Source organism: Lygodium microphyllum, chromosome 17 (genome assembly GCF_053477565.2).
Source record: "Lygodium microphyllum isolate KBCC chromosome 17, Lygodium_microphyllum_v1.1.10, whole genome shotgun sequence".
Classification (NCBI taxonomy): Eukaryota; Viridiplantae; Streptophyta; class Polypodiopsida; order Schizaeales; family Lygodiaceae; genus Lygodium; species Lygodium microphyllum.
Genome location: NC_141151.1, coordinates 32,862,839 through 33,007,017, shown reverse-complemented (window position 1 = coordinate 33,007,017; position 144,179 = coordinate 32,862,839). Strand labels below are relative to the sequence as shown.

Here is a 144,179-nt window from a genome sequence, read left to right as displayed (position 1 = left end):
ATTTCATGAAACATGTCCAGGGATTGCACTAATACATTACCATGACAATTCAGCATATCAGTTTTCAGCATATCTCCCATCTCTGTCATCGTATCTGCACAAATCACACTGTCATACATACCATCTATGTGCTCATCATCCTCCAAAATTCCTGCATTTTTCAAATTTTTCTCCTTCCTGCATATATACTGCCTGGCAGCTCTAGGCAACCTAGAAGTCTTCTGATAGCTCATCGAACTGTTTGCTAAAATCCCAACATAACCGGAGGAGAAAACACTGCTGCCAGGAGGCAAGAACTCCAATCTCCTCTCCTCTGTACCACCGTCGTCTCGCGAAACGGCGGTACCTAGTGAAAACCCGAATCCCTCACAGTGGGTAAGGGTGCATCTCTGAGAGTATCCCTGTTTCTAACATGATTCACACATACAGTCATAAACTGAACTGCTCTCATACCATCTTTACTGCGAATCCGTGCATAAGCAGATCCATCATCCATGACCTTTGTCTCCATGCGCATCTCTGTAATGAATGGCTGTCCAAGAATTATGGGATACGAGCATGAATCCTGCACAAAGAAATGAAAATCCTCCTCTACATCACCAATAGAAACCCTGACACTAGGGCAAGCAGCATATAAATCACCTGCAGTGTTATTGGCGGCTCTCATATGCCACCCATGCTCTACATCCATAGGCCATTTGTTACTCTCATAAACTCCACGAATAATGAGATTAATCTCTGAACCATGATCAACCAATGCAACATAAGGCACCTGTTTCTCTCCAATCTTTACCATCGTCTCTGTAGTTTCCCTAGCCCAATGGCTCCGCGAAAAGTGACTACGCGGTATCAAAACATGCTCATCAATTTCAGCATAATGCATAGGCTGAACCCTCTTCTCTACCTGTGGCAAAACAGAAGCATTATCAACCATAACCTCATCATCATCCTCATCCAACTCTCCAATCAAAACTCCCTATGTATCAGTGGTAGCCAATGCATGTCTTTTCCTCTTTAGGACCTCCTGAAACTGATCCTGAAACTCTCTTTTTGAGATGCCCAAAATCTCAGAAATAGTGAAAGTCACCTCACTGCCAAGTATCTTATCATTAAAGATTTTCTTCATGTCTGTAGATGTCTCAATATCGGACATCAATCTGAATCCTGACTGTTTTCTCTCTCTAGGCTCTTGCCTCTTTTCTCTCTTTTGAGCATCCTCCATTTGTCGATCTGGCCCTGGTCTTGAAGATGGTCCTGCAGTAGGTGGAGTAACAAACTCACCCCCTCTAGTCTTCTTAGCTGCACTTGGATTTTCTTCATCCCTCTTACGCTTCTCCTCAACAAATACATCTGCACCATGAGATTTAGCCAAATAAGCATAAATAGAATACCTGTCAACAGGCGAGTCCCATCCTGTCTCTGATCTGATGCTAGAGCCTGCACTAGTCAAAACAGTTTGCTAAATTTTTCCCTTGTTTGCAGTCTCCATAGCATAAGTCCATAGTGCGGACTGAGTCTCCGATCCCTTCTCAATCTGTACTCCATATGCAGAAGCATCACCTCTAGCCGTCACATAAGAAGTACGCGCAGCCATGTCCTCCACTAACTTCTTCATTCCACCTTTACCAAAGTTGGTAGCAAGTGGAGCTCCTGTCTCAGTCAACCAAATCTTACCATCTTGCCCCTAATATACCAAATTCTGCCTCCTTGCATCCTGGAAAGAGTCACAATCTCTGCAATGCTGATGCTCCGTACTATCACACCAAATACATCTCCGATCTCTCCTAGGAGCACTAGGAGCACTCCTAGGTGCAGTAGGAGCACTGGAAGAAGTAGTAGGTACTGTTGAAGCAAACTGCTCCTTCAACTTTCCCACTAACTCTGCTTTGATTGACTCAAGTGTCAAATCTGTGATGCTTTGATTATGTCATCAATAGAGGTAGGCACCGATGGAGCAGATGGTTTTGGAGCAGAAGGTGTAGGCATCGGTCGTGGAACAGGAGGAATAGGTGGAGTAGAAACAGTAGGCACTGGCATAGGCCAAGAAACTGGCTGAGGAGAAGAAGAAATAACAGGGATAGAAGTAGGCATAGGAACAGATGATGGTGAAGGTGTCATGGAACCATTCTGTAGGCGAGTCTTCCATATCCTCCTCTTAGTCAAAGTCGAGACTGCATCCTGAGCATCCTCTCAATCAGTTTTAAGACCCATAGGCTTCATGCGATCTTCAAGAAGCTCACCCAATTCTTCTTGAAGAGCAGGATCTGCAGCTTGCAAGAAAAGCTCAACTTTTTCAACATCCAATGCTCTTTGTTCAATGGCATCAAGCTGACTATACCTCTCTTCGAATTCTCGAATCAACTCCGAAGCAGCAAGACCCTTGTTTGGCATGTAGATCCACTCTCGGAATGACCGCCGAGTAGCCATACCAAAGTCCTCAAGGAAGTATTCTTCTTTTAGAGCCTTCTTAAAATCTTGCCAATGTGTATTTTGAATAAATAAATCTATCACTTTTGTCCTCAAAGTAGGTGTGACAAGACGAAGGAAGTACTTACTCATAAGTCCAGCAGGAACTCCAAAGAACCCCATCTTGATCTCATATGTCTTCAAATATGTTGAAACATTACGCCCGTCAAATAGCTTCTTCTCACTCTCAACTGCTTCAATAGCCTTAGTTGCACTGTTTGCATTCTCCTGCTCCGAATAGAGTTGCCTTTGTTGAGATGCTGTTGATGCAATTGTTGTTGTTGCTGCATATACATTTGTGTTTGCTGATTTTGGAGCTGCATATACATGGACATATTCTGCAAAATCTGTTTTAGATCCTCCGTTGAAGTACTTGACGCAGCTGGAGTTGAAGAAGAAGTTGAAATAGAGGCTGAAGTGTCTCCCATCCTGAAATTTCTGCGACGCTTTCACGTCGGGTTCACCAAAGATGTCGAAGGATTTCGAAAGCAAAGTCGCGACCACAGAGGACCTTGACTAATTTCAGGATAGAAGATCAATCAGGCGAATAAGTAAGATGAGAAAATGATGCCAAAACTCTGTTTTATTTCTGCCAATAACAAATACAAGGTTTAAGAAGAAGAAATCCGAATAGCCTTTGAGCATAGATCACCAGCATGGCAGTTGACATAAAGTCAAGTAGAAAGCATGTCAATTCTACTATCCATACAGTACAGCAGAGTCTGAAGCAGAGTTATTAGAGCTGCCATGTATTGACTTGCATGGACCATTCTAGAATCCAGAAGATCTTTGCATTTCTTATTGATTGTAACCTTCAGATCTGTCTTTTACATCTCTCATACATGTATCCTTTGTCCTTGTATCGACCAGCAGATGGTATATATTCACTTGACATTGTATAAATATTAACCCTTTCTAGCAGCAGTAAGCATTCATAGAAACATCTCTCTAATGTATCTACCTGTCAACATATCTTTCCCATGATCATACAATCACTTGCAGCCAGTTGAAATGTATGCATATTATCATTAGCATCAAGAAAGTAAATGTAAGTATCATGATGAGATAGTTCCTCAATGCTGAGCTGTCCATGAGAATGTTGAACCATAATAAACACTTCCGCTCCATCAGGGTAGACGGATCATCATATTGCCGATCCAAACAAAGTTGTTTGGTGGGCATCTTCGCTCTAAAGAGTTTTTCAGATTTATTTTTTTCTGTTGTAGAGAAAAAGCTACAAAGTAGAGTTCTGTGATTGTTTATTTCAATATTGATGTAGCTGGCACTGATTGACACTATATAAAGTCCAGGCTGGAAAAGCATCTCAAATTGTCGTCCTGCACTTTAAACCAGCATACAGTTTTCAGGTAAGCACCCTCTTAAAACCATGAATTTGCAATAGGTTCCCACTTCCAATAACGTAGATCCTCAATCCAAACTATGGATAATGCTCTGGCGGGTAGCATGAATCATCCTTCACATGCATTTCGATTGACCCAAAAAACCAGACGGCCATCATTGAGAACGAAACCCGAGAGCAACTGCCAGTACAAATCCTCTGCGCCTGAATTCTGGGGCTGCTCGCTGCAAAGAAGCCTGGGTCGATGCTGTTGATGTTGCCCAATATCTAGTTCCTTTGATTAGATGTGCTGTTGAGAATCTCTTCAAGTGTCACCAACGGCAAAGGTTTTGTGTGGCTGAGTTTCTTTCCTCTCTTCCGTCGAATTCACGTCGCTTTTTCTGTAGCATACGTCTACTTCAGCGTAACTCGGGCTCCAATGTCAGAAAAAAAAACCTTTTCACTAGTGGATTCGAGATTGAAAAGGCTCTCTACTCGTAGATCCAAGAGTGCAAGCTGTTTTGCCAGTCAGTTACGCCCTCAGGAAACCAGAAAGCAATCTCTTTTCACGCACTCTCATCGGCATCTCTTCCATGAAAAACATTCCTTCCAACAGCTATTGCGAAGTCTCCTCTGATGATCCCGAGCGCAAACTTCTTCTACTCCTCCTGCTTCGGCATCAGCTTTGTCATTGTCACCTTCTGCCATGCTATGGTTTCGAAGTGCATCCTCCTACGTTGTCGTCTACAAAATGCCGATCGCAGCTTTTTCTTCAATGTGTTCTATTCACCCTCCTTGTCTTCACTCGTCCCTTTCGTCTGTCATTCCTTGATGATTCGTCATCACCTTGCATTCCTCTTTGATGTCCGATTCTTCATTGCGTCGTTCCTTCCTTCGACTTGACCTTGCTTTGCTTCAGCACCCTCGTCCTCCCATCTCCTTCATCGTTGTCTGCAGGCTTCGTTGAAGCCGTTTCATCTTCATCGCCTTCTTCTTCGTCCCCAAAAAGCCCCCTTTTTTAAAATAGCCCAAAAGCTTCTCCTTTTTCCCCTCAAAGCACGGCTCTCCTTTTCCCTCCTTCTTTAGCCTTTCAAAAATCCCCTCTTTAGCCTTCGTAGCTCTATTTCCTAGTTACAATCTGTAAATTTGTGTGATTCCTTGGCTCATCACTATTCTCCCCTGTAATTTCCTCCAAGGATCTTCCTTTGTTTCAGGGACAAGAAAAGTGAAAAAGAAACCCAGCTCATTGCAGTATTTGCTATTCACAGCAATAAGATTGATTGTGTACAGATTTGAGAAAATGCCCTCCTCTTACATCTGTTTATATAGTTGTAATGTCTTCTCTCCTTGATCCTGCCTGAAAGCAACCCTTCATGCTCGCCACTATACTCATATGCAGGAAATAAATGTAATCACAACAACTAAATATGTACAAAGTACCAAATTCCATGCACAACTTTTGGGTGGTTTACACACCTCGAATGCGCAGCAATACGACAGCGTACGCCCAAAGAAGAGTTTCCTATCCTTAGGAGATTGCAAGAAGCTAAGCCCTAGGTATTGTGGACCATACAAGATCCTCAAATGCCTAAGACCTAATGCTTATAGATTGCAACTCCCTGAGTACCTAAAAGTTCACAATGTATTCCATATCATCCTATTGAAGAAGTATGTACCCAATCCTAACCATGTATTTGATGACCAACAAGTTGTAATGCCTAGTCAAGGAGTCCTTGAACTAAGGCCTGACAGGATCCTAGATGTTAGGGAGAGACAACTGAGATCCAGAACCTTGAGAGAATGCCTCGTCCAGTGGAAAGATTATCTCGAAGAGGATGCCACTTGGATAGATGAAGGCACTCTCAACCATCAATATCCCCAACTTATCTCGAGATGAGGACATCTCGATTCCTCCAAGGAGGAGAGAATGTAACAACTCCGAAATAATAATACGCAATTTGCATATGAATGCCCTCTTAGGTTAGGATAATTATTAGGGATAATATTTTTTGTTGAATTGGGCAAATTCTTTTATTCCCTCCTTCCCCCAGCCGACTGTCGAGTTGGGGGAGAGGGAGGGAAGGGTGGACACTAAGCTCCTTGCTGGAGCTTGAAGGGGGGGAGACCCATGTGCATCGACGCGTGGGAGAGGGAGGATCTTATCCCCTCCCCTATTTAAATCGGGGCTGTCAGAAAGCTGGGGAAGGGAGGCTAAGGTTGTAAGTCGTGAGGGGAGCCATTATACTATCACATCTGACAGAGAGGGAGAAGCCAATCGACGCTACCGTGGAGCCATCAGTCCCCGCTGCCGTAGAGGGAGAGGGTGGTCGTGAGAGGGAGAAGACTGCTACACTAGGCCTGAGGAATAGCAGCCGTAAGGGAGAGAACACTGTCCTACTGGCCGTCGGGAGGGAGGGGACAAGGAGCTGGGCTGCCATGCAGCCAGAGGGAGTCGCCGCCACACTGCGAGAGGGAGAGGAGGAGATTTTCTGTGCCATCGCCTGAAGCCCGTACGCCGTTCCGTGATGCGGATTCCATCACCCTCCTGGCCGCCATCAACATCCACGTGGTTCTGAAATCCCAAAAGCTTCCAAGAAGCTACTTGAAAGCTTCTAAGGGGAGAAGCTAGGGCCCCTTCATGTGCTTCTTCTATGCTTTCCACCACACACACAAGATCTCACTCTGAAGGGCTCTACAAGCCCCCTTTTCCCCCCTAAATTTGCCTTGAAGGACCCTCATGGGTCCTTAAGCCTTTTTTGCCCCCCCCCCTTGCAAATACAAATTCCATATTAAGGCTCTTTCATATTACACCCCACCCCAAATTCTTCTCGTGGCCTTTCTTCTAGCCCTGACTCTTGTGGGCTTGCTAAACCTTCCCCCCCCCCTTGGGATTCTAGAAAAGATCCTTCCCGTGGCTTTAAAGAGCCGATGGATGCTATAGAGGAAGGAGTTATCATCTGATGGTGCAGCAGTTTGGTGCTGAGCTGTACGTCATTGTTTGCGGACACTACATGTTGATGCAATAGGCTGAGAAGAGAACAAGAGCAGAAGAAGAAATAATTAAAGCTTTTGAACAATGATGATGATGTAACTTCTAAAGCAGCTCGTTCCATGCTATCTTCTGGCATCCATCGGCTTCCTGTCGCAAACTCGCAGTAAACAAAGAGGACAGCGGCTTCCTGTGAGCTTTAATGTCATTTCAACACTGATGACCAAGCACTGCCAAGCATGCTGCTTAACACAATTGGTCGATGGTGCGTACTACCTCGAAATTCAGATCGTGCTTCATCTCAATCTTGCCTAGTGATCTGGTACTTGGCAAGCCACATCTCCATAGAGGTATGGTGCAACATACAAAAGTGATTCACCTTCTCCTCCATTGCAGCATCCTTTTTTTTTTCTACCCCATTTCCAACCACCACATCTCCGATCAGTCTATCATTGTCCTTTAGCTACCATAGCATTTTGTTGTTTGAATCCACCGTTGGTAGCCATTGTGAAATATGCACTATAGCCTCAGATACCAACCAACCTTCATCCATGCTATCTTCTGGCCGAGCTCATTGTCATAAAAGCCTTTCAAGGTTTTCATGAAGCGCTTCAAGAAGAACATCCATCGTGTATGGATAGATCCAGTAATCTCCACTTCATCTACAAGATGCACAAAAAGGTGGATTTGTATCATGAGCATGCTGGTAGGCAGGTATTTCTCAAAGAGACAGACCCGTCTCCAGTGCTCCCCGCCTCACGGATTCAATAGAGGATGTCTTAATCTCCTTCTGTGAGATTCATTGCACCAAATTTGACAACCTGTAAATGGCCCCGCGTATTTCTGGAGTAAGGCATCCTGCGATCTCGATCGGTAGTACATACTGCCACAAATGAGAAAGCATTATGAACAATGGCTACATCCAAATAGCAAAATGCGCACGCCAATTACAATGCATTCATAGTATAAACCTGTCATATCTTATGCCAGTCATGGGATTTTAGCCCTAATAATTGGTCGTCTTTAGAAAATGCAAACCTAAGAGAACACATCATACCCGTCGGAGTGCGGATAGACTTGACTACTTGCTTCACAATGCGCTCTTCTTTAGTGGAAAAAACCCAAGGAGCGTGAGGCAACTGTACGCGACCATCAGCACTCGACTGTAGCCAAAATGCCTCCATCTTGCCTACCTCCTTCAAATCCATTCGTGCCCCTATAATATCTCTCTTTCCTATGATGTGGTCCCATAGCAAGCTGCCCACATTCTTGAAAATGTGCATGGGATCCAACAAGTGGTTGATCTGTAAGTGGGTCCAATATGGCAACTCGTAGAAAACTAAGAACCCCCACATTCCATTTGGATGTGACTTCATGTGGACCATTTTCAGCTTGTACCAGCTTGCAACATTCATACGTATTGGAGGTCATCCAAGAAAACCTTCCCTGAGTTCATGACCCTCTGGCAAGAAAGCAGCGTGTCCTTGATATACCATCTTCTTCATAGTTTGTGACCTTCGGGAATCTAACTGTGGTCTGCACAATGGACCTTCGGGAGTCTAACTATGGCCCGCACAATGGACATGCATGATATACCATCTTCTTCATAGTTTGCAACCTTCGGGAGTCTAACTGTGGCCCGCACAATGGACATGCATGATAACTTGAGGTAACTAGACCTGTTTCAACGCCTCTATCCAGTGAATACAAACTTTAACAAGATAAAATATAGATATTACCAACGAGAACAAAAGCCTATTTACCTGAGCACTCTCCGAATCCCAGAAAGTCATGCATCGTCCATATGAGAATTGCTCGAATATTGGCACACCGTCGACTATTACGCTTGCTCATATCTTGCACGATGACCCCCTCCTCCCAAAAAATCTTAAGCTCATCGACTAATGGACGAAGATACACGTCCATATTTTTAACTTTGTAGCAGCCAAGGATGAGAAACCTAAGGATGAGATGTCCTTTCTTCGTAGAAAGCCATGGAGGGATATTGTAGTTGACAAGGAATACAGGCCACACACTGTAAAAAGTTGAGCGCAGACCGCGAATGGGTTCATGCCATCCATTGCAAGACCAAGCCAGACTGTTGGGAAAAGCCTAGGAAGGTAGAGTCAATGTGGCTCCATGTGTGTGAATCTACTGGTATTCGTTGAACTCCATTTGTGGACCTATTCTGCACATGCCATGTTGTCAAGCTCGCCATGTCAGATGTACGAAACATGTGGTTTATGCAAGGGATAAGCAAAAAGTGTCTGAGAACTTTTTGAGGGATGGTTTGCTCTTGCAAGTCCTGTCGATACCTGTGAGCACCAACTTTGGACATGTGTCCATAGTCTCGTATTCTCCTCGAAACAGTATGCAACTATTGATACATACATGGATGTTGTTGTAGTCCATGCCAAGCTTTCGTATAACATGTCGTGCATCATCACGAGACTCAAGCATGGTATTTTCAGGTGGTAATATATGATATTTCAATAACATGAAAAAAATCATAAAACACCTTGAAAAAGAATAAATGTTTTTAATAATAGTGCTGAAAAGAAATCAACGAAGCATACGTACAAGATACTTGAACAACTTGGTCACACTCGCATCACTCCACCCATATTTTGCTTGCATACTTAGGAGTGCAAGCATTGTCTTCAGGCGAGATACTCGGTATCCATCATATAATGGTATGGATGCTTCCTCTCTAAGTGGATTAGAAGTCTTGACATCCATGGGAATCAATGCATCGATCATTACCCTTATAAGTGATTAGTCAACAAATTGTGTAAGTGGATGTTCCAAGTATGAAGTATTCTATGGTTCCATGTCAATCTCCTGGCACAACTCTGCATACACTAGAAGATCAATAGACATGTCACCACAAAAGGATGAGTCCACCTCATTCTCAAAGAATTCTTGGGCTCTTGTATTTCTGTCATTGTTAGCCAATGCTGGCTCCTCTACATGCTTCAAGCTTTCGTTGGCCTCCACTCCTTGCAATATCGACCCCTCTATTTGCATATTGTCCTTATCTATGCTCCGAATATCGCTTTGATCATATACTCTCGCACTTCGGAGAGTTGAAGGTACAACATACCACCATCGAGGTTGTCGGGGGTTTGGATAGAAGATTACGTGTTCACAAGCATATACAAGAGAGATTAAACTATTGTGACATGTACCATGTCGTAATACAATTAACAAACAAATGAGTTCATGCACTTGTTCACAATGGGCCGGCAACACAAAGGTGTCGCTCAAATCCGTCTATTTTTTTTCAGAATCTATTTCAAGAAATCTAGATGGACCTCATTGAATTGTTGCTCCAACTCCTTCAAGTACCACTTTGAACCACTGCACATCAAATACTATCATGGAGAAGCTACGGTAATCCACCGTAACAACACTTTGCAAGTTCCCAAAATACTCCATCTCCTCTATAGCCATGTTTGGATCCATTGCTCGTCGTCGGCTCTCCTACTCGAACCTTGCCATGATACCATAGTCCATTGCGAAGCGCATTTTGTCAATATGCTCCACGCGAAAATGCTGTCCGCGTGACCACGCTACACTATATATTTTTTTGTACTGTACATTGAAACACTTAAATTAGTTCTCGCATATAAAATATAGATATGGCAAATCCTAAACACGTCATCACCTTTGGACTACATCCCCTCAAGAATTCCCACTCCTCCATTGAGATCTCCACCCCTTCGCGAGACGCTGCGGTCAAAGCTCCATGCAACCATCGCATTGACATGAACCGAAACATCTCCTCCATGCCCTCGGGATATCGAATCGGTCGATGGCGCGTTCTACGTCGAAATTCAGATCGCGCTTCCTCTCGATCTTACCTAGCGATCTGGTACTTGGCGAGTCACATCTCCATAGAGTCATGGTGCAACATACAAAAGCAATTCACCTTCTCCTCCATTGCAGCATGCATTTTTTTTTCTACCCCATTTTCAACCACCACATCTTCGATCAGTCTATCATCGTCCTTCAACGACCATAGCATTTTGTTGTCTGGATCCACCGTTGGTAGCCATTGCGAAATATGCACTAACGCCTCAAACACCAGCCATGCTACCCTCTGGCCGAGCTCGTTGTCGCAAAATCCTTTCAAGGTTTTTTTAAAAGCTCTCCAAGAAGAACATCCATCGCGTATGGACAAGTCGAGCAATCTCCACTTCATCTACAAGATGCACAAGAAGGTGGATTTGTATCATGAGCATGCTGGTAGGCACGTATTTCTCAAAGAGACAGACCGCCTGCAGTACTCCCCGCCTCACAACTTCAATAGACGATGACTTAATCTCCTCTGAGATTCATTGCACCAAATTCAACAACGTGTAAATGGCCCCGCGTATTTCTGGAGTAAGCCATCCTGCGATCGTGATCGGTAGTACAAACTGCCACAAATGAGAAAGCATTATGAACAATGGCTACACTCCAAATAGCAAAATGTGCATGCCAATTAAAATCCATTCGTAGTATAAACCTGACATATCTTATGCCAGTCATGGGATTTTAGCCCTGATAATTGGTCGTCTTTAGAAAATGCAGACCTGAAAGGACGTATCATACCGGTCGGAGTGCGGATAGACTTGACTACTTGCTTCACAATGCACTCTTCTTTAGTGGAAAAAACCCAAGGAGTGTAAGGTAGCTGCACGCGACCATCAGCACTCGACTGCAGCCAAAGTGCCTCCATCTTGCCTACCTCCTTCAAATCCATTCGTGCCCCTATAATATCTCTCTTTCCTGTGATGTGGTCCCATAGCAAGCTGTCCACATTCTTGAAAATATGCATGGGATTCAACAAATGGTTGATCTATAAGTGGGTCCAATATGGCAACTCGTAGAAAACTGATAATCGTCGCATTCCTTTTGGATACGACTCTGTGTGGACCATTTTCAGCTTGTACCAACTTGCAGCATTCATACGTGTTGGAGGTTGTCCAAGAAAACCTTCCCTAAGTTCGTGACCCTCTGGCAAGAAAGCAGTGTGTCCTTGATATACCATCTTCTTCATGGTTCGTGATCTTCAGGAGTCTAACAGTGGCTCGCACAATGGACATGCATGATAACCTGAGGTAACCAAACGTGTTCCAACACCTCTATCCAGTGAATACAAACTTGAATGAGATAAAATATAGATATTACCAACGAGAACGGAAGCCTATTTACCTAAGCACTCTTCGAATCTCGAAAAGTCATGCATCGTCCACATGAGAATGGCTCAAATATTGTCGGGGACCATCGACCATCGCGCTTGCTCATATCTTGCATAGTGACCCCCTTCTCCCACAAAATCTGAAGCTCATAAACTAATGGATGAAGATACACGTCCATATTTTTGACTTTGTAGTGGCCAGGGACGAGTAAGCTAAGGATGAGATATCCTTTCTTCGTAGAAACCCATGGAGGGATATTGTAGTCGACAAGGACTATAGGCCACACACTATAAGAAGTTGAGCGTAGAGACCGAATGGGTTCATGCCACCCATCACAAGATCGAGCCGAAGATTCCTTGGCTCTCAGACAAAGCCTGGGAAGATAGAGTCAATGTGGCTCCATGCACGTGAATCTGCTGGTATTCGTTGAACTCCATTTGTGGACCTATTCTATGCATGCCACGTTGTCAAGCTCGCCATGTCGGACGTACAAAACATGTGGTTTATACAGGGGATAAGCGAAAAGTGTCTAAGAACTTTTTGAGGGATGGATTTCCGTTGCAAGTCTTGTCGATACCTGTGAACACCACACTTTGGACATGTCTCCATAGTCTCTTATTCTCCTTGAAAGAGTATGCAATCGTTGATACATGCATGGATATTGTTGTAGTCCATGCCAAGCTTTCGTAAAACATGTCATGCATCATCACGAGACTCAGGCATGGTATTTGTAGGTGGTAATATATGATATTTCAATAACATGAAAAAAATCATAAAACACCTTGAAAAAGCACAAATGTTTTTAATAATAGTGATGAAAATAAATCAGCGAAGCATATGTACAAGGTACCTGAACAACTCGGTCACACTTGCATCGCTCCATCCGCATTTTGCTTGCATACTTAGGAGTGCAAGCAGTGTCTTCAGGCGAGATACTCGGTACCCATCATATAATGGTATAAATGCTTCCTCTCTAAGTGAATTAGAAGTCTCGACATCCATGGGAATCAATGCATCGATCATTGCCTCCATCTCAAGCTCTAAGATTGTAGATAGGTCTGGAAGGCTGCCTGTCTCCTCTGGCATATTGACGGTATAGATTGGGTAGTGCCTTGCAAATGTGTGGTGGATTGGCTCATGCACTCCATGCATCGCATGCCCACAAACTCTTCTAATTGGCTGCAAAGGGTGCACTCCTCCTTGGGATGAGACGTCACCTCCCTGGATAGAAAATTTGCCAGCCACACCCAATCTTCTTGTATATGGTATTCAAGTACAATACATGATTGATATTAACTTTTCTTAACGTTTGCTGAAAATCTACAATCGCCTGATCAATGATCTCAGATTGAAACTCACCGAAGTGTCGTACGTGTTCTATAGACAATCCACATTTTCGTCTAATTGCCAACTTGCATTGAGAGCAAGGACATGGGACACACTAATTAAGATAGGCCTCGCGATCTTAAACAACAAGACCTTCATCATTTTCCATTTTGTCTGAGTTATGACAAACAATTTGTTTTTGTTATCATTTTTCTTTCTTTCTTAAATTGTTCTCCTCTCCTTCCATCTCTCTTTCTTTTTCTCTTTCTTTATTATGATGTATGTATTTCCTCTCCCTCTCTCTTGTTCCTTCTTCTTTTTTCTCTTCCTCCCCCTCTCTCTTTTTCTTTAACGATCACAACTACGACTATGATGAAGACCATGACCACAACTACGACTACGACTATAACCACGACCATGACCACGACTATGACTACAACGACCATGACCACGACCACGACTACAACTACAACTACAACGACCACCATGACTACGACTATGACGACCATGACCATGACTACGACTACGACTACCACTACGACTACCACTATGACTACGACTACGACCATGACTATGACTACAACCACGACCACGACCATGACCATGACCATGACCATGACCATGACCACAACCATAACCATGACCACGACTACGACTACGACTACAATTACGACGACCACGACCACGACCACAATCACGATCACGACCACGACCATGACCACGACTACGACTACAACGACCACGACCACGACTATGACTACGACTACAACTATGACTATGACCACAACCATGACCATGACTATGACTACGATGACCACGACCACAACCATGACCATGACTATGATTATGACTATGACTACGATGACCACGACCACGACCACAACTACGACTACGACCACGACTACTACTATGACTACGACCACAACGACCACAACCACGACCACGACCACGACCACGACCACGACCACGACCACAACCATGACCATGACCACGACTATGACAACCACTACGACGACCAGGACCACGACTACGACTATGACCATGACCACAACTACCACTACAATGACCACGACCACGACCACAACCACAACCATGACCACAACCACGACTACCACCACGACTACGATAACCATGACCACGACCATGACCATGACCACAACTACGACTACGACTACGACCACGACCATGACCACGACCACGACTATGACTACGACTACTTATATAGAGATGAAGAGAGAGACAAGAGTTAGGGAGAGAGTAAAGTTAGAGAAGAAGAGGAGACAAGTGAGAGAGGTAGAAATAGAAAGGGAGATAGAGAAAGAAAAGAGATAGGGGGAGAGAGAAGGATTTAGGGAGAGTATAGGAAGAGAAAGAGGGAAGATTGAGGGAGAGAGAAGGGTTGAGAGAAGAGAGAGAAGAAAGAGAGAGAGATCCAACTAGAGCATTTGACACCCATAGCCAATACACCATGGAGAACACAAGCACAAATTGACATTGAAGAAAGAGAGAGAGATCCAACTAGAGCATTTGACACCCATAGCCAATACACCATGGAGAACACAAGCACAAATTGACATTGAATTATGGCAAGAAAATCCACCACAAAACAATAGTTATAATACTCGAGGTAGGATTTCAAAGTCTTACTGATTTCAATCGGTCATGGATGCCATACTATGGGTAGGTTGCACTCACTAAGAATAGAATTGGCAATTCATCTCATCTTCTCTCCATCATTAATAGAATTTTCCTTTATCATTTACAACTCACCCACCTTCTCTCCACACTATTGCATACTACAATCTCTATGAGGGCATGAGATTGGGATCTTCAAAGATACCAAAGCATGATCTCTAGCTTGATGGTTACATATATACTACTACTACTAATGGAAGAAACCTTAAAATAGTTATTATACTCAAATATATGCTTGTTAGAGCAGAAATTTGTTCCTAAGACTATTCTAAGGATGAAAGAGGGTTAATGATAAAAGAGTATCCTTCCTTACAAGTGATTTTATATTATATTTTTAAAATAAAATTGATAGTTGAATATGAGTTTCCTAAGAGATCTTGTGGTAATGCTATTTTAGTTTTTGCGAAGCATATGAATGATGTTTTATTTTTTTGTATTTGTCTTTTTAAGAAGAGATTGATTTTTATGGAATATCCAAAGTTATTTTTGGATTTACGTTATGAAAAATGAATATTTTTCTAATTGATAGGCTGACTGCCTTCGTTGTATACTTCTACAAAAGTTATTGTGCCCTCATAGGTGGATATTTGGTTACACACTAAACCTCCCCCAAGGTTAGTAGCTAGATCCCTTCACCAATGGGATAGTTTGAGCGTGGTGGAGGTTAGGACAAGCCCCATGTATGAGAGGTCTCTTTGTAGGAAGAACATTATGCTAGGAGGCACAAGTGTGCTAGGGTTCTCTAGCCATATATCCCTTAGGTTTGTTGAGGATCGGCCTAACCCCTATGAGCCTAGGATGAGCTTATTGTAAAGTCTTATTTTCTTTTCTCTCTTTCTCTTCCTCTCTCATTTCCTCTCCCTCCCTCACCCTCACCCTCTTTTTCTCTCTTTCCCTATTAGGTTTAATGATTTTTCTCTCTTTTTCTCTCTCCTCTCCCTCTCTCCTTTTTTTCTCTCTCCTCTCCCTCTCTCATTTCCTTTTCTCTCTTTCTCTCCCTCTCTAATTTCCTCTCCCTCCCTCACCCTCACCCTCTCTTTCTATCTTTTCCTATTAGGTTTAATGCTCTCCTCTCCCTCTCTCATAAAGAGAGAGAGAAAACTCCCTCTCCCTCTCTCATTTTCTCTCCCTCCCCCTTTCCCTCTCCCTCTCTTTCTCTCTCTCTCCCTCTCCCTCCCTCTCCCTCTCTCATTTCCTCTCCCTCCCTCTCCCTCTCTCTCTCTCTTTCTCTCTCATTTCCTCTCCCTCTCTCAATACACACGAATTATATTTCATTTCCTCTCCCTCTCCCTCCCTCCCTCTCCCTCTCTCTCTCTCTTTCTCTCTCATTTTTTCGCTCTCTCAATACACATGAATTATACCAAAAACAAGTAAAAGAGAGAGAGAAAACTCCCTCTCCCTCTCTCATTTTCTCTCCCCCCCTCTCCCTCTCCCTCTCTCATTTCCTCTCCCTCCCTCTCCCTCTCCCTCTCCCTCTCTTTCTCTTTCTCTCTCATTTTGATTATACAAAAAACAAGTAAAAGAGAGAGAGAAAACTCCCTCTCCCTCTCTCATTTTCTCTCCCTCCCCCTCTCCCTCTCCCTCTCCCTCTCTTTCTCTCTCATGTCCTCTCTCTCTCTCTCAATATGCACGAATTATACAAAAAATAAGTAAAATGGAGAGAGAAAACACAAAAGCAAAGCAAGAATGGACAATGCACTCACTGAACAAGGGTTTGGCGACTCCTCTTCATGAGGGTGGCTCCTCTTCGCCCTCCGTACACCTCCTCCTCTTCTTCGCGAACGGCGGCGGCAGTGGCAGTGACGGTGGTGGTAGCGGTGAGAAGCCTTCTTTCTCTCTTTCTCTCCCTCTCAGCAAGATGGTCACTCTCCCTCTCGCTCTCTCTTTTGTGAATGCACGAAAAATGATGCGCTCAGTTTTTGGCCCGCATTTTTTTGCTCTGGGTACCATCACTATTAGCATCGCATTTAATAGCGACACCGCTATTTGTCATCACTAACACCCGTCGCTATAGCCTCATATACTTGTAGTGGTCTACTCCTGAAAACCCATCAAAGTAGGATGCTTATTAATCAAAAAATTAGAATAACCTTAGTATCATCTCTAAATGTTTAGATTACTTAGTGAGATAGCTTGTAAAAAGGACTAGAATTTTACTTTTTTGCTTCAAATAAGGTCAAGTGAAGGGGATCTTGCAATATGCTATGGATGTTTCTACTTGAAGAAGAGGTGAGGAAAGGGTTGGAATAACATGATGCTTCTTCTCTACTTCATATGTGCCTATGAAATTCTTGTTATGATACTGAATATATTGGGCAATGAAGATATATTTGAGTGCTTCTATAAAGGTTAGTTGTGTGTGCAAAGAGAGGAGCATTGAAAATTCACAAAGGGACTAGGAGTGAATGAAGAAGTAGAGTTCATGATTGCCATGTGTCATATTTATACTTGTTATGGTGCACATGCTATAATAGCGTTCAAATGCTTAGAATAGAATGATCAATGTATCAATCAACAATAGTTGAAAGGTGTTGGTTATTTTGAGCTTTACCTCAATTGTGATTTTTGAAAGAAATAGAAAAAGCATACGTCATCCAAAGCTTTTGCTCTTTAGCGAGCTTTAGGTTATCTTTTGTCACATGTTTTCCAACTACATCATGTAGGTAATAGGACCTAGAAATGAGATTATGATGGGAAAAATGTGGCAGTAATGGTAATGATTGAAGGGAGGAATTGAGTTCTGCATGGTGGGCTTGGTTGGAGAAGGTTCATTGGGAGTTGATATGGCATGATTGCAAATAAAACAGAAGATATTTCATATTTTGGAGAGGAGGAGCATCATCATGAGAGGGGGCACAACTCAGGTGCTTATGGAGAAGTGAAGATTTTGGGAGGAGAGGAAACTAACATAGAGCTATGGATTAGTGAGATTGCATGTAGGAAATCTGAGGGAGCCAATGGATGTTGTAGAGGAATGAGTTGTCATCTCATGGTGTGAAAATTTAACACCAAGTTGAACATGCTTATTCATGAACATTATAGGTTGATGCAATAGGCCAAGAAGAGAACAAGAGCTGAAGAGGAGAGAATTAAAGCTTTGCAACCATGATGATATTGTAATCTATGAAGTAGCTCATGTGATGTTGTGAAACAACTGAGTCTCCCCAAGCATTGCAAATAGCTCAAAGTACACGAAGAGGACAATGGCTTCATGTGAGCTTATTGTCATTCCAACATTGATAACCAAGCATGCTTCCATTCCTTTGGAGATTTGTGGTGTGATGCAAATTCCCTTTAATAATGGTTGAATTGATAAATAAGGCTACCGACTTTAAATAAATACTTTAGTTCTTGAGAAGACTATCTTCAAATTGTTTTCATATTGTATTACTAAATTATATAAGTCAAATAATATATTGATTTAGGAGCTTTTCTTTATATGTCAAGTAAAATGTGCTAGTCAATTAGAAATCAAGCAATCCTCTCAACAAAAAGAGAAGTGGGAGGATGGATTCTCGATGCATCCATCTTGTGATAGGGTAGTCTTTGTGAGCTAAGAGGTTTCTCTCAAAATTATGGAGTAGAAGTAATTAGGAAGGGCTAAAATGTGGAACATATAGTAAGTTTAATTTACCATGCCATCTTGTGTTATGGGAAGCTAGGATGACACTTTGCCTCATGGAGAGAGAGATTGACACATTATCTTCAATCAAGATAAATTTTGCAAAAAGCAATTGCCACAAGCGATACTAGAAAAATATTAGGTGACCTTAGTATTCTTTAGAAACTATTTTTTAAGGCCAATCTTTGCGAGAATGGATTGTGCCTTTCCTTGCGAGGTAGACTCAAGTGATCCTAGTCAGCAAATTTTGTGATATTTCCAATGGAGTTCAATGTGAGATGGCCTAGGTTATCTCTTGATGGGCCACTAAATTCATGCTATCTAGGGAGCACTAGATAAGCATGTTACATGGAACTATGTACCTATGTGGAGAATGGGATTTAAATATGATTCCATGAAGATAAGTAACTTGACAATTTTGAGGTCTTCCATCCATTGGATCTTCTTAGGATTATTTTATATATGTGTGTGAAAGTGTGAAAAAAATCAAATGAATCATGCAAGAGTCAACTTTGTGAATTGCAAATTCAAGATGTGACACATGGTACCAAAGGAGAGTAGACATTGTAGTTAATGAAGCTTAATGGAAAGTTTTTTTTTCAAAGTGATGAAGCTTACATATCTTCTTAGTATTCTCATTTATGTCTATGTTAGCCATGTACTCTATGAATTTTGACGAGAGATATCAATTCACGCTTACCTTGGATCAAATTGATCACCCATCTTCAACGTACTGTGAAAGGAATTGGATGCATGATGGTACGTATTGCTTCATGAATGTTGATCTTCTAGCCTACATCCAAACAAAGCACAAGCAAACTCATTCGATGGAAATTCTCAAGATTATTGAATTATTTATTCCCCACCCTCCCTAGTCAAAATAACCATTGTGTTAGGAATCCTACATCCCTTGCATCCCCTCTCCCATATATTTCAAGATTTAGATCTACCCTTCAAAATTAAAGAAACCATCTTGCAAGAAGGTGATACTCTAGCCTAACCAGACAATCCATCAATCCCTATCCTCTTATCCTTGCAAGCCTCAGACTTGAAGGACACATGATTTCAAGACCATCAACGAGTATGAGTGAGATGTGCAACAAGTTATAGAGCTCAAGGATGATGGCACCAAAGTGTAAAAATACAACAGTGACACAAGAGGTAATGTATGTGAACAATGCCCCACTAAGACAAACTTCAGTTTCCTCGTGTTGTGATAAAATATATTTTAACATCGCAGTCAAAAGATTACATTACTTTTTACTAGTTATGCATGCAATTCAACCTCCAAGTTTCAAATGTCGTATTGTGCTTTATAAATTGATAGGAGCATTCCAACCAATGATACCCCACAGGGGAGTTTCCACAAGGAAGACACCCTTTTGTGATGGGATCGGATCTAATCATACATGATAACTCATAAATTTTGACAAGAATTTGGTATCAATAAATGTTAATGTCAATAGTGGTTTGAGTCTATGTTAGATAGAGGAAAGAAACATTGGTTAAAGAACCTTACCATCAGAGAACTTATGGAATCTGTACTTCTATTGGAATTAATAAGACTATGCTATCTCAAATGATTGTTAAAGAGAGAATTAAGTGGACTTTAAATTGAGTCTCCTTTTGTGAGAATCAAACCCAAGGATACTAGGCTCGGATATTAAATTTTTTTTGTGGATATTGATTTAGTTCTAAGATACATACATGGATTGGCTCTATTAAGTTTGTGCCCAAGGAAAAAGGCTAGAGAAACACTAGTATGGACTATAAGTCATTAGTATGCTAGCTTTTTCCCTTAACCCAAATGTACTTTTTATGAAAATCTAAGAGTAAGAGTAAAATAGATATATAAACATGCTAAATACATAAAGAAGTCTCACATGCATAAAGGACTTTCTTCCCTAGACTACATGGTAATATTGCTCTCCATAGATTTACAAATCCCTAAGATGAAATACTTAGGTTCTTAAAAGATAGATTATGATCCCAAGGACCTTAATGATCTTTTGGTTGCAATTATTGGAGCTATTAGAGAAACTAGGGTTCTCAAGAGAATGAAGCCAATAATTCTATGAACATTAGAAAGAAACCAAGGAACACAATCCCTTCAAGGGTCATGTAAATGGCCTTTTGGTTGTAATTATTTGAGCTATTAGACAAACTAGGGTTCTCAAGAGAATGAAGCCAATAATTCTAAGAGCATTAGAAAAAAACCAAGGAACGTAGTCCTTTCAAAGGTTATGTGAATGCCTTCCCTTAAGTCTGTAGCAACTCTAGAAGAAAATGAATCTCACACTAGAAAAATGAAGATACCTAGGGCAAGTTCGAAGTTACATAAATTGCATTTCAAAGGTTTTTCTGATGCATTAGAGAAGATTGTATGTACTTGCACACTCTAAGTTAGGGTTTGTATAAAACTAGACTTATCTTGGATGCACACTACATCTTCCCTAAGGCTAGTCATGGGAGCCCTTTACCAAGGGGTTATTTTTGTCCACTCTAGATGCTAGAACTAGCTCTAGATGCAAGAGGTCTCTCTGTAGGAATCACACAATTAGCTAACATATGACAAGGCTGCCAAGAGGACTCATGTCGTAAATCCCTTCGACATCTAGGACTAGTCTAACCCCTACAAGCCCAAGATGGCCCTTTCAGAAGGCGGTGATGCTAGGTGAGGGTGGATTGTTGGTATTGCATGTAAGCAAATTCCTATATGGACAATTAATTTGATGTAAGTAAAAACATGCTATCTAGTTGAAATTTAGAGCTATTTTTATAAAAAGATTATCTTCAAATTCATTTTTTGTTGTGTGATTAGGTTACCTAAATTAACCTTTGCTTAATGGGTTAATTAAGGATCCTATTTTTATTATCAAAGTAAATATAGCAAATGATCAGACAATCAAGAAATTCCATCATCAAATAGAATCAAGAGGGAGGATCCATCATATGGTAGGGTGGTCTCAAAAAGCCAAATGTTTCCCTTAAAATGATAGAATAAGAGAATTTAAGAAGGGCTCAAATGTTGACCATCATAGGAAGATTAGCTTAGAACTGGATATCATGTAGTTTTAGGGGATTTGAGTGAAACTTTTACATTATCCAAAGAGCAGTCAAAATGCTAGCTTCCCCTATGTTTCTCATGCTCTTTGTACCAAGTTTGATATAAGTCTACTTAGGTCTACATAAATTTCTCACATGAAGTTACCATGATCAACACTAGATGAATTTTTGTGACCTTAATATTATTTAGAAACCTTATGTTTAGGACCATCCTTCTGGGAATGTGTTGCACCTTTGCCTACAAGCTAGATTGAAGCAATTGTAGGTAGTAAGGTTAGTGATATTCTGACAGAGTTTTGAATTGCATTGCCTAGGTTTCTCTCTTAATGGTCTATCAAAATCATGCCTTCAAGGGAGAGTTAGATAAGTACATTACACATGTAATATTAAGGTGAAGAAATACCTTAAAACTTCTCATTGTTTCTTCTACAAGTGTGGGTTTTTCAAACAAATTGTCATCTTCTACTTGTCATCCATAGCCACCATTTTTCTTAGGCCATCAACATTGTTAGACCACTATGACTAATCATCATTGAGTAAACCACCATTGATATTATCATCAAGCTCATTAGATCAAATGGATCAGGATTATCACTATGATCTTATCATTAAAGTACCACCCCTAAAAGGCATCATAATCATCAATGTCTTCTGATTGTCTTGACTAGAGTTCTCTTAGCATTGACATCTATAGACTCACCATCATCATTGAGGTTGTCCACAAATACATCAATAGAAACATTGTCTTCAGTCTATAGGAGATTAACTTTTTCCTAAGAAATAGATTGTTGTAGTCAATTGATAGTGAGGGAGAGAAATGGAGTGCCAAAACATGTAGGAAAACAAGGTTATGTAATACCCCAAGTAATTCACTTTATGTATACCCTCTATATCATGTGTGCTCAAGGCCTATTTATAAATATCCTTATCTATGAATTTTTTCTTAATAAAACATAATCCTTTTCTATTCAATCTATAAGTAACCCCTTAATATGGGACCCTTTTGTATGTGAAAATTTCTGTAAATTTTTTATTTTAAAATCCCCTTACGTTGAACGCACATGATACATACATATATTTATGATTGACCTCCTCGGGTGTAATACCCTTAGCTTAAGGCCATCAAGGTTTTCTTAATTGGAAAAGGCCACTCATAACTGAGGGAAGGTTTTGAGAAACCTAATGATGCTCCAATACCTTATTAAATTGTACGGAATGCCCACCAAAGACTCTACTTAGAAACTATCCACATCCCTTAATACTTTTTGATGGCTTGTGTAAGAAGATGATTCAATGCACTATGTAGAATAGCTTGTTCTATCAATATTTTGTTGTGAATTAAAATACCATAACTCCATCAAAATTTGAATTTTATTCTTTGATAAGATAAATAATCATGTTTACTTTATGCTTTTGAAGATTACTAATGATGTCTGCTTTAGAAGAAAACTTTATTTGCACTATTTATGAAGAGCTATGGGTATTTAGGAGAACCAACCCTATTTCTTATTGCTTATGGGAAATTCATAGTTTGGTCTTTTATTCATGGTATGTTCTTGATTGTCTTCATTACACTATTGTGGATGCTTCTTGATTAAGGACCTACAAGTGGTGGGACTTCTTGCCTTGAGCTTCCATTGTATATTGGACCATATTTCGATTTTGTAGAGAAGACTTATTTAGGACAACCAGCCCTAATTGCACTATCCATGAAGAGTTATGGGTATTTAGGACAACCAGCCCTAATTGCACTATCCATGAAGAGTTAGGGGTATTTAGGACAACCAGCCCTATTTCTTATTGCTTATGGGAAATTCATGGTTTGGTCTTTTATTCATGGTATTTTCTTGATTGTCTTCATTTCACTATTGTGGATGCTTCTTGATTAAGGTCCTACAAGTGGTGGGACTTCTTGCCTTGAGCTTCCTTTGTATATTGCACCATATTTCAATTTTGTAGAGAATACCTATTTGGGTTGGAATGGTTTGTAATGAACCAATTTTAGCCCTAAGGTTTAGTAAATCCTTTATACTTTTACTTAGAATTAGGGACAACAATAAAATGTAAGAATGTGCCATTGCACACATCTTTTACCAATCATTTTTAAATATTATTGTGGAGCTTTGCAAGTTCTCCTCCCACCTCATGGAGGTGTGTTTCCATAGCTACCATAGATGAGATGTATTTCATGCAATCCATTTGTAAGATGTTATTTTACATTGGATTATGATATGTATCACGACAAATATTTCACTCTTTATGTGTAAATATTTCTCTCTTTCTCTCTCTCTCTCTCTCTCTCTCTCTCTCTCTCTCTCCCAACCTCATTAAACATTGGTTAAAAAATAAAAACTCATTATTAAAGCTTGCACATTTGTGGATTATTTGTTGTGGTGGCAAGAAGGGATATTAATTGGTGAAAATAAGTATAAATTTGATTATCAATCAATATACTTTGTGTGTGTGTGTGTGTGTGTGTGTGTGCACCTTGATCTCTCATTGTGCATGTCTTTGCTAACTTGATATCATTTTGTTGTAATATTTATTACTAAGCTATATAATATAGTTATATTTCTTTGAACTAATCATATGTGTGTACATGTGTGTATGTGTTAGGACTTTCAATATACACACATAAATACATGCACATATGTATATGTATGCATATAATTAATGAGAGAGAGAGAAAGATAGTTTTTTAGTGACAATAGTTTTTGAATAAGAGAGAGGTATAGAGACAAGTTCTTAATGAGACACACATGCATACGCATGCATGCACATGTACATGCACATACATATAAAGAGACAAATCAAGGTAGGTTTGTCTAATGTATAATTATAGAACTAAAGACATAGCTTTAAAGATTATTGCTCATACAAACTCTAATTCACTTTGACTAAGTAATTCATCAATGGTTTGCCTAGTCTTTAAAATAAAAAATATATTCTAGATACTTTGAATATAAGGAATTTCAATTGGAAGGGTAATAGGAGTCAATGGAGAAGAGAGGGAGGAGAGAGGGAGGAGAGAGAGGTAAAAATAACTTTAGGATGAGAGAGCGATATGTGGGATAAAAAAAAAATATTGATGAGACAAAAAAGAGGTGTCTTTTTAAAAATCATTGATAAGAGAGAGAACACAACAAATTGTGAAAACTACTTTAGATAGAGAGTCCTAGAAATTTCTGAAGCCAAAGAACTTATATTACTAACTTTGGACGTTTATCAAAATACACCGCTCTCTCTCTCTCTCTCTCTCTCTCTCTCTCTCTCTCTCTAACTTGATATTAAATCCCTATATTTAAAAGTTTTTTACCTAAGTAGAATTAGACTTAAAAGTCACATTTTGATTATAATTTCAATAGCATAAAACTTTTTTAAATCCTTGATAAGTCTTTTTCTTTCCAAACACACAATGCAAAAGACAATAGCCATTATATGTTATCTTAATTATTAGTTTTCTATGTTAGAATAAAAAAAGTCCCAAAAGAGAGGACTGTCTTTTGTTCATAAGGTCCAAACATTTCAATATAGTTCATTCAAAAAGTCTGGAACTACTATGTCTCATATTAAAACATATCATAAATATACACATAATTTGATCTTCCTAGCTAGTGATTATTTTTTATCTCTTCTCTCTCATCAAACATTGTTTTAAAACTTTTGTCTCCTCTCTTATCTCATAAGAAATTATGTGTGTGTGTGTGTGTGCGCGCGCTCTCTTTCTCTATTGAGCCCTAATGACTCTAGAGAGAGAGAGAGAGAGAGAGAGAGAGAGAGAGAGAGAGAGAGAGAGAGAGAGAGAGAGAGAGAGAGAGAGAGAGAGAGAGAGCACATGCTTCTTCTAAGGATACTTCCGTACGACTGGCATCTCATATTCACTACTATCTTGCTTTTATGCATCAACAATCTCACCTGAATACTAGAAAGAGTATTCTAAACTTGATGATTAATCCAAATGAGGATGTGACTCGGATACGACTGTTGCTTAGATAGATAATTTGTATTATTTTACACAAGTTTTTCCTACTATGTTCATTATCCTATTGGAAAGGATGTATTGCTTACAATTTCTTCAGAATATGCCTCTATATTTTGTGGATAAGAAGAAGAGTCTAGAATACCTCAAGCTAAGTATGAAGTTCAGGAAACAATATCTTCATCCTACATAGTTGTGGACACTCTCTTGGATGTATTGATCCATTTTAATGAAAATCTTTCTCCTTGCTCTTCAATTTTTGGGAGCATGTGCCATTTAGACTACATTATCTTGTGTCCATGTGAGTTGTGTATATGTTTTATGGTGTATATGTGGTATTTTATCCCTCTTGCATGGAGTTAAAGATGAAAATGAAGTTGATTGAGAAGATGAATAATGGTGGTTTGAGATGTCATCTACAAGATGGATGCTTTTGGCAGAAGAAAACAAACCTCTTATATCATTCTTAAAAGTTTGTCATGCTTTTCTATTTTAAAGTTGTGACAATGGATAAAGAAGTTTCCTTTTGTTGTATTCTTTATTAGATATAGGTTATGAGTTGGGGTCGTGGTTGGATGGGTTTCTTGAACATGCTAAAGACGATCGATATGAGATATATTTTGAACTTATATTATCTTTTTCCTAGGTTGTGAGGATGCTCCCTGATTAACTGTGGGGATATGTTGAGGGTTGAAATGATTCGATTTTTGGTTAATTTATGTTGTTTTTGTGCACTAATAAATGGTTGATTTTTAATTAAATTTTTATGATATTTAGTTGTTTTAGAAATGTTTCTGAGTGATTTGGATGAGGTTGATTATGTTTTGAAAGCTCATGATGTTTAATAGTGGAGATATGATGTTTTGTCGATGTCCTGTTAGTGTTTGATTATGACTGTTTGAGTTTGTTGACCTTTTATTTTGTTCTGTTTTTCTTTTGTACAAAAGGGTTGAAATAAAAATTGATGAAGTTTGAGAGTCTTTGGAAGATTATTGATTGATTTTTTATGGTTTTGAGTGATTTAAGTGAGCTTAAGACTTTTTTATGCATTCTATTAACCCTCTATTGAGCATCTGTAAATCCTGTGTTTTTGTTTTATTTTGTTCAGTATACCTCTGTAAGTGTCATGATGGATGAATGTGAAGCTTGGAAAAATTTTCTTATCTTGGAAAGAGATGAATATAAGTTCAAATTAACTCGAAGAAATTGAAGAAGTAGTTGTTGAAGACGTGAAGTAAAAACTGAAGTGAAGTGACAATAGTGAGCTCTCAAGAGACACTGTAGTGGTCATGATGACCTTTCATACTAGACATACCTCTTGGAAGGGGTATCCATGACCTAAGAGGGGTTATGAATGATTATTATTGATGATTTCATTGTACTATTGAGAGAGAGCATGTATGATTGAGATAGAGAGAGTGAGAAATAGCCAAATTTATGCCAAACAATGTATCTATGAGTGAGAGATTGTGAGAGAAAGCTATGGAACCTTTGAAGAATCTCTCTCTCTCTCTCTCTCTCTCTCTCTCTCTCTCTCTCTCTCTTCCCCTTGTGGCTTTAAGAAATTCTATCAACTCTCCTATAATACCACAATACTACCTTTTGGACTTCTTCTATATTAATAGCTTTTGATCTTGATCAAAACACACACATAAATATTCTTTGTGTGTGTGTGTGTGGCTTTAAAAAAATCTTTTAACTTTCTATTACAATACTACATTTGGGCCTTTCCTACACATTAATAGCTTTGGATCTTTATCAACACACAAACACACACACACACACTCTCTCTCTCTCTCTCTCTCTCTCTCTCTCTATGGCTTAAAACAATTATAGCTGCTCTCTCCTATAATACTACCTTTGGGCTTCTCTTACATTACTAGCTTTAGATATTTATCAAAATACACCTCTCTCTCTCTCTCTCTCTCTCTCTCTCTCTCTAACTTGATATTAAATCCCTCTATTTAAAAGTTTTTGGCCCAAGAACAATTGGACTTAAAAGTCACATTTTCATTATAATTTCAATAGTATAATTTTTTTAAAATCCTTGATAAGTCTTTTTTTTTTTCAAATACACAATGCAAAAGACAATAGTCATCATACGTTATGTTAATTATTAGTTTTCTATGTTAGGAGATAAAAAGTCCCAAAAGAGAGGACTGCTTTTTGTTCATCAGGTCCAAACATTTATTCAAAAAGTCTTAATCTACTATGTCTCATATTAAAACATATAATAAATGTACACATAATTTGATCTTCCTAACTAGTAGTTATTTTTTATCTCTTCTCTCTCATCAAAAATTATTTTAAAACTTTTTTCTCCTCTCCTATCTCATCAAAAAAGTATATATATATATATATATATTCTCTTTCTCTATTGAGTCCTAAGAGAAGGGGGAGAGAGAGATAAAGAAAAATGAGATAAGGAAAAAGCGAGATAAATGAGAGAGAGAGAGAGAGAGAGAGAGAGAGAGGGATGGATTATGTAACTTACTTTGACTTCTTTTTGTCGAGAAGACGGTTGCTAGCAACTCATCGTGAAAAAAGGGTTGCTTGCAACCCCTTCTTGAGATGATTTTTTTAAAATAAGTCTCCGCTATCATTTCTTTGAGGGGAGTTGTGAAATGTTTTTCACCAAACAAGGATTTGTCGACAATCCCTTCTCTGTGAATTTTTTAAAAATTACAAGTCCTCTCTAAATTTTTTAACTAAACTTGGAACTGTTAGCAAAACCTTCCTAACAAAAAGAAATTTCATAAGTCCCCTCATAGAGATAGAGGCAACTTCTTAATTTTTTTCGCCCAAAAGGAGTTGCTAACAACCCTTATCTAGTGACAAAAAACTTCATGTCACCTTACAAAGATGGAGGGGATCTCTCTATTGCCAAGAAGGGGTTGTCAGCAACCCCTATTCGACCAAAAAATTTCCACGTCCCCTTAGAGAGATGATTATAAAGTCACATAATCTCTCTCTCTATGGCTCCCTCTCTCTGTCTCTCTCTCTCTTAATGAGAAAAATACTACAACATTAAAGTGGACAAAGATTTATTCTTCTAGTCCACATAGGAGATAAAGAGAACTTCAAACCAGATGATGATATTGAGTCTCAGAAGTCATGCAAGTTAGGAGCACGAAGACTTCTCTATAGGCATAACTTAGTATCCTTCTATAGAAGTATATTTGCAAAGGTATCTTATTGATGTGTTCTCTATATGTCATAGAACTATGAATGGTAGGTTCATGTGTGGGCAATTGGAGAAGGAGATGTTGCAAACTTTGCCATAGGAATACATAGATTAGGTGCACTTGAAGGAGGAGTAACTCATATATAAGGATCACCAGATTGAGCAAGAGTGGAATGAGGAGGTGTACCGTAGATGTCCTATTTTTCTCGACTAACTAAAGGTGAATTCTCCTCCAATGAGAATGCATTATACAAAAAATACTCGAAGAAAAAAAGGTGCAAGAGACATAAGGATCCACATTTTTGGTAAGTAATTCCACACATATTATTTATAATATGTCACACTTTTATGTCTTTTTCTAAAGAGAATATGACTAATTGTAGGAAAGTGATACCTCTAGTGTATTTCTTCTCGTAACGCATTCTTCGGCAATGAGTCAAGGTGAAGCACAACTTCTAAAATGTTTTGATATTTGATTAGCCATGCTTTAGCTCTACAATGCTACTATTTCTGGATAATAGCATAAAGAACATGCAATGTTACCCACCTAACTCCTTCATATATCCATTTACATTTCAAGAAAATCCCATGGATACCATACTATCTTTCTAAAGCTTCTATATCATGATTATCTTTCTAAAGCTTAACCTATTTTTCATGGTTCTTTTCATTTATTTGAACAAAAATTACTAAATTTTCATTTTTTTACATTTATGTGATTATTATGGATTGTGATCCATTAGTATATCAATTATTATTCAACGTGAACAACATCTAACCCTCAAAACCCAACAAAGCCCCCATTTTCACATTAAATCATGTATCCTAGGCTTGTGATTTTAATCCTTTTTAGTTAAAAAACTAAAAGTAAATAACTTATTTATTATTATGGACATTGGAAAATATAACTCAAGCATTTTTAACCATTTTTCACAATAGATACAAGAGATACAACATAATATGTAATAAATTGCCACTTACACTAAATTCCACACATAATGCATTGTATTTTGAAAAACAGAGTCATTGAAGCCATCATACAACCATTGCCGACTATGTTCACGCTTCCTTGCTCCATTCCATGCATCTTACCATGATCTGATATCCATTCCCCCTCATCCTTTCATCCCATACGAACAGCAAGTATAGCAAGAGAGAAAGATTAAATTTTGAACTTTTAGTAAAATGACTCGTTTCTTGAACTGGTTGTGGCAATTGTGGGCAAAGAATTGCAAGAATCCATTACTAGGGTTGTGTGTCTCTTGATTTGGTTGGATGGAAAATCACATTTTTAGGCAATTGTTAGCTATGAATCTCTTATTCTTGCACATTAACTCTACACAAAAGAACTCAATAAATCATATCGTGAAGGCATCTATATTGACAAAAGAATGTTTATCTAAGCATTTAATAGTGATAATAAAGTTATCACTCCTTTGTATGTTTGAAATGGCATTTGTGCTAACATTTGTCTACATACAAGCTCTATATATATACACGTGCATTTTCATAGAAAAGTAAACAGAACCATTAATGCACATAATGTATATGATCTGATTTTGTTTTACTAGTGGGTAGAGAGAGAGAGGGAGAGAGAGAGAGAGAGAGAATATATCATGTGCTTACATTTTTTTTCACTCTTTCTAATTAAATTGTGTTTATTTTCCTTTCTCTTCTAAAGAAAAAACATTCTTACAACTAAATTTCTAGGTCCCAAAAAACACTTTAGTTTAACTCAAAAATGAAATATTTTAAAATATATTATATGCTTAACATGTACAAAGATGTGCTAAAGTCATAGTAGGGGGTCACCAAACTTTAGGTATGAAGGGATCTAATTGACTTTCTAACATCAACATCATTCCATTATCTCCATAGCTCAAGAGTATTGCATTATTGTAAATTGTTTAACTCTACCTAGAGTACTCCCTCTTGTTTCCAATGTCTAAGACTATCAATCTAATAATAAAGTTTCAAATATCTAACCAATGTGACCATAGCATTTTTTCCTAGAGAAACTTTATATATGCACTCTACAACCACCCAATATGAAATTCCACAAACATTGTGAATAACCATTGAACTATAAAAACTTAGAATACCAATGAAATTGTACTATATGAAATACTCAATTCCAAATGTCCTCCTAAAAATCAATATCTGATGACTTGTGTTAAATGCAACTATGCATCACAATAACAAGTTGACAAAGATTAGGTTTAATGACTAAAGGGGAATCTAACCCCAAGTAGAAGAATGCCTTGACTATCCCTTCAAGTCAAATTCTGGAACGAATGCATCTATGCAATTTGGTGAGGATACATAACCTTGACTCTATCAAGCTGCAATAGTATGAATTGCTTATGGAAGTGTATGTGACAAATGGAAAAAGCTAAAAGTTTAGGTAGCTATATGAAGATAAGGTGGGATAGACATGAAAGTAATGACGGTAGTTACATCTAGTCTTGTAAGATCCTATTGCATTGCTAGTATTCTTCCCATCCAATATTTTATTATCTTCATGACCAATCAATTGATGACCTTGGAGGGGGTAAGAAAATATCCACATGTTACATGTCAATGAAATAGTGGGCATTCATGTATTGCTTAACAAAGCTTGGTAGGAAGTAATATTTCCAAGATCAATCTCTCCACCACATACCTTGGTAAGGATGGCACTACAATTTGGGTTATTGAGAAAACTAGTTAAAATCTCTTAAGGATATAGAGGTAGTGGTGATCAAATGAGACGAACTAGAATTCCTACACTTACAAAGCACGCTAAAGAGTATGAATTGTAGAAATTCATTTCTAGAGAAGGTCCTCTCTCTCTCCACCTCTATTCCAAATTTCTAATATTTCCTACATTTACCTCACCACTAATGAATGTCACATTGAAGATGATTCTCAAGCAATGAAGGAAATGCATGTGGAGACTAACTACTCGTTAACTACTCGTCAACAACATGTGGAGATAGGGTGTCAAAGAGAGAGAGACCCATGAATTCTCCACATCGGAGAGAACAAGACAGGCTGATGAATAGGTTACCCTTAAGAGTAATACATTCTCCCTCCATGCAATCTAGATAAACATTTGCATTAAAATAAATATTTGAACTTTATATTTTGAGGGTTTGAGATCATATATTTTTGCCATGGGGGCTCACCAAAATAAATCTCTTCTTTGTTGTTTGCCTTAAGTTAATTTATTTTAAAATATAAAAGATACTAGCAAGCCTAGCTAGCATTGTCATCTAAGATTGCTAACTGCACTTTGTATGGTTTGGCATCATTGCAAAGCTCATGAAGCTACTGCTTGTTCGCTTTGCAGTTTTGTGAGCAAAAAGGGATGCAAAACATGCTTCCTACATAACAAATAGCATGCCTCACATGTTATGTAGCTTTACCATTCTCTATTTAACACATTCATAATAATCTCTATGAAGCTATTAGCAAAGGTCATGTATTACCTTCTCTCATTGTCTCTCTTAAGTACCTTAGGTACCTTCTCTCTCTCTCTCTCTCTCTCTCTCTCTCTCTGTGGGAGATGTAAAACACAATGATTGTTTACCACATCAATTTATATGATAGTGAAGGTAAATGTTATATACTAATTGTCTACTTCCATCTCTTCTTGAATTGTTCATATTTCTCTTTCAATACTCTCATGCTTTAGCCTCACACTGACCATTTCTTTTACCTCTATAGTGTTGGTCAAATTCCAAAAATAAGTGGCACACTCAACTACGATTTTCAAACGCCCAAAAAGGTGCAACTTACTACACTTGTATATGCCACTTGATGTGGTATGTATCCTTGATATATGCTATCTATACATCCATCTATGCAAATAAAATCAAAAGCACCATCAACAATATAAATATGCTATTACTTATAGTTTCTAGTAAGTGATTACCAAAAATTAAAGGCTTGATGAACCTAGATATATCTATACTATAACTTTATTTTGATTGTTGGTCTAGTAATTGCAAAATCATTAAAATGATTCCAATCCTAATAAAAACTCTTGAACCCAATTTCAAAATTTTTCCCAAAAAGGATATTTGATTGTCTAAAATGACATTACTCTCTCTCTCTCTCTCATGAAAAACATGAAGGGAAATGATGGGACAAGGGTGGCAATGCCAAAATCTATAGTAAGGACAATTGGAATGTTAGCTCCTCTCTATCCCTCTAGTGAACTACGATGACAACACACTAGTCCACATCCACATTACCCATAAGAGTGGATAACAAGCTACTAGAAATCATGCACACGCACACGCACACACACAGAGAAAATCAAATAAAAAGAAGAATAAAACATTTGGAGAGAGAGAGAGGGGCAAGGAATTTCGAGTCAGGACACACACACAAATGAAAATAATTTGGGGAGAAAAAAGAATTTGGGGTATATATATATATGGAAAAGAAAAATTTGGAGTGAGGGGGATTTGGTAGGGAGAGAGAGAGAGAGAGAGAGAGAGGAAAGGAAATTTGAAGTAGAATATGTGTCTATGTACCTATATATAAAACATATAAAACCATAACAGATATTGAGAGGACAAATAGAAAGTTGGAGAGAAAAAGAGAAACAAAGAGAGAAAGAGAGCTGTAGAGAGGAAACGAATCTAGAGAGAGAGAGAGAGAGTTGGAGAGAAGCAAAGAATTTAGGGGGGAGAGAGAGAGAGAGAGAGAGAGAGAAGAAAATAATTTGGGGGGAGATGGAGACAGATAGGGACAAAGACAGAGAGAAACAAAGAGAGAGTTGGAGAGGAAATGAAAGAGAGAGAGAGAGAGAGAGAGAGAGAGAGAGATAGAGAGAGAGAATGTGTGTGTGTGTGTGTGTGTGTGAGGGTGAAAGGGGGTAGGTATGGGGGAGAGAGAGAAATAGAGAGACAAAGAGATAGAGAGAGAGAGAGAGAGAGATTTAGAGAGAACAAAGGAATTTGGGCGGCATGGAGAGAGAGAGAGAGAGAGAAAGAGAGAAGGGACTTGAGGGGGAAGAGAAAGAGATGAGACAAAATTTTGGAGAGAAGAAAGGAATTGGGGGGAGAGAGAGAGAGAGAGATTCAAAACAAGAAAAGAATTTTGGAGGGGTGTGTGTGTGTGTGTGTGTGTGTGTAGTAGTAGTAGTAGTAGTAGTAGCAGTAGGAGTAGTAGTAGTAGTAGTAGTAGTAGTAGCAGTAGGAGTAGTAGTAGTAGTAGTAGTAGTAGTAGTAGTAGTAGTAGAAGTAGCAGTAGCAGTAGCAGCAGCAGCTAATAGTAGTAGCAGTAGTAGTAATAGCAACAGTAGTAGTAGTAGGAGTGGCTAGTAGCAGTATCAGTAGTAGTAGTAGAGAATGAGAGGGAAAACAAAAATATTGAGAGAGGTATTTAGGGAGAGAGAGACTTGGAGAGAAGAAAAGAATTGGGGGAGAGAGAGAGAGAGAGAGAGAGAGAGAGAGAGAGAGAGAGAAAGAAAGTTATATTAACGTCTTCTAAAGACCAAAACTGGCCTATGAGACAAACTGTGATACAACTGATGAGGTCCAACTATCCAAAATAAAAGTACTGAATGAAAAGCTAAAAACTGGAAACTGAAAATACGGTGCTGTGAGTGTGATAAGTGTCGTGTATGTGTATGTGCGTATGTAGCTCTGTTACTCTAGATAATGGCTACAAAAGGGGAACAAATGTCGGTTGTGATAGGGGGACAACTGTCAGCTGTGATAAAGTGGTGCGATGTGTATATGTAATAGATGCAGGGAGATATAATATCCTGGGATGTAGTAGCAGTCATCGAAGTCGCTAATAGCAGGTGATCCCTCCTGGATGCAGGATGTGGTACATCGGCGGTGGAGAAAGAGCAAACTAGAGATCTGAGATCCAATGTGTCGGGTGTCGTCGGATCTCAGTCTGCTGTCGATGTAGATCAAGAATCCTCCGGATCTCCTGTCGGTGTGGCTGTGGGGTCCGAAACCCACGGATCCTCGTGCGGCATCCGGTACGCTGGTCCTCAGCCTGCTGTAGTGTGAGCACGGAGGTCTGGCTGGAGGCTAGTACAGTAGCTCTCACTCTGTCTGTCTGAAAGAACTGTGTAATAGTCGTCTGGGTGGGCCCCTCTCTGATTGGGACCCCCTGTGTGCTCTGCTCTCTGATGTGCCATGCCTCTCCCAAAAAACAACCAAATGATCTCTAATCCATATCAGTCATACATCCTTGAAGTGAGCTGCTCAATGTGTATCTAGATCTCAACTCTGAGTATTGCGGGCATCTGAGAACAAAATGCTCCTCACTCTCCACCTCTGATCTGCAAAGGGGGCATATCCTCTCCTCCAGTGGGATGCCACTGGCTCTAGCACTCTCAGTCCAATAAGAACTCTCAATCGATGTGGCACATAGATCTGCATATATCCCGGAATCTCTATGAATCCCTGCTCTCATATGCTCAAGAATTGTGTATAATAATGTGCCATCTTTGATGGCAGTGGCTGTGCAAGGCTGACCCATGTCCTCTGTATATAAATATGCCATATCTCTTGTTTGATGACTCTGTTCCTCTCAGAGAGAGAGAGGGTGTAAGTGGGAGCCTGAGTATCATATAGAAGAGGTGGGAGTCTATCAATGTCCAGTCCATGTCTGCCAAACCAAGCTCTAGTCTGTGCATACCATGATGTGGTATCCCCCTCTCTAGCCATCTCGTGAGATGCCATATATGCTCTATATGCAATGTGATCTCTGTCCATATCCTGAAATCTGTGTAGGAAGTAGACTGTCTGAAATAATGCCTCGACTAGCATGGGCGGTGTGGCAAGCTCTGCTCGCACAATGTCATGTGGGACTGAGGCCTTGCTGCGAATCAATCTAGATATCATGATCACCTGGGGTCTCTCCATCAATGTCCATGCATAATCGGCAAGGCCTCGCCCCCATATAGCTGCTCCATACATCAGTGCTGGAGTGACTAGAGTATCAAAGAGCCACCCCTTGGTGCGGGGCTCCTGGAAATGTGCCTGATGACATTGTTGCTCCATAAGAGCCAATGCCGAGTATCCTCTAGTGAGGCGGTCATGAGCTGCATGTGTCATCGAGAAAGTCCCTGGAGCTACTGTAAAGGTGACTCCCAAATATACATATGATCCAGTGACCTCAATACTCCCTCCTGCTGCCATGAAAATACTGACAGATAGACAGACAGAGACAGAGAGTTGAAGAGAAGAAAAAAATTTGGGAGGAAGAGAGAGAGATTTGGAGAGAAGAAAGGGATTTGGGGGGGAGAGGGAGAGAGAGAAGAAGAAAAATTTGGAGAGAAGAAAGGGATTTGAGAGAGAGAGAGAGAGAGAGAGAGAGAGAGAGAAGAAGAAGAAGAAGAAGAAGAAAGGAAATTTGGAGGGGAATGTGTGTGTGTGTGTATGTGTGATATATAAAAAATAGACAAGAGTGAGAAGAGAAATAAAAATTGGGAGAGAAAGGGATTGAGAGAGAGAGAGAGAGAGAGAGAGAGAGTTGGAGAGATGAAAAAAATTTGGAGGGAAGAGAGAGACATAGAGAGAGAGAGGAGAAAATTCTAGAGAGAAGAAAGGGATTTGAGGGGGAAGAAAGAGAAGGATGAGACAAAAATTTGGAGAGAAGAAAGGAATTGGGAGGGGAGAGAGAGATGAGACAAAAACTTAGAGAGAAAAAAGGAATTAGGAGAGGTGGGGAGAGAGATATCTCTGTAACTCTAAGTAAGCTTTGAAATTTTTGAAGCTTTTCTATGCTCAACTTCTTTGTGAAAATGTCAGCTATTTGATTCTATGTATTGATATATACCAAGTCAATCTCTTCGACAAGTAGCTTCTATGTGCAAACTCATCTAACCAGGTGGTCCATTATCAATTTCCACACATGTTGAGCTTATCATCTCAATACTCCCCCTCAAGCTAAACTATATCTCTATAACTCTAAGTAAGCTTTGAAAATTTTGAAGCTCCTCTACACCCAAATCCTTTGTGAAAATGTGAGCTATTTGATTCTATGTGCCTTCTCTCTCATAAAGTGGTAATGCACCTCAATGTGTTTTGTCCTAGCATGGAACACTAGGTTCTTAGTTAACTATATAATGCTCATGTTGTCACAATGCATGGCAACTGGACCATCTCCTTGTACATCTTGATCACCTAATAACTTTTGTAGCCATACCACCTCACATGTTGCTGTAGTAGCACCTATGTACTCAGCCTCTATACTTGATAAGTCAAATATACTAGAACCTATGTTGCCATAATACCATCTCACATGTTGTCGTAGCAACACGATAAACCAATTTTAGGTTGATTTTTATTGCTCTACATAATTGTTGCACTACCAAAGGAATACATGAATCTGCTAATAAATCTTTTATCAAAGATACCAGTCCCATCTACATTTGTGTATCCAAATACCTATATATCTTGACCTACCTTATTAAAAAGTCCATAATTCAAAGTAGACTTCACATACCTCAATATGCGTCTAATTGCATCCAAATGAGGCTTTCTAGGCATCTACATATACTAGTTGACAAAGCCAACATCATAACTCAAGTGTGTCCTTGTGATAATAATGTAAATCAGACTCCCTACTATCCTCTTGAACATACTACAGTCTTCTATCTTATGTCCAACATCAGCACTAAGCTTCATGTTTTGCTCCAATGGCACTGAAAGATACTTACATATTATCATACTAAGATAATATACCCAAGCCATAAATCCTTTGGGACAACCATATACATCATCACATTTTATCGTCTCAATACCAAGAAAGTACCTTAGCTCACCTAAATACTTCATGTCAAACTTATTTTTTTTCAAAAGCTCCTTAACTTCAATAATCTCACTATCACTATCAACTATAATAATCAAGTCATCCACACATATGACTATAATGATTAAACCTGCATCTCTCTTTCTTACATGATGTGAGTAATCAACATGAAAAACATAAGAGCCCATGTTGACAAGATACTCCAATCTTGTTAGACCATGCTCTAGGTGCTTGCTTCATCCCATCATAGAGTGCTTTCTTTGACCTGTGCACATATGCAAGATAGTATTCTAAATCCTCATAACATGTTGCCTTCTCCATATGCACATCTTCTTGAAATTCACCATGAAAAATATATTCTTTACATCCATTTGTTGCAAAATTCAACCTTTGGCTCTATTGCCAAAGCAATCGCACATCAAATAGTTGCCATCCTAAGAATTGGACTGAATATCTTTTCATACTCTATGCCATATGTTTGAGCATAGCCTTTTTGCAATCAATCTAGCATTATACCTGCTAATAGAACCATTTTCATCATGCTTGATTTTGTATATCCACTTATAGCCAATAGCTTTTTTGTCCTTACAAAATGATACTAGATCTCTAGTCTGTTGAGATGGCAAGCTCAACACGTGCGGACATTGATGATGGACCGCCTAGCTAGATGGGTCCGTACGTCTACACTTAGCATGTTGGTGGTCATTATGACACTCACATGGCCACTGACTTATCACTTATTATATTTCGCTTGTTACACCTACCTACAACTAGCAAAGATATAGTGCTATTCAATGAGTGTAGTATTTTATGCACTATTTGACTTAGTAGGCCGCTTTCCTTTATCTTCTATCTTATCTAAACTTTATGTTCATTGTATAGTGTGTGAAAGAAGAAGAAAAAAATTAGCAAGAAAACGTTTTGGCCTCCATCTCTCTTCTTGTGTTCTTGAGTAAGCTTTCTCTTGTGTATAGAGTGGATGTTTGGCATAGCAACTCAAGCAAGTCCCTCCACCAGGTGATTCTTGATATGGTATCAGAGTCGCGCCATTGAGAATGATTTATTTTGAAGGCTGAAGTGAAGGAAAAGAAGCCAGGTTCGAGCAAGCAAAAAAGGGATAAGACACTCTTCCATTCTTCCACTCTTTCTCTTGGATAGTGCCCATGGAGGCACCGAAAGCACCGTAGAGTGAAAATCTCAGATTGTTATGAGATTTGGTATGCAAATAGAGCACTATATATTCTACAAAAAAGCCATTTAGGGCTTATCTGCAAATTTTTTGGGCATGTGAGGCTGTTTTAGACCTTGTTTTAGAGCTGCAAGGTTGCAGACACCAATTTTAGGATACACTATGATTTCGGCTATATTGATTGAAAGTGGGTGCACATGTTACACATTTCGAATTTCTAATTTTTGAGGTGTTTGCCAGGAAGAAAACATAAGGTTTATCTGCAAATAGGTTGTAGATTACATGTACTATTGAGCAATCAATGAAAAAGGTTGCCTGGTATATTGATGTGTACTTGTTGTGAAAGGCTGTAGAAGACTAGCTTGTTGTGTTGTATTCTTTTTTGTGATAATGGCAAAGAATAGTGGAAATCCCATTATTGAGAAGCTCGAAAAGGATAACTACCCTTCATGGAAGTTTCGTGTGACGAACTTCCTCACTGGAAAGGGCCTTTATAAGTTTATTTCAGGTGCAAAAAAGGAGCCAGAGCTGGGTATCCCTCCGTCGACTGCAGATGAGTTAAATGCATGGAAAGATTATAATGCAAAATACAAAAAGTTCATGTATTGGCTATCTACAGTCATTGAAAATACTATGCTGAGACATATCAGGAATGCAAAAACATCACATGCAGCTTGGAAAAATTTTTAGAACATGTTTTCAATAAATATAAAGGCATGAAAGACTCAACTCAAGCAAGAGTTGAATACATTGAAGAAAGGAAAAATGTCTATTAATGAGTATATGTTGAAGGTGAGGAGCATTGCAGATGCTTTAGCAGCGATTGATGCAATGGCTGATGATGATGATTTGGTTTCATCCACTTTGAGTGGACTCAATAATGAGAAGGCATGGAAATCATTTGTTAATTGAGTATACGTACGGAAGCCATTTCCAGATTTTGATGAGTTGATCTCTCTCATGATTACCGAAGAGATCAATATGGAGGGTGACTTGTCAGAAAGAAATGGTAAACAGGTTAAAGCATTTTACTCAAGTTTAGAAGGGGACCTGGTAGATCCTCTTCGAGAGGCTGTGGTATGGGACGTACTGGCGATAACCAGCAAAATATGTTCAATCAGCAATTTGATAAAATGCACGTTTCACGAGGCCACGGAAACTTTAGATGTATTGGAAGCTCTAGAGAAAGAGGTGGATTGCAAAACAAAGGTTCTTGAAGTTCTTGTATTGTTTGTCATTATTGAAACAAGAAATATCATATTACAGCCCATTGTTGTGCTAAGAAGAAGGATATTCGAAGTGGTAATTTGCAAGAAGGAAACTATGCATCGTCTTCACGACAAAATAAGGACAAAAAATGAGCGCTTGTTTGTTATGCAGCATATGATGGATGCAGTTATGGGAAAGTGGACACATGATGATGTATGGTATGTCGATTCATGTGCATCTAATCATATGACCAGTCATGTTGAATGGTTTGGAAAGATGTAGGACTTACAAAATCTAGATTATGTGCAGACGGGTGATGATTCATGCCACTCAATTTTACGCATTGAAAAGATTTCCTTGTCCTTGTATGATGGCCAGAAAAAGATTATGACAAATGTATTACATGTGCCATCAATCACAAAGAATCTAGTGTATGTTGGCCAAATGGTAGAGCAGGGATTATAGGTTCGATTCAATGCAAAAGTTTATTTTGTAGAAGACTTTAATGATAAGTGCAGGGTGGTCACAAAAGGAAGTAGAGTTTGCCGCATGATTACTTTAGATGTTGGAATTCTTGCAATGGATGCTGCTATTTATGCTAAAGGAAAATGAGTAGTTGTAGATATTGAAATATAGCATAAACATATTGGGCATGCAACTATGCAAAGGTTGAAATTAATACAGTCGAAAGGATTGGTTATAGGGTTGTCTTCTTTTAGAGTTGAAAATTTACATAAAGTCTGTGAAGCATGCTAGTTTGGTAAGCAAGCAAGACAACCCTTCTTGCATGATAGAGAAGTGAGCAGAAATATACTTGATGTAGTGCATATAGATGTTTGGGGGCCTACACAGAATGTGTAGGCCCCCAAACATATAGATGTAGTGCATATAGATGTTTGGGGGCCTACACAGAATGTATCTCTTGGTAGTAGCAAATACTTTGTCACATTTATTAATGATTGTTCAAGGGAGCTATGGGTATATTTCATGAAGAAAAAGAGTGATGTATTTGAGCACTTTAAAAATTTCAAGGCAGCTGTTGAAACAAAAATAGGCTTGAAAGTGAAGTGCTTCAAATCAGATGGAGGGGGAGAGTACCTCTCTAATGAGTTTAGTGGCTTCTTGAGGGCTCTTGGGATAAAAATGCAATTTACTTGTAGGTATACCCCACAGAGAAAAAATATGCATATTATAGAAGTTGCATGGGCATGAATGGCTCAAAAGAATATGCCAAAACATTTTTGGTCTGAAGCTGTCCATACTGCTATTTATATTATGAACAGAACCCCCATAGCTGCAGTTCATGGGATGACTCCTGAAGAATGCTTTACTGGCAAGAAGCCTGACGTATCACACTTGAAGATATTTGGATGTGTTGCATATGTTCATGTGCTAGATGAGCTACGGAAGAAGCTTGAATCCAAAGGCTAAAAAAAGTATTTTTATTGAATACTCTTTAGGGCAGAAAGGGTATCGTTGTTATAACCCTATCACATGTGATTTTAGCGTGAAAAAGGATGTTATTTTTTATGAGAGAAATAGTTGGTATGCACCTGCTAGTGATGTATTAGATGATGATAATGATCATGACAGCTATGTGCAAAAAGAAAAGAAAGAATCACGGAGTCTTAGTGGACCAAAAACATCATCTGGTACTACGCCTACAATGAGCCCTTGGTTTGGGAGACTAAGAAGTAGGCCCACATCTTTAATAAGTGTTGCAGGCAAAGACATAGGAAGGAAGAAAGTGCAGCATAGCAATGATGCATCTACTAGGCATTTGGGATTTCATGGAGATTCTAGTGGTTCAGAGAGTTTGGATGATGAGCTTGATATTTCTTCAATCAAGACACCAGGTATTTAGAGAGCTCATAGTAATGTAAAGGCTCCATTGAGTGATCCAATGGCACGCAGGTCTAGCAGGGTCAGATACCCTGTTAAAAGATTTGGGTTTGAAGGTTATGAAACTCACCATTATGCTTATATGGTGAAACTAGTTGAGGATTTTGAGCCCACTTGTTTTGTGATGATGTTGATCATGCTCATTGGGATGCAGCAATGGATGAGGAGATGGCTGCATTAGAAGCCAATAAGACTTGGGATTCGGTACCCTTGGCTAAGGGTAAGAAAGCTATTGGTTGTAAGTGGGTTTATATAGTCAAGCATAATGTAGATGGTTTAGTTAGTAGGTACGTATAAGGCTAGGCTACTTGCAAAAGGCTATGCTGAAACATATGGCATAGATTATGAAGAGACATTCAGTCCAATTGCTAGGATGGCAACTGTTAGATGTGTGATTGCCTTGGCAGTAGCGAAAGGTTGGAGTTTGCAGCAAATGGATGTTAATAATGCATTCTTGCATGGTGGATTAGAAGAAGTGTATATGGAGGAGCCAGCAAGTTATGAGGATTTAGAGCATCCCACATATGTATGCAGGTTAAAGAAGGCGCTCTATGGGCTGAAGCAAGCACCTAGAGCATGGTCTGACAAGATTTGAGAGTATCTTTTCAATATTGGATTTTGTATTTCTGATGCTGATCACTCACTTTATGTGAGAAAGGGAAATGCAAGTTTCTTCATCATAATCATCTATGTGGATGACTTGATTATTAGAAGAACAATGACAATGGAATTGCTGAAGTTAAGGACTTCTTGAAGAAGAAGATTGAGATAAATGATTTGGGTGAGCTAAGTTACTTTCTTGGTATTGAGGTGATCAGATGTGATGATGGTATATGGCTAACACAAAGGCAGTATGGCTTGGATATGTTATCTAAGAATAGTATGACATCATGTAAGCCTCTTTCAATACCATCAGAGCAAAATATGAAGTTGAGTTCTGATGTTGGGGATGAGATAAAAGCCCCTACTATGTTCACGAGGATGGTAGGGAGTTTGATTTACACGACTACCACAAGGCCACAGACTTGAGTTATGATGTTGGCCTTGTCAATCAGTTTATGTAGATACCTAAAAAGCCTCATTTGAATGCAGTTAGATGTATATTGAGATATGTGAAGTCCACTTTACATTATGAAATTTTTAATGAGGCAAGTAAAAATGGACAGGTCTTTCGATATAGAGATGCAAATTGGGCTCCTAGCATGTGAGACAAAATATCGACTAGTGGATTCATGTTTTTCCTTAGTAGTGCAGTAGTCACATGGAGCAACAAAGAGAAACCTACAGTTGCTTTATCGAGTACAGAGGCTGAGTATAGAGGTGTTGCTATGGCAGCATGTGAGGTGTTATGGCTGCAAAAGTTATTAGGTGATTTGGATGTGCAAGGAGATGGTCCATTTTTCATTCATTGTGACAACATGAGCAGCATACAGTTAGCTAGGAATCCAGTGTTTCATGCTAGGACAAAACACATTGAGGTGCACTATCACTTTGTGAGTGAGAAGGTACTTGTAGGAGAGATTGACTTGGTAGATGTCAGCAAACAGGATCAAATAGCTCACATTTTCACAAAGGCATTGGATGCACAGAAGCTTCGAAGGTTTCGAAGCTTGCTTGGAGTAACAGAGATAGAGTTGAGCTTGAGGGGGAGTGTTAAGATGACAAGCTCAACACATGTGGACATTAATGATGGACCGCCTGGCTAGATGAGTCCGCACTTCTACACTTAGCACATTGGTGTTCATTATGATACTCACATGGCCACTGACTGATCAATTATTATATTTAACTTGTTACACCTACCTATAGCTAGCAAAGATATAGTGCCAATTAGTTATTGTAGTTTGTTATACATTGTTTGACTTAGTAGGCCACTTTCCTTTATGTTGTATCTTATCTATACTTAGTATACATTTTATAGTGTGTGGAAGAAGAAGAAAAAATTAGCAAGAAAACGTTTTGGCCTCCATCTCCGTTCTTGTGTTCTTGAGTGAGCTTTCTCTTGTGTATATAGTGGGTGTTGGGCACAGCAACTCAAGCAAGTCCCTCCACCATGCAATTCTTGACATAGTCATATTGGCCTCTAATTTAGCCATCTTCTTATTCATTCCTACATCCCAATGAGCATGACTAACAACGTCCTCAACTACCTTTATCATATAAGTATAATGGCGAGCTAAAAAGCCTTTAAAACCAAATCTTCTAAGAGGATATCTACTCTTGCTAGACCTATATACCACTGGATCACTCAGTGTGGAACCTTTACATTACCATCTTCTCTCTATACAACTGGTATCCTGTGACTAAAGGAATAACAAGCTCATAATCCAAACTCTATGAATCGACCGAATCTCCATCAAATCTCAAATGACGAGCAAATACATCATTACGATTTGACACTTTCTTCTTTCCTTTGTCTTTACTTGAAACATTAGTAGATGCACCTGAAGTTCTAAGACTTCTCCTTAGTCTCCTAGAATAAGGGCTAAGTGCAGATGTAGTACTAGATTATGTTTCTAGTCCACTAAGGTTCCATGATTTTTTTCTTCTCTTTCCTTAGACAACTACCATAATCATCATCATCATCTAGTGCATCACCACTAGATACATACCAATTACTCATCTTATAAAAAATAACATCTTTACTCACTCTAAATTCACCAGTAACATGGTTATAATAACGATACCCCTTCTATTGTAAAGACAATAAAATGAGAATATATATTCCATTCTTTGGATCAAGCTTATTTCGCAACTCATTTGGTGCATAAACATAAGCAATATAATCAAATAACTTCACATGTGACACATCAAGCTTTTTACTTGTAAATAATTATTTATGGATCATCCCATGCACTAGAACTGTGGAAATTCTATTCATAATATAGATAGCAGTATAAACAAATTTAGACAAAAAATATTAACATATTTTTTAAGCCACCATTAATGCATGTACAACTTCCACAATATGCCTACTTCTTCTTTTTGCAATCCCATTTTGTTGTGGAGCATACTTGCAAGTAAATTATCTCTTCATCTCATGAAACCTCAAAGAGTCAGTGAACTCATTAGACAAGTAGATTTTTCCTCCATTTGACCTGAAGTACTTTAACTTTCAAGCTTATTTTTTTTTCAACGGTAGCCTTGTAATATTTCAAGTGCTACCACTAAGGGATATTTTCTATGTAGGCCCTCAAACATCTTTATGTACAACATCTAGTATATTTTTAATTACATGTCTACCATGCAAAAAAGGTTGTCTTGCTTGTACCAAATTGACATACTTCACATACGTTAAAAAATTTTGCAACTCTAAAAACAAGCAACCTTGTAACCAATCCTTTGGACTATATTAATTTTAGCCTTAACACATTTGTATATCCAATATGTTTGTGCTATATTTCAATGTTTGTGGAAACCACTCCTTTTCCTTTAGCATAGCTAGCACTCATAACAAAAATTCCATCATCTAAATTAAAACATGTAGCCAACTACTCTACTTCCTTTTGTACCAACCTACACTTATCATTAAAATCTTCTATAATGCGATTCTTTTGTATTAGGTCAAACTTGCAATCCTTGCTCTATCATTTGACTGATACACATTAAGTTCTTTGTGATGAATGACACATGCAATATATCTAGCAAACTCTTTGTATGACCATCAGGCAAGCACAATGAAACTTTTCTAGTGTGAAACTAGGTGGCATGACATCACTTGTCTACAAATTACTTGGATTTTGTAAGTCATGCATATCTCCAAATCATTCAGTATGATTGGTCATATTATTAGATGCACTTAAATAAATATATTATACATCATCATGTACACCCTTTCTTGTAACAACATTCATCATATGTTGCATAACAAATAGAGGCTCATTTCTATCTTCATTCTATCGTAAAGATTATATATAGTTTCCTAGTTGTAAGTAACAATTGCAGATATCACCCTTTTTAGTGTAACAAAAAGGCTGCAATATCATCAGTTTTGCATAATAATAATAAACAATACCAAAATTTTGAAAACCTTTGTTTTTGCCACCCACCTTTTCGTCTTCTAGAGATCCCCTAGCCTCTAAAGTTTTGATGGTCTCTTGAAACTTGTACTTTATCGAACTACCAATTTACCATGTTTTGCTACTTATCACCACTGTATGTCCCATAACATGGACTCTTAAAGAGGACATGCCATGTTCCCTTCCTTCACTAGATTAGAATGCTTAGACATGTTCATCAATTTTTTCTTATGATTCACCTGCATATTGATCTCTTTAACTATAATGAGAAACATGCTCATCAAAATCTAGAAATAACTTTCATACATACATAGAAGTACTAAACTATTTTCAAGTCACTTTATTATTAAGACTATCCAAAGTAGATGATACCAAACCATCACTATTAAGCATTGCATCAATCCCTGCCATAGCATCTACAATGCTTTTCACTTCAAAACATACTCATTGACAAGTATTTTTCCATTTTTCAAAGTATTTAGCTCTTGCTCGACCTAAATATTCTGTGCCTTTGAATTCATAAAAAACATATTTTCAAATGTGGTCTATGATGCATTTAAACTTTCTACATTTCTAGTATGCCTCAGCATAGTATTATCAATGAATATATTTAACCAATACATCATCTTTTTGTCTTTTGCATTCCATTCTTTCCACGCCCTTAATTCATCTATAGTCATAGGGTCACTCGACTCTCGCTCCTTTTCTTCACCAAAAGCAAACTCGCAGAGACCTTTTCAAATAAAAAACTTTATAACATAAAACTTCCATAATAAGTAGTTCTTTTTATCTAACTTCTCAATGATGGTATTTCCATTGTTCTCTACCATTATCATAAAATTGATACAAAACAACAAAAAGTTTTCTATAACATTACTTGATAGCACATGTAATCTACAACTTTTTTAGAGATAAAACTTGTGTTTTTATTGGAAAAAACACCTCAAAACTTATAGATTTGATATTTGCAACCTATGCACTCACTTTTGGTTAACACAACCAAAATCGCAGTATACTCTAAAATTGTTGTCTGCAACCTTCTGGGTCTAAGATTTTTATAATCTTTTTACTCTTACTATCAAATATACTTTGAAGGATCTCTCTAACTTTCTAGTTGCATAATCTTGAAATATACAGACTTGTGCCATTACCGATGTTGATATACATGAGATCTTGAGATCCATTATGCCTCTTTTCACATCCATTTCTATCATGTCAAGTGAAGGCTAGTGGTCTTGATTTTTTAACACATACAATTTCTCACAAGTTTTTCAAAATGTTGAGATCTCAGTTAAATGTCTCATTGAAAATCCTCAAAAAAATAATGTGACATGTTCAGAAAGCTAAATGGATAACAAGGAGGATCTTAGCCAAGAGATGGAGATAAAGCTTCTAAAAATCTTATTGTTTCCACATAATCAAGAAAATAGTTACATCTTAAGAGCATCACTTGTGGTTGAAAAGGATCTAAGCTTAGATAAGTTACTAAACCCCTTGACACTCTGTGGTAAAGGGAAACTATTGTAGTAGAGTAGTGAATGATTCGAAAGGGATAGACTTAAGACTTAGAAGTTCATAAGATAATGAATAGTAATTGGCTTATACATACTCATACTATGAGCTTTTTCTCACATAAAAAAGATAGATAAATTACTTGTAGCCAAGAGTAAGCAATAATAGTATGAGAGATATACCTAGATTGTCTATATAGATAACTATCATTGCGAAAAATATACCATCTACTATATCACCCTTTAAGTCCCTGTCTTGTAGAGAATGGTGCATTTCATCTTTTGTATTTTAGTAAATTCGCTAGTTCTATTTTGGAATCTAGGTGGTAGCTAGCTTAGATTTAGAAGGTTTCATAGCCTTTATTGCAAGGCAAATCAACATAAATGTTGGAAAATTTTTCCACATGGGAAGGCATGTTTATAGTTCAAAAGATTATCACCTAAAACTGAATATTCTTAGTAAAACTATTTGTGCCATGGATCCATAAAAGAAACTTTAATGACTTTTAGGTAAAACTTATTGCTAGTATACATACAAAACAACCAAAAGAAAGAATATTGAATAGCAAAAAAGTCAAATATGGGTGAGAATATATACTTAGAATCTATAAACTAGTTTTTCTTGACAAGGAATTTTTCATTTGAAACTTACAAAAGGATCTTGTTTCTAATATATAATGTGTTAGCTTATTGTCCTCCATGATGAAGTCAATATCCAAAGCATAACCAAATCATTGTCCTCTTGCACGTGCTTGAGGTCAGATGGAGGGAAAAACTACTTGTTTAATGAGTTCACTGACTCTTTGAGGTCTCATGAGATAAAGATATAATTTACCCAAAGCATAACCAAATCATTGTCATCTTGCAGTAGAGAAATAAGGTTTTAAAAGGTTTCCCCTACATCCTACCTCTATCCTATATACTGTTAAGGCCCTTAATCGCTGTGAAAGTTAAAGATAGTATAAATGAAATGTCAATCTATTTACCCTAGTAAAGAGAAACCTTAGATAGTACACATATATTAGTTTTGATATGCTACTTTAACACATCTTTACAATAAAAATTGTATGTTGTACAACTAGTTTTTATGTGTGGTCTATTGACACACAAAAAACAAATTTTCATTGTCCTAGTGGTTGTCATCTCTTGTAGTAATGGAGTTTAGGTCAAATTTGAAAGGAAATCAAGAAAGCTCTTGTATCTGCAATATAAATAGAATGGTAATTGCATGTCATGATATGATGAAATTAGTCTTTGGAATCCTAAAATAACTCAAAAGGAGATAAATAATATGATAGAATCTAGTGTCTCTACCATGCATGTTAAAGTGGACCTACAATTGTTATGCCATACAAATGTATTGTTTAAATTTTTCCATAGCTTATCCAAATTTCGCAACATAGAAAAATCATTTTCTAAATCTATGAAGGTGAAGGGGAGCTATTTAATTTCTAAAACATAATAGATATGATATGAGCACGACTACAATGTTCTCAACAACCTACACCAAAAAAATCTAGACATGTAATAGGAGATGCTACCAACAAGAGGTATATTGAAGTGTTGAACAAACCAAACCTGTTGCCTTATTTCCTTATTCTTCTTTTCTATGTCCTGGGTCTGCATAGAAAGAAGGGCTTCACACAAATTGTATGTATCAAAACATGCTCTATCTGGTCCGAAATGTATTTTCTTACCTTTCTTTTAAGGATTTGTAAGTGCTCCATTACAACCTTATCCTAACAATGATAAAGGTTTATACTCAATGTCCCATACATTTGAAAATGATAATAACAATTAATTTTGTAGAAATATAATCTTGTTGAGAGTGCTGAAATGGTACCTTGAAGATAGAAACGTTTCTTAGGCCTTTGTAGATTTTATTTTCAAGACGATCCAGTTCCTCGATAGAGAGTGAGTCCAACTCATGACCCTTCAAATGTCTAAGAGTTCAAAAGAGAGAAAGTAGGGAAACAGAGATTTTTTTGTGAAAGCTTTTACTCCAATATGATGCTACTTTAATGTACATATATGAGACAACATGAGAATCTGTCAAACTTAAATCAGTCATAACCTTTCCTCGATTTGCATATGCTCCATCTTTTTTTGTAGCATCATGACTTCGTGCTGTACAAATCAAGCCTTAGTCTACATCATTTGATCTATATAGTGTAACACAATTTTTGAAAATTAAATCTAGATTTCTCTAGAATGAATCCATAAGTCTTACAAGAAAAATTTTCTTAAAACATGTTGAAACACAAAGTATTTTCATGATATGCTCATCCAACATCTAATGAATATTTGATGACACTAGTATTTTGATGACACTCATATTTTGAGTGTCTCTTTGCATTATATTAATATAGTCCATGAATAGTTTTCTTTGTTTGTGCACATATATAAATTACATACTATGCCTTAAAAAGCATTTAGACAGGATGAAATTGTGCATCATATCTATGATAAGATCTTGATACAACCAACAATAATCCACCACCTTATCAATGTATTTTTGTCATCTATAAGAATCCTTTAAGAGTCTAGCTTTGATTGTTTCTACTCTTAATTCTTTGTCACTTTATGCTTCGCCTGCATCCCTCATTGAAGAGTCAAGAGCCTCATGACCACTTATAAAGAGATAAATATCACAATAATATCTTTTATTTCTTTTCCTTTCATGCATGTTCCCTTGGCTTGATCTTCTTCTTAATTAAAAGTGAATCCACTAACATTGTTTGCGCTAATGCAAGCCCAACCCATAATGTCTCAATAATTATTGGCACACAAACATGATAGCACATGCTATTATCATTTTTTCTAAATTCATGATGATGGCCTATTACCTCATGGTAAATAGTGTAAGTGTAGTGCAAAATCTAAAGTTGTATTGTTCATAGAGATGGGAAAGAAGGTGAACATTGGTAGCAATTGATACTTGATAAGTGAAAGAGAAGGTAGTCATCATGCATTGTGTGAGTCACTAGTCATAAAGATAGCTACCAAACTAAGCATCTCACCATATGGCCATGTGGTTGCAATGGTACAATAGTAGTTTGAATAAAAAATTGGATAAGTCTTTTGGAGATGATGTATGATTGTTGCAAGGGTCTATAGCCAAGATCTAGACCAATATTCCTATAAAAGTAAAGGTCATACTCCTATCTAGTATCAAGTTTAGGATATTGTGACCTTATCTTATATCTACTACCACTACCTAGCATATCAAGAATGGCATGATGGCCTTTTTAACTTGTTTGACAATAGAGTATTCCACAACATTGCTCTTGTGAAACTATCCTTCCCTCTTGCTCATTGTTTTGGGAATCATAGATTCCTACATTATTACGAGTGGCATAATCAATATGAAATTTTCATTTCTATGTCTTGTGTCATCATGTGCTCTCATATTTATCCTCTAAGCTTAGTCTCACCTTATTGTATATAACACTTATGACCATTATGTTTACACTTGTCAATTACATGACCACTTGGTGACCTCTCTAACTAGACAATAGCTACTATTACTCTCACACTTCCTATTTCCACTCCAAATCTCTACATCTTGGATCTAACTAATTAGTGCATATCAAATCATCTTGTTTTCACAAAATCATCATGAATGCAGCACAGTAAAGTTCATCTTATAAGTTATCGTCCTACAAGGTCTCTTTATCAAAGTTTGCCCTCCAATAAATAAAATCGTAATCACATCATTTCTCATTTCTAGAAGAATTGATAGAGATACTTATTTTCAATCATACTCTATGCATATTGTCAATTAAACTCACATGTTGACTTTAAGACTTGTATAAAAAAATACACGAAATTTTTCTCTCATTTTCTCTCAGGGGGTTCAGTATGTGTAAGCCCTTACCATCATGTGTATCCTCAAGGCCCTATATTAAAAGCCCTTATCTATAAATTCATTATGAATATAACACACTTTCTTCCTATTCAAATAGTAAATATCCTCATTAAATGATATCATATTTTTGTAATAAGATCTTCAAAAAACGTTTCTTTTAATAGACTTACATTAGTTAATATGAGTGATCACCCTAAGCCTCTTCTCATCTACATAGTGTATCTTAACCTCTCACATGTTTCCTTCATATAAATAAGCACGCGACCCTTAATAGAACCACTTTAAGGAAGTACTTTCCAAGGAATCATATTTTTTCAAAAGAAAAAGGAAGCTTTGCTAGCAATAAGTTCACTCCTACAACCGTTGATCTCATCTCTAACTGTATTAGTAGAAAGACCATGTTTAATACCCAAGAGTAAAGGGGTACTCATTTCACCTTCTCGTTAATTTTGAAGGAAGCATAATGTTGCCTACATCATCGCTAAGAATATGCATGCAACTGAGGTTGTGACCCTATTGTCTCTCTCTCTCCTTCTAATGCTCTATAATAACAAAATGCTTTGAGGCAATGACCTAGTGGTGAGTGCCTTGACACAGTGATGCAATGATGTGAGGCTCTTATGCAATTACTCTAACTAACATGAATTTGTGATTGTGAGTCAATAGTGAGAGGCTCTAATGAGTTTGGAATACAATGATGCAATGTCATGATGCATTGATATAATGACATGATACTCTTATGCGGTGATTGTGATTGAAGTGATGCTAGGTAACATGACAATGTGTGTGATTGAGGTGATGCAATGGTCTATTGACTATGAGAGAGGTGAGGAAAAGATGTATTGACACTCATAATTGGGAGATCAAATACTATTGGGAGACCATACACTAGGTGAGCTTGCGAGACATTCTAATAACCCACAAAGGACCCTACTAACCTGCCTTCTAATTTGACCTACATGTGATGACCTTAGACCTACCTATGAACTACATGTAATACTAGAGCTCCACAAAAGAATCAATTATATTAGACTACAAAGTTCATAGTAACAAGGGTAGTATATTATACTAACATTGCAATTTAACACAATCAAAGTAGTGTATGTATAGCTATAATGTAGTAATATGATGTAGGTCTAGGTAATATACTCATGAAGACTCTCCCCTAATGATATGATTTTGAAAATTTATATATATTAATAGCAAAAGCACCACGCATGCTAGAGAATGCAAAGGATGCACCCATTCCAGTTATGGACAATACATAAATGGGGGATGGTTTTGATAATGAGATAGCATATTAAACAATGAAAGCGATATACTTTACTCCATCAAAAAACATGAGGTGTAAAACCTAATGCCAAAAAGATCGTGAATGATTAGTCTCAACCAGATCAATAGGATGTGGAAAAATGTCTCGTACCATTAATGAGACCATATGGAGATCTAGATTATGATTCACAGAAATCTATGAATCATGATACAAGAAATCAAGAAAGGGATACATGAAAAGCTCTACCAACTTAGACGAGTTGCTGGAGAAAATGAAAAACACACATAATGAAATAAATGCAACCATTAAAAAAGGAATAGAAATGCAAGTGTCACTAGAATTGGATGGAATGAATGTTGAAATGCAAAAACCCATAGATGCTTGTAAAACCAAACTCTTGAAATTGAAAGAAGAACTAAATGCATATAAGAAATAAGAAGCAATACTACAAAGGGAACTATTGGCCATGCTTCAGCTTAAAATAGAGATGGAGGAATTGAAATAATATATGCATACATGGGTAGGTGTCGTAGAAGTAGCAAAACAATGAAAGGAAAATGTAGAAAATGTGCCCATGGATAGAAGTGGACAAAAAGCACAAAGGATGGCCATAGAACAAATTGGCAATGATAAATGTCATAGTTGAGGAAGATGTGAAAAGAAAATATGTGCATTTTGAATAAGCATTGTGGGAGGGCTAAAAAGGCACTCGACATGAGGATGAGAAATCTTTAAGAAATAAAATGGAAGTAGTAGAGGTGGCTATCATGGATGCATGGTACATTGGAGAAAATGGGGACAATCAAATGAAGATTCTAGTCCTAAAATTTGTAGATATGGATAAAAAGAATGCATTCTTGGCACATAAGAAAGCATGGGAAAAAATATTTTTGGATGAGAATCTTTCTCTTACCCAAGTGACACATAGAAAATATACATGCAACACATCCTTAAAGCAAGGACGGATGGAAAGTATGCTCTATATCATGATGGACAAGCAATCATTGTGGAGAATTGATCTACATCATGGTGTGCAACCTATGAGAACTTGCATATGATACTGTGGAACTATAATTAAGCTTTGAGACTTGATGGAGGATACTTTGAGGATACATTTGAAAACTCAAACATTACTATGTACATAGAGACACAAATGTGTGTGTGTGATAGCTTACCTAATGTACATGGATATCAATGGGAAAATGCATATCAACCTTAGGTTAGAGGCTTAGAGGGACAAGAGGATTAAGCAATGTACCAATTATGTTTAAAACAACTCTGAGATATGATCCATGTATTTCATACAGATTTGGAACCAACACACAAGTAGCTTAGAGTATGTACAAATAGACCAAGGGACATGTAGATTGTAGTATGTTACTTCCCTTCGGCGTACTCTAGATTTTCCACTAGAGAGAGATCATCATATGCAACACTATATGAGCACATCATGAGATTTATGAGCATTGGGGATGTCTTTCTAGTGATGAAGGAAATTTGTTTTGACAGCCTCTATACTATGCCAAACTCCCTTCTACCACAAAGTGAGAGAGGTAAGGACACCACCTAGTCATGGAAGAGCGGACTAAGACGCTATGCAAGAGGGAGAGGAGCTTGCGAGGGAAAAGAGAGTAAAACTGAGAGAGAGAGAACTACAAAAAATAGATGAATCAATAAAACTTAAGAGGGCACAAGAGATGGAGAACCCTCAAGACATAACCAATATGCACAATACGGACACCAATAGCATGGCCTTATTACACTGTAGAGCATGCATAAGCTATAGTAATGGAATGAACTGCATAAGCTCATGAGAGAGAATGGGGAAGGCTCAATAGGGCTGAAGAAGGCCTCTTGGCTCTCTCTTGCAAATTACAAAGGAGAAGACCTCTTTATATAGGTCTTGAGGGTGTTTAGGGAGGAGGTTAAGATAGAATCGGAATTAACACCACCAAAGCTACATTAAGGCGGTTTCACCAATGTTCTATAAACCAATGTGGAAGCTCCATCTAGATGTGTTGTTGACCAATTTTGTACTTTATCAAGTTCCATCATAGGTGAGTTGTCTCCATTTCCCCCCCCCCCATAGCTTGAGTCCAAGAGCTCTCCTATAAAAAAATATAGAGAATCTTCATAAAATAAGATAATATCTAGCAATAATGGAGAGAGTAGTGAGAATTCATACATTACTACTACAATTAAGGATAATTTGAGGGTGATTTAGGAGGGAAATTCTAATGGTTTATTAGCTTGAGAGAGAGAAAAAAGGGTTAGAAGTCTAATGAATGATGTTTTATGGAAGTGTTAAGTGTAGGGAAGAAAGTGTGGGTATGTATATAATTGTGAGGTGGTCTCCATCGCAGTTGGAAAAAGTTGGCATCCACCATTATGGTCATATCTCTCAAGTCCTAGCTCTAAAAATTATAAAAAAATACCAGCCAAAACTTTAGCTCACGCGCTACAACTTTCATGTTGAAAAGTTTTTTTGGATCGGAGTGGAAGTATTTTTAAAAAATCTTACAAAATCATGTTTTTGATTTTTCTTCCACTAATGCTTCCAAGAAGGGTCCCATTTGTTTGAATTATCATAAGGCTCCAAAGCCATGACATTATGAGTCTCACATGCCCTTTGGGTGTCTCCAAATCCATTTCATGTCTTCTCTTTTCACATTACACATTTTTTCTTCACCTTTCTTCATTGATCTTTACTCTTTACCTACCCTTGGTAACCCGGTCCATGAAATATTTCCATCCAATGATTTCTTGGATTTTCCAAGAGGTTGTTCCCACCCTCTTCTTTATTTCAAACCAAATGTACAAAAAATCAATAAAGTGTTAGACAAATATTTTTTTGTGATTTTCTCGGATCATATAGCCTCCCCAAACCTGGCTAGAGGTATCTATGCATCTAGACACTCTTTGGTATCTTGAGCTGACCCCACCTTGATGTGATAGGGTTTTTTGCGCCATGCATTTACCCTGGTCTTATGCACTTTTTCCTCAATGTCTTGAAGTTTGTAGGAGCCATTGTTGAATTTTTTTGTGACCCAAAACGGTCCCTCCCACCTATAGAGAAACTTGCCATCCTTTCTTTTATCAAAGCGATTGTCATATCGAAGCACTAAAGATCCGTCCTTGATGTTTCGATCTGTTAGCTTCTTATTGAACTTTTCTCTACGCTTCTCAGCTTCCTATCAGTAGTGGTTGATGGCTTTTTCACGATCCAATTGTAGCCTCTCTAGGTCTAGTAATCTTTGATGTAACTTCTCCTTTTGAGAGCCTACTATGCCACCTAATACCGGAAGGCTAGCTAATTTCACCTCAATAGGCAACAGAGCCTCTTGTCCATAAACCAGATGAAAAGGTGTGAACCCTAACATGGTTTTGAAGGAGGATTTGCAAGTCCATAGAGCTCCACTAAGGTGCTTGTCCCAATCACGAGGCCTTGAATGTACCTGTTTGCTAATGATTTTACAAATCATTCCATTTACCTTTTCCACCAATCCATTGCATTGAGGGTAGTAAGGGGTAGAGTGTCCTCATTGAATATTTAGCTTTTGCATGAGTTCACCCACCACATTAGCTCTAAACCCTGGTCCTCTATCTGATAGTATTTCAAGAGGGCTACCAAACCTACAACGAATGTGGTCAAAGATGAATTTACTCACTTCCTTAGTAGTGATTCTTCTAGTTGGCATAGCCTCGGCCCATCTAGTCATCCTTATTTAGTTGTCCACCCAACCTAGCTAAGCGAGAAAATCCTTCATCAATCTTACGTAGATGTATGTTCCTTGAGTTGTAAATACAAAAGTCATCTATGAAAACACTTATGGATTTACCAAAGTAAGGTTGAAAGACCATATTCATGAATCGTTGAAAGGTTGCTGGGGTATTTGTGAGGCCAACAAGCATGACCCGAAAGGCAAAACAGCCCCATGGTGTGATGAAAGTGGTCTTCTTTTTATCATCCTCTGCAATGCGAATCTGGAAGTAGCCAAAGTAGCCATCACACACTGTATACCACTCATGTCCTGCTACTTCATTCAAGATTTCATCCTGAAATGGGAGAGGAAAGTGGTCTCTCTTTGTTGCAGCATTTAGTGGCTTGTAATCTATGCATACTCACCACTTCCAATCTTTCTTTCGCCTCACTACTACTATGGAGACGCATTCTAAATCTCCCATTGGGTATATGAATCCTGCATTCAAGAGTCTCTTCACCTCCGTCAACAATGCATCCTGTTGCACAACTCCCAGCCTTCTCAATCTTTGTACTACAGGTTTGCTTTATGTGCACACTTCTGAGGTTGATCGTGTGTTGTTTGTGTTGTATTTTGATGATTTGATTATGACACGAGATCATGCACAGAAGGTCCGAGAGACAAAGAGAGCTTTACATCAGGCATTCGAGATGATAGATTTGGAGCTTATTCATTTCTTCTTGGGTCATGAGATTTATCAGTCTCACAGGGGGATTTTCATTTCTTAGTAGAGGTACCTTCAAGAGCTCTTGGTGACTTTTGAGATGGAGACTTGTCAGCCAATTACTACTCCTATGGATCCATATTGCAAGGCCACTTCACACTCAGATTCTCTCATGATGGATGCTTCACGCTACTATCAATTGATTGGATCCCTGATTTGGCTTCCCAATACTCATGTTGATCTTTGTTTTGTTATGGGTCTTTTGGCAGGGTTAATGACTGAACCCAAATAGGTGCATTGGTAGGCTTTCCTAAGGATTCTTCAGTATTTGAGGGGGACTTCTGACTTAGGGATTTCTTATCCTGTAGATACAGATGCTTCTGATCTGGTTCTTGTAGGTTGGAGTGACTCGGATTGGACTGGCGATGTGGACCAGCCATGGTCTACTACAGGCTATTGTTTTACCTTGAGTACACGTGTTATCTCTTGGAGTAGCAAGAAGCAGCCCACAGTAGCTCTTTCTTCTATCAAGGCGGAGTATTGGGCTGCGTCTTCCACCACATGTGAGGTTGTGTGGCTTCGGAGATTGTTGGAGGAGCTTGGTTGCCCCCAGACTTTGACCTACTCTTGTGCAGTGCAACAATGAGAGTTGCATTGCCTTGGTGTGGAATTTGGTATTCCATGCCCAGACGAAGCACATTGAGATCCAGTATCACTTCATTTGGGAGAAGCTTCTGGATGGGACCATTGATGTGGAGTACTGCAAGATGGAGGATAATCTTGCATATTTGTTCACAAAGGCGCTTCCCCAGGCTTTACTTTGTCAATATTCCAAATCCCTCAGTTTGATGCCTCATCTAGAATCTGAGAGGGGGTGTTAGAGGTAGAGTCATCCCCTAGACAGGCTCTGTTAGGGTTTCTGCACAAAACAACAATATATAGCATGCAGTAGAGGACATATCAACAACTGTAGTCTGACTATTTTTAATTGTCAAAATACTGCATTTGGCTGCATTTAACGCAACCAACCTGGTGTTGGCATATGTTTTACCTTTTAAGATGAGAGATGCATGACATTGTATGTATTGGTTTGGTCTCATAGACCATTGGCATTTTAGAGACATCAATATACTCTTCTCATTCTACTTCTACTACAACTTCTTCTTCTTCTCTATGTGTATATGTGTGGATCCCTATCTCCTTACTCTCTCTCTCTCTCTCTCTCTAAATGTTCACACTACTAGCTATTCAACAAACTCTATAAATGTGTTCCAACTTTAGTATTTTGAGTTTTCCTAAAGCTAAGAGGTCTTTAAAAAAAAACATTAGACTAATCCAAAAAAGTTGGATGAAAAAAAGAACTATCGCCAAGAGTCATTAGGATCTATATCAATGACAACATTACTAACAAGGATTTGAACATTTGAGGAGAAAAATAACAACAATAAGAAAGACATAATGGAGCATGCCCTTGTCAACACTCGGGCTCTTCTCACTCCCAAGCTAATTGAACTTAAGTTTCTCTCGCATTCATACATCTTTTTTCCATGTATTTGATGAATATGTTTGGAGGGAAGCCAATGAGCCAACAATTTAATAGACACATTTGATATGGCTTGATGACAAAGATACATATAACTTATTTACATCTTTTCGTACATAGCTTTGATGGAGGATTGATATACCCTCTAAATCATATAGCTACAAAATACGAATGAAGAAAAGTGAATGTAAAACAATATACCGTCCCCCATTAGAGGAGCAAACAAGAGGTGGAAATAACTAGAACAACATACTCGAAGCAAGAAGAAAAGTGGTCTAGCTATCATTATATCACAATTGACTAATAGCAGAATTTCTTTTTAGTATCTACCTTTCTTGACTTCTAACTTGGTGTCTCGTATACTAGGACTACGATACAAGAATACTAATGGTTGCACCAATCAGTTGATAGCCATATCCAACCCAACTTCACTCGATAGCCATATCCAATCCAACTTCACTAGCCATTGCGTCAAGGGGTTCATATCTTGATTTTCGGTGAGGACGAAGGTTCAAAAAGGAGTTCGAGATTGGAGGATTCCAAACTTCACAATGGCGAGTTCCTACGATTGAGGAACGGCCGATGTTAAATGTCGGTCTACTAGCCGATGTGTATGTGTATGTGTATGTGTATGAGATATTAGAAGTGGTACTCGAAGTTGACGGTTGAACTAAGACATGGTCACACTCCCCTCTAGTATCTAGTTCCCTAGTAGTGACCTAACTATGTCCCCTAGTAGTGACCTAACTATGGAGGAATGTTAGTTTAGATATCCCCTAGTAGTGACCTAACTATGTCCTACGTGAAGATCCTTTAACTTGTTAAGTCCTTCCATAAGTAGAAAGCTGCTTGAGATGTTTAAAACCACAAGAACAAATTAATCACGTCCACTATTGACATTATGGGCTCAATGTAATCCACCATTCTCAAAGCCATATCACAGCAAGGTTTGGAGGGTAAGCTCTTATTTAGAGACTTTGCTTAAAATAATGGCTCCACAAAGATTTTGTATGAGAAGGTTTTTAGACATTAATGGTAGTGTTTAACATGCAATTGGATGCTTGCCTATAGATGGCCTTCATCTCCATAGTAATTGGTTGACCCGTTTGTCTATGTGTTGGCACAATGTTTGAGGGAGGTAGTAAGGGGTGGGGTTTTAAGTAAATGGGCATGAATTCTCATACATCAATTTGGGAAGATATCCAACTCCAACCTATACCTCCAATTCTCCACACCTCCACAAATGCCACATTGGTCTTCAAACACCACAAACAACAACAACAAAGCTCCAAAGCTTTCATAGTAGGCTCCTAACTTCAACTTGCACATGAGCTATTAGTACCACCTATGCTCCAAGTAGGGTGGCCTTCACACATAATGAACTCAACTTCTTCGATAACTAACACTATGGACAACAACTACATACTCCTCCTATACTCCACAAGCTTCAGTAGTGGTAGGGTGGTGACTCTCCACAATCTATTTGCCATTTGTCCTTGTCTTTACTTCATTATATATATTTTAATCATGCATGGGCAGTGTCCTACTTTCCATCCTCTCCATAAATGCAAAAGCATAGCCATATATGGCCATGTCTACTAAAGTGGTATCAACCTTCGTCATTTTTACCTGCATCAACTTGCAAGCCTATATAAGCACGCCTACTATGCCATTGATGATATCATTGCCTTCATTATAATGATGGTGAGCTCCCTAGTATAGTGCCATAACTTTATTGATGAGGTGGTGGCCACAAAACATGTCCACATCAAACTGGTGATATGAAATGCATTACAAAGAATATTATCATAAGCTTTCCCCCTTAGCCGCTAAGACTAGGTAATATGGCATCACCATCTTACAAAACCGTTCATACTCATAAATCCAATCCCCATCATCATGGACATTCACATGATCATGTTGCTACGCATAGTCACATATCACTAATAGTTCCAAGAACTCATATGTCAATAGCTCATCAACCTTTGTGATGATACTATTTTTCTTGATGAACAAAAAATCCTCAAGCTCCAAGCCTTGAGTGCGCCCTAATGTCACATAGTCTCGAACTCCATAATAATCTCCATAGCTCTAAGGGAAAGCCATATTATGCATGGACAAAAAGACAATAAAATGGTTGCAATCCAATACCTACTTGCTCTAAGGGCACAAAACCATCTCTGTTATCTCACACCATGGCTAAATCCTTGAGTTAGCTCCACATCCATAGCTCTAGTCTAGCCCTCACAATACGATCAAGGATTGGTGAGGATACAAGATGTTACCTACCCACCTAACTTTCACATAACTATTATCAATGGCTTAGCTTTGTAGATGACAAGATGTACATAGATGACACAAGAATCGTTATAGCTATTATTGTGTACTCTTGCACTCTCTTGTTCTCTTTCTTTCACATGAGAAGAATCAAGATTCAACACATTGTAACTAGGCATGCATAGTTGTCTCTATGCTAGCACATTAATTCCCTTTTAGAACTGGGTTTCCCAAAGTTGCTAAGCCATTTGCACATAGAGTCTTCTTTCCTAACTCACCAAATCCTCTTGCACATTCAGTTTCTCTGGCATATTTTCTTAAAAGTTGGCTTTCGTATAAAAGGTCAACTTCGAGTTTTGAAAGATGTGAAGATTCATTTGGATTGACATAGATTCACATCGAGATGACGAATTATCCATTGTTATGGAGGCGTTGGCACCGAGTTCGAAGCCTATCGACTCCAACAACGGTGTCAGGTGATAGAAGACGTACTTTCAGTGGCTATTTTCGAAGATACTTTGACGTTGGATTTGCTTATCTTCATCTTCATCTTCATCGTCAATGTCGAGGGCTTGAAACTTCGTCGAGACTGGATGAGACCAAAGATAATACTTCATCTGTCATGACGTGTAGATGACAAAAATAGACGAAAATCCAATAGAATGAACAGGTCAGAACTCAGGAGGGGGCGTTCGACGGAGAGGGAGGAGGATGAAGAGAGAGAGGTTGCAGAGAAAAAAAAAAGAAGATTATGAGGTTACGTGCAAGCGAGTCTGCAGGATCTTTTGGCTAGAGAAAATATCTCAGGTTCAGATCATTATTCCATCAAGCTACTATTCCATATCAGTAGTGTACTGTGGCGCTACTCAGATTGAGACGTCAAGAACTATCTGCAATCAGGCACACAGACAAAACCGCGTAAGGACTGGAGAGAAGCTTGAATTGAGCCAAAGATGCGGAGTATAGATCAGTCCTATCGGGCATGTTTGACGCCTCAAACAGAAAATGATATGACATCAGATTTCGCCCCTGAGATTATCCCACCAAACAAACGATCGAATATAATGCCCATCATGCTGCACGTACTTCTCAGTTATTGAATAGCCGTGAAGCCGTCAGTTTTCAAAGGGCAGACTCGAATGCGATCGGGTGCAGTCTCTCTCTGCTTAGAGTCTGGGCTGAAGTTGAGCAAGAAGCTTCCAAAAGGGAGGTCATCGAATCAGCTTTACAATGATCAAGTTGATATCCAATAATTAATCCAGGCTCAAGAAGGGGCGTGAAAACTAAATTCAGTAAAGAACAAGCGGCATCAATCAGCTAGATAGGCCCGCATCATGTAAAAAAGCTTCTCATAACATCATGACTGATCTCCCACCAAATTACTTATCTGATTGAAAACCCCAATACTCTCCAAAATCCTCGTGTAGAACTGATCCACATCAGCATTGGAGCAGTCCTGGATAAGTAGACAAAACAGGCATAATCAACAAAGACTCCACTCTATGATCCTCTAGAGAGATCGACTGCAGCCTAGTTCACTCTCAATCAGCCACATAGAACTTGCAGGAGACATAACCACAAGCAGTACATGAGAATTTTCAAATTCCAATTATCTGTACTTGCCAAGAGCCTTTCACTCAGCTTAGCTTAATTCCTTGTATGATAGAATGTTCTCCTAGTTAAGTTAGTGTAACTTTTATTGCTCAAATCAGTTTTCTTCTTACCAAACCTTAAAAGTAGAGTTCTTAGTTTTTAGTTGTATAAATTTAGAACCCAAATTGTGTCTACAATAATATGCACTTATCTTACGTGGTTACTATAGTTAAGAATAGGAAAAAAGGATATCTATAGATCGTGTTTGAGTGGTGTCTAACTTTGACAATTTACTGAATCATTAACTCTAGTTTTATGATTTAGAAATTGTGATAGAACCATGTTTGTGTAGGCCAAAGTCTAATGTGGAAGAGGTGACTACAATGTTAAGAGAGTCAAGAAGCTTAAAGAGTGCAATAAAGAAAGGAGAACACTTGGAGATATCTTTCTAAGCTTCAAGAACACAATAATAATGGAAAGTAAACCGAGAGAAAAAACCAAAAGATAAGTGTACCAAAATACTAAGATTTAGAAAACCATAAAAAAACAAGAGGAAGAAGAATAAGAAGTGGGTAAAGAAGAACATGAGGAAATTTTCAAGGAAGAAAACTCTAATAGGAAGACACATACCTCAACTACATGTCGAACGATATTACTATGTGAACACTTTGGGAAGTCCTTAGGGGCAACATAAGGACGGTTTATGGCACTTGTTGGATCACGCTAATCAAGCCATAGTTTACCAAGACCCATTGCCTAGGGGTTACTAGTGAGAGATGTGCGTACTTTTGTAAATGTTGTGGCATAGACATGATATACAAATTCAAATAAAAATTTGAAAACATTAAACGATGATAAAAAGCTTGTATTGAGAGGTTAGAGAATTGGAGTGTTTGTGAGTGTGCTCTGAGTATGCAAGCTTGGGTTGGTGTGCAAGAGGCCTTGGTACCTAAGAGTGACTAAAGCTAATAAGGTTGAATTGATGTGCAAGAAGGTTTTGGTACCTAAGAGTGAATGACGATAAAGAGTGTGAGTGTTAGCTTAACTTAAAGGTTGAGTCCATACTATTGTTGTATGAATATGGTGGTAGCTAGGATGTAACCTAGTTGAAGAGGAAAATCCCCATAGCATCCCACTCCAAAGAAGCCAGGGCATCGAACAAAGGGTGCATGTCAATTTTTTTAAAGGACCTACCAAGTCTATAGAGATAATATATCTTACAAAGGGAGCCTAGAGCATCACCCTAGAGAGGCCAAGGCATCAAACAAAAAATGCTTCTTAGCTATCCATTGGCCTGCCATAACCTGCAAAGCAAATGACACTACTTTGATCTTTTTTTTTAGTGTTTTTGATTGAGTGTTTTGTCATATATCATGCATTTGTGCCTTGAGGCAAAAAATGAAAGGAATCGTTAGATCTAACAAACCACAAAACAAATAAGCTATCCTAACCACTCATGTATCCCATGATGAAGAAGAAAAATATGGGGCTCACGGGTGGTCCCTCACACATACATGTGTATCACATGGATTCAAGAAAATGGATTTTTTGAATACCTCGTTTACACATTTTTTTAAAATATAGAAGGATGTCATATTAAGGGGTTACTTACAAATTGAATGGAAAAGGGGTGAATCTTATTTAAGGAGAAACTTATAGAAAATACTATTTTTAATATGCCTTGAATACATGTGATATAGAGGGTTTACATGTAGTGAATCCTTCAAGGTTTGGGGAGTATGGTGTAGAGCTACTATAGAGACTTTTGATGGAGACTACCATGCGAGTTGCCGCAAATATGGTGGATCAAGAGTCAAGCATACTTTAACTAAAAGGGACAACTTGCACATAGATGCATGTTTCCAATAAAAGAATTCCAATAGATGGCATAATGTAGGAATTATGTTCCTAGATATAGAGGGTTTACATGTGGTGGACCCCTCAAAGTTCAGGAAGTATGTGTGTGGAGCTAATATAAGATTGCCTATGGAGACTATCATGCAAGCTGTTGTCAATACGATGGATTGAGAGTCAACCATACCTTGAATGAAAATGGAAAATTTGCATAGAGATGCATCATGTATCTAGGAGTAGAATTTCAATGCATGGGCTAATACAGAAGACAATGCAAGAAGTCATGCTAATGTAAAATGCTATGCAATGGTGCTAGTTGGACAGTGCCCTCACGAGGAAATTCTTCACTTGTCTAAGCATCCATTTATAATCATGATCATCCTAATGATACAAAGTACAATAATAATATCTTTGAGATACTCAAAATCATATAAACACCAAGAGTAGAAAGAAGACCACCCCCTCTCACTACCAGATGGTGGAAGGAGAAGCACCCTCTATCTTCCCAAGCTATGAATGTGGATGGGGGAAAGGAGAAGCACCCAAAGAAGAAGAGGGAGATGCATGTTTAGCTAAAAGCCTATGAAATGAATGCCCTCAAATGTCCCCCCAAGGAAGGCAAGATTCAGCCTTAAGAGAAGACTTCTTGTTAGTCTAGAGTGTGAAGCCCCATCAAGGAAAGAAAAACAAGGTAAGAACTTATCGAATGATCCAAGTTTTTGCTTTAATTAATTGGTAAGGAAGGGCAACCAAGGTAAGAAGTGTCCAATCATCAAGTCTTTACTCCAATCAACTAGTATGTCTAGTAAGGATTAGTGCTAACCTACAAAGATGAGTTAGGAGAAAAATGTACCACATAAAAGCATAGAAAAGTTAAGGAAGACTTATATCTGAGCTAGATGCTAGATGATATTATTATACATATCACAATGGGGAGAAGATAGTATGGCCTGAACATGAGTATTTCTACTTTGAAGATGGTGAGTGGTATTGTGATAGAGAGATATATTATTATCATTGTGACTCAATTTCGAATGTCCTAAGAGTAAAATATAGAATGGTTTATGGAACTTGTTGAATTACCCTACTTAGGCCATAGTTTATCAAGACCCACCACCTAGGACGTACTAGTAAGAGAGGTGTTTAGTTTTGTAAATGTTGTGGCATAGTGGTGAGATGCAAATCTTTAAAAAAGATTTAAAAATTTAAAAGATCATAAAAATCTTGAAGTAAGAGAACTAGAGTTCTAATGAGTGGGTAAGGTTGAATTTCCATGCAAGATTGTGAGTGCCTAAGAGTGACTGAAGATAATGAGTTTAAGCTAAACATAAAATTTTAGTCTCTAGTATTGTATAAATATGGTGGCAGTTAGTATGTAACCTAGTAGTTAAGTGTGTAGCCTAGCTAAAGAAGAAAAATTTGGCTAATGTTTCATAAGGTCAGTCCATGAAGATCTTAGCAAAAGACTTGACCAATGAGGAAAAGCAACAATACATGCAAGTAATAGATAAGAAACTATAATTATATACTCATATATGAGGGGTCCACATAACACAATATCATATAGATTTGAGGGGGAAAACTTGTAGTAGAAAAGCTCAAAAGATTAGGGGTAATACAACAATAAATGTTACAAAAGAAGGACAAATACTATAATAAGTACTTGTATAAAATTCGAAGTAGATCTCAAATAAAGTCATAACACCAAAGAAAGGGGGAAAGCACAAAGTGTGTATAAAGTACGAACCCCTAAACGTAGCTACAAAAAGGGATTGCTTCCCTTTGCCTTTGAAGATGAAATACTAGATGAGCTAGCAAGCCATGAAAGGTATATTGTGTGTGACAATTATTTCACCTATTTCCAATTAATTGTAGCCCCAAAAAACAAAAAAATGACTAATTTTATAACACCTTGGAGATGTTTCACTTATACGAACTAGGGAATGCCTATGAAATCTTTCAAAGTATATCAATTATGCCTTACCATCTTTCTTGGGAAAGAGTATTAAGGTCTTTCTACATGACTTTCACATTTACACATCTAGAGATTTACATGTGAAAACTAAAGATGAGGTCATTGCCAAACTTGGCCCAACAAGGACATAGCAATAATAGCTCTTGACTACACTTAAACTTTCTATGTTAGCCAAGTGTAGAAAAAGTAACCATTGGAGCTTTCATGATGTTGAAAATCCAAGACAAGAAGTACATGAGATCACTATATTTTGTGAGTATAATAAAAATAAGAGAGAAGACCTATCCAAAGGTACTGTAAATTTTGTTAAGAGTAATTTTGGCAATAAGAAAATTCAATTGTGTTTGTTATTAAAGTTCATTATCATCACTAGTTCTTATATACTACCAACTATGGATCAAAGTATAAACCCTCCCAAAAGGATGGTAAAGTGAATAATGGAGTGAGAAGAATTTGAGTTTTTTTTAAAAGGAAAAAGTTAAGAGTACAAATGGCCAATTTGATAACATTTACAAAGCCTCTTTCACCTCTAATAAAAGAAATTGAAATTAAGAAGAATTTTGAGATAGAGCTAATAAAGAAACTTGGGATAGAGAATTGTGAAGGGACTTTGTATTTTGATGATTCATAGAGGAGAGTTCAAAGCAAAGCTTGAGTAGGATTCATGTTTATAAAATCCCAAGGGCAAGAAATGTTTAAACAAAGCATAATTCTTAATGCCATTCAGAGTAATAATGAAGCAAAGTATGCCAGCTTATTTAATGCTTTGTTGGGACTTTGAGAAAGGGGGTTTAAGAGGATAAAAATAAAAGGTGTTGCACTATTAATATTAAGACAATTGCAATGAACATGGAGAGTGAGAAAGGCTAGGTTAAAAGAATTACTAGATAAAGTGAAAAGGCAATTGAAAAAGCTAGAGGCCTAATAGATACAACATGTTTGTAGAGAAGACAATAAAATAGCAAATGATTAGGCTCAAAGGGATGTGGGGAAATTTTCTCTAGTTAAAGTAAAAGGAACTTTGTTTGATTGCAAGGAGGGTTTAAGTACGATAGAAGAGTTTCTAACAAAAGGAAAAGTGCCACAAATAATACTCTGTGGGTGAAAGTATCGATTTATAAAGAAATCTTTGTAATATATTATATAGAAGAGCACTTATATTTGAAAGTCAAAGCCTTAGTTTGAGACAAGTACCTTGGAACAAAGGCATATAGTTGATGTTACAAAATTGTCATGAAGACATGCATGGGTTACTTTGTGATGGTCTATGGATACCATAACGAGAAAAATTGTCACAATAGGTTTAATGTGACCTTCCTTGAACTGGGATGTAGCTCATTGGTGCTAAAGTTGTCAAGCTTACCAAAAATATGTAAAGAGAACCCTAATAGCTAAACCTTACAAACCTACAATGTCATATTCTACATTTGAAAATGGGGAATAGAATTCACGGGACCTATACCTAGGACCACTTTTAGAAAGAGAATTGCATTGGTTGCAATAGATTATCTGACTAGTTGGTGGGAAAAAGCCAAGGCCATAGAAACTCAGTGCCAACATTGTAGTAAAATTTACATATGAGCAAATATCTTGATGGATCAAAGTGAGACCTTTAGAGCACATATATTAGAGGGTTTATTTTGAGATCTACATAGAACATAAATACTTGATACCTATTATCCTTAATTAGTATATTGGTAGAGAGGTTTAGTCTAATGTTTCATAAAATCATATGAAAACTCATAAAAGATTGTCCTAAATACGGGTTTGACACTTAGACACTGCACTTAAGGAATATCAAACTACAAAGAAAGAGACAACAAAATTTACACATTATCATTTAGTAATGGGACTTCAATAGAAGTCATGTTACCATGTCTTTAGTTTATTCACAGGCATAAGTTGAGTGAAATAGAGCAAGTTCAAGAGAGCATTCTAAAATTACAAGAATTGCTCTTAGATAGACAACATGCAATAGAATATTATCAAGACAAATGTGATAAAAGGAAAACAATGATGGATGAGAAATTCAAGGGAAGAGAAATACAAGAAGACACTCTCACAATGAGATATAATAGTAAATTGGACATAACATTTCACACTAAGTTGATACAGAAGGGGAAGGAGCATTTGGTATCTATAAAAAGTTTCCTAATGGCACTTATCTTTTGGGAAATATGGATGGAACTCAACATAGGTCAAGAGTAAGTGGGTTTAGACTCAAACAATATTTTGAAGAATATAGTAAATTGCTATAGTGTATAAAAAAGTTCTAATTGCAAATGGAAATAAGAGAACTTGTAGATCAAGCATAGTGTGTATAAGAATAAAGTTTTGGTATCTAAATGTAACCAAAAACTAACATCCAAGGGGGGAGGATGACAAAAAATGAGGTATTTCTTTGCTAGCTTTGAATTAGTTATTAAGAAGAATGCTTCTTAGTTAAATGATAATTTGTAGTGGCCTAAAGTTAGGTTAGAGGCAAACCTAAATTTAGTAAGAGTGAGGAGAGGGCTAGATTAAATTTGAAGTTACTTTGGCTAGTAGTTTTTGAATGGGGCCAAAAAAAACCAGAAAAAGTTTACAATAGGTTTGTTTTTCTGGCAAGATGCTGGTATTCACTGCATACTTCACTACAATAGCTCTTATGCATTATATTTAGGCTTTGTATACCCCTACCTCTCAATAACATGCATGCCAAGGGAAGATGAAGCACTTAAACACACCTTATTTATGCACTGTACGGCATGAGGCCCACGAAGGATATACTTAAGAAAGCCTAGATGCACTTGCACATGACAGTGCACCATAAAAAAGCACACATATCTTTTAGCACTATGTAAGGGGGGGAAGCTATTGCTCAATAGGAACCCTTGGGATAGAGAGTAAGGTGGGTAAGCGAGAAGAGGGTTGTGTACAACTCCATTGACAAAGAGAGGGGATTTAGTTGTTCATACAAATAATCATCTAGAGAGATTGTGAGAAGGTGATTTGAGTATTATTTCTTTCATCAATGAAGGATGAGGTTCTGAGCATAAGCATGATATAAGCATAAGACAATAAACTTTATATGTTTGCATAAATGCATGAGACACTAAAACTAATATAGAATCAATGTCTCCAATTACACCAACACTTAAGTATAGGATAAGCTACGTGTTTTGTGAGTATTTTATCTACTACAATGCTACCCTTATTGAGACATCAAGAACTATTTGCAATCACGTAAACACAACTGGTGTAAGGATTGGAGACAAGCTTGAACTGAGAAAAAAATCCACATTTTAGATTAGTCCAATTGAAGCTTTTTTTAGGTCTGAAACTGGAAACAATGTTGCATTATATTTGCCATGAGATTATCCCACCAAACAAAGAATTACATGACACACATTTTCTTCTTGCATCGAGTCTAGGCTAAAGTTGAGAAAGAAGCCTTCAAAAACAAGGCCATCAAATTAGCAACAGAACAATCAACTTGATACGATCCAATGACTAATCCAAGCTCAAGGGGGGAGTGAAATTTGAATTCTATAGAGAACAAAGGGCATCAATGATCTAGATATGCCTACATCATGTGAAAAACCTTCTCATGACATATAACTAATCTCCCACCAAATAACTTATTAGCTTGGAAATCCAAATCCTCTCCAACATCTTTGTGTAAGATTGGTCTACATCAGCGCATTGAAGTAGTCCTCGAATAAGTAGAAAAGGATTATAACAAACATGTGCAATTAGTAAAGACTCCAATCATGATCTTATAGAGAGATTGACTCCAACCTAGTTTATTGTACACTCAATCAACCAAATAGAGCTTGTAGGAGGGATAATTACAAGATTTTTTTGAATTGCAATTATCTTTAATTGTGAAGATTCAATTGAATAGAACCATTTATAGTATAGACCATGTTTGAGTGGCATCTAACTTTGACAAATTAGTAAATCATTAAATGTACGTACATCATTAGATGTATGGGTATGACATTGAAAATTGAATAAAACCTTGTTTGTTTAGGCCAAAGGTGGGAAAATTCACTAAAAAGTGTTAAGAGAGGAGCAAGACCCTTAAGAGTACAATATAGAAAGTAGGAGAATAGTTGGAGATATATTTCTAATGTTCAAAAACACAATAATAAGCATAAGTAAAGAAAGAGAACAAACTAGAGAATGAGTGTACCTAAATAGTAAAATTCAAAGGACCTTGAGAAAATAAGATAAATAATAATAATAAGTGTGTAGACAATAAGAAAAAAATGAAAAATCTAATGGGAATACTTATACTTGAGTTATTTGTCAAAGGATATTATTATCTATGTAACAATGGGAAGAAAACTGGATGTCCTACCTAGGAGATATTACCAAGAGAGGTACATAGTTTCATGATTGTTGTGATATAGAGGTGGGTTGCAAAATCCAAAAAAAGAAACAAATACTCAAAAAACTTAAGAGACCATAAAGATCTATTGTTGAGAATTCAACTGAAATGCTTGTGATAGTGTAAGGTTGAATTAGTATGCAATAGGTGTAAATACCTAAGAGTGAATGAAGATATTATATGCGAGTGTGAGCTGAAGTCAAAAGTTGAATCCTTAATGTTCTATAAATATGGTGGTAGCTTCAGTGCAACTAATTGGAGGGGAAAGCTTCCACAACATCCCACTCTAAGGCAATGAGGGGACCGACCCAAGGATGCACCTTGATTCCACCAAAGGTCCTACAAAGACTCTAGAGGTGATGGTTATCTTGCCAAGGGAGCCTAAAGGGTCACCCCAAAGAGGCCAAGGTATGGGACGAAGGGTGCTTATTGATTACCTAGTGACCCAACCATGACCTAGAAAAGTGAAGGAAGCCACTTTTTTTAAGTGTGTTTAATTGAGTTTTTTTGTCTTGTCAAAAGCATATGTCTCCCAAGGGGAAAATAAAATGGATGGTTCAAATCCAATACACCACAAAACAAATAAGCTATTCAAATTGCTTGTGGGTGACAATGAAGAAAGAAAAGCACATGGGGTATGTGTGTAGGATTGCCATATCGAGACTATCATGTGAGTTGCTATGAATATGGTGGATCTAGATTTGACTAATATTTGACCAAAAAAGAGAGATTGTGCACAAATGCATGTTCCAAGAACAAAATTCCAATGAATTGGTTAATGCAAAAGGCAATGCAAGATATCATACTCATGCGAAATGTTATGCAATGGTGCCAATTGGATAGTATTTGTTGCAGAAAAATTCTTCACTTGTCCATATACCCTTTTAGAATCATGATCATCTTAACCATATGGATAATTATAATAATTATAATAATAATTCTCTAAAATAATTAAAGTTTTATAAACACCAAGAGTAGAAGACTACCCCCTCTCACTACAAAATAGTGAAAGGAGAAGCATCCTCTCTCTCCTAAGTTGCCAATGTCAATGGGTGAAAGGAGAAGCACACAAAGAAGAAAATGGAGATGCATGTCTAGCTAAAAGCTAGTGAAATGAATATCCTCCAAGGTTACCTCAAGGAAGCAAAGATTCAATCTTGGAAGGAGAAGACTCATTGCTACTCCAGACTGTTAAGCCCCGTCAAAGAAAGGAAAATAAGATAACAAGCATCAAAATATATAAGTCTTTGCTCTAATTAACTATTAAGAAGGAGCAAGCATAATAAGAAGTGCCAAATGATCCAAGTCTTTGCTCTAAGAAACTAGCAATTCTTGTAAGGTTTATTGCTAGCTTACAAAGATAATTTAGAAGCGAAGAATACCACATAAGACCATCAAACACACATACCTCAACTTCAAATAAATGCTTATTAGTGGAATGTATTGGGCTTTGAGATGGTCCTACTACCAAAAGATAGGCTAGCTAAAGATGTAGGAAAGTAAGAGGGGGAATGTGTAGTGAAAGAGAGAATCTAGTCTAGAGTGTGTCCTACAAGAATCAACAAGTATGCATGTGGGAGGTTTGCTAAGTCTTTGCTTAGTATCATAGGCATCTAAACTAAAGAAAGACTCCACATTCGACAAGATTGGAGATCTCTATGGAGTGTACGCACACCAACTTCTCATCAAGTCTATCCTCAAGGGAGATAAGGAATATGGGAGGACCAAAGTCCAAAACCATAGCATTGGTGGACCAATCAAATAATCCCTCGTGTGTAGCAAGGATGGAGATTCGTGCCATCACGTAAGCAATGGATCTACCATGCTGAGGAGGAGGATCCCCTCTCAACCATAGAGATGGGATTGAAGAATCCTTGCCTGATGTGCTGCCTAGGTAGGGAAGGTCTAGGTGAACTATTGCTAGCGTTTGAGCAACCCCCATTGTCAAAATGGCTAGCCTTTTGGCAATGTTGATAGTATATATTTTTGGGGGGGATATTTGTCCATCCTAATTTCATTGTTGAAGCTAGGTTACTTTGCTCCTCACTATTCAATTCAATCTTTGTATTGTTCTTTCCACCTAGAAATAGTCTCAGTCATGTTTGCTCACAAAGCTACCAATCCTACTCCTCTACACTCTACTTCAGTACTTGATGATGCTATTGTAGGTTGTTTCTTTATGCTCCACTTCACCATGGTTGAATAAAATGAAAAAACATATCCACTGATAAATCTTCTATCCATAATACTTCTTGCCTAGTTTGCATCTGTATATTCAAACAAGGCAGACTTGGTTCTTTTCTCATAGAACAAACCATAGCTCATTGTCTTCTTCACACACTTGAGTACTCTTCTTACTATATCCAAGTGTGATTTCCATGTCTTTTGCAAAACTTGGATTATCACTCCAATTGCATTACTGAAATCTGATGTTGTTATGTTAGAGTAGATTAGACTACCAACCATTTTCTTGAACATAATAATGTCTTCAACATATTGTCTTCAATTCTGATCTTGCCATAGTTAAGTAGATTAGACTACCAAACATCTTCTTGTAACATAATAATGTATTCAACATATTATCCATCATCAATTATCTTGATATTTTGGTCCAATATCAATTGGCTTGCATGCAATCAGCCCATACTTTTTTTAACATCCCCAAAGAATATTGTATTTGCACTAAGCGAATTTCATTTGGCATATATATCCAAGAAGTATCTTAGCAATCCAAGGCCCTTGATATCAAACTCCTTATGTAAGGCATGCTTTACTTTCACAAACTCTTTCTCAAGGTTATCTATAATGATGAGATCATCAACATAGATAACCACAATGACCATATCATCCTCAAAATGTATGACATAAAGAGAATAATTAGCTACACTCTTTTGAGAAAGCCATGCTACATAGACACCTACTAATCCTATCACACTAAGCTCTAGATGCTTACTTCAATCCAAGCAATGCCTTCTTTAGCTTACATGCATAATGTAGATACTTTGGGTGTCGATAACTTTCTAGTTGCTCAATGTATGCCTCCTCTTCCAATCTTCCATTCAAGAATGCATCATCAAAACATGCATTTGATATAGATTCCAACCATATATCAAAGTTAAGGTAAACCAACCATAGTCATTTTTGCAATTAGATTGAATATGTCATCATAATCCAATCCATAAGTCTGAGTATACCTTTTTGCAACCAACCATCTTTTATTCTTTCAAGTGATTCATATGACTTACATTTAACTTTATACACCCACTTGCAAAGCTAATAGATTTCTTTCGATAAGGTAGCTTAACTAAATCTCAAGTCTTGTTCTTGTTCAAAGCATCCATTTCTTCATCCATTGTCTCTCTCTAATCTTTACTTTCAATTGCTTCATCAAAGCATATCGGTTTAGAATGCTATACATGAGAAAACACATATGAATAATGCATTTTCATGTACCCATTGTAAGTCCATCTACCAATTTGATACCTTACTCTTTCTGATCTCCTCAAGTAAGGTGCATTTGATGGTGTCTCAAGTGCTCTTGGATGCAATGATACATACTCTCTTGCACTTCTTATAGTTGGAGTTTTAATACAAGGTATCCCAAACTCATTATCTGATGTCTCATGTTTTGTACTTTCACCAACTATCCTTTTTACTTTTGCAATTTCAACCCTCTTTTATGTGCTCATCAATCTGGCACTCCATGGGCTAACACTTCCACTACTTTCTACATTGTCTTCTAGCCTAGATGCATCCTCAATGTACTGACTTTCTTGAGTATTATTTACTAAAATTTTCTTGATATAATCATCCTCATCATTGCTCCCATAAGCATCCATGTCAATTGCAACCTGAGGTTTATACCATGAATCATACTCATTGAATCTCACATCCTTGCTTAGTAAACCTCTATACTAACAAGATCATAGCACTTATATCCCTTCTTTTCATTAGGATAACCAAGAAATATGTATTTAATTGCCTTTAGTTTCATATTCCTTGTTAAATCATCTGGAACATGCACTGAACATATGTAGCAAAATACCTTGAAGTATGCAAACATAGGTTTTTTGACAAATAACTCATAAGGTGACATGTGATGCATAAGTGTTGCAAGTATCTTGTTTATAATTTGAACTACAATATATACTACTTCAACCCATTAAGTCAATGGCATGTGTATTTAGTTCATCATGGCTCTAACAACTTTAGTAATAATCTAAATCTTCCTTTCTACTATGTCATTATGCCATAGTGTAAACTGACATGTTATCTACCTTTTGATCTCATGATTTCTTATGTAGTTAGAAAATTTATTAGATGTATATTCACCCCCATTATCTAATCTTAGACATCTTATGTATGACCCAAACTGCTTTTCTACCATTGCTTTGAAGTCCATAAACTTCTCAAATGCTTTAGTTTTGTGTTATAGGAAATTAATCCAAGCTATTCTACTGAAATTATCATTAAAAGTAATGTAGAATATGCGTTTTTCAATAATGACATGTCTTGATATGGGCCCCATATGTCTAAATGTACCATTTCCAAAGGATGTTCAATGATTCTCCCTCTCTTTGAAAATGGAAGTCGAGTTTGTTTTCCAAGTTGATATGCCTCATATATATGCTCATAATTTACATAAGAAAAGTATGGAAGACCATATACTCTCTCTTTAAACTCCATTTGCTTCAACCTTTTCAACTTTACATGTCCAATCTATGTATGTCATAGATCCACATCTATATTTTATCCATATTATGCCTCCATATATACAGAGTTTTGTACAATGGCAATACCAACATCCCATGTAAACAATCTACCTTTCTTTTGTCCTCGCAACAATCAATCTACCATTTTCGTCATCTCTAAATTCCTCAATGAAACAACCATACTTATTAATCCCAACTTGCAAACCTTGATTAGCCACTTGTCCCACACAAGCATGAGTTTTTGTTATAGTAGAAATATACAATACATCTCCAAGTTTATTCTCAATCCATTTCGAGTGATAGATGGAACACTACCAATAGATTAATTTTATATAATTTATCATCCCTAGTAGGATACATACTTTTCACTATGGATTTATTACTTCTTTTCAAACCATTCTTCATGATAGGTCATGTGATTCACAGTCCATGAATCCAAGAACCAATTTGCATCCCTAAATGAATGAGTCATACTACCAAGTACATGCTCTATGGCAAAAAAATGTCCTCTAGTTCATCCACCTCTAAAGACATAAGTTGTACCACTGTAATCATCTAGCAGTTATCATACTCATTCCTTGCATGACCTCTAAATATAGCATTCTACTTGTGATAGCATTCCTTCTCATAGTAACCAAAAGTCTCCACAATAATGACATGTACCATCTCTACATGGACTTGGGTGCCATCCTCTATCTCTAGAGAAGGCTCTCCTCTTGTCTCTAGGAAGCACTTATTATGGGATCTTAAAGACCTCTTCCCATCATTAAAGAATTTTCAATGTGATAGGACTAAATATTATAGTTATCCTTTGTCAACTTGTCCCAAAATATCGGTGTTATTTATATATCCTTTGACATTATGCTTGTTATAATTTTATCAAACTAGTAATATACAATGTGCCAATTCACTACTCAAGAAGCACACATCAATTGAGCATCATCTATATAAAATCCAAGACCAAAAACCACTAAATAGGTAACTATCATACCTATTCTGCATTGCTACCAAAACCATAAATAGAACATGTGCACATGATATACATCTACTGTCCAACAAGAGACACTATATGCAAAGCTCAAATGGTGTTGGTATGAGCCAAAAGCATCAAAATATGGGTCTAAAAATCACAAGTTTTCCCATTTTATTTGCATAGTTTTTTATATTAAAAACAAAGCCACACAAATCTCAATAAACATTAATTTTTTGGGAATGTTTTTAGTTTTATAGCCTTTAAAATGACATCTAAAAGTTGCAAAGAAATTATGTTTTTACCCTTAAAAATAGCTAGTTGCTTTATTTTGCATTGTGAACACATAAATGCATGAACCAATTCTTATCTAACTACCAAAACAACCAATTCAGAGGTTGTGTAAACACATTGGTCGAACTAGTTTGATTGATCTTAGTGTGTGAAAAATGTTAATTGGGGGGGAAGATGCTTAACCTTAAAAGAAGAAAAGAATCAACGTAGGTGTCTCCACCAATCTCATGTCTTTATCCTATGTTATGTTGTTAAAGAGAAGAAAGAAGAGACCAAGAATTAATTGAAACCTTGTTAGCATACATGATTTGTAGCCTTTAATGGCTTCTTGAATGCATTCAAAGTGGGCAATATCACCCCCAAATCTAAGCTACAACATCTCTCTCAATTCATACACATGATTTGGGTTGATTGGATGAAGATTTGTATCTAGTTTAATCATGGACAAGAAGCTTTAAGGTCATATACATCTTTTGTTGCTTGAGGAGCTGTCCAAATCATCGTCATATTTTAAAAGTCCGTTTGTCGTTTGTAGTGGCTCCATTTTTACTTCCAGATATTCGGTGTTTATTTGCAATCTGATTACTTTACTATGTTTCAATAGAGTTGACCCTCTTTGCAGCCTTAAGGATAGCGGTTTGTGAGAAGTAATTATTTGGGCCCTTGTAAAGGAACTGGTTAGCCAGGCCATTTCTTTTGTTTATATTGAGATATTTTAGCTAAATGGAAGAATTTGTCATAGCAAACAAGCAAATTCGTGCGCGACAACCAATTGATAGCCTCTTCTCTTGCGATGAAAGCGATTCCTTCGACCCGTTTAAGAAAGATTGGGTTATTCGACTTTAAGGAGATTTTATACACACACTCTTTTTTATGCATACATAGGATATGAACTTAACTTATGACATATTTCTCCATACCTCATAACCTCTTCCAAAATCTTGCACAAATGTATACAAAGGATATGGACTTAAGCCTATGACATATTTCTGAATATATCGTAACCTTTTTCAAAATCTTGCATGGATGAAAAAGTTAAAAAAGCAAAAAAAAATTGTACCTTGAATTGGAGTAGATGTATAGCGTTAGAAGCATGGAACATACTTATTAGGTCAAAAGACTTGAACATGCTTTGAATCTCTTTCTCCAATAGGGAGCCCATCCAAAATGAAGACTCCAACGATCATGCAACACCTTTAGATGTGAGAGTAATATTTAAATGGAAAAGATCATATCTACCTTCAATGTCATGCTAGGCTCAATGCATGAGAATCAAGTTATGCACAACCTATGAAATCTCAAAAGTTCCCCTCTTGCTTGACTCTCGACATAGAATGTATTTGAGGCTAAAGTGGTGTGGAAGTATTCAAAGTCATCTTCCCTCTAATGGCTCATATTTTCTATGACAAGCTCTCTAGTAGAGTTCCTATGTGTCTTCAAAGAGTGCCTAGCTCTAGCACATAAAGAAATACTTCTATACATGTAACAAAGGTAATCATAGGACAAATTCCAAACTAATAAAGAATACAGTTAGACTTAGGGTAACTCAAAAACAATTAGCACAGTAGCTAAATAATGGATGATGAATTAATATAATGCTACATGCAACAAACACTCTATGCAAAGAGAATATTGAACCTCAAACTCCCATGTCTCTAAGATCATAGATAGAGTATGACCTAAAGACTATATCATACTATGAGAGATCCCAAATTGTAGTAGAAAGCTTCCAATAGTGTCTCATAGTAACATCAAATACAAATTGAATGAACACAGTAGTTTATTGATTAAGTAATCTAATAAGAAAGGTGATAAAATTGCAAACATAGCTTGCTAAGGTGATGTGGTAGCCAAGCGATATTAGAGAACAATTAAACATAGGTTGCTCATGATGTGGTATGGCTTGAGATAGCAAATATAGATGTTGACATAGCAGGTTGGTGATTAGCAGATCAAGGTCAAATGCAACATGTAGAGTGATGTTAATAGATTGAAAACAATTGTTTGCTAGCATGGAGAGGGGTTAGATAGTAGGCCCTAGGAGTAGACAACAATAGATAGTAGCTCGAACTCAGATATCCTCCATTGTCAAGGTGTGGATAATAGTAGCTACTACTGCCGACAATCTACAATATAGGATTAAGGTTGAATGGTAGGTAGCTTGTCTATTTATAAATGAGAGGATCATCCCAAATTAGGCTTTGACCTATGGAACATAGATGCTCTCGAAGAGTGTACACATTTAATGAAGCTTTGCCTAATTTGAATTTTAGAGCTGTAATAAAAAGCTAATAAGCTTATATTGCATGTTTTAGTCCAATACTATCTTCAAATCCTCATTGTCATGATGTTGCACATCCTCTCATGAAAAACTCAAGAAGGACATTAGTTAGATGTTTCGAGTAGTCGAGGTCAGTGTCACTATCCATATGTTTTAGTTTGCCTACTACAATCCGAGAGTTAGGTGAATAAAGATCAAGTTGTGAATCTCACTATGCTATATCAAGGAGTCTAGATTGATCATGAAGTCAATGCTTTTGATGGTGAAGCAAGTGACATTACATGACCAAGGAAAAGGTCAATAATTGTGGATCTTGCTTTGTTGAAGGCGAAAAGGATGGGTCTTATCCAACCTAGATTTGATTGATTAGAGTAGAAGATGAAAAGGAAGGACTCAAGGAGTAAAACAGTCTTTGATGTATACTTGCATGCTTTGCGGGAAAAAGAGGGATTTTCCTTGCATGCTTTCAAGAACGTAAAGGATGGTGGCTGCATAACATGCATTTTGGGTAAAGGAGGATCTTCATGTAGGGAAGTGGGGAATGCTATTATGGGGAGGAGCGGCCGGTGCTTCTCCCTCCTCCTTTTTTTTGTGTATTAGAACTCGTCTTGCTAAGGAGGCCAAGGCTGCAAAGAAAGGAGGGGAGCATCAGTTTAGTAAACTCTTGGTTGTCTACGAGAAGACTCTGTAGTCTGATGGTCTACCACGGCTTTACTGAGGATTCAGCAGTTCTTGTGTTGAAATCATTGTATACTGTGGCCGATACTTTGGACTGTACGAATCTCTGAGCTAGATGTGCTTGTTGACAATCTTCATCTTCTGGAGTCTCATCGAACTGCATGAAAAGGACTATTCTTCAGTGTGGATCTTTGGGGACTACCAGCGTGGGCGCGCTAATTCAGGAGGGACATGGCCTTCATGAAAATTCGACGGGAGAGGACCTGCATGATCGTTGGTGAAAGGGGCGGGGCGGGGCGGGGGTAAGGTGAAGTTTTGCTGCACATGATCTACTGTAGGGTGGCGACTGCGTAAGCGTTATTTATGAAGATGATTATCTATATTAACGTCGCAACTGGAGTGGCACTGGGAGAAATCAGCATACTTATCAAGAAGAGGCTGATGATCATCAAGGGAAGCGTACGTGGATTGTGAAGTAGAACAATTGCATGAAAACGTTAAAACTTTAAAGACCGCCTGTTGCTGATATGAAGAACGGTCTATGTGGTTCTAAAGTGGCGTCATGAAGCAACCTTTGTTAACCGCAATGCTTCTATTTAGTATGAAGTGCTAAGTGGCTGGTTCATGAGTAATGAAAGCAGCATTGAAAGAGGTGGACAAACTACGATATCAAGGGACCCTACCTTTGCGTGTAGCCAAGATCCATATATCCTGAAAGCCATCATCCGCAACAGAAGACCAAGCCAAAACGACAGTCTACGAGCCTTGGAAAATCAGTGCAATTCATAGGTTTTTGTGCTTTGCAATAGAAAGGAAAAACTAGAAGTTGAAGCTTTGACTATAAAAGTGATGCATATAACCAAACCTAATCAGGGTAATGTATAAAAGCCATCCATATAGCCAAACCTAATCAGGGTTACGTTACAAGGGTTTTGATTAGGTCATGACTACCTGGGGGAGATTAACGGCCTAGATGAAGTGGAGGACTAATCAAAAGGGCACTTGAGTCACTTAATGGGTGTTTGTCTTTACACTAGTGTCATAGCTTGATTTACATGTTTGATTTTCTTAAGGATTCTAAACTCAATCAAAGGTACACTGATTGACCTTCATATGCTCTCCTTTGTTTCTCTTCTCTCCTCTTTTTTGACTCACTTGTCAGAGACCCCACATCTTTCCAACCTATGCACACAATCCTTACGAAATTGTCTTCTTCCAAATCAGGGGCCCCTCATTTTACTTCTTATTGATATCCAATTCTCCTTTCTCTCCCTAATACACTTATTAGCTTAGCTTATTCATGACTATTGCTTTTGTAACCTCATCCTTGCATTCATCTTACTCATTTATGTGACCATGGTTATAATCACTATTAGCTTTTCCCCAATCTCAAATTTTTTCATTGATCATGTCAACTCCACTAAATGACTTCTTCTTCAATATTATCCTTCTTTGTAAATGCATAGTCACTACTTCTCATATTTACCTTGAAATGGCCCTGCAAAAATCTCATGTCCCATAGATGTTGATAATTTTGTCAATTATATCTAGCTGCCTAATATGACTTCCCACCACTAATAAAATTTGTGCCTTGCACCTCTCAGTAAGGCACTCCAACTTTGTTGATTTCCTTAGCTATAAGATTGATAATGGTCATTTAAATGATTCTACTAAATGGTTACCTTGTCTAACAAGGAGTCCTCTTCTTCTAATGAGGGGAATGTACCTTTACCCTCTTAGGGGGAATCCCTATCCCATATAGGTGCACCATCTCTTTAGTGCCTATTAGTGTTGTTGCCACGTTGCCTCTATTATTTGTCAACCTCTGTTTTTGAGGCCCTACATTTATCATGCGGAGGAGCCTTCTACAATTGTCTTCACTTTTGAGCAATCTTAGCTCTTTGTCAGTGGTGTGCATCAATTCCTATGACTCCCTAAGGTGATTTATTGTAAGATCTTAGTTTGTTAGAGGGTATTGTCACTTCTAATGACATCGCTTTAGTGCCTATTAGTGTTGTTTCCACGTTGCCTCTATTATTTGTCAACCTCTGTTTTTGAGGCCCTACATATTCCTGACTTGAGCTTTCCTCTCCACTCAATTTTTGGCTTTCCTAGACTCTAGACCCACATTATCTTCACCAAGCCAACCATCTTAGTTGAGGATTCTTCTAAATGAGCTACTTTTGTGATAGGTTTTTAGGAGAGGGGGGTATCTATTCTCCATTCCCCTTACTTATGAAGCCTTCAATATCTCCTTATCATTATCATCTCATATTTGGTTTTGAGTCTTGGCTCACTCATCCTCAACTAGAGGTATTGAAGGCCTCTCCATACACTAACAACCCATGTATGTAGATTAGCTAGGATATAGCCCAAATATGGTGGTTCACTTTATGTGAACTATGCCCTTATGTCTCAGATTTTATAGGATCATGAGCCTAGTACTATTACTGAGGGTCTTTCACAAGATGTATAGAGATGTGCTATGGAGGAGGAGCTCGATTCTATAAATTGTAATCAAACTTGGGAGTTGGTTCCATGTCCAAGGACGTGGAAGGTGATATGTGTGAAGTGGGTCTATAAGACCACATACTTGGTTGATGGCACCTTGGAAAAGCTCAAAGCTAGGCATGTTGCCATAGGTTTCGCACAAAGGGTAGACTTGGACTATTTCGAGACATTTGCACCTATAGCTCATATGTCTACTATTCAAATTGTTTTGGCTCTTGTAGCTCATCACCATTGGCTAGTTTACCAACTAGCTATAAAGTGTACCTTCTTGAAGGGCATCTTAGAAAAGGAGATTTATGTTGAACATCCTCCTAGTTTTCAAGTGTAGGGAAAGAAGGATCATGTCCATAGGTTGGGAAAAGGCCTTTATGGCTTGTAGCAAGCTCCTAGGGCTTGGTATTAGCAAATGAATCTATTTTTTCCATAAAGTGGATTTCATCATTTTGATCGTGACCATAAACTTTATTGCAAGGTTGAGGATGACAAGTGTGTGTTGCTCATCCTATATATGGATGACTTGATTATTTTAGGGAGTGACTCACTTTAGGTAGATTAGACTCCAAAGATTTTGTGATTGCAAGTTGACATGACAAACCTTGGGATCCTACACTTCTTTCTTGACCTTGAGATTTATTAGCTAACATAGGGCATTTTTATTATGCATTATAGGTATTTCTCAAGCTTCTTTCAAAGTTTGGTATGGTTGAGAGTCAACCCATTTCATGCCCCATGGTCCCTAAATCCAAGATGATGGCTATTAGAGATCCCCTTTCGGATGTTACTTGATACAAATATCTTGTTTGATTGTGGATTTGACTTATTCATACTAGGTCAGATATTTCTTCTATGTTGGCATTGTTGTCTTCTTCTTTTAATACTCTTAGTCAGGCTCACTTGAGAGTTTCCTTATATGTCACACTATTTACACTATTGTTGTCATCATCTATAGAGAGGGGGCCACTTTCACTTGGTAAAATGCCTTGAATTGAGCAGGAATGTGGAGTTTGGATGCTCCACTACAAGTTTTTCTTTCTTCCTTGGCTAAGTAACAAGAAGTAGCCTACCATGGCCTGATATTGCAAAGAGGCTGAGTACTGAGCACTTTATTTTACTACTTAGAAGGTTGTTTGGATCCATTGATTGCTGGTGGATATTAGCTTTACACAGACATGAGCCACATAACTCTACATTGATAACAAGAGTGCCTTAACTAAAGAACCCTTTGGTACATGCTCACAAAAAACACAGAGGTTAACTACCATTTTGTATAAGAATGGATCATGAATTTTAAGTTGTCGGTAACCTATTGTCCAATGGAGGATAACGTAGTAGATCTCTTCATGAATCCTTTGCCACAAGCTACTATGCTTCATCATAGGAGGTCATTAGATCTTCAAAAACTCCCAAGATGTTAGAGGGGGTATTGGCCTTCCATTGTGTCAATTTGTCATCTCCTAGTTATAAGGTTTGTTAAAGTCTAATAGAGACATTAGAGCTCTAACTAGTTCTTCCTATTCAATTTGTTGGCATTTTGTTTTCACTCAGAGGCAAGCATATTTCAAGTATGCGATGGATACTTTTTTAACTCTCATAGTGATCAAATAGCTTGGATATTTGTTATCGAGTCAAATCAATCTACTTCCATGATTGCATTAGAATTTTTGTCCACTAGTAGACTAATAAATAAGTATTTTGTCAGCTGACTATCTTTTTTGCATTTTTCTCCTAGATTGAGGTCAACCAAATTTGGTGATTTGCTACTATATAAAGCCACTAGTTTGGGATAGATTATTCATCTCAGTTTTTTATAGGTTTAGTGTACTTTGATATCACAATCCTTCTTCATCTCCAGTATTGTCATCGTCATCAACCTAGTCTTGTGTCTTTATTGACACTTTTGGTTGCATATAGGGATTTTTCAATTCACCATTGTATTCTACATTCATATTAGGTTCAATGTGGATTGTCATTTCATTCTCTTCTCTTTCTACGATCTCTCTCTTCTTGTTTTTCTGTGTATTTGTATTTCTATTCCACTATGCACTTTAGTAGAGTCATCCAATAGCAAGATAGTTGAATAGAGGTGTGTGGCCTATAAGATAGACACCCCAAAGATATGAATAACATGTGAAACTATAATGCATCAATCTAGATACATCTAGGGAGGATAAAGGAGATAATGGGGAATTATGATCTTAATATGATCAAAGAGCTAAAACAAAGCCATAAGAGCCATCATGCTATCTAGAGTACAAGAGAGTCTACATACAAAGGTTGCATGAGACATCAGGGAAAAACAGAAGGGTTAGGAGGAGTGTCAGTATACTAATCATACAAGAGCTATAACATAGAGTCTACATCATGACATGAGACCCTAACATGTAATACATGTGGATTAGAGTGGAGGTCTCTTGAGATTCGATGTTATACATTACCATTTACTACTTTCTCTTAAGGGAATCAAGATATGCTACTAGGGATCCTCAATAAGGATAGCAAGAGGGCAATTGAGGTGAGAGGGGAAATTACTTTTCCTAGAATAATAAAAGAAAGTGACGAAAAGCTACAAAACAAGATGGATAATAACTAACTTGAGTAGTTACAAGTAGTTGCTCATGACCAAGACTAGCCAACTACAAAAAAAGGCCTAAATCTAACAAATTTTTATGTAGAGTTGCAAATAACATAGTAGCCAATCTAACAATGCCCATCTCTAGTCTTAATATAGCCTACAAACACTAAGAAAAAATAAATTGAGTTGGATCTCTAAAATAGTCAATATGTATATACTAAAACTGATTGAAAACTATAATGCACTTAAATGGACACTCAAAAGAGCTGCCACCCCCATCAAATCACATAAAATGGTAGATACAAATAATATTAAACTGAGGAAGCATGTAGGAGATGTCTATGCATGGCACAATTAATTACTAACAATTCATAGCTTCAATAAGATAATCCACTTCTTTCTAATGAAAAGGACTGATATTTCATTGAATGAATCAAGTCTTTTGTGAGAGAGATATTTCAATATTGTGGCATGCTAAGAGTAATGTATTAGATAGGGACATGAAATTCACATGTAACTTTTGGTAGGAAACCATTGAAGCCATAAGAATGTAATTGAGAATGATAGTCAAATTTTTATCCACAAAATTGATGAGAAATTGAAAGGATAAGTTAGATTCTTAATGATGTACTTAGGTTGTATGCCAATGACAAGCAAAGTATATGGAATGGAAATTTACCATTTGTCACATTTATATATAATAGTTATTATGCATCAATCAAGATGACTTCTTTTGAATTAAGATATGGATATAACTATGTGACTCCTATTAATTTCTCTAAAGCTCCAAACAAGTACAAGTTTCTAAACAAATACTTGAAAAGATAGATAAAGGAGTTCAATAACACATTAAAGACTCTCAATATAAACAAAAGTAATACTACGATAAAAGTAAAAATTTATTAGAGTTCAATTGGAGGTGACATGGTTTTTCTTAAAGTTGAACCTCATTGCATTAGTCTAGTTCTTAGACATGATAGAAGATTGTCCTCACATTTTCTAAGAGGTACATCTGAACCTAAACTTCATTTTTCATCTCATACAAAATTTGATCATTTTTGCATGTTAGTTTGTTGAAAAATCATGTTTCTAGCTTTGGAATTGTTTTGCATGACAAGTTTAAGCTTCAAGAAGATGAAACGTTGAAAGTGGAAATTGAAACATTAATTTAAATTAAGGATAGGGATATTGTATAATTTTTTGTTAAATAGTATGCACATCCTATAAAAGATACTGCTTGGACACGTTCTATATTGGGAATGCCCTTTGCAACTCCAAGGATGCAACTTTTAGTAGGAGAGGGTGTTGTACGCCTCAATAATGATGTATTAAACATTTTGTTTTTGGATAACATGTGTGGTGGGAATAGCATTTGACCAAGTAGAGGTAGACAAAGGCTTTGATGTTGATTAACCCTTTGTTCCAAGATGAAGGTGAGGGTATATCCTCTAGCACTTATTTTCAAGGTGTGAGGTCTTCCCACAATGAGGACACATGGGATATCCTCTATGCTTCCCCAAAAAATCTATATCATAGTTTAAAGATGACTCCAACTATTTCCTCTTCCCTTTCTTCTACTTGGCTTGTCCTGCACTTGAAGATAAAGCCACATATGCATGGCCATCTACATGGGCTCCACCAAAATCTATCGCATTATGACCCATATCTTTCTCAAGCACCAATGGGATCAGCTCCTCCCAAGCAAGAGTCTCTCAACTACAAGAAGTGAGAGGACTGGTATAGAACACATCATTTGCCAGTAATAGAAGATATGTGAGATAAGAGTCACAACTCAGTCCTCCAATGAAATGTCTGTACCAATGGATGCAAGCTCATCCCAAATCTTGTCTATTGTGTGGATGAGATCCCTCATCATAGGGGAATCCGCAAACAAAAGGTTGTCATAGCTTCCACTTAAAAGATAGTAGATGCATAAAGATCTAGAAGAGAGATGCCAATCTTCTCTAAATCTCTATGGTGGCGTGGATATGTTTAACATGCATGAGCACAGAATCAATACCACTCAAAAAGAGAAAAGAGCAAGCTCTGGCATTCATTCAATCCCATAAAGTTTCCAAATCCACAATCACACCATCATGAGGATCCACAATAGGTTGAGGTACAGGGATAGTAACAAAATCCCAATGGTCACAATCGTTGAGGAGACACTCCATGTGACAGGATCATAGAGGGTACCTCATGTCAAAATGACCAAGTGACCAGAGAGATAGTAGGGTTTGTGAGGGAAAACGCACTGTGTGTACGGCAAACACTGAGAGAGAAAAGTAACATGGAAGATGATAAAGGATGAATCATGCTAATGAAGTGAATTTAATACAAGTGTGTTGTAGTACAAAGAAAGCCCTGGAGTGCAAGAAGGCTGCTGAAGAAGCCTTGGAGTCTACAAAAACAGGATGAGGAGGTGTCGGTTGGAGCACGGAGACTGTCGTCAAAGGGTGCACCAGCTCTACTGGAAATGACACCAGGTGGTGAGGATGAGCCATATGTTGAAAACGCACACGAAGACACCCTTTGGGAGTGAAACACCAATTGTGAAGTGACATCAGAAGGGTAGGAAGTAGCCAGAAACCTAACGCAAGGTGCAACGGCCTCTTTGATAAAGTTAACACCTGCTGGAGAGAGACGCCAAATGGTGAGGAACCTCCGTGGCAGCCAAATGCAAGAAGGTGGAGCCGTGAGAAGGGTGGAGGATGACACCAGATAGGGTGAAAATGATGGAAGAAAGTGTGTGTTAGAAGAATGAAGAAGAGAGAGTGGGAGTGATGGACTGAAGGATCAACCATGAGGAATGAATGAGAGAGTGGCCTATAAATAGACAAAGTCAATCTAGGGTGGCGCCTCTTTTTGGGGTTGCAAACCCTAAATGCAAAATGCAAAAATACAAACTGCGGGTGAAGGGTTTCTCAACACCCCCTCTCATACCCGAAAGGGGGAACAAGAGAAGAGTGAGATGGAGACTAAATGCTACATGCTGAAAAATGCTCATGCAGCAAGTGCCACTTGGACAATGTCCCTCGTGGGAGAAATTGTTCACTTGCCTAAGTGCCCTAGTACAAAGATGATGAAAACATGCAATGAATAGGAGGAATGTTGGATTTTGTGTGGTGCTGAGAACCATAAGGATATGCCTATACTCGATCTTGGGAGGTGGCTCCATGGTGACCAAGGGACGAAGATGATCCACCCTATAATCTAAGAATACCACCTAAAAGGAAACCTTTGAAGATAGTCACGAGACTGGATGAACTCTAGAACCCGAAACTCAACCTCGGGATAGAAGACACTAGCTTCATGACTCCATGTTGGAAGGAATACGAAGGCCTAGCCACCAAGTTGTTGCTAAAGACCCAAGGACCGTAATCTAGGTAGATCCTCTAGATCCTGGGTATGAGTAGAGGAAATATTTGCTCAAAGGAGAGTCACTTCTCGAAAGTAGAAGATGGTGATGTGTGAAGAACTTCATGGCACATAGGGTCCCTCTCTGAATCTAGAGTAGAAGTACGAGTCCCCCTCTAAAGCCGAAGAAGAACTAGAAGTCCCCCTCTGAGAGAAAAGCAAGAAAATCCCCCTCTAAATCCGAGTCTAAGAGAGAAAGGGAATCCAACCACTCATGGCTCACACACTGCAAAGCATGTACTGATGAAGGAAGTGTTGTTGATTGTGCTAAAGAAGGTATATGGGGTACGAAAGAAGAAGCCAAAAAGCACTCAGAAGTGGCCTTTCAAACGTAAGTGGAAGAGGGTGGGGAAGAAGGAGGCTCACGATGAGCCAAGGGTAGGGAACAGTCGCAAGCTCTTAGGAGAGTCGACTGTGGAGGAGATATGGGCCATGGAAGCCACTGTAGCTAGAAGTGGATAGGGGAAACCTCTGCGTAGTGGGGTGGTCTGCAAGAGGGCTTATTGCCTCGTAAGGTCTTAGAGTCTCTATCTACTCAAAAGGACTTTTGCGCATCGGTTGTGGCTTATTACCTTGAGCATAATACTCCAATAGCCAATGCAGAACTATCTTTGTGGCCCACAAAGGAGCGGTGGCACAAGGAGTGCCTGGTGGAAGATACATATACTCAAGAGAGGTGGGGAGCAAAGGTTGATGGTGCTAGTCTTTGGTGGGATGACCGTTCGTGCCGTAGTAGTAGCACCTAGTAAAAGGGAAATCTGTAGGTAGAGATGCCATGGTACCAAGGTGGAAAACTAGAGAAGGGAGGGTGGGAGGGAGAAAAAGGATATCTCCCATTGTGCAGTGGAAATGATAGAGAAATAAAATGTTGACGCTAAGCCTACCACTGGTCTTTGTCTTCTCAGATGAGGAGGATCTTTGTGGCTCTCTGAGCACCTCCAACTCTAATACCATGTCAAAATGACTAAGTGACCAAAGAGACAATAGGGTTTGCGAGGGAAAATACAAAGTGTGTATGGCAAACACTGAGAGAGAAAAGTAACACAGAAGACGATGAAAGATGAATCATGCTGATGAAGTGAATCTGATACAAGGGTGTCATAGCACAAAGAAAGCCCTTGAGTGGAGGAAGACTACCAAAGAAGCATCTGAGTCTGCACATAGGATGAGGAGGTGTCACCTGGAGCATGGTGTCCTGCCGCTATGCACACACCATGTTAAAAAAAATCTAGAGTGTGGCTTTCTTATTGATTTAGAGAGCCAATGCCATTTTAGACATTAGTGTTAGTGTCCATGCTTCAAAAATAATAGATTTTAGTCAATTTTGGATATTTTAGATATTAAATCTTGTAAAAATCCATAAAATTGTAGAAAACTTCTAGATTAGGATGACATGTAAAAGAAAGCATATAGCTTTCAGCCAATTTGAGAGGATTTTATGTTAAAAGAGAGATTGATGAAATCGTGCGACGTGTGATCGCTATTTTCAGGCAGTGAACAGCACTCCGAAGTGGAAGATGAAGAAGGAGTGATCTGGCAGAATTCTGGTCCAATGTCCTGGTATATTATCTTCCTTCCAGAGCCAATGGAGGCATGAGATTGGTGATCTGAGCAGCATAGTGAAAGCTATTATTTTATACACGTTTTTGTCTATTAGAGTTATATCTTCTCATAATGTTAACAGAAACTGACAGGCTTCATCTCTGTTACTATTCTTCTACATTTTCTAATTCTTTTTTGCAGTATTCTTCTACATCTTCAATTTCTTCGAACCCCTTCTCTTTCGTCTACTCCTCTCCCTGAATCTACCTTCACCCTATTGTCTCTTACCCTCGTGGTGGACTTTCGACACCAAACGCTCCGACACTGTGTTAGGGGAAGTTTATGCTATCATCAAAGGTGAATTCCGAAAGATATTTGGGTTGATTTGGGGCTGGTATCTTCAGCCATATTCAGATAATTAGCTACAGCAGTGTTCTTTTAATTCATTTCTTACTCTATAGAAGATATCTTGTCAAAATATGCAATATTATGTGCCCCTATGGCAAGGCAATGTTTAGATGCCTTGAGTTGAATTAAAAGGAGCTTTTTTCTCTTATTTCTTGGCTGTGGTAACTTATCCTTATCAAGAACTCAATTTAAAGCTCTCTTGAAGCAAGTCTCTTTGCCCTACAAGCCTTGTAATTGACTAATAAGCTTTTGTCCCTAACAGTCTACATTGAATGTAATCATGCAAAGTTGATTCCTGCAATGGCATCATGTATGAATGATGGGATGCAGAGTTGTTTATGATACATGACAGTATATTGTACTTGATTTTATAATTTGTGATTGCTCTTACAGTCAAGAAAACAAGCTTGATTTGAGATAATACTCTTGTGATTTTTGCTAAGAACATGTAGTTGGAAGCTCTATTAACATCTTCAAGAACTTGGCTTAAAGCCTTCAACCCTTCTCTTATCTCTATCATCTCCGGAGTCTAATCTCTTGAACCCCCTTACATTATTTTCTCTCAAACCCCTGTGATTGACCGTGAAGTACCTCTTGAACCTTTAAACATTCACTATAATCTACTTATCTCTAGAAGACGCATCTCTATCTATCTTGTCTAGTTTTCTTACCAAACCCCTGTGGTGACCTTAAACCCTAAACGGGGGATTCTTCAAGAGACCCTACAATAGTTGGTGCGCATACTACAGCAGACTCAGCAATACCAAATCCAAATGTTACAACAACAACAACAAAGGCAAGATGAAGAGAAGATTGATTCCACAGCTATAAAGGCCCTAGAGGAAGTTGGGCAGGAATTAAAACAATTTAATGGTCAAAATGTCTCTGTTTTTATTCGCTTGTATGTTGAGAAAATGCTCTTCTTTGGTGTATTGCAACATGCATAGAGTAGCTATTTTGTCAAACTAGCCAAGCATGGTCTTCAAGAAAGAATCCATGGTCTTTTTCAGCAAGATGCGGATTGGGCTGCATTCAAAAAACCCCTACGTGAAGAATTCTTCAAGGCAACAAAGAAAAGTTTCATTGATTGGGTTGAGAAACCCAACAAAGGTTTAGCTGCAACAACTTGATACCATGAGTTTGAAAGTAAAATTGGACAACTTGATACCGAAGAACAACAAAGTATGGAAGGTCAGAAGATTGAATTATTCCTCAAGGCAACAAATCCCATTCTACAAGAGAAGCTTCTTGATCGCCTAGAAGATGCTACCTCCAAATCAAGAGTCAAGACTGCATGGACAGATATTATTGATGTAGTTAACATGATTGCTCAAAGAGTGGATGCGACTAAGATTGGGCTCTACTTCAACTTTAACTCCATTGATGGAGCTTGTTCCACCTTCAAAATCCCCTATTCCTTTGACTAATCAACCAACTCTTTTTTCTTCTATTACTTCTAAAAATAATGTCATGGATGAATCCATTAAAAGCATGTGTGACCTTCATCTAAATCTTACAGAAATTAGTTCCAAGGTGGAGAAGCTTGATGTCAAAGTTAAAGAATGAGGATGATCATCAACTCAAAGACCCATGGGAGAAGACTTTAAGAGGCGTTGTATTTGGTGTGACAGTCAACAACATGATAAGAGGGAGTGTTCTGCCTTCCGTGAGACTAAAGCATAGAAGCTCATCTTTTGGAAAGACAAAAAATTTCATGTAGCTAAAACTAGTCTTCCAATAGAGCCAAATTTTGGCGATGGTGGAATGAAGGAAAGATTAGAAGATTTAGCTATAAAGAAAGCCTACGTAGCAATTGATGCAGCTACTTATGGGCTGCAAATTAAACTAACTAAATTAAATTTGAAAGCACGTAAAGATAATGTGCAATCTAAAGTATGGATGTAGGCACTAGATCAAATGAAACATGGTAAAGCAACCAAAGAAGATTTGGCTAATGCCAGTCACTGCATTCGAGGAATAAGTGGTTAGAAAGAATCGGTAGATCCTTTTTCCACCTTTGCACATTTGGCTGATGTCAATAATAAAAAAGTCTTAATTGAATAAAAGAGATGAAGAGAAGATGAACCAGGGCCTTTCTCTTCTGACCCTTCGAAATGGGTAACTACAAGAACGCTTGAACAACCAAAGCTTCCTGAAAAAATAACCCCAGATTAATAGATGGAAGATGTGCCACAAACAAAGAAGACCGAAGGAAAGAAGAAAGGCAAGTAGCCAGGCTACAAATTGCAGTCTAACATAGAATCTACAACCGATCTCAAACAAGTCCTAAAAGAACGAATTCTGGGAAGCAAAATTGAATTCACCTTAGGCAAATTTCTTGGAATTGCCAAACGTGAATTCCATGATATCATTATTAATGTAATCAAAAGGAAAAGACAATACGTTGGTGATGAAGCTAAAGAAACAGTGCATGCTTTTTTGCAAGTTCTTTGAGTTTTTGTGCAAGATGAAGAGAAGCTGACTTCACAAGGAATTCGTCTTGAAGCAGTTAAAGAATTAATTGCAGCAATTGAAACTGAAGATAAAGAAAGCATGAATGAAAAAATTAGAGAAGTGAAAGCTGAAAATGTAATGGTCGACTACAACACATGCATGAGGAGGAAGAGGCTCGGTTCATTCTAAGCAGTCACTACTCCTGTACGCATTGGGCAACAGCAACAACGAAAATAATCATCAAATTTGGAGAAAAAAAAACAACATGTATTGCACTCTTAGACCATGGCTCGAAGATAAACGTCATGGCAAGGAGTCTCTATGAAAGTGGCGGATGGCCCATAGATGTTGATCCAGGTTGGCGAATGAGAGCAGCAAACAACTCTTCTAGAGAGTTATATGCTACATGTCCTAATGTGCAGGTAACTATTGGAGACATAAAAGACAATTTTCACTTTTTTGTTCAAGACTCGTATAGTTACCCCATCATTCTTAGGCAATGTTACATTTCTGAAGCCTGCTTGGAAACAAAAGCTCTTGATGATGGTTCTTCCTATGCTCGAATCCAAAGAAAGAATAATGAACAAGCTGTCCAATTTCTTATTGTGTGTGTTAACCATCATCAAAACAGAGATCGACTACGTGATTATCCTGTGCCTCCTAATGCCCGAGAATTCAAGGCTTTTCAGGCTACATTGCTACAAAAGGAGGCTATGGTAATGCGTCATGTAAAAATATTGAACCTCCTTATGCTATAGAAATTGTGTCTCTAGGAAATATGTATGTATGTACAGTCAATAGTATGGATTGTTATAAGTCTCTTCCAGCCATGACTAAAGCTGAAAGAAAATATTTATGTCATGTAAAAAGGGAGCTAAAAACTTATGACATGATGGCTGAAAATGAAGATATTTTGGGCCTTTTTCTTTACTGATTACTACTAACACATTGGCTGAAATATATGCAATTGCCCGTACAGAAAATCAGGCTGAAAATCAGTCCATAGAAGTATATACATTGGATTTTTATCAAACAATTCAAGAATTTGTTGAGCAGGAAGACATTGGTTTACTCAACAAGGTTGAAGCGCAAGTGGAGACAAAATACAAGACGGTGGATAAGAAAGTCAAGCCTGTGGCAGTCCCACTGCCTCCTGAAAGTGAAGGGCTGGCTGATAGGGTAGCAAATCAGCCAAGTCTTCATGATCTTTCCAACATTGGTCACAAGTTCACATCTAAAAGTATAAAAGAGCTCAAAATAGGTGAAATTTATTTCCTTTCACCAACTAAAAAACACTCCTTTATGTAAATGCTAATGAAACATGGAAAAGCTTTTACATTTCAACCAAGTGAAATAGGTTGTGTGGATCCAAATATTGTGGCTCCTATGGTCATTTTTACAATCTCACATATGCCTTGGAACCTCAAGCCCATTCTTGTTCCAAGGGCGTATTTGCCTAAATTATTAGAACTTCTAAATGAGAAGATTAGAATGAAGATTTTAGAACCTTCTTCAGCAACTTACTCAAATCGATGGTTTACCATATCTAAGAAAAATGGATCTTTATGATTCATCCAAGATCTACAACCTGTTAATCGTGTCACAATCTGAAATGTTGGTTCGGATCCAATTGATGACAAGTTTGCTGAAGCTTTTACACATAGAGCAATTTATTCTATGTGCAACCTATATTCAGGATATGACCAATTTCAACTTTTATTCGAAAGCCGAGACATTACCACAATGAAGACACCTCTTGAATTGGTCTATATGTGCACTCTACCACAAGGTGCAACAAACTCTGTAGCCCATATGATGAATACCATGCACAAAGTCTTAAGGGACTTCATTCCACACTAACTCTTCTATTTCTTAATAGATGATGTATCTATCAAGGGATGTAAAGTCAATGAAAAGAACGAGGAGCTTGACGAAGATGGTTGTAGTGTCAGAGTGCAGCAACGTGGAAGCATAGGACAAAGACTGAGAGAGAGTAAACACAGAGAGAAGAGAGAGAAAGAAAAGGAGACAGTGTAAACGAAAAAAATCTGCGGTATAGTATGCTGTATAAGAGTGCACAAATACACAAGGGGGCAGATGAAATATCTACGTATGTATCCGACTTGATGGCCATGATCTCCGTCAGCCCGAGCACAGTCTATCTCAGCCACCAGATCTCAAGATCAGAATATGAAAATAATGAATGCTGGAGTATGCCATGAACTAGGTACAAATAGCCAAAAAATAGGCAATAACTGCACCGGGTCGGCTACATTAAATGCAACCAACTGTAGTAAAAAATTGTGCGACTGCAATAAACTATCTGACTATAGGTGCTAATGTGGCACTATCGTACTCACTTTCCAAAAATGACTCGCTAGCACACCCTCTCAGATCCTGGACGGGTCAAAAGACGGAGGGATCTACAATGTTGCCGAAGAAGAGCCTGGGGAAGAGCCTTCGTGAACAAATCTACAAGATTATCCTCTGTCTTGCAGTACTCCACATCAATGGTTCCATCCAAAAGCTTCTTTCAAATAAAGTGATACTGGATCTCAATGTGCTTCGTCCGGGCATGGAATACAAGATTCCATACCAAGGCAATGCAACTCTAATTGTCGCACTGCAGAACAGTAGGACAAGTTTGGGGGCAACCAAGCTTTCCAACAATCTTCGAAGCCACACAACCTCACATGTGGTGGAAGACGCAGCCCGATACTCCACCTCAATGGAAGAAAGGGCTACTGTGGGCTGTTTATTGCTACTCCAAGAGATAACACATGTACCCAAGGTAAAACAATAGCTTGTAGTAGACCGTCAGTGGTCCATATCGTCAACCCAGTCCAAGTCACTCCAACTTGCAAGAAACATATCAATAGCATCTGTATCTACGGGGTAAGAAATCCCTAAGTCAGAAGTCCCTCTCAAATACCGAAGAATCCTCAGGGCAACCTGCCAATGCACCTGTTTGGGTTTAGTCATGAACCCTACCAAAAGACCCACATCAAAACAAAGATCAACACGAGTATTGAGAAGCCAAATCAAGGATCCAATCAACTGATGGTAGTGTGAAGCATCCATCATGAGAGAATTTGAGTGTGAAGTGGCCTTCCAATTTGGATCCATAGGAGTAGTAATGGGCCGATAAGTCTCCATCTCAAAAGTCACCAAGAGCTCTTAAATGTACCTCTGCTGAGAGATGAAAATCTCCCTTTGAGACTGATAAATCTCGTAACCTAAGAAGAAATGAAGAAGCCCCAAATCTGTCATCTCAAATACCTAATGTAAAGCTCTCTTGGTCTCTCGGACATTTTGTGCATGATCCCCTGTCAAAATCAAATCATCAACATATAACACAAACAACACATGACCAACCTCGAAAGTGTGCACATAAATTGCGGATCCGCCTTAGAGCACCAATAGCCCAACTTTGACTAAAGAAACAAGTCAATCATCTCGTTCCATGCACACGGAGCCTTCTTGAGGCCATACAAGGCCTTCTTTAACCTATAAACTTTCCCATCTGAGGATCCAAAGCCAGGAGGCTGCTCAACATAGATTTCCTCCTGCAAGTTACGATTCAGAAAGGTCGACTTCACATCCAACTGATAAATAGGCCATCTCCTACGACCAGCCAAGGCAAGAACAGCTCAAATAGTCGCCATACTAGTAGTGGGGGCAAAAGTATCATGGAAATCCACTGCCTGGGCATTGAACAAAACCTTTAGCAACAATGCGAGCCTTATGCTTGTCCAAAGAACCATCGCTAAGGTACTTGGTCTTGAAGACCCACTTGACACCAATCACCTTCTTGTGAGAGGGACGAGGCCATACCTCTCAATAGTCTCCAACTTGAATTCTATGGCCTTTTGCCAATGGTCAAACTGCAAAGACTCCTTCACTGAAGTGGACTCTCAATCTTTTATAACACGGGTCAGCAAACAATAGTTGGAGCAAACAAGCTCTGAAGAATGTGTTTGGTTGCTTTGTGACCTCCGCAGTCCATCCTATTGTTCCCACTCCTCAAGGACTCCCTTGATCCCTAAATCTCGAAGTGTGTGTCACGGGCCCAACGAGGAGGAGAACGAACCTCTCCCCGAACCTCTCCATCTATTGAAGACTCAAGAATATCCACCGGCGGAAGCTCCTCGGGGGTTGCCAATGGAAGAGAAGACTCTGAATCAGAAGAAGAATCTCCATCAAGAGGCTCTGGCTCTAAAGGAACTGTCTCAGGAGCCCAACACTCCCTTGGATCTCCAAGGACAGGGTGCTCCTCACCCCCCTCTATGGCCGGAACTTCCACGAACCGCACATCTCAGCTCGTGTAGACATCTCGCTTGACGAGATCAAACAAACGCTAACCTTGGGCCTGGGAGCTATTGCCAACAAAAACCTATCATTGGAAGCTGCCTCAAACTTAGTACGCCATGTCTTTGGAATGTGCACATAAGCGTCACACCCAAAGATCTTGAAATAAGAGATATTAGGCTTAGTCCCAAAGTAAGCCTCAAAAGGTGTCATCCTGTCAATGGCCAAACTGGGAGATCGATTGAGTATGTGAACTACGGTAGCCACTGTCTCAGCCCACAGAAACTGAGGTGTCTGTCGGTGCTCCATCATGATACGCGCCATCTCAATCACACTTCGGTTCTTCCACTCCAAAATGCCATTCTCTTGGGGAGTGTTGGTGTTAGCAAGCTCCTGGTGAATGCCCCTATCTGTTCAAAAACGAGCAAAATCATTAGACATAAATTCACCTCCCTTGTCTGAACGCAAGGTCTTCAGTCCTCACCGGCCAAAACGGTTCTCTTCAAAGAGAAGCCAATCCTTGAAGTGAGAGAAAGCCTCTGACTTCAAAGTCAAGAAATAGGCCCAAGTCATCCTGTTGTAGTCATCTACGATCAACATGAAGTACAAGCTCCCCTTCAGGAACTCGGTCCTCATCGGGCCACAAAGATCTAAAGATACAAGCTCCATGGGCCAATCCTTGAAGTGAGAGAAAGCCTCTGACTTCAAAGTCAAGAAATAGACCCAAGTCATCCTATTGTAGTCATCTACGATCAACATGAAGTACAAGCTCCCCTTCAGGGACTCGGTCCTCGTCGGGCCACAAAGATCTGAAGATACAAGCTCCATGGGTAAAGTACACCGCCTAGAAGCTTTGTTGGGAATCGCATCCCGATGCAGTTTCCCACAAATATAGGAGGCACATGGTTGATGGCTCACCACTATGTTCAGCAATCCTCGGACAAATGACGCTCGCGATGCCTTTCAAAGGTACTCGTAGTTCAGGTGGCCAAACCAAGCATGCCATAGCTCGGACTATGTCTGAGAAGTAAGAAGAAGAGAAGTAAGAGCTCAAGAAGACTTCAATTTGTAGATGTCATTCTCCTCATACCCTGCAGAGAGAACCTTCCTCGATCCACAATAAAGGACTCGAACAGTATCACTATCAAACTCCACCAAGATGACAAGAGCACAAATCTTATGGACCAAAAGTAAATGATACCCCAAACCTAGCACATGCAACACCTCAAAAGTGTGGGTAACACCACGTCCATCTAGAATAAGCTGCATCTCACCCCGCGCAGCAATAGACATAGAAGAGTTGTCTCCAATGAGAATCTTCCCACTCGAAGGCCGCAAATGGGCAACACCAACTGAAGAAGGAATCATGTGCCGTGAGGCACCACTGTCCACGATCCACTCTCGAGCCTAGAGAGTTGTCATTGCAGCATCAAAAGTCTTTGATGTAGAGTCCTCAATGACTGCTAAGTGTAGAAAAGCGGCTAATGAGGATGCAGCCACAATCCATAATCCTTCGTGTCCTTCTTCTTGGTATCCTTCTTGTCTTTGTCGGGGAAATCCTTCTTCCAATGATCGGTCTTTCCACAAATATGGCAAGTTGATTCCTTCTCCTTGTCCTTCTTGGATGTGTTGTCCTCCTGCTTCTTTTGGTCCTTCCCCTTCTTTTGAGAGGCTTGACCAACCAATGCCTCCGATTTGGAAGCATTCTGTCCCTTTAGTTGTTCCTCTTGGTCCAAGACCATAGGAACCAACTCTTTCCACCGAAGAGTTGACTCCTCCCTTGATGCAAAAAGAGTGAAATAAAAGGTACCGAATCATGGCAACAACTGGGACAGTAAAGTGATCGCCATGTCTTCAAAGGAAATAGGCTTCCCTGCATTTTGAACCTGCATTTGAAGCTGCCAAAGGTTGTTGATGTGTTCCCGAAGAAGCGAAGATGACTTATTCACAGATAAAGTCCGCATTTGCACCTCCAAAGAAACCTTCTTCATTAGGGTCATCCGGTTGTACATCTGATTCGAGCTACCATATCTCACGAGACACCATCAAGTGCTCGATGTGAGCTATCACGGTTGTGGTGCAAGCCACAAATAGAAAAGATTGAATCCTGGCATTCAGTTTGTCCCAATGAGACTTGGCCTTGGTCAACTCCGCACGAGCATTGGAAGAGAGTTTGGTCTTATCTCTCACTGAGGGCTTGTTAATCTTTTCCATCACTAGTTCCGCCAAATCATAAGACTCCAAAATGGCCAACATCATCACCCGCCAGATGCGGTAATTGTCACCATCAAGCTTTTGATCCAGTGGAAGAGCTGGTAGGACAGGTACCTTCTTGTCCATGATAGCCTGGAACTCCAAATCAGTCTCTGTAGACATATTAACCTGCAATACCTGCACAAATGCAAAATCAGTCCCCTGTGACAGTGAAAACACAACTTGCTAGGGCTAGTTCCTCCACTACCCAAACCTTCTTTACCCACCGCCAGAGGTGATGAAAAGGTAAAATCTACAAAATGGAAGGCCTCAAACACAGTCTTCCTCCCCTTTGAACAGCAATAACCTGCAGCAAATTCACCGATTAGACTCCTTTCCCACACGCCCACGCTCGCTTCAGCCTTGATCCGATATACAGCCCTCCCGCTTACCCTCGAATCCTGGAAATGTAGCCTTGTGTCACGCTGAAATCTCATCTTCAGATAGATTCAGCCCTCAGTCAGTTCATCTTCAGTGCTTTGATACCATGTTAGAGTGCAGCAATGCAGAAGCGTAGGACAAAGATTGAGAGAGAGTGAATATAGAGAGAAGAGAGAGAAAGAAAAGAAGACAGTGTAAACGCCTAAAATTTGCGGTGTAGTATACTATATAAGAGTGCAGAAATACACAAGGAGACAAAGAAAATATATGAGTATGTATTCGACTTGATGACCTCGATCTCCATCAACCCAAGCACTGAGCCAACAGATCTCAAGATGAGAATTTGAAAATAATGAATACTGGAGTGTGCCATGAACTGGGTATAGATAGCCAAAAAATAAGCAATAACTCCACTAGGTCGATTGCATTAAATGCAACCAACTGCAGTAAAAAAACTCTCCGACCGTAGTAAACTTTCTGACTGCAAGTGCTGACGTGCCTGCTGATCTGGCACTGCCATACTCACTGTCCAGGAAATGACTGGCTAACATGTAGGACATTTGTAGTTAACCATATTCATGATTGTGACAGGATTTTGACAAGGCTAGAAGAGGTACATCTTACCCTTTCTGGAGCTAAGTCAATTTTTGGAGTAGAATAAGTCCTAGTGGTGAGACATCTGTGTGGTCCCTATGGACATAAACCTTCACCAATCAAGATAGATGCCATCAACAAAATGCAAGAAAAATGCACAAATATTTTAGAGGTGAGAAGATTTTTTGGCACATGTATATTCTATCTTATATGGATACCACTTTTTACTCATATAGTCGAAAATCTTTATCAATTATTAAGAAAAGGCCAAAGATTCTCTTAGTGGGAAAAGTATACTCTCACTGTACGCAAACTAAAGAAATTATTAATCTCAATTTCCACTCTCAAAAGGGCTGATTATTCAAATAGTCAACCTATCATCCTTACTATGGAATCCCATTGGGATAGGATGGGTTATTGGCCAAGAAGACCTTGAAGGTAATAGGTATGCAATTCATTTTGGAGCAAAGGTTCTCAATGAATGTCAAAGAACGTATGCACAAGTAAAAAGGGAATTGTAACAACATTAAAGTGTGATCGTGAATACTTTATAGGTGCTTCCATAGTGGTAGAAACTGATTGTCTTCCACTCTTGGGCATGATTGCAACTACTCTACACCCGACGTTGCTATGCTAAGATGGATTGCATATATTAAATCTCTTAACCTTGAATTAAAGCATATTGTAGGAAAGGAAAATCCAATTGTTGACATGCTATAACGTGCAAGATATAACAATGAAGAAGAGCTTATGAAAGAAGATGAAGTTGAAGAATCTATACTTGTTGAATTTCATTCTATGGCCGCTGAAAGTACCTTTTCAATTGCTGCATATACAAACCCAAAGCTGAATCTTGCAAGTGAAGCTTATCTTTTTAATGGTATAGCATTAAGTACAGTAAGAACAAAAAAATGTACTGCTGTAAATCAGTATACAGCAACAAAGATAAAAAATTTATCTATGAAAGAAGGGTGGTGAACTAGAAGCTAGCATGCTCATTGCATTGCTCAAGTTCTAGTTCATTTTCTTAAAGAAGATTGGCAAATATTTGAGCACAATGATGAAGGAGGAGTCTTGGACTGATAAAGAGTTGAAGCATATTAAGAGGAAAGCTTATTGCTTTTTTCTTAAAGAATGGCATCTATGGAAGCACACAAAGAAGAAGAAAGGAGTGCATGTCCAAATTTTAGGTAACAAAAGATTGCAACAACAAGTAATGAAGGAATTTCATGAAAGCATGTGGGCTGGCCATAGAGGCATATGGGGAACCTTTTGGCATATAGAGACAAGTAAATTCAAAGAAAAATATTGGTGGCAAAACATGTAGCGGTACATAGCACATTTTGTTGAAACATGTTATGTGTGTCAGATGTATCTATGGTCAAGCGTTGAGATGGGTTACAACCAACTTTCCCCTTGTCTATACATTATAGATGGGTTATTGATCTTGTAACTATACCTACAGAAATATGGAATATGCGATATTTAGTGCTTGCAAGAGTAGATCTAACAAATTAAGTTGAAGGCAAAGCCTTAATAACCAAGACCACTCAAGATTTTTGTCATTTTTTGCTTGAAGAAGTGTTTTGTAGATATGGTTGTGTGGGTAAAGTAACTACAGATAGAGGAGAGTTGGATGCTGATGAGGCATGCAACTTCTTTGCTCAATTGGGTATTAAGTTGGCTTTAATTAGCCTACAACCCTAAAGGCAATGGGAAAAGTGAGAGAGGGTAGCAGTCTATTCTCAAAGCTCTAGCAAAGTCTTATAGAGGAAAGATCAAAGAATGGCCTAAAATGCTACCTTTTGCATTATGGGCTAACTAGACTACTGACAGTACAGTGACTAGCTATATGCTAGCTGTGAACTTATGCATGGACAACAACCAATTATGCCAATTGAAGAATCTATTCTCACATGGAGTCTTCTATCTTGGGAGAAAGGCATTAGTAGAGAAGAGTAAAGACATAGAGGAAGAAAAACAGGCAGAAGATGAAGACATTGACATGGCAAAAGATACTTCTTTTGACACTGTAGATCTGTAAGACTTTGGCACATGCCCCAGAGGATGTGCAGGTTAGGAGGAGTGGATGTCGTGCCAATACATACACACTGTATAAATAAAAATCTAGAGTGTGGCTTTCTTATTGATTTAGAGAGCCAATGCCATTTTAGACATTAGTGTTAGTGTCCATGGTTCAAAAATATTAGATTTTAGTCAAATTATGATATTTTAGATATTATCTCTTGTTAAAATCCTTAAATTTTGTACATAACTTCTAGATTAGGATGACATGTAAAAGAAAGCATGTAGCTTTCAGCCAATTTGAGAGGATTTTCTGTAAAAAGAGAGATTGGTGAAATCACATGACACGCAATCATTGTTTTCAAGCAGTGAAAGTGGAAGATGAAGGAGTGATCTAGCAAAATTTTGACCAGGTGTCCTGGTATTTTACCCCCCTTTCGGAGCGGATGAAGGCATGAGATTGGCGATCTGAGTAGCATAGAGTAAGATATTATTTTATACACGTTTATGTCTATTAGAGTTATATCTTCTCATAATGCTGAAAGAAACTGATAGGCTTCATCTCTGTTAGTATTCTTATGCATTTTCTAATTCTTTTTGGGAGTATTCTTCTACGTCTTCAATTTCTTCGAATCCCTTCTCTTGCGTCTACTCCTCTCCCTGAATCTATCTTCACCCTGTTGTCTCTTACCCCCGTGGTGGACTTTCAACACCAAACGCTCCGACACCGTGTTAGGGAACGTTTATGCTATCATCAAAGTTGAATTTTGGAAAATATTTGGGTTGATTTGGGGTTGGCATCTTCAGCCATATTCAGAGAATTAGCTACAATAGTGTTCTTTTAATTCATTTATTACTCTACAGAAGATATCTTGTTAAAGTATACAATATTATGTGCCCCTAGGGCAGGGCAATGTTTAAATGCTTTGAATTGAATTAAAATGAGTTTTTTTCTCTTATTTCTTGGCTATGGTAACTTATCCTTATCAAGAACTCAATTTGAAGCTCTCTTGAAGCAAGTCTCTTTACCCTACAAGCCTTGTAATTGACTCATAAGCTTTTGTCCCTAGCAGTCTACATTGAATGTAATCATGCAAAGTTTATTCATGCTATGGCATCATGTATGAATGATGGGATGCAGAGTTGTTTATGATACATGAAAGTATATTGTACTTGATTTTATAATTTGTGATTGCTCTTATAGTCAAGAAAACAAGTTTGATTTGAGATAATACTCTTGTGACTTTTGCTAAGAACATGTAGTTGGAAGCTCTATTAACATATTCAAGAACTTGTCTTGAAACCTTCAACCCTTCTCTTATCTCTATTATCTTTGGAGTCTAAGCTCTTAAACCCCCTTACATTATTTTCTCTCCAACCCCTGTGATTGACCGTGAAGTACCTCTTGAACCTTTAAACATTCACTGTAATCTACTTATCTCTTGAAGACACATCTCCATCTATCTTGTCCAATTTTCTTGCCAAACCCTTGTAGTGACCTTCAACCCTACGTGCTGCGACCACAAAGATTGTTGTCAAGGGGTAAGGAGCCTCTGAATTTGCAAATCCAGGGATGAAGAGTGGTATCTATGAGTAGGAAGACAGTCGCCGATGAACCCTCCATCTACAAATGCAAGCTCGATGAGATGATGCCAACTACTACTGGGAGTGATGCCAAGTGGTGAGGATGAGCCACATGCTGAAAATGCAGTTGAAGACAGTCTATGAGAGTGAAATCCCAGCTACGGGGTGACATTAGAAGTGTGGGAAGCAGCCAAGAACCTAATTCAAGGTGCAATTGCCTCTAATGAAGATCACCCTTGCTAGAGAGAGATGCCAGATGGTGAGGAACCTCCATCATAGCCAAACACAAGAAGGTGGAGTGGCTAGAAGGGTGAACAATGACATTAAATAGGGTGGATGCTGACGCCAAGAGAGTGTGGACTCCAAACACAAGGTGTAGGAGCAAAAAATATGATGTCACCAACAATGGAGGATGGACACCAACTGAAGAGGAGCACACTGCCACCATAAACGTAGCCAACTGGAGATGAAGGATGGCGACAAGAGTGTGTGGAGATGGTGGTAGAAGAGGAGAGAGAGAGATGATGAAAGAGAGAGTGTGTTAGAAGATTGGGGAAGAGAGAGTGGGAGTGACGAACTGAAGGTTCAACCATGAGGAATGAATGAGAGAGTGGTTGATAAATAGGCACAATCAGTCTAGGGTGGTGCCCCTTTTTGGGGCTGCAAATCCTAAATGCAAAAAGCGAAAACCAAACTATGGGTGAAGGGTGAAGGGTTTCTCAACAACTCGTCCCATAAGCTTGTCAAATGCGGGTAGAGAGGGTAGGACTAGCACTTGCTTAGAGATACTATTAGTGCCAATCTTAGTGACCAAAAACCCTGAAAGAATATAACGAGAAAGAGTAATAGGATGGTGGTTGGTTTCAAAAGTCCCAAACCCCACACAATCCCCCAAAGCATACACGTCAACCATATCTTTCCTTCAAGAAATACCTTCAAGAACAAAAACAAAGAAGATGCTACCATTAGGATGTTTATCGATATGGTGATTAGAGAGAAATCTAGATGGGGGAGTATACGAGGTGAGAGAGACAACTCAATGCTGGGTAGAGAGGGGTAGATCTACAAAATGTAGACATGGCTACAATAAATGTAATCAAAATAGGCTAGAAAAGCTCTCACCCAACCAAGAAAGGGACCACTTGGCAAAGAAAGTGATTGTCCATATAAAATGCAACCAAGAAATAAAATTTTCTACCTAAAAATAGACCACCTAGCAAAGAAAGATACTGCCTCCAACCTAAATAAGGTCGTCTGGGTGTAATAAATGCTATCATCCATGATTCAAAGAGGTCTCCCAATGCTAGAAATAGCCATGCCTTGGTCTAAAAACAACCACCTTTTGACTTGAATAATGGTCACCCTAACAAAGAGTGCAAGGTTGATAGCAATGCTATAATAAACACAAAGGCACTTATGATGCTTGCATAAAAATGTTGTTAATATAGGAGCCTACTCTAGTAGACCAAAATGCTACAAATAAGGGATTTTCCTTCAGAAACATGGGTCTAAATGGACAAGAAAGAAGCTGCCCAGCTTGGTAGGAGCCACCTAGGTGTAGAATGCAACTTGTCCCTATACAATGCAGCCTGTTATGGGCTAGAAACAAGCCACCCAACACTATATCATGTCAAATACAAGGGTTGCGATGACGTCGAGCCTTATTTGTCATTCATGGATAGTACACTTCTCTTCAAGATCTTTGTCTTCCATGCATGGCTCTAATACCATGTGAGAGTATACAATGGAAAAAGGAAAGTGAACATAGAGAGAAAGAGACAAAGAGAGAATGCAAGACACAAAAGGAACAATGTGACCACAACAACTCAAGGTACAAGATTGCAATAGTTAGCCCTAATACACAGCTCTACGCATCAATGTGGGTGGGGAATGGTAGTAGGGGGATGAAAAAATGAGGAAGGTTGGCTAAACATGAAGGGTCAAATGATGGATAATGAGAGTGGCTGGAGGGTCGGTTGCATATCTGTGTGTGTGTGTGTGTGTGCGCGCGCGCGCGTGCATGTGTGTGTGTGTGTGTGTGTGTGTGTGTGTGTGTGTGTGAAGTGACAAAATTGTAAATCAAGCCAAAACTCTAAAAATGGCCAAAAGTGCCCCAAAAAAAGACACTAATATGTCCTCCACCTAAAGTATCTAAAATACATAAAATGGCAAGAAAATACAATGTCAAAGCGCCTAATGTCCTTGTATGACTTAGATGAGGCTCATAGGTACGAGATCAATACACAAGACACACATGTCTAAAACACATAAAATGGCAGCCAAATTCAATGTCACAACTTCTAATATCCTTGCTTGACTCAAATGGAGGCTCCCAAGCAAGAGATCAACACACAAGTCACACATGACTGCTACCAAAATCATCCTAATAGCATCATACTCACATCCACAATCCATAATTTGATGAGATGCTCGTTGGCTTTCATACCCATAATCAAATATAATAGATTTAAAAATAATGTTTTTAGAAAAAGAATACCTTAGGCTTTCAAGTCCTCTAGCTCATGTTCACATACCATTCCCTTTGTCCTCATTAACACAAGTGTGGCATCAACACCATTCACATGATTCTCCTAAGTAAGTGCATCAAACATACATAGATCCACCCACAAAAGACAACTTCATATATCTCACCTAACTCATATGTCTAATGACATTAATATCATTGCTCTCGAGCTCCAAGACATAAACTCCAAACTATAATATCATATAGCCTCAACCCTCACTATACTACTTGCAATCCCAAGGAAAAGCCACACTATTCATAGAGGAAAACCTAGAGTATTGTCCTAGCAAACGAAAATTATCATTACAAAACCATCCAATTTCCTTTTGTCATAAAGGTAGAAGATCATTATTGCTATCTCTCACCATAGCTAGTACATGAGTTAACCTTTCATCCATAGTCATGACTAAGACTCCATCCTTAATGTGTGCAATCTTCCTTACATTCTTCAAATTTCACAAACTCTTATTTATCATTACATGGAAGGTCATTCTTCCGCATATCCTCCTCCCTTCTCTAATAAGTACCTCGTCCTCTATTTAACAGTCTATCTAAGCTTGAAATATCATTTCTTTCTCCACCTCCTGCACATATATCTTGAGTTTTGTGCTTTTGTTGAGGAGTGCATGCTTTGGCATCTGCCTCCCAACTCATCACCTCTACACTTTCTCTTGTTGGTCTTCTTAGTGATGTCCCCACGCCAAATGCATCCATCACCTTCTTTACTTTCTTTAAAGTTTGAAAGCTAGGCCCATAGCCACTTTTTCACAATCTTCAATAGCATGCACATGTAGGGTTGATTTAGCATGTTGTTGCCACATATGCATCCTATGATATCATCTTAGAAAACTCATATCCCATTAGTTGTCATATCCATGTTACTAGCTCCCCTTAAATTCAAAGTATCTCATATACATATCATCATAGGGTATCATCATGACATGTCACAACTCTATAGAAACAAAATTTGTATCATTTTTCATTAATTTGTCTATATAATGATTTATTAAATTTGTTTCCTTTGCACTAATTAGATATAAAGAAAAGTGCATTGGAGCTGGCCACCACTGATGAGTGGTCACAGGTTATGGTGGACCCACGCAGTGGTTTAGAGAAAAAGATAGTTCACACTTCCACCTATATGGCCCGATTGGGCACCTGTGACCAGAACTCACGTATATCAGGGTTAGACTCGCACATAGAAAGGATTGATGCCTTGAAGTGTGAGCTAGATCCGCCAGAACAGACAGTTACAATCAACAAGACGGCATGATCATGAAATGCTTGTACAATGTGCATGTATGGGTTGAAAGCTTGAAATGCACATTTCTTTGCATAGGAAAGTCACATGAAGATTCTGATACCGTTTTTGTGATGTACACGAAAAAAGCTTTCATATGACACCCATATTGGGGGGGGAGGGGGGGTCCCTAAATTTTAGGAGCCTTGAATTAGCCTAAAAAATCTAGTCCTAAAAAATAGGGATGTCATTCTAAAAATAGTAAATTCTGTACTCTGACTATGCTTACTAAATTTGGTTGTTTCTATTCTTGACAGTATTCAGCCCAAAAAGGAAGGCCATAGAGACGAGACAAGTGTCCAGACACTTGTCACACAAGTTTCCAAGTGTCCCACCACTTGTCACATCTCATGACATGTGGCTAGACACTTGTCTTGTGCTACTCCACTTTCCCCTTTTGTACTAGCTCTTCCCTCTCCTATAAATAAGAGCTTGTTTTTCTTCATTCAGCATCATTTTTCTTTGTTGTAAACTCATGTACAGCACCCATAGATAGCCAGAAACTGGCCCCATCCATCCCCATCATCATCCTCCACTTCTCCATTATCAAATTCCTCCATATTCCCTCTTCTATCACTGCTGTTTTACAGGATAGCAAGCCTGTAAATTCATTACAATACCTCCTTCTCGAGCTCTTTCTTCCATTTTAGCAACAAGAAGCAAGCCCTATCCATGTACTGCTGATCAACAATGGAGAAAGACTGATTTTTTCTCTTTATCTCTCATACTATAAAGAAATCAGTTCTTATCATTGCATAATAGATAATGCATGTGTGTTTGTACATCTTTGCATGATCTTGTGAGAGTGAGAATTACTTCTCCTCACTCTCAAGTTGATTGTAACTGAGCTCTTCCCTAAGGGACTTGGGTCAAGCAGAAATACATTCCTTTCGGGGGGGAAGAGGGGGTTGTCCATCTTCAACCCTCAATCTTGTCTCCATTACTTTTACATTTCATGGCTGTAATTTTGTGAGTAATTTTCATTTTCAGCTTTAAGTGTTCATTCTCTTTTATATTAAATCTCGAAAACAAGTGAATATCACAATTGTTAAGCATACTACGTTGTTCGGGACGTTTATAGTGGTATCAGAGCTTTGGCTCAATCCTCACCTCAACACTGGTAGTGCTTACAATTATAAGTTTGTTTGTTTTCAACCCTTGCATTGAGTGCTTGAGCATATTTTTTTAAGAGTCTCAATGGATCAATCGAGTGCTATCCTTCAAGCCATTCAAAGTCTTAGAGAGGAGAATCACCAAATTCGTGAGCAACTTCTCAAACTAGAAAAAGTTGAGAATCCCAAAGAATTTAAGGAAAGAAGCCCATCTGCTTTAAGGAGACAAAGCCATACCAATGAAAGGAGCCAATCAAGAAGTCCAACTACTTTTAAGAGGCAGTCCCATTCTACTTCAAGACAAAGAAAGAGATCGCGTTGAAGCTCATCCTCTTCTTCAAAGTCATCTGGTGCCTACTCTAATGGACCCTCTTCTAGTGACGAAGAGTCACACCCTTCTCGTGGAAGACCTCATCATGGTCAAAGGCGTCAACATTCTTCACCCTCGTCTCCATCTTCATCCCCATCAAGCACTTCATCATCTTCAACCTCAAGATCCGGGCATGGACAAAGGCATAATAAGAAGAAGAAGAAGACTAAGTCACTATCTCAACTTGAAAAGAAGATCAAGTTTAGTATGTATAATGGTTCCCAAAATCCTGATCTTCTTCTGAAGTTTATTCGTCAATTTCAAATTTTGTATGGTTGTGACAAGTATAAAGAAAAAGAAAAGATTAAGTTTGCAGCTTTACATTTGACCGACTTAGCCCATGGTAGACGGGGTTGGAATATGATCATGCTGCCCCAAAATCAAAGCGGTCCTTTGGTCGCATGATACAAAGTCAATTTCTTTCTATTCATTTCAAAAGAGATGTAAAAATGAAATGGGATCGGCTTTGGCAAAGGAAAAATGAGTCACTTAGTGACTATACCTAAGAGATTTTGGGAGCTACTTTTGAAGGTCCAACATTTCAAGAAGATCAGCAGTTCGAAAAAGCTTAGGAATTTTCAAGGAGGTTTGCATTTTAAACTTCGTACTGCTCTTAATCATTATCATTGTTCTAGTCTCAGGGAACTCATTGACCATGTTGAGACATGGGAAATGGAACACAATGGCAACAAATCATTCCAAAAGAATGATAAGAAGAGAGTAGCTGATGATGAGGAGTATTCAACCCCAAATGAAGGACAAAAACAGCGGCAAAAGCAACCATCAAATCAAAAGAAGATGAAGCCATATGCACCTCCTAATGCTCCTCAATTTTGCTCCAATCTATACCCACAAGCAAAGAAACTTTCCGAAGAAGAAAAGCAGTGCTTCATGAAAGAAGGGAAGTGCTTTAAATGCAGACAAACAGGCCACATAGCGAAGCAATGTCCAAACAAAGGACAAAGCAAGGTTTCTGACAACAAGCCTAAGTCGCTAGTGAAAATCAATGCTATCAGTGATGTATTTGCAAATACAACTCACATTCCAGAGATGCACAAATTATTAAAAGCTTGGGGACAGTTGCAAGGTAAGCAAGCACTATTCTTGATAGATCTTCAGGCGAATGAAAATGTCATTTCCTTGCAATTAGCTTAAGAGCTTGGATTAAAGAATGAAGAGATAGACAATCCGACAGAAGTTCGCCAAGCTTAAAATGCCGATGAAGATGACATAGTAAAGACTATGACACCCTACATTGGCAAGCTCAAGTTTCAAATTTAAGGCTACAGAGACGAAGATACCTTTTGTATCAGAGACCTTGATGGTTGCGATGTGATTCTTGGCATGCCCTAGAATCATAGAGTAGATTCAACCATCTTCTCTCAGAAAAAGAAGGTAGAACTCACCAACAAAGGCAAGAAGTACGAGATCCAAGCTGGAGTTTCTGGAGACACCATACCTATGGTAAGCCATATGCAAGTCTCTAGAGCAATTAAGGATTGTGTTCAATGTTGTTTGCTTTATGTCACTGATGTAAAAGATAATATGAATGCTGAAAACCAAGAGCGACTTCAGCTCTTGAAAAAGTATAAATATTATTTTTCGGAAGATCTTCCTTATCAGCTTCCCCCAGAAAGGCCAGAAGACCATCATATTGATATTATTCCGGGCAGTTCTCCTCCTAATATAGCACCATACCGTGTGAGCCGTCCTCAACAAGAAAAAATCAGAAAGCAAGTCAAAGACCTACTCAACCCTGGGCTAATTAGGCCAAGTAGCTCACCATTTTGTTCACCGGTTCTTCTTGTTCAAAAGAAAGATGGCACATTCAGGATGTACATTGATTATCGAGCCCTCAACAAAGTCACTGTGAAGAATCGGTTTCCTATTCCCAGAATTGACGACATTTTGGATCGTCTAGGAGGCTCAAAGGTTTTCAGCCGCATTAATCTAAAGAGTGGTTATCATCAAATTAGGGTAATACCACAAGATATACACAAAACTGCTTTTCGAACTTCATACGGTCTTTATGAATTCTTGGTGGTTCCTTTTGGATTAACCAATGCACCAGCCATCTTTAATCGAATGATGGGGCGCATCTTTAGAGAGCATCGACAATATGTGGGTACTTTCTTTGATGATATTCTTGTCTTTAGCAAGAATGAAGAGGAGCATCATCAGCACTTGGAGATTATTCTACAATTACTTCAACAAAATCAACTCTTGGTAAATGGTAAAAAGATTGAATTTTTCACGCATAAAATAAATTACCTTGGGCATGTTATCTCTTCTGAAGGGATTTAGATGGATCCTGAAAAGATCAAGATAATGGCCTCATCTTCATGATGTACATGAGGTGTGATCGTTTCTTGGCTTATGCTCTTATTACCGTCGCTTCATCAAGCATTTTGCACATATGGCTTCTCCACTTCATGACCTTACAAAGAAGAAGACCTCTTTCCAATGGAAGGAAAAAGAGAAAGCAGCCTTCACAAGGCTGAAAACAGTTGTTACTTCTGGACCTATTCTTATCATTCCAAATTTGGAAAAACCATTTGTGATGGAAGCATATGCTTGCGGTGATTGTATTGGTGTAGTGCTAAATCAAGAAGGCCATGCCATAGCCTTTGAAAGCCGCCATCTAAATGATGTGGAGAAAAGGTATGACATTTATGAAAAGGAGCTCTTAGCAGTGGTTCATGCTTTGAAGATATGGAAACATTATCTTTTAGGCAATGAATTCCTTATTAAAACTGATCATCAGAGCTTGAAGTATTTCAAGACTCAAAAGCATTTGCAGGAGAAACATGCAACATGGAAAGCAAGTCAGACCCGGGGCCGATACCTTGTCTTCCTAGGGGTGGCTTCTTGCTGGAAAAAGTAATATCAAAACCAGGAAATCTAAACAGTGGTTATCATCAAATTAGGGTAATACCACAATATATACACAAAACTACTTTTCGCACTTCATACGGTCTTTATGAATTCTTGGTGGTTCCTTTCGGATTAACCAATGCACGAGCCACCTTTAATCGAATGATGGGGCGCATCTTTAGAGAGCATCGACAATATGTGGGTACTTTCTTTGATGATATTCTTGTCTTTAGCAAGAATGAAGAGGAGCATCATCAGCACTTGGAGATTATTCTACAATTACTTCAAAAAAATCAACTCTTGGTAAATGGTAAAAAGAGTGAATTTTTCACACATAAAATAAATTACCTTGGGCATGTCATCTCTTTTGAAGGGATTCAGATGGATCCTGAAAAGATCAAGATAATGGCCTCATCTTCATGATGTACATGAGGTGCGATCGTTTCTTGGCTTATGCTCTTATTACCGTCGCTTCATCAAGCATTTTGCACATATGGCTTCTCCACTTCATGACCTTACAAAGAAGAAGACCTCTTTCCAATGGAAGGAAAAAGAGAAAGCAGCCTTCACAAGGCTGAAAACAGCTGTTACTTCTGGACCTGTTCTTATCATTCCAAATTTGGAAAAACCATTTGTGATGGAAGCATATGCTTGCGGTGATTGTATTGGTGCAGTGCTAAATCAAGAAGGCCATGCCATAGCCTTTGAAAGCCGCCATCTAAATGATGTGGAGAAAAGGTATGACATTTATGAAAAGGAGCTCTTAGCAGTGGTTCATGCTTTGAAGATATGGAAACATGATCTTTTAGGCAATGAATTCCTTATTAAAACTGATCATCAGAGCTTGAAGTATTTCAAGACTCAAAAGCATTTGCAGTAGAAACATGCAACATGGGAAAATTTATTGTCTATGTTTCATTTTCAAATTATGTACACTCCAGGGAAACAAAATGTAGTTGTTCATGCACTTTCTAGAGTGCCTCGCATTGCAACTTTTACAGTGGCTCATCATGAAGATTTTCAAACGATGAAGAATACTTATGATGAAGATACTAATTTTGCAGCAATTTGGTCAAATTTACAGCAAGGAGGTTCTCATCCAGATTATTTCATCAAATACGGTTACCTTCTCATGAACAATCGCCTTTGTGTCACTCTTCCTGTTCGACAAAAGGTGCTTAAAGAAAGTCGTGAACCCCCTTATGCAGGGCATAGAGGGAGGGCAGCCACTAAGTGCAATTGAGCGCTACTTTTATTGGCCAACATTACAAAGAGATACACATAACTTCATTGAGGCTTGTCTAATATGCCAAAAATCCAAGTATGATAGGCAGAAGACTCCAAGATTATTGCAACCTCTTCCAGTGCCCAAAGATCCATGGGAATCTATCACAATAGATTTCATCTCGGGTATTCCAAGAACACCTCAAGGACATGATATGATTTGGGTCATAATTGATTGATTCAGCAAGCAATCACATTTTATTCCATGTCATAAAACATTGAAATCCGCACAAGTTGCAAGACTTTTCATTCAACATATCTTCAGATTATATGGTATGCCTTCTAAGATCATTTCAGATAGAGACTCCAAATTCACAAGTAAATTTTGTTGTGCTTTATTTGAGAATTTGGGAACCACTTTAAAGTTCTCCTCAGCTTTTTATCCTCAAACTGACGGCCAAACAAAGGTGATGAATCTCACTCTTTTGGATATATTGAAAGCTTATGTTAGTGAACATAAATCACAATGGAAGAAATATCTTTCATTATTGGAGTTTGCTTACAACAATACAGTGCACTCATCCACAGGGAAAGCTCCAAATGAAATAGTACAGGGTAAAGTGATTCCTCCTCAAATTATTCGCATTAAAGATAAGATTTTTGCTGCTGATGAGTTTGCTTCAGATTTAAAAACAGCAATGGATCAAGTTCGAGCCACTATCAAAGTTGCCCAAGAGCAACAAAAGAAGCAAGCAGATAAATGAAGAAGACCTTTGGCTTTTGAAAAAGGTCAATATGTCTTGCTAAAGTTTGATAAAAGCAAGCTCAAACAAGGTTTCGGTCAAAATTCATATTTTCCAAAACTCTCTAGTAGATACTTTGGACCCTTCAAAGTCATTGAGAAAATAAATGAAGTTTCTTATCGACTTGAGCTTCCTGTTCATTGGAAAATACACAATGCTTTTCATGTAAGTTTGCTAAAACCTTACATAGGACTAGAACCAAAGGAACCCATTACTAAAGATCCCCCAGAAGTTAAAGAAATAGAGCAACTCTTCGAACCTGAACAGATTTTGTTTCACAAGGATCGAACCACGAGAAGTGACCTTGTGACACGAAAATTCTTACTAAAATTCAAGAATCTACCCACAACAGATGCACAGTGGGTAGATGAAAATTTCATGAACAATTACCCAGACATTCTTCAGTCATATTAAGAAGCTTTTCAACTGAGGGCAACTGAATAAAAGCCAAAGGACTGTCACAACTCTATAGAAACAGAATTTGTATCCTTTTTCATTAATTTGTCTATATAATGATTTATTAAAATTTTTTCCTTTGCACTAATTAGATATAAAGAAAAGTGCATTGGAGCTGGCCACTAATGAGTGGTCACAGGTTATGGTGGACCCACACGTTGGGTTAGAGAAAAAGTTAGTTCACACTTCCACCTATATGGCCCGATTGGGCACCTGTGACCAGAACTCATGCATATCACAGTTAGACTCGCACACAGAAAGGATTGATGCCTTAAAGTGTGGGCTAGATCCGCCAGAACAGACAGTTACAATCAACAAGATATCATGATCATGAAATGCTTGTACAATGTGCATGTATGGGTTGAAAGCTTGAAATGCACATTTCTTTGCATAGGAAAGTCACATGAAGATTCTGATACCGTTTTTGTGATGTACACGAAAAAAGCTTTCATATGACACCCATATTGGGGGGGAGGGGGGTCCCTAAATTTTAGGAGCCTTAAATTAGCCTAAAAATTCTAGCCCTAAAAAATAGGGATGTCATTCTAAAAATAGTAAATTCTGTACTTTGACTATGCTTACTAAATTTGGTTGTTTCTATTCTTGACAGTATTCAGCCCAAAAAGGAAGGCCATAGAGACGAGACAAGTGTCCAGACACTTGTCACACAAGTTTCCAAGTGTCCCACCACTTGTCACATCTCATGACATGTGGCTAGACACTTGTCTTGTGCTACTCCACTTTCCCCTTTTGTACTAGCTCTTCCCTCTCCTATAAATAAGAGCTCGTTTTTCTTCATTCAGCATCATTTTTCTTTGCTGTAAACTCATGTACAGCACCCACAGATAGCCAAAAACTGGCCCCATACATCCCCATCATCATCCCCCACTTCTCCATTATCAAATTCCTCCATATTCCCTCTTCTATCACTCCTGTTTTACAGAACAGCAAGCTTGTAAATTCATTACAACACCTCCTTCTCGAGCTCTTTCTTCCATTTTAGCAACAAGAAGCAAGCCCTATCCATGTACTACTGATCAACGATGGAGAAAGGCTAATTTCCTCACTTTTTTCTCTCATACTATAAAGAAATCAGTTCTTATCATTGCATAATAGATAATGCATGTGTGTTTGTACATCTTTGCATGATCTTGTGAGAGTGAGAATTACTTATCCTCACTCTCAGGTTGATTGTAACTGAGCTCTTCCCTAAGGGACTTGGGTTGAGCAGAAATACATTCTTTTCAGAGGGGGGGAGGGGGTTGCCCATCTTCAACCCTCAATCTTGTTTCCATTACTTTTATATTTTCATGGCTGTAATTTTGTGAGTAATTTTCATTTTCAGCTTTAAGTGTTCATTCTCTTTTATATTAAATCTCAAAAACAAGCGAATATCATAACTGTTAAGCATACTACGTTGTTCGGGGCGTTTACATGGCAACTTTCCAAGGAGTCCATCATTTTCAAAAGTGCACACCAACACTAGGTCATTCAGATTACCAATCTTAAAACTAATGATGTATGCATTATTTTTGTCATTTTGTACTATCATACATAGCTTCATGATGACATATATACTTTCATGGTCAAGATATTGAGTCACAAACCTCAACACCAATCATAGTCTTTGCGCCAAACTAAAAATTTACAACACCTTCAATAGATGTCCATGGATCCAAGACAAACCCTAGAAGTCTTTCCTATGGAAAACATAAGATTGCTAGCTATTTAATCATCCAAATATGTTTTGCCAAGATGCACAAAACTAGTCCTTCCTTTTATTGTGGGTTGCCCATCCATCATTGTCTCACAATAGTAGTGAGAGAAAGAGAGAGAGAGAGAGAGAGAGCTAGAGAATGTGATTTTTCGTAATGGAAAATGAGAGAGAAAGAGGATATATGGCTACTAGAAAGGGCAGAGCTAGGCTGATTTTCAAATGTAGAAGTAGGGTAGTTTTTTATGGAGCTACGAGGGCCTTCTCTAATGTCCAACCACTTACTCCATTTAACATGTATGTAATAGAAACTTTTTCATCAACACTTCAGAGGGGTGATGTTGCAAGATTTAGTCACTTGCATGGGCATGTGGTTGGAATCACCACCTATCCTCTTGTCTTTAGCAAACTAGAATGTGCCCGTTGACGTCATCAAGTTAATTGACTACTGCCATGTCTTCTTTCTCAATAGCCACCTCATCTTCAAGATTGTGGGACTAATCACTTGCTGTAGCACCAATACATAGTTTGCCATCTACCTACCATACCTTGTATCACCCACCTAGTTGTGCTGGTTAGCTCCTCCACTACTAGAGCTATTCATAATCGTCTTTTCTTCTCCACTAGTACCACCATGTCACCTTGGCCAAACACAACACATCTCTCTCTCACCTTTGATATCATCTACCACAACTCTCTCCTTGAATTAAGATCCCTCTCCTTATCATGACACCTCTCTTTGAGATGACAAATTTTTCTCTCTCATCATCACAAGTTACAACTAGTTCAAAAATCTAGAAATGATTAAAATTCTAATAATCACATCTACATGCAATGTCCCTTGATGCTTCATGATGGTGTGCCATGCAATGGTAAGAAATTGATGTAAAACACTTTATACTATCCCAATTATAATAGAAAGAGGATAACTTCTTGATCTACCTAGCACCTCCAACACATGCCTCTCATGTTCATCCCTCTTCTTGTGGTAGCACCTCAAATTGCCTTATTCAAGAAGAATTCAAACTTATCACACTACCTAACCATCATAATCATTATCAATGAAAGGTTCTTTTGTATATATCATGAAATCTTGCAACAAAAATTAGATTAAGGCCTTAATATATATAAAAACACCCCCCTAGAATCTAACCTTCACACAAATACAACAAGTCTTATGCACAATAAGAAAATTGTAAGAATATCCAACTGATCTCCTAGTAGTAAAGTCTAATAGGCTTGCCCCCAAGTTTGATGCCAATGGTATATTGAGCCACACTCATGTCAAAAGAGCTAGTATCTCATACTGCATACCCACAGAATCCTTGCTTAAAGATGTGATGGCCATTTGGCATAGAGTCTAGAGGGTATTGCACATTCATTGAGAAAGAAGGCAAAGGAGAACCACAAAGAGATACAAGATATCATTTCCATTCACTTCTTCATGTACACAATACATTCCTCCCTCAATGAGCTCCTAGGTTCGTGCATAAAAAGAGCTAAGGTTTATGACCTCATGTTTCATTGGTTTGAGGTTTGAAGGCTATAATTATGGGTTGAAAGGGAAGTTTGCATCATCAAAAGCTATGAAAATCAAGTTTTGTGGATCCCTTGTGTGTTTGTTTTGTAAGTTTTGATCTCAAATCTCTTTAGATTAGATTAAAGATCTATATAGGCACTATGAAGGATGTTGGTATTGATTATATGTGATCCTTGGATTGGAAGATGTGGGTTTGTCTATGAAGATCCTAAGTTCGAAGGAGCTATTGCATTTGACAAGAAAAGTGTGTTTATGTATTTGATCCTAGATAACCTATCATCCCATACAATTTATCCATGGAGCGAAGATTGTTATTTTCCTTCTAGATAGGCAATAAGTTATATTACAAACTCACACTTATACATAGAGTCTATCATGAACATATAGCCCAACTAACCTCAAAGAAAAGATTAGGACATCATATGTTTTCCTTATACATAGAGTCGATCATGTATTAGTTCCTTGATTTTGGTTTGGAAAGTACCTCATATGTTTTTAGCAGTCCTCTCCAACAATGTTTATACTGAGACTTCCAAAAAATAACAAAGTAATGGACTTCAAGCTATTCTTTGGTAGAAAGAAAGAGGATGCTTCTCAGTTTTTGGAAGACTTTGAGGTGGCTAAGGGCTTGTGTCATGGGAGACTTCAAAAGAAGACACATACTTGAAACTCTTTTGTTTAGTAAAGTAAGAGGAGCAATAAGGGAATGGTTGATGGAATATATAGCTTAAGAGATTGCAAACAAACCTCATGGGACAATCAATTATGAAGAGATAACTCAAGGTCCACTTCAAAAGTTTACTATATTGACAATGCTAGTCTAGTCTTGAGAGATTGGCTTTTATGTATGGAAAAAGAAAATCAAAGCACGGTGTCATGAGAACATGTATTTTCGAGATCTCACTTAATATGTGGATTAATTTTAATCACATGGCTAAGTAAAAGTTACACATGTGAGGTGTAACTGGGATTAAAGTAAATTTATGAGTGTGGGACCTGAGGAAATCATGAGATGTTAAAGGCAAAAGTTGCTATAGGTTATACTGCACGGGTACTTAGTGGAAATTGGTACTAATTGTTGGCCTAGGTCATTCATTTGGCCATAAGTGTTAGGTTATGACACTAGAGAAGTAGTGTTGAATGGTACCTAATGCCGATCTGATAGTCAAAGATGGCACTGATATATTCAAGAATGGAAGTTGCTTAGCAAAATCCCCATTGTACATCAACTTCTTCTTCAATTAAGTTAAAGAAATATCAAAAAAAGCACCAATTTCGGGATGAACACAGGATGTCCATTGTCAAAGATTGTGAGTTAATTTGCATATCTCAGTTTTGTAATAAATGTTACTACTGTAACTAAGTTATAATCAAGAAATTACCACCCATCCATGGAAGGAAGGTTTTGTTGGATAGAAGGAGAAATCCCCTACTATCCTAAAAAAAGATGATAGTATTACTAGCTTAAGGACTTTACTCCAACTCAAGATAAAATTGGAGAAATTAGCAATCAATGAGAAGATAGTGAAAATCGTCAAAGAAAAAGAATGAAAGGTGATCCCATTAGGTCAATTGAATGTAGATAAACCCTCTCTACTACTATTCATTATATGCAATCCTTGGATTGGAAGTTGAGAGTTTGGGCATGCCAATCTACTTATGATTTGAAAATTTTCAATATTCTCCCTTAATCATATTAGAAGCTCTCTTCTTGTTCTTCTTGGATTCTTGGCATAAAAACCCTTTGTCTTTTAATAGGCACCAATACTCTCGATTTAGAAAGAGAGCTTCTGGAAAAAGAAAGAGATAAAAAGGATAGGAGTTACTAGCCCCAACACAAGAAGAAAGATATGAAAAAGGAGGTGCTCATTGTTCTATGATTAGAGAGAGGAAAAAGGAAAATTTTGTTGCTGCCACCATTATTGATGAGATGATAAGCAAGGAGAGAAGCATAAGGGAGAGATTAGGCTACTACTCACCAATAGAAGGCTTGAGGGCAAAAGAGGTGCTACCTTCTTAATGTGTGATTTGTCATCATTGAGGTAGGTCAAATTGATCTTATTTGAGAATCATCATTTAAAATTCTCCCCATAGTTAGCCTTTTGATTCCGCATTAGTCATCTTTAACTTGACCTTTGTCATCTCTAACTTGACCTCTAGCATCTCCAACTCACCCTCCCTCAATCTCAGCCATCTCCAACTCAGTCTCCCTCCTCCCACTCTTCTTTGGTCCCTCTAACTCAACCTCTGCCATGTCCAAGTCAGCCTAAAGCTTGTTTCCAACTCATTTTACACCTAGGATGCTTTACATCTAAGCCTCTAAATGTGTCAAAATAGAATCCACTACCATCCATTGGCTCATCAATAGTGAAGGGCTCTCAGACTCTTCCTCTACTAGGGTTTAAACTTAAGAATGAGGCAAAATGGGAGTATATCTCAAGCCATGCAGAGATGTGATGTGTCATGAGGTGGCTTTTTATATTGTTTATCAACTATGCAAATAAGAGAATCACAATGATGCCAATCAATATTAACTATAATCTCTATAAGTACTTGCTACTCAAAGAGTGGTTGTAACAAAAGCATATCATTCTTGTGGGAATCTTTGTAGTCTAAATTGAGCGCACAATGTTAAACCATTTAAATAAGCATCTTGTCCTTCATCAAGTTATTCTAGCTAAAGTATGTAGAGCTTTCAATCTTTTTGTAGGAGTCATATTGAAACCCCATTTCTAGCACTTTGTCCATAAGCTAAAGAGATTAAATTTTTAGTGCCTCACATCGAGTTGAACATGATATGATGGGAAATGTACTCTAGTCATTATCCATGTTTAGGGTCTAGGATGGGAATGATGATCAAGATCATTAAAGAATCATTGGTATAGCAATGCTTTTAACTTATCTTAAGCAACTAATAGTTTTGGCCCAAAGGTGAGAACGTCCCTTTTATTAAAGGCTAATAACATGGCAAAACGTGGAGTGCACTTTCTCCTACAAGGGTGTGCTTGGCTGTAATGAGACACTTAGTACGGTTCTACATTATCTATCCCCATGACAAAACAACACCCCAAGTTGGAGTGTATTGCAAAGAAAAGCAAACGAGTTAGACGAATCCATCCAAGGGCTGTGTAGAGTGCATGGCTTAACTCATTGGTTAGAGTTAAGCAAACGAGTTGACGAATCCATCCAAGGGCTGTGTAGAGTGCATGGCTTATCTCATTGGTCAGAGTTTTGATGTTTGAATGGTAGCCAAAAGAAGGATAGTACAGTAAGATTCTCCTGTAAACAATCGCCTTTTGAAGGGGGGTCACAACCTTCTATTTTGAGGGCTGGGTGAATCGACGGAAGAGCATTGCCATTTAGGAATAATTATCAGGAGCTGCAACAATATTTCTTCAAGAAATGACTGGAATGAAACACCTCGTTGAGCTCGACTTTGGCTCTGGCTCCTGTCGACTTATGAGTGCTGTACTAATCTGTAGCCCTCAGTTCCTAGTTGAGAAAGACTATTGGCAGGTCCTTCTAAAACCACGCTAGCTTATTCAGTTCCCTGGACGTGTTTATAAGCATGTCACTGAATTCTAAGTTCAAAGAACATTGTGCATCTTAACGGTAAGTACGTAGAAGGTAGTAAAATGCTGATACGTATATAGTAAGGAGACTCACAGCGTTTGAGTATTGTACTGCCGCGGCTGAACTACTAAGAAAGTGATGATCAGCATCACGCGAGCTGGAACTGGAGCTCCCCAAGCAGCTCTCAAAAAGGGCTCTCATGTTCCTGAGCTCACAAAAAGGGGGGGCGGGGAGGAAAGAGGAAAAACAAACACGATGCCGTTACAACAAGAAGCAACAAAAGTTTCCTGATTAAGATTTATGGCGTCATAATCACCCTAAACATAGCTTAGTCAGCTCTCAGCTCAGCAGACCAGGACTCGAGCATCGGTTCAGATCGGTGAGGTGAGAGCAGGAGCAAGGCTTAAATAAATGAGTTGGCAGCTGGATGCAGGTGGGGTGGGTGACGAGAGGAAGTCACGGCACCGGCTAGGGTTATCTTGGGTAATATGGATGTATCATGGTGTCGGAGCATCGTCGCACATCCTTCATATGTTAGACGTTGTTTGTGTGTGTGTGTGTGTGTGTGTGTGTGTGTGTGTGTGTGTGTGTGAGCGAGAGAGTACCTGGAGCTGAAGTAGTGAAAGGCGCGGCCCGAGGAGGAGACGACGAGGAGGCCGACCTTGGCATCGCAGAGCACAGCCAGCTCCTGTGCTTTCTTGAAGAGACCCCGCCGGCGCTTGCTGAAGGTCACCTGCCGGTTCACTGGGTTCTCGATCCTCTCCAGCAACGCCGCTCGCCCCATCCTCCTGAGTCCTCCAGCTCCTCTCTCTCTCTCTCTCTCTCTCTCCTATTACCTAGTACCTACAGCAGAAATAGCTGGAGGAGAACCTATAACCAAACAAAAGCAAAGGAGGAGAATGGATCACCAGACAGAAGAAAAGGGAGGGAAGAAAGGGATGGCTTACCTATTTTTTCCAAAAGAATGAAAGTTACCAGCTAGCAGCTACGGGTCACGGCAACCACTTTTCGCCCGCCTCGCAGCCTTTTTCAAAAGAAGAAAGAGCTAACTTAACGCCAGCGGCCAGACTGAGCTTGCTATATTTAGTGGAGAACTCCACTTGCCGGGCCTATCCCGGCAGGCCTGTCTTTTAGCGTCTCTCGTAGCGCAATGGGCCCTTACAACCGATTCACGTGATTAATCGACGCGACATCTAGCCTACTCGAAGATTATCACGAATCACGATTCACACCGACGCTGAACACTGAACGACCATACGCTATTTTCAGCAGTTATAGCAACTTGCAAGTCTCTCTTTAGAAAGCATTAAATTGTATCCAAGTTCTTTAAAAACTTTTTTCTTTTTTTGGAAACGTAAAGTTGTATTAGAAATAATGGAAACTTCACATCCCTTGTCTCAATTAAGCATTGTTCTCCTCAGGTTTGCCAAATGCTAAAGCTTTCTACCCCGAGAGAGGGGGGTATGATAAACTTGCACTCGTTACGCACTCAACACGGCACAGAAAGGTAACACGATATATGAGCTCAAGGTATACTCTTGTATTATTCAATCCAAAAAGCGGAACAACATAGATACATCCCAGGACTACACCCTCGTGACGCCGCACATAAGAGGGTTCACCACTAGGTAGAGGGAATCACACGTAGAGTGGAAACAAGGCAGGGCTTTGAGTCACTACTACTCCCTATATAGGTGCATTCGATAGCAACAGCATCGTATAGCTACAAAGCCCTTACACTCACCCTCGCTTACTGGATTGCTGTCCTCAGCAATCTAAGGGTAGCATTTGTTATTTGACTCATCTGGGGTCTTAACACAGCTTTTCCTAGCAAGCTGGTCAGTGTCTACCGGTCTAAGGGGACCGCGGGGTCTTAACACAGTCTATACTATTAGACTGGCCAGTGTCTGCCACACTAGGACTTGGGGGCCTTAACACAACCTTTTCTAGCAAGATGGTCAGTGTCTGCCCATCTACACTGGAGACGTGGGGCTTTGTTTTTGGAGTTATTTGATGATTGTTACCATGCGGGTCCACCCTCGACTCGATTACATTTGAGGAGTGGAGGCACGTTGGGGTCTATGATTGAGAACCGCATTGTTTTTGGTTTTCTAGAGAGGCTCAAGGGTCGTTGGAAGGAGCAGGGGGGTTCTCCTCGAGCCAAAGGGCGAAGGCTATAGTCTTTGATGAATCTCCGACAAAATACTGTGAAGCTGAGGAACTCCCGCACTTCTCTTACAGTTTTTAGTACCGGCCATCTTTGGACAGCTTCCACTTTCTTAGGATCCACTTTGATTCCATCTGCTCCTACAATAAAGCCTAAGAACTCCAACTCTTTCACTGCGAACTCACATTTTTCAGGCTTGGCATATAACTGATGTTGCCGCAGTTTCTCAAAAACTCGGCGTAAGTGTTGCATGTCCTCTTCTAAGGTTTTGCTATAGACTAGGAGGTTATCTATGTAGATAATGACAAAGATATCTATCTCCGGTCTAAAGACTCCATCCATGAGGCCACAAAATGTGCTTGGTCCATTGCTCAGGCCGAATTCTAATACTAACCACTCAAAACTACCATATCGGGTGTGGAAGGCTGTTTTTGGGATATCTTCTTCAGCTATGCAGATTTGGTGGTGTCTTGATCTAAGATCAATACGGCTAAAGTACTTGGCCCCATGCAATCTATCTAAGAGGTCTTCCAGTAGGGGCATGGGATATTTGTTTTTTATGGTGATTTTGTTAAGGGCCCTATAATCTACATAGAGTCTAAGTCCCCCATCCTTCTTCTTTACAAATAATACTGGGGCACCAAAAGGAGATTTGCTAGGGCGGATGAACCCTTGTTCTTCTAGTTCATGTAGTTGCTTCTTCAATTCCATGAGCTCGGTGTGGTTCATGCGATAGGGAGCTCGGGCCAGTGGGGCAAACCCTGGGATCAGTTCAATCTTGTGGTCCACATCTCGCCTAGGTGGTAGACCCTTGGGTAGCTTAGCTGGCATTAAATCTTTGAATTCTTCAAGTATTTCGGCCACCTCTGTGTTCGTGCTCTGTTGTCTGGGTTTCTTGTCATTTTCTTCTTCTTCAATTGGTATGATCATACACAGATAGACCATATCTCTTCGCTTAACTAATTTTTCGACCTGCTTGGCACTGCATGTCATGATACGTGGCCTGATAACGGCCCATTGGACCGGCGCATTTTGGGTATGGCCCTTTGGTTGGGTTGTAGTTGGCTTCACTGTTTGGCATGATACTCCTGGCTTATTCTCCTTTATTTTCACCTTGATTGGGGTCCTGCCAGGCAGTTGCATTCTTTCACATGGTACTCTGACGCCTTCTCCTTGCATATCTAGCATCATTTCATTTACACCTTTACCAAACATTGCAATAACATACTTGTCATAGAATTCCAAGCCCAATATCACTTCAAAATCATCCATGGGGATTACTAAGAAGTTGAGTTTTGCTTTCCACTTGTCGGCTTCTACTTGGATTGCAAAGACTTGTTTCACTTCCTTGGCTTCTCCTTGTGCAAATGTTACTGTTAATCCTTCTAGGGCCTTCAATAGTTTTAATCCATGTTTTGTTGCACACCCTGGTATCATGAAGTTGTGTGTTGCTTCTATGTCCACCATGATAGGTTGGTTTCCTTCGCCCACTCGGCCTTTGATGTATAGATGGTGAACTGCCGCTACTTTGGCTGCCATGCATTGGGGTCGGGCGTTAACTGACCCTACCCTTGGGTGGTCCATGCTTTCCTCACTTCCATTTGGGATTTCGTGGATGCCCGGTGGTTGTGGTTCTTCTTCTCCATATGCACTAGTCACATTCACCCTTGATCCACTTGATGAAGCTGTATCTTCTATTGGGCATCTTTTTTGGTAGTGTGGACCCCCGCATCTGAAACATCTGATTCCAACGGACGGGCCTGGGGGTCTCCACCATGATGTATTTGATCCTGCGGGCCCATACAATGTGCTAGGGGTTGGCCTGTAGTGATTGTTTCCCCATTTTCCTGCTGCTCCTCTTGGTACTAAAGTGATTTGTGACACGGCCGTGGTGGTGGTGGTGTTTTGGCTCCTTGTATCTGTGAATGCCCCTCTAGGGGCATTGGACCTTTGGTTCCATGAGTTGTTGTTGAAGTTGTTGTTGAACCTGCTTTGGTTCCCCTGTGCTATTCTTCTACCTTCCAAGTCCACTACTCTTTCGGCCATTCTCATGGCTTCTGCTAAGCTTGTTGGATCCTGTCTCTCCACATCTCTTCTAGCCCATTCTTGCATCCCAAATAAAAATCCATGTAATTTAGTGTCTGTATCCATGTTTGGTAGCTGCAGCACGATCTGCCTATATTTGCTGACATATTCTTTCATCTTCCCCTGTGTTTGCTTGAGGTTCCTCCATTCATCTCTCACTTTGAATTTTTCCATCTTTGGAATGAAGTAGTCCTTCAATTTTTCCTGGAATTCTTCCCATGAAAAGATGGTGTGGCCCTACTCTTGTTCCAGCAGGTACCAATTGGCAACGTCCTCCTCCAAGTAAATGGCTGCCACCTATGCCTTTCTGTCTTCAGTTATTCGTGAATACTTGAAGTACCTGTCCACCTCTGCGATCCATTTCTTCAGAACTAGCCTATCTCTCTCTCCCTTGTACTTGGCTGGTTGGGGCATCTTGAATTTTCCATAGTCATCTTCTGAACTGTCACTATCTTCCTCCTCTCTACGGTGGTGCTTCTTCTCCTTCTTATTGTTTTTCTTGTTACTTCCTAATTCTACTACTTTCTCCTTCTCTTTCCTTGTATCTTGTGCCCTCCTAGATGTCTCTTCTCTATCCATTCTATCCATCTCCTCTTGCATCCTGTGTCTTTTCTCCTCTTCTTGTTGTTGTATCACCCATTCTCTATAGCCTTGCTCCACTTCTAGTTTTTTCTTCCTTTCTTCCTCCTCTTCCTTCATTTGCATGTTCCTCCATATTGACTCCAGCATGCCTGACATACCATCTAATTGTCTTTCCAGTCCGGCCACCTTCTCCTCTTGGGCCACTCTCCATTCTTACCCTCTACTCTTCTTCCTCTCCTCCATTGTTAGGAGGGTGATGCTCTCCCTTTCGTCCTCCATGTGGTTGGTGGTGGTGTCGACGCAGGGAAGCCGCGTTTCGCATGTGGTGATGTGGGTCGTGCCATGGGGAAGCCACGTCACGTCTTCAAACGGTGGGGTGTCGAGGTTGGGGCGTCACACTAGGGGCCGACGCATCGGGGGGTGTCGCGACGTGGGGCGATGCGACATGGGGCGACGTGATGAGGGTCGACGTGACGTGGGGCATCATGCTGTGGGTCGTTACAACTTCGATCTCTTCGGGGCACTGGATCTTTCCTCCCGCTTCTGTGACCACTCCTTCATTCCGAGCAAGAGTCGCTTTGATACCAAGTGTGATAAACGTGCACTCGTTACGCACTCAACACGGCACAAAAAGGTAACACGATATATGAGCTCAAGGTATATCTTGTATTATTCAATCCAAAAAGTGGGACAACATAGACACATCCCAGGACTACACCCTTGTGACGCTGCACATAAGAGGGTTCACCACTGGGTATAGGGAGTCACACGTAGAGTGGAAACAAGGCAGGGCTTTGAGTCACTACTACTCCTTATATAGGTGCATTCGGTAGCAACAGCATGGTATAGCTACAAAGCCCTTACAGGGGGGGAAATCTCCTCTCCACATCAAACTATCATGGATCAAGAGATCCTAATGCAGATGCCACAATTTGACTCAGTAGCAATTGGCATAATGACTTCAATTGGGGCTCTATTCCATCAAGAGGGGCATCAACTATCTGAATCTCTAAAAGCAACGTTTAACCCCCCTATTCAACTCTAATTTGCTAAGCAACTCTCTAAGGCAAAATATCTAGCAACATCATGACACCCACAATGGCAGCATGGGCCTTTGGTAGAAAAATGAAGAAAGTGGAAGAGCACAAGAATTTCACCAAGCAAGAGCTCGGTCTTCTAGAGTGGATTTTGCAACCCAAAGTGAAGTTATGCAATATCATCAACATGCTAACCCCAATCGACACTAAGTGTTATCTTGTCGCTATGCGAACACACTGTGAAAAACCCTAGAGTACATCATCATCCGCGTTTCTTATTGATCTAGAGAGTCAATGCCGTATTCGTCATTAATGTTAATGTCCATAGTATGGTTGGTTAAAAAATATGGGATTTTTGGACAATTTTAGCCCATTTTTTATCTTTTGGATATCCTAAACAGATGTAGAAAACTTCTAAAATAGGGTGACATGCAAAAATCAAGTTGCTTTTCAACCAGTTTTGGAGATCTCACACAAAAAGAAGAGCTTCTGAATTCGTGCAGTGCACCGTCGCAGTTTTCAGGTAGCAAACAACACTCCGAAGAAGAAGAAGAAGAAAAAGCAATCTGGAAGATTTCTAAATTGGTATCCCAAGTTTTAATCCTCTCTTTCAGAGCCAACAAAGACATCAGATTTGCTATTTGAGAAACAAAGAATAAGCTAGTATTTGGTGAGTGTTTTTGGTCTAGCAGGGAGCTCTACGAGATCTAATGCTTGTCAGTTTCTATCAATACATGATGCTTTGAATCATTGAGCTTTGTCTTTATATTGTGTAAAGGCTTTGGAAAATTTGAATCCCTTGCCTATTCTTTTTCTCTCTTCTATCTCCTATTCTCTACTTACTTCTCTCTCTAATCCCCGATGGATACAATCTTTTGACTAAAACCCCTCTAACAACATCTTCTTCAAGTTAGCTTGGCTATGAGCAAGGAGGAAACTAGAAGAGTTCTAGTGGAGAAGTGATGCTTGAACAAAAATGGGAAACTTCTGCAAACCAAGAAGCTGAAGTAGTAATCCTTGTCTCTTTTTCATCCAATAGCCTAAAACTTTGGAATTTTGAATTCGAGAGAAATGCATTGGTAGGTTACGATCACGGTTCAAGACCCCGAACTGAAATCATGAGAACATGAATCATGAATAATTGGGGGTTGATTAATTGTAGAATAGTTGAATTAAATTACATGCCAAACAATTTCTTCTTCTTTTTATTTGAGATAGAAGAAATGGCGCTCAATGTTCTAGGAGTTGGGTAGTGGATGATTAAGAATGCCCCACCAACACTATTGAAATGGATGTTGGAATTCAATCCTAGAATAGATAAGCTTGTCAAAATCCCAAATTGGGTTGAATGTACGGACCTCCCCCAAAATCTCTGGCCATTTGTTAAATCTCTCATAGCACCCTTAGGCAAAAATCTGGGACAAAGACTAACCAATATTATCAACCCTTAGTGAGATTGACCTGCCTCATAAGCTCCCCAATTTTCTACTACTTACAGACTCAAACGGGAACGTGTTGACCAAACAACCCTTGGTTTATAAGAATTCACCCAATGCATGAAAATGGAATTCTTTTTCAAGGATTGCCCTAATCTTAAACCAAAATAATATGCTACATCAAATGAAGATAAACAACTAGTAAAGGATGGATTTCAGTCAATTGAAATGAAAGGAGGAAAAAAACCAAATAATAATAATCAACCCATGTCAAGTAACTCAAGAAAAAATAGTAATAATAGATATTCCCCCCCTTCTTTTAGAAGTTCCTAATAATACAACAAGCCCAAACCTACTAAAGGGTCTTCAAAGGATAGGCCTTTAGCTAAAATGAATCAAAAGATGAAGAAGAAATAGTTGAAAACATGCAAAAAAAGGAGCTGGTTTCAAATCTGAATGAAAGGATGGATGATGTAGTCATAGAGGATGTGGAAGAAAACAATGAGAATTCTGATGAGTTTCAGAATCCAGAGTTCTCTATGAGTCCTCAAAAAACTACCTCACAAATTAATAAGGCAACCAAAAGAATAATTTCAAAGGTGGATCAAAGCGAGAGCAACTCATTTGCTGAGAATAACCAAGGACCAAGGAAAACCAAAAATAAAAAGTAAAGACACATCATTGAAATAATTGAAAATCACATCACTAAATTGCAAGGGTTTGATAGACCCCTCTAGAGTACCTACAATGAGGAATTTGTTGAATGTCCAATAGTCAATGCCTGATTTTGTATGCTTATAGAAAGTCAAAAAGAGTGTTGAAAATCCAAGTAATAGTTTAAAAAAAATACACCAAGACTACAATTGATATGCCACCAACCACAACCCTAGAGGGGGTGGGGCAATAATAGGGTACAATAGGAATTTGGTCGATAGTAACTAAAACATCAGTAGATCTTGACAATAGGTGGATAGCAATCCATCTTAAAGAAAATGAAAAATTTGTAGTTATGCCAATCTATGCTCCTTGGCTGTGCATTGGAAAGAGCCATATAATGGAGGTTAATGATGCGGATTCAATGTCTAATTATTGCTATGGGATATTTAAATATGGTTAAAGACATCTTGGATAGGTACGAGTTGAAAGGCTGGGTCATTTCAGGTCAAGAGAAAAAAGCATGGTTGGATCTTGTAGCCTTCCATGGACTAGCTACACTTGGGCAAACAACCAGAAAGACAATAGCCTAAGGAAGGCCAGGCTCAATAGGACCTATGTTTCTTCAAGTTTACTCTCCACATTCTTCAATTATAGCTGCAAGGTAAGTAAAGATTTAGTCCTATCAGTCCATTTTCTTGTCACTTCCTTTCTCTCTACTGATACAAGTCTTATTAAAGCTAGATGTTCCATATAGATCCCACATTATTCAAAGACAATAAAGTAAGGGATAAAGTCACTAAGATATGGGACTTATCTTTCCTCAATTGTCTATACCTAGGTTGGTCTAATGTAGTAAAAGAAACACAATCATTGCTTAACAAAGCTAAAATGAGAGAATTATATAAATCACACAAAACCCATAAAATCAAGAAATACGATTGATAAAAGTAATGGTGCATATGGGGAAAAATAATGCATGCTTGTTTCCATCATTATAAAATAATGCATGTATATGGTGGTTCTCTATTTTATGATTAAAAATTACATAGTTATTAATAATTATGATAAAAATCATTGAGAGAAAATTAATTTTTTTAATATAAAAAGGATGTATTCTTAGTCTTAAAAGTAGAAAAATATAGGAAATCATTTATGAATGTGTAGTGAGTCATAGGGCGGCATGATGTTTAGCCTTAGTCTATGCTCACTTTTATGTTAAAGTGGTTGGATAGGGGTAACTTCTATACAAAATGGCACATAAAATATAAAAACTGACATATACAAGGTAGAGACATGAAATAAATGCTAAAATTTAATATCTTTGCAATGAAGAACCAAATGTTTATACATCATAGTAAGAAATTTAAGGGTTTATCGGATATTTGAAGGAGTGGAGGCATGGGTTAGCCCAGTTTCATCTCTTCAACACCACACTAGGCTAGAATAAATCATGAAAAGAATAGTTTCTCACATCACTGTTTTATTAGTTAGAACTGTTTGAGTACCATGTGGCATGACACATTACATATGTATATAAGTATGGTATTAGAATGAATCTCTTGGATGCATAGCGATTGTCTACAAAATTGTTGACCTACATGGAGTGAATGAGGATCCCTAATTGTAGGTTTGAGCAGTTGTTTCTCGAGAAATGATTATGTGAGGTTATAAACAATATCCTAGAATGATAAATATTAAGAGAGGAACATGTTACGATGTTCTATATGTTTCAGATGACACATCTTGGGGCCCATCCTTGGGATGTAGGAGAGCCATTGGGGCCACAATAGTCAGCCCTAAGGGTGCCATTTATGTATGTATTTCAAGGTGAGATAGTCATCTGTGGAAAAATCCTTTGCTTGGAGTCAAGAGGGGTAATTAGTTGGACTACAATTTGAAATTATATACATAAACATATTAGTCAAAAATTTTATTTATACTACCCAAATGCTCCTAGCCAAAAGGCCATGTGGAATTATTTGGTGTGTTTAGCAGCCCAACTAGAGTCATTAAAGCTAGTGTTGGGCTCGTTTTATATCCCAACACATGGTATGTCTATCGGGAATCTTTAGGATTCCTATAAGGACCTAAGACTAGGATCTTGAGTGTATGAATCTTTTCTTAAAAGCAGAGAAATAGCTATTAAGGTAAGAACATGAGCGTAGGCTAGAGATCTCTCAAATTCAACGAGAGCAACATAAATAAGGGCTAAGGAAACTTGTAAATTTTTCTTACAAATACTCCTTGGACCATACTAGTTCAATATCTCTTAAAGTTAGGGGACTTACAACCCCTCGTATAGTAGGAGCAATCCTAGTGCATGCAAAAGTAGAAGTTTACTCTTAACACCTAAGACTAGGCAATTAAGTCCTTTTAGGAGGACTGACCAAAGTGGTGAATCAACACCATCACCTAGTAGTGCCATTAGTAGTCTCAAAGTTATCTCTCTTAAGCCTATTTCTATAGGGATGGCACAACCACCCTTAATATCCCCTTAACCAATACAAATTTTAGTGGGGGCATAGTAGCTCTACTTGCTTTAGGGTATCCGTTGCCTATTTTTAGTGGAAGTCTAGGTGAAGATGTAGAATTGCATATCAAAGACTTCCAAAAACTCATGTTTGACTATCAAGTTGAGGAGAGAGCATATCATTTAATGTTTTTGAGTATGAATTTGAAGGGAAATGCAACCCAATGGTACTACCAACTTGTACAACTTCGATTACCAATATGCAAGTGTTCTATACTATGTTTCATATTGGGAGTTCTCTCCTAATAAAAAGGGAATTCAATATTTGCTACCTGTCCTAAATGAGACTCGGCAAGACTTCAATGAGAGTGTAAACATGTACACTCAAAAGCTACGCAAAGTCTTTAGGTGTTTGGGTAATACTATCCAAGTATTCCCTATCACTCAATTGCAATTTTTCTTAAGAGGGTTGGATTTCATGATCCAATTGCACTTGAGTAACACTGCATTAAATGATTTAGATGCAGCTATAACAACATCAAAGGGAGTCGAGTCAAGAATCCACACTACCTATGTGGCAAGAGGACAAGCCCTCTTAATGATTGGGATGGTGCCAACAAATGCAATACTAGCACGATGTAATTCAATACGTGCACATCCCAATAATATCATGTGTCAATGTCAAGGGACTTTGGACCAATGGTTGGCTCAATTACTTGCTCTTGTAGGGTTGAATATTATCCAACCAAGACCCAGGTAGCAGGAAAGGTCCCACCATAAACCAAGGGTCCATGCAACCATCAACCCCTTTGCAATTTGTAAAACCTAATGTGGAGATGGCATTGGCTACAAATCGCCTGCATCAAATATTGTTGAGGATGTTAAGGATATGATGAAACTTTACATTGATATGATTACTAAACAATATCAGTAGATCATTGTGGATGTTAATTTCTTGAAGTGTTAGCAAAATTTGATGGACTCTAGGAAGCTTGATGAGGCAAGTCCATCAAGATTTAGTTGTAAGTGGTGTAGTGGTCAATACTTCCCTCGAAACTATCCCAATGTTAAATGTGACATATGTGAGAAGTCTACTCAATTAGCCAACATTTGCTAGAGCAAGATTAGCTCCCTTCAGAGTAAGGAATAGACGGCTAGGTTCTATTAATCATCAAGAACAAGGAAACAATCTTCAGCAATATGAGAGGCCAAAGCAAATTTTGCAAAGAAGAAAGGTTATTGTGGAAGAATTACTTAGTTACAGTGGCATAAGTCTAATTAATGTTGAGACTTCAAGATCAACTGCTCATATCTATGTGTATGTGACCGACATTACCTATAGCTATATCCAGTTGTACTCATGTGTGGGACATTAAATAAGTCGGTGTTGACCTATAGTCATGGTTACTGGTAACCTAGTTGTACTATCTCTTTCATGTTAGTAGAGATTGAATAATGAAGCTGAATGAGATGAGCTGACTACTCACTCTTTGGCTCCACTTTGTCTCTCTTATATTTGAACATGGTATCAAAGCCAACATGAATGGGCTCTCTGGAGCATGGCATTGAAGGAGTTTGGATCTGGAGCTTGAAGATAAGAGTATTTGTTGAAGAAGAAAGGCTGCCATTGTTTCTGTCAAGGTATGCATCAGGGTTTATACTTTGTGCTTGTGCAAGAGCTTGTTGTGCCTTGTTTGGGAGCTTCATAAGGCTTCATTGAGCACTTGTGAGTGGCCATTTGATAACAAAGACATCAGATCTGAAAAAATATCATCAAAGGAGACTGTGCTTGCAGCTCTTTTTTTTTGCAAAAGACATATCTTGCCTACTGAAATGGATTTTGGAGAAATGACCCATTATTCTTAACCATTTCAATGTGATTTACAACTTTGCAAAAGAATGTTTTTTCAAATTCTTCATAGATTTTGAGATATTTAGACAGACCTATGCAGACTGGCTATTTACTGCAGTAAACAGTAGGTGGTTCCAGGGTACTAGTGGCTTTCATCCTAACAATGTATATGCCCTTTTTCTCATGAATTTGACCATGGTTCTAGAGTGTCAAATGGTCAGTTTTGGAAGGTTTTAATAGGTTGGAAATCTATCCTAATGAACTGTGGATAGCAAGCATCTATTACTTCTTGAAGCAATCTATGACATTGGATAGTATTTGTGGACCCTGATTATGGGCATATGTATGTTAGATGTTGTATGAACTGAAAAGAGAATTGACATAATTATTGGCTTTACATGAACAGTACAGGAGTTATATGACATTGGTTCTTGAAGACAGGGCATGTATAAATGTCGGTATGATCATGTCTTGGTCTTTACATGTGTTGGCATATGTATGCTATGATTCAAGAAGCTTTTGAGCTTGGATTTCCCTTACTACCTTTGGCTGTGTATTGGCTAATTGTTATCAGCTAGGAAGATATTTGGCATTTGTACTTGCTGTACATGTACTATAGTGTGCCCGAAAGGTCAGTATGGACTCCCGCATATAGTGGCAAATGTCTAGAATGTTTTGGGGCATGTTTGACACATAAATATCTATGTTTTGATTGAGAAAAGGTTGCTGGTCATTTACTGGTTGTTGCTGATTGTAGAATGTATGTTTCTCTACTATCAATAAGATTGAATGTACACATGGTATGCAATAACTGCGTGCTCAATGAATTGGTCGATGTACCTACATGTTGTGCCACTTGATTATGGATATATCTAACATGTTCGTGGGCTGAAATAGTATGATTTCAGTAGGATTTTGTTACAAGAAACTGTTATAAAAGTTGAAGGCTAAAATTGGTCAATAAGACCACTTGGTTTGCGGGGAGTCAAACACTGATTAAAAATTGTTTGCTCCATGTGGAAAATGCTCAGGGCACTGATAAAATATCACCCAAATTTTCAGTGATAATCTTGATAACAAGAGCTTCGCACTATGAAAGTTCAAGATGTAGAATTACCTGATTGGTAGATGATACTAGGATTTATGCACTAGGACTGAAGCTCAACCCGAATTACTTGAATGGAATCCAACACAAGATTAGTGAAGAGCTCACCGACAGTGGTTGAAAAGAGTTAGCAAAGTACTACATTGGTTCTCTTTTGCATTTCTGATTCAATGGCTATGCAAATTACCAGTTTTGGTTCCTTGAAAGATGCTTGGGATACACTCATGAAAAATTATGGTAATGTCACGCATTCAAGGAAGATACAGCTTAAGTAGCAATTTAATAATATGTCTAGAAATGGTAGGAGCTAAAGACACGAAGGAGATAAAGACCATAGCAGACCAGTTGGCTACTATTGGATCTAGTGTTTCAGAGGATGATATGATTACACTGACATTGAATGGGCTTGGCAAGGAGTACAAGGTATTTGATACTTCTATTTCTATAAGAGTAGAACCCCCTGATTGGGATGAACTTCTTGCATTACTATTGCATGAAGAAGTAAAGCTTGGTCTTAACACAGGTTCTAGTTCGTCTCAAGGCAGAGACACTGTTCTCTACTCTAGCTAGCATGGTAGAGGTGGCAGAGGCCATGGTTCTTTTCGAGGTTGAGGATATACTCAAAATACCTATGGACAACAACAACATAATACATGGAATAGCTCAAATATGCAGGGCTCTGGCAGCTTTAGAGGTAGAGGGAGATCACCTAAAGGTAGAGGTGGTGGATCCTAGCAGTCAAATGAGCAGTCTAAAAGTTACAAAGACTGTCATTATCATGGCAGATATGGGCATATTGCCAAAGATTGTCATAAAAAGCAAGTAGATATGAAAGCAAAAGGCATACAACATGGAAATTATGCATCTTCCAATGGTGCTTAGGATGATCAAGGAGACAGGTTTTTTGCTATGCAACATGTATCAAAGAATGTGCATAAGCATGGCATGAATGAGAAATGGTACATATATTTAGGGGGTCTCTAATCATATGACACTCCACAGAGAATGGTTTGATGAGTTGGTTGCACGTTCTCATGGATATGTTTGCACTAGGGATGATACCCAGCATGATATTCAACATACAGGTGTGGTCACATTACTTATGCACGATGGCAAGAAAAAGAGTCTACATGATGTGCTTCATGTACCATCGATCACCAAAAATCTTTTGTTGGTCAGAGCAAAATTTGCAAGTCAGATTCAATAAGGATGGATGCTTTATCGAGGAATATGGTAATGGCTGCAAATTGATTGCTTAAGGCAAAAGGGATGGCAAAATGTTTACCTTGGATGCATCTATTCAAAAATTGAAGGCAACCATGTTTTCCCATGATGATGGAATTGTACGGGATGTTGAAATTTGGCATAAACGTACTGGCCATGTAAATGTTCAAAAGCTAAAATCTATGCAACAAAAAGAGGTTGTACTCGGGTTACCTAAGTTCAAATACAATGATCTTGGACATGTATGCTCTGCTTATTAGTTCAAGAAATAAGCAAGGTTTCCTTTTATGAGACATGTCAGGAATATTTCTCATCCATTGTAGTTAGTGCACTCAAATATATGGGGTCCATCTCATAATGCTTCTTTTGGTGGTGCTTGATATTATGTCTCTTTTATTGATGATTTCAGCAGACACACATGGATGTACATTATGAAGCATAAAGATGATGTGTTTGATGCTTTTAAAGACTTCATAAAGCATGTTGAAAATGAACTGGGTTGTTATATCTCATGTTTAAGATGAGATGGAGGCAGAGAATATGTATCCAAAGAGTTTGACAGGTATCTTGCCAAATATGGTATAAAAAGACAGTTTACTTACAGCTATATACCATAAAAAAATGATGTAGTAGAGAGGAAAAATTGTGTGCTTATGGAATCAGCAAGGGAAATGCTTCATGAAAAGAGTTTGCCAAATGCTTATTGGGATGAAGGAGTAGTTACTATTGTTTATTTGCTGAATAGAAACTACTTCCTATGAGAAGCTGTGAGGACAAGCTGTTTTTCCTTCATCCCAATGCTTCTCATAGGGAGTAATTTGGCAAACTACTCCCAATAAGCTGTTTTTCCTTCATCCCAATAAGTAGTTACTATTGTTTATGTGCTAAATAGAAACTACTCCCTATGAGAAACTATATGAGTTTGCGAAATTCATGATGTAACTCCCTATGAGAAGCTGTATGGGCACAAGCCTAACATTACTCATCTTAAGGTGTTTGGTTGCATTGCTTGCGTACATGTTCCTGATGAAAAGAGGAAGAAATTGGATCCAAAAGTTGTCAAGAGTGCTTTTCTAGGTTATGCACAAGACAGGAAGACTTAGAAATATTATGTACCATCCACTCATGAGACCTTGATCAACAAAGATGTAGTTTTTGACAAGCTGGCTTCATGGTATGGTAATCCTACTACAGTGGTTTCTGATAGATCAGCTAGCACTACTAATGCTGAAAATTCTTCTTCAGTGAGTACTTCTATAAGTGGTTCTATAGGTGATGCTTCATCTACATTTAATCCTTGGATAGGACGATTGTGTAATCATACTCCTACATCCATTGATATGTCAGTGGGGGGGAGATTGGATAAAGAAAAGGAAAAGATGTTTAATAATGTGACTAGCAATGTTTGGGGTCGAAAGTCTACCACGGGGGTAAGAGATAATAGGATGAATGGAGATTCAAGGAGAGCAGTAGACAGAAGAGAAGAGGTTTGAAGAAATAAAAGATGTAGAAGAATACTCATAGAGGTGAAGCCTGTCAACTTATTTTTGCATCCTGAGAAGATAAATCCCTTATAGTCAAAAAACCTGCATAGATAGTAACTTCCTCTTTGTTTCTCAGATTGCCAATTTGATGCTTTTGTTGACTGCGAAAGGGGGTAAAATACCTAGATAGTTGGTAAGAATACTCCCAAATCACTCCTTCTTCTTCTCCTCCCAGTTCTTTGGAGTGTTGTTTGCTGCTTCTAAACTACGATCGTCCATGTCGCATGATTTTGCCAATCCTTCTTTTTGCATAAAATCCCCCAAAAATGACTGAAACCCACTTTTTTTAAACATGTCATTCTGTTCTAGAAATTTTCTATAGCTTTTGAATATTTACAAGAAATAATATCTAAAATAGATTTTTACATCTAAAAAATAAGATCTATGTTTGTGAATGTATGGTGGAGCTGAAGCATGAGGTTCAGCCTCAGTTGAGCACTATCTCTATGTTAAAGTGGGTTTTTATTGCTTTCGTGAAAGAAAAATACATGAAAAATATACCTTAAACTTGCCACTGAAGGTATAACTTTAAACGATAAGGAGAAGGGGGTTGTTGAGTGTTTAAAGTATGCTAAAATTTGATTTTTTATGATGCATGGTATATAGGGTATGTTGTTTTCTAAAGTTAAAAGGATTGAATAGCATAAGAATACTCGATACTAGCCTTAAGCAACAAAGCAATCGTGGATTAGAAGAAAGACATAAAAAGAACTATTTTTGCACTTTCACAATGCTGATTGTTAATAAATAAACTCATTTGAGCATGACAATCATACAAAATTGCATTGCATGCACCATATGGTATCATCGTGGATGCATAACAATTGGTTTTATAAGTGATGACCTACATTGAGAGTGTAAGGTACCCTAAGTTATAAGGTTAGAGGTTTGGTTTCTTGGGGAACATTCAGTGAGGACTATTTATTATCTCCTGGCTTGATCAATCAAAAGAGTGGAGCTTGTTTTAAATGTGCTTTATGTGTTCACAGCACATCTTGGGGCCAATCCTCGAGAGGTGTAGGAGAGTTGTAGTGGAGCCACAGTAATCAGCCGAGGGGTGCTTCCTTTGTATGTGCTTACATGGTGTATTACACCAATATGTTTAGGGACTTCCTCTGAGGAGTGTGGGGAAGGATCTCCATTGGATTATGATTCGTACAAATGCAAAGTTCGATATTCGAGGTTAGGGGACTATACCCCTTACATGCTCCTGGCCATGAGGCCATGTGGAGTGGTTTGAGGTGAGTAGTAGAGGCGTGGCTAGGTCTTGACAATAACTCTCCTTATGTGTTTCTTTCATAGAATAATTCTAGTTTACCATCGAGGAGATATATCCACCTATCCCTAAGGACATCAATAGCGCATGGCCATGGCTTGATACCCTACAACTTACTTACTTCATAACTCTCCCATAGGACTTTGTTCTAGTTCATCCAAAAACCTTGACCATCCTAGATAAGCTTGACAAATACACCACCATCCTACATAAGCTTGAAAAATACACCACCATCTATATCCATAGCCATAAGTATACCCTCTACACCCATTACATGTAGGAGAAGTTAGTTGTGCCTAATCAAGGTGAGATCGACCCACTAGCACTATCCAGCTAGGTGGTGGAAGAGATCCTCAATCTCATAATCAACAAAGAGTACCAATTGAGCAACCTCCTTACACCACAAAAATCAAAGAAGAGATTCTTAAGTTCATTGTCGAGGACCTCTATCTATAGGCAAAGGCACTAAGCATCTCTAAGAAGGTATCTTCTCTATTCTTCTCACCTTCATCTATTACTATTTCTTGGGCTCATATCCTCATGGACTACGTCTTCATCAAGGCCAAACATGTCACCCCCACTAGCTATCCATAGTCAAGGGTGTGAAGGTGATATGTTGGCAACACTTCACTCTTCTCTCTCTACCCCCTTCGACCCTCCCACCTACTTGTCTCATTAGTGGCTAACCCCCCCAATCTCATCCTAAGACTAGAACCAAGCAGTTTAGAGACCATCTTGATCCCTTTTGAGAATCCCATGGAGAACACAGAAGAACAAAGACTCAAGAAGGAGGTCCTGCCCACCATGGAGAATACTAAAGACCAAATCCTCAAAATGAAGGACCACCTAGAGAACACCCCCAACCACTAAGTTACCACCCAAGATTGCTCCCACTCAGCAACCCCACACCCCTCTTCACCCAAAAAGTCCACTTTAGCAAACTGCCTCTCCACCAAGATTATCCTCCTCAAGTTAAAAAGGCCATAAGCACTGTACTAAAGCTAAATTCCACAGCAAGCTTTTAAATTGAAAATACAAGAAATATACATAAAATTCCAAGAAGCCATAGCCAAGGTGGCTTGGCAAGAAATGGTATTACCAATGTTGGTTGAGAATCAAATGATGAGAGGTTGTAGCAAGGTATACACCCCAAGCTATGGTGGCCAAGAGTATTCACCCTCTTACATGGTGGGAGGTTGAGACCTCAAACAAGTAATGTTTGTAAAATGACAAAAAGATGCTACACATGTTATACCTCCACCTTTTCTACTTGTCCTAGACTAAGGCATTCATGCTTTATTACAAGCCATCCCAGCCTACAAGAGCTTTCTCCTCAAAGCTGGAATTGGGATAATTGATGAAGAAATATTACAAGGATAGCTTGTAAGTGATGAATCCATGTTGTAATGAAACTCCAAGCTGAAGAAGATCTCATATATCAATGAAGTATAGGTATGAAATTTGAATACACCACTCGAAATTGTCCAAAACAAGCTGCTGCACAAGAATGTCCATAACTTGAAAAAGAAATGTCAAATCATCATGTATGAGCTATATAAATTTAGAGGAAAATCCCTAGTATCCAGCCATGCCATAAAAATCCAATTTTGATGACCATAGAGCAATATTTTTATGACAGAATTTTAATACAACAAGTTGTTCTATTTAGATATTACTCTGTTTCTTGAAAAAGCCATGGAAAAGAATCAAGGTATGATGATGGTTTCTAAGTAGACTCCTCCATGGGCAAGCCTCACCATTTAATAAGGTACTCCAACAATGAACTATTCCTTAAAACCTTTTCTCTTTTGCCAATAACCTTTTTAGGCTCATAAATGATAAGACCATCTTCATCCATGGGAGGTAACTCTTCTAAAACCTTTATGGATGGACCCACATATTTCTTAAGTTGGGAAACATGGAAGGTAGAATGAATCCTTGTTGAAGAAGGAAAATCAAGCTTGTATGCAAGCTCACCAATTTGTTTGAGGATTTCATAAGGCCCATAGTAATGATGAGCCAACTTATTATGACTGCCTTTGAGAGAAGCATACCTAGATTTAGGCACTTTGAGGAATACCCAATCTCCTTCTTCAAACTCCAAAGTTCTCCTCTTTTCATCAGCATAAGCCTTCATAACATCTTGTGCCTTTCTAATGTTTTCCTTGCATTGATGCAAAAGAGCTTCCATTTTCTCAACTTCAGCCTTGGCTTGTGGATTCACATCTTCATGAAAAAGGGCTGAAGGTATTTACACTTTGTATCCATAAAGCACTTCAAATGATGACATGCCAATGCTCATATGATGAGTGTTATTATAACATAATTCAACAAGATATAACCAATGATCCCACAAAGCTTAAGTGTCATGACAAAACGATGAAGATAGACTTTCAACCATTTATTGACACGCTCCGTTTGGCCATTGGTTTGGGGATGATATGTGGTGCTAGGAGTCAAAATTATGGCATACCATGAAGCTTAAAAACAATTCCATGAATTGTTCAGCCACTTGCTTTGCTGTAAATTGAACCTTGGTAGGGATAAAATGAGCTGATTTAGTCAACCGGTCCACCACCACATAAATGTAATTCCACCCATGCTTTGTTGTAGGTAAGCCCACAATAAAATCCATTGTAATATCAGTCCACTTGCCTTGAGGAATAGGAAGTGGTTGAGTCCCGTAAGTCTGGCTGCCTTGACACTTTTTCATAGATACACTCACTCTCTGGTGGAAGTGGCAAAGAAATTGGCTTCATCTTTTTTTCAATTGTCTTATACTTTGTCTCCACAAGTGCTTCAGCCCATTATAATCCTTCTTGTTGAGCAAACAATGCTATAACATCATACATATCCAAAGAATATACTGACAACACTCTATTTTCAGCCTCATTTTCTGCATGTATAGTTGTTGAAATTTCAGCCATAGTGTCAGTAATATTCAGCCCATAAAAGATGCCTGAAATGCCATCATTTTCAGCTAACAACCCCAATGCTCTCAATTACTTAGTAGCCCATTTCATAGATATGCATTCAGCCCTACACATACCTTCCATAGGCTTAAACCAACATGAACTATTTGCTGTAAATTGAGAATTACCAATAGTAAATACATGCTTCATTTCATCAAGAGGTGAGTACATCCACTAAACAACACTACTGTAGCCCCACATTACAACAGTGCTTAATGAAAATCTAGGTCTTCAATGTACTCTCGTAGGACTTCTTCAAATCTCTCACAATCTTGTGATTCCAATTGAGCTCCTATATTGACACATTTTCCTTCTACCATTTTAAGTTTAACCACTTCAACTTCAAGCTCCTCAATAAACAAAGAGGCAATTTTTGTGAGGCTTGATTGTAGGCACATCTTCTGATATTTTTATCGATACATTTTCAAGTAGACTATGCCTAGCACTTGACTCCGGTTCTTCTTTCCTCACATTCACAAAATGTACCAAGGGTAAAGCACTATAAGGAATAATAGCGAGATTATCTGGAGTAGCACCATCAGCTTCTAATCTATAGACAATGACTATCTCAGAAAAGGATTCTGCAATATATATTTCCCAATTTTCATTTAAGCATTGATTAGTGGCATTTAAATCCTTATTACACTTCATTATAATTGAAGATTTAATAAAATCAATTATGCTAGGTATTTGTTCAGAATCACATGGATATTGAGCATGTAACTTACGACAGTATCAACGTAAGATTTTGTTATTCTTTTCTAAACATTCTTGATCATCTATAATCTAGGACCATTGATTATCTTTAAGTTTCAGAATTAATAAATGGATATTTTCATCTTCCTCACCTTGAATTCGATAGCCTAGATAATGAATAACTTGTTGTAGTTCAACAAAATACCTAGGTGTCGTAGGTTCAAACCATCTAAGTTAAGGTTCCCTTCCATCCCCATAAATAGTAAAATCCATCACTCTTTCTTTTGGATGAGCAACACAACCTCTTGCATATTGTGCAAATTGACCTTGGTGGGTTCAGATTGGACTCATTGATAACAACCTAGTGGTCCCCTAGAATAGTGATACGTCTTCTGTGTAATTTCATTGGAATGCTTAAAAGAATGATACAACCAAGGAACACTCATAGGGTTTTTCACTTGGATTTCTGGCTCAAAAGTACATTTATATTTATTCTTTTTCTTAACTCTATTAGTTTGTTCATGTTCAGCCCAATAGTCCATATCTATAGGTAAGGTTTGTTCCATCTTGTAACTCCCCACTACTTAGTTTCAATTTCTGCTCTTCTAAGTACAACTCTAAAAGTGAAATTTTGTCTAGATATTTCCTTTCTCTAAATTGAAATTTTGACTTTTCTTTTTGTAACTTGGTAATCTTCTTCATTGCTTCATTTATAGTAGTCATTGTTGCCTCACGTTCTACTTCTAATGCTTCGTTTAATTCACTAATAATCCTAATATAATTACTATGATGTTCACTAGAAGTTTGTGCAACACTATTAAAAGCCGAAGATGGGTCATCCTCATCATCATGTGATATTGATTTTTGTAATGATTTACACCCATGCTTACTCCTCCTTTCTCTTTTCTTTCTTTCTAGCTGCCTAAAATAAGTTCTTTTAACTATATCTGGATATTATTCAAATCCAATAGGTAGAGCATCTTCCTCATAAGGAAAAGCAACAAATACTCTACTCTCATGCATACCATTATTATTCTCAGTAACATAAAATCCTTCCACATTTTCCAAAGAGGTTATTGAGATGTTGTTTTCATTAAATGTCATTATCTCATGCATCTCTTCCTCTTCTAATTCATGCATATATACCACTTCTGACCTGCTAAATGCAAAAAAACACATCTTCTTGATTATTTTTTGATCTGTGGATAATTGGGAATATGTTTCAAGCAAATCATCAAAGCATTCCGCTTCCCCTACAGAGAGCATTAAGCAGTCTAGGGTTGTATCTTCTGATGTAGACAACCAGTGAGTAATATCACTATCTGAATCATTTTCAGATGAAAATGTTATAGCATATTCACCAATACCCATCTGTTCTACATTGTGGGGCTAATGTATTGTATTTACCTCTACTTTTTCTACTCTTGCCAGTCATCGTGCTTTAAATAACCAGGCATAAGGCCCTTCATTATTAGTCCTCTCTACCTCTGAGTCATAGAATTCAATGTTGGATTTTTCATCCAACTTCGTCCCTTAACTCTTTCAAAAACCCTTTTGTGATAACTTGTATCTCAACCCTATCATTTTGAGAACCAATCACAATTGAACCTTTATACCAATCCTGAGTGCACCTTGCTTGGTATAACCAAGGTCAACCTAGCAACACATAATATGAAGAGATATTTGACAATGAGGAAACTACTAGATAATTCACATGAAATTCTAATCCAACAATTACAGCTTTCACATTGCAAAGTAACCCCAAAGGAGTCACTTTCCTTTGATCAGCCACACGCAAAACTATATGGGTAGATTCTAGATCCTTCAACCCTAATTCTTGCATCGTTTGATCAGTCATTAAATTGACTGCTGAACCATTATCCAGTTGTACTTCACTCAACAAATGTCCATGGATGGTACTGTCTATCACCGATGCTCCTAGATCCACAAATAAATCTACAATTTTTA

At 38.4% G+C, this 144,179-nt stretch overlaps 1 protein-coding gene across 4 annotated transcripts; it reads right to left on the bottom strand.

Moving 5' to 3' along the window:
* Positions 1-46,358: 46,358 nt before the first annotated feature.
* Positions 46,359-122,009, bottom strand: LOC148021766 (MADS-box transcription factor 22-like). 4 transcript variants are annotated; one of them, XM_087697288.1, is made up of 7 exons: positions 121,714-122,008; positions 121,202-121,313; positions 49,526-49,578; positions 49,295-49,394; positions 49,149-49,190; positions 49,030-49,071; positions 46,385-46,673 (listed from the first exon to the last, which is right to left on the bottom strand). In XM_087697288.1, the coding sequence occupies exons 1-7, from the start codon at positions 121,890-121,892 to the stop codon at positions 46,617-46,619; spliced, it is 585 nt and encodes a 194-aa protein (XP_087553414.1). In that variant the 5' UTR covers positions 121,893-122,008; the 3' UTR covers positions 46,385-46,616. The 4 variants fall into 4 exon arrangements, with proteins under 4 accessions (XP_087553417.1, XP_087553416.1, XP_087553414.1 ...); XM_087697289.1 differs by lacking the exon at positions 46,385-46,673 and adding an exon at positions 48,113-48,652 and having other exon boundaries at positions 121,714-122,007; XM_087697290.1 differs by lacking the exon at positions 49,526-49,578 and having other exon boundaries at positions 46,375-46,673; positions 49,295-49,384.
* Between the last annotated feature and the right edge of the window lie 22,170 nt (positions 122,010-144,179).

Excerpts from the sequence above, each read along its gene's own strand:
- LOC148021766 (XM_087697288.1), bottom strand. The coding sequence starts at position 121,892 with ATGGGGCGAGCGGCGTTGCTGGAGAGGATCGAGAACCCAGTGAACCGG. Across the intron at positions 49,395-49,525 it reads CATATGCAAATCGAGGAAAG|ACATTTGAAGGGTCATGAGT; the intron begins GTTATGACTGAT and ends TTGAACTCTTAG. Across the intron at positions 46,674-49,029 it reads ATAAGGAAATAAGGCAACAG|GTCTCTGCGAGTTTGCTTTT; the intron begins GTTTGGTTTGTT and ends TTATTTGAAAAG.